The sequence below is a fragment of the Lucilia cuprina genome, chromosome 6 (assembly GCF_022045245.1).
Source record: "Lucilia cuprina isolate Lc7/37 chromosome 6, ASM2204524v1, whole genome shotgun sequence".
In the NCBI taxonomy this organism is placed as follows: domain Eukaryota; kingdom Metazoa; phylum Arthropoda; class Insecta; order Diptera; family Calliphoridae; genus Lucilia; species Lucilia cuprina.
Genome location: NC_060954.1, coordinates 26,822,821 through 26,950,320, shown reverse-complemented (window position 1 = coordinate 26,950,320; position 127,500 = coordinate 26,822,821). Strand labels below are relative to the sequence as shown.

The 127,500-nt window shown below is 30.8% G+C and overlaps 3 protein-coding genes and 1 long non-coding RNA gene across 4 annotated transcripts; 1 reads left to right on the top strand and 3 right to left on the bottom strand.

Annotated features, from left to right (window-relative positions):
- Positions 1-8,337: 8,337 nt before the first annotated feature.
- On the bottom strand, positions 8,338-11,506 carry LOC124420569. Its single transcript, XR_006941273.1, has 6 exons — positions 11,492-11,506; positions 9,625-9,788; positions 9,344-9,556; positions 8,927-9,290; positions 8,648-8,862; positions 8,338-8,593 (listed from the first exon to the last, which is right to left on the bottom strand). It is a non-coding gene; the product is annotated as an uncharacterized LOC124420569 (long non-coding RNA).
- Positions 11,507-33,866: 22,360 nt separating this feature from the next.
- LOC111688738 (transcription factor AP-1) lies at positions 33,867-83,784 on the bottom strand. The gene is made up of 3 exons (XM_046953885.1): positions 83,637-83,784; positions 83,005-83,572; positions 33,867-34,310 (listed from the first exon to the last, which is right to left on the bottom strand). The coding sequence occupies exons 2-3, from the start codon at positions 83,519-83,521 to the stop codon at positions 33,979-33,981; spliced, it is 849 nt and encodes a 282-aa protein (XP_046809841.1). The 5' UTR covers positions 83,522-83,572; positions 83,637-83,784; the 3' UTR covers positions 33,867-33,978.
- LOC124420565 lies at positions 69,958-80,754 on the top strand. The gene is made up of 2 exons (XM_046953886.1): positions 69,958-70,112; positions 79,419-80,754. The coding sequence occupies exon 2, from the start codon at positions 79,423-79,425 to the stop codon at positions 80,188-80,190; it is 768 nt and encodes a 255-aa protein (XP_046809842.1). The 5' UTR covers positions 69,958-70,112; positions 79,419-79,422; the 3' UTR covers positions 80,191-80,754.
- Positions 83,785-110,204: 26,420 nt separating the features above from the next.
- Positions 110,205-110,945, bottom strand: LOC111688737. Its single transcript, XM_023451243.2, has one exon. It carries the CDS (start codon positions 110,943-110,945, stop codon positions 110,205-110,207), a length of 741 nt encoding a protein of 246 aa, XP_023307011.2.
- Positions 110,946-127,500: the final 16,555 nt, after the last annotated feature.

The following is a 127,500-nucleotide window of genomic DNA, read 5'->3' as shown; positions in this document are numbered from 1 at the left end:
AATAATAGGATTTTGTGATTTAGTTTATTATGTTAACAACATGAATATGTTAGCATTTAAAATTCAATGATAACATATAGAAATAATTATAGAATTTAAATTAATATGAAAAATAGTAACAGTATGTTACTTTAACATTATTTGAAATTTTGTGTGATTATGTTTGTAAGTAAAAATGAGAAACAGAACATATTTAGATAAATAAAAGAAAATCACTCACCAATTTCGGATCCGATGATACAGCAGGCCTGTTGTCCATGGATGTAAAATGTTGGTATTTCGATGCAATCTTAAAGTTCCTTTCTCATTATGTAAAATTAGATGTTATGTGTAATGTTAAGTTCAATATGAAAAATGTTAACAATATTTTTAACAGAGAAATATATAAACAAAATTCACAAAATGACAACAAAATTTAAATAAAACTAAAATTGAATTGATAAAAAAAAACAAATTATACAAACAAAATTGGTTATACGGAACAAAGGCATATGAGATTATAGACATTTAAGAGACATACTTCAAAGTTATTACCGATCTCTGTTGACCCATAAAGGTCATAACAGGTTAACATCAATAGTCACAAATATGAAAATATCCGTTATTAAAAACAAGTAGGAAAGTATAGTCGGGCATGGCCGACCATATGATACCCTACACCATGAGTATATTTTTACAATTTTTACTTTTATAAAATTTTTATTTTTTGTAAAGAAACTTTTATGTTGAATATTACCATAATTCCAAAATATTTAAGCCATTTATTGATAAAAAACTAAAATTTCTAAATAAGGCATTATATAGGTCAAATATGGGCCGATCCTCGGTAAATTTGGGAAAAGGATATATTTCTAAATAACAGTTAGTTTTGTTGAGTTTCATTGCGATACAAATGGTTACAAGTCAATTTTAGACGTTTAAGTCATTTTTTGAAGGGGGGTTTGTATGGGGGCTAGGGTCAAATATAGGCCGATCCTTACGAAAATCTGCAGTATCATTTATACTTATATAAAACTTATTTGTGCCAATTTTTAGAGAGATAGCAGAATATTTGACGTAATTATAGCATAAAAAGTTCAAATCGGGAGGTACGGTTGTATGGGGGCTAGGTGAAATAATGGACCGATTTCAACCATTTTCAATAGGCTTCGTCCTTGTGCCAAAAAACATGCTTGGTCCAAATTTCATCAAATTATCTTGAAAATTGCGGCCTGTACCTTGCGCACAAGGTTTACATGGACAGCCAGCCAGCCGGACAGACGGACGGACGGACATGTCTTAATCGACTCAAAAAATGATTCTGAATCGATCGGTATACTTTAAGGTGGGTATTGGACCAATATTTTTGTATGTTACAAACATCAGCACAAACGTATAATACCCTCCCCACTATAGTGGTGTAGGGTATAAAAATAGATGTATTATAATAGATAAATCCTTCTAATATTCTCCAGAATTATCCTTTGAATAACGTGTAGGAAAATTTGATCGGATTTGACTTTGTAGGGTAAATATTCAGGTTCAAAATGAATTAAAATACAGGCATGCAGAATTAAATAAAATAATCTTCGACAAATATGAATTAATGATTTGGTCTCTGGAACAAACCAAACCCAATATGTATGATTATTTTTTTATATTTTTTTGCTAGCTGTTGTTTTAAATCGAGTAGTGAAATTTTGAATATACTTATTGATTTTTTTTTAATTATAAATATTTCAATTAATAATGCCTTTGACACGAAGCATGGAAAACTTGGCACAGATGGACGAACCATCTAACGTTAGCTTTACAGTTGATTTAGGGACAGAATCAAATATACAAACAAGATCTTAAACAGGAGCTCGACCTAAAAATAGGCCTCAAACTAACGCTTCGCATAATACGAACAATGACAATGATACTAGAATTCGACAATTGATTAATAACTCTTTGAGTCGGATTTTCACCAGTGTGTTATGTTATTGTTGTAAAACAATGTTATAGTCCAATTTCTTATTATTCTTTGGTGTCCATTTTGTATTCTTAAAATTTTAATAGGTAAAAATATAAGTTAAATTTTATTTCTATGTTTAATGGTTTAAAAGAAACAGATAATACCAAAAATGTAATAATGTACCATTTCACACCTTTTTCCAAAACATTTACATTCGCTTATAATATAATATATAATATTAGATTGTATAATATTACCTGTTTTTACTGGATATATATATATATATATATATATATATATATATATAAATAATATATATATATATATATATTATATATATATATATATATATATATATATATATATATATATATTATATATATATATATATATATTATATATAAATATATATATATATATATATATATATATATATATAATTATATATATATATATATATATATATATATATATATATATATTATATATATATATTATATATATAATATATATATATTATATATATTACATATATATATACATATATAATGAATTTGGAATCAAATAAAAAAGATGAATACAAAGGATTAGTGCTGGAAAGAGAGATTGTTTACGACAAACTGTTCATGAAGGGGCATGAGCAAAAATCGAATAATGAAGAACTCAAACAGTATTTAAGAAAATAGTTTACTAATTTTACTGTCAGGAAAATATCATTTTGTAAGTTTTGAATAGATTTTAATGAACATTTTTGTAGAGGATAATAAAACTCAGATTTCTTTCAGGATTAAACTAAAATGTATCACATTTTCTTAAAGAATAGACATTTTTTACAGACATTTCAACTTCGAAAATATGGTTTTTGTAGCATATGTATGTATGTAATCTTTTCTTCAATGGCTCCGGTCGAATTTCGGCCGTGGGGCGAACTCTAGTATATATTATTTCGCTATGGTATACTGAACATACCCAAATATAGCCACCATATAGGAAGTATGTACATGGGTCCTAGGTATCACATCCCGTATATAGAATTCCCAAATTTAATTTGTGGGATTTTTAACAAAATTTTGACATAAAATTATTTGATTTCTCTAAGAGATTTGGTTAAAGTGGGCAGATAAGGGAGAGGCATGTATAGCCACTATATGGGAAATATGTACAAGGGCCCTAGTTATCACATATATAAAATTCCCGAATTCAATTTGTGAGATTTTTAACGAATTTTGGATTGCTCTAAGGGATGTATAGCCACCATATGGGAAATATGTACAAGGCCCTAGTATTCACATCCCGTATATAGAATTCCCGAATTGAATTTGTCGGATTTTTAACGAATTTTTGAAAACAAATTATTTGAGAAATTTTTTGATTTCTCTATATATAGGAGAGGCACGTATGGGGAATATGTTCAAGGGTCCAAGTCACTGTTGCCAGATTTGACGATTTATCCTTATTTTGACGATTTTTCATTGTCAAAATGGCCTTTTGACGATTTGCCGAATTTACTCCTTAATTTGACGATTTGCTTAAAAAGGGATTTTTATAAAAAATTTTCAAATATTTTACTATAATTGTGTCTATAACCTAAAAAAAATCGACACATATTTGAAATATTTTCCCCCTTATTCAATAACAGCAATTTATTTTATAAAAGGTTTATAAAACAACATTTCCATACGAAATTTGATTTATAAATATAAAATTAATAAATGTAAATAAAATAAGAATTTCTAATCGGGAAAGCCAAATTATACGAATATATGTTTTATTGTGCATCGTGTGGTAACAAGGACAAATTATTAACACGTTTCAACAGTTAAAGAACTTTGGGATCGATTATATCTTTCCACATTGCACTATGGTTCAGACGACCACTTTTTATGGCCAAAACTAAAAATGTGTTAAAAAAATATTTTTGATTTATTTTGCTTAAAATTTAAGTGTATTAAAAGAAAAATATGCCAATTTATTTTATACTTTTATATATATTTCAAATTTATCAAAAAAATAAATTTGAGTTATAACTTAATTAAGCAATATTATAGTTATAAATTACTATACAACTTTAAATTTTTATTCTTCAATGTTTATCGATATTTTCTAAATTTTAAAATAATTAAAGAAAAAACACTTTATAACAAAATCGAAAATCGCAAAAAATTGCCAGTTGGAATTAAATCCCATTTTTTCCGACAAACCGATTCTAGAGCCGGAGGTCCACAATACGCGTCTTCGCGTCAAAGCATTACGTGCTTTCCATACCTATTTCGCATTCTAAGCTTCAAGTTACATGCGACGCTTTTTAAGTGTTTTTCTATAGCTCTTATTTATTTTTCATCATTAAACACATTAATTTATTAAAATTGAAAAATATGCATTTAAACGGAATAAAAATGTCAAAATTTGTGACGCTTATAAAAGTAGAAAGTAGATCTACTTTAAGCATTCTACGCGTCAAGGCATTATACGCTTTTGTACTTGTAACTTTCAACATATAAATGGGAAGAGGTCAGATTTTTTTTAAAAGCATTATATGAAGTTGGTGATAGTAAAGACTTAAGAAGTTATACATTATTGTTTTACGTGCCACCAAATTCCTTTTGAGTCAGCTTTTTGAACCATATCGCATTGTAACCATAAAATCATAATTATACATGATTCGAGTCTTTTAGATTACAATATGCCTTATTTTTATTTTTAATTTAAATAAATAAATCCAATTAAAAGAATACATTTCACTTTTTTACTGAAAATCATATCACAATGTTTACACGAAGGAATTTTGAAATATATTTGTCAAGTTATACAAATAATAACTAAAATCATTTGAAATTAATAAAAATATGGATTAATAGAAGTAACGATAGTTGAATTGAAGTATAAAAAATTAGTATAAATACCATCAAATATGTTTATTATCTGTAACAAATAATTTGACGATTTCCAAAATTCTATTATACGATTTTACCGATTTTATTCACCAAATCTGACGATTTTGCACCCAAATCATCTGGTCCTAGTTATCACATCCCGTATATAGAATTCTCGAATTGATTTTGTGGGATTTTAACGAATTTTTGATAAAAGTGTTGGTTACAAATATGAAGCAGGACATTTTTATTTTAATGAACAGCAAATGCTGTTTCTTAAAGAATATTTTTTAATAAATGGTGGAATCATCAAGAATATAAAAGTGTTCACCAAATATATCGAAGATTTAGTTCGAGAAAATTATAAATTAATAAACAATATTTGTTACATTAATATTTCTAGTTTTGCATACACAAAAAATAGTCAGTCCAAATAAAGGGTGTAAAAAATATAAATTTCTAATAGATCTGCAGAACCATCCTTTTTCTGTTGAGGCTTTTTCTAGTCGTTCTAAAATTACACATCCATCCTTAATAAAAAATCAACAACTTTGAGCTGTTAGAAGAAGTGTAGTTAAAAACAAAATTATTAATATGCAGCCATCTAATTATAGAAACAAAATGTTAGTGTCACAATCAGTAGCATTATGTGATGTGGGAAACACGCAGTTAGTTTCCTCTAAGGACGCTATGAGATAAATTAAAAATGAAGCTATACAAAGCAAATATAAAGATGTTGTTATAGATTTACTTATGATGCAGCGATCTACTGCCACAGAAGTATGGAGGTCAAGTAAAAGAAAACAGCCGCAATACGCTCATTTTAGACGCAACAGGGGGAACTTCAAAAAAAAATTATGAAAATTGCAAAAGAGTATTCTTATATACATTTGCTTAACACGAACCCGATGGTAACAAAAAAGGAGCAGTAATACCTATTGCGGAAGCCTTATTAGCTAGCTATTACAAAGATGTAAAGGTTTTTTCTTTGTTCAACAAAATAAAGCGGCCTCTTAGCAAACGTTGTAATTAAAACATTTAATAACTTCGCATCAGTTATTGCATATCTTCAAGACTGCTTTAATGTTTTGAATAAAATTGAAAAACTTAAAACAAATTTTGTAATTGTACAATTTTGTTGCCACAATTTTTTAAAAATTTGTTTGAACGATATCAAACGTCTTGCAATTTAATATAAGCGATATGGATTTGTTCTGGGACTGGTTTAGAAATTTATGCATTGTATTGGTGTCCAAAAACAAAACTCCCTCATGTATGGAAGCCATTGACTACTTCGCATCCTACGAGGTGACTATGGAATATCCAGACATAAAATCTGAAATGTTAATAAATGTATAATACAATATGTTTCTTTGTAAGAAAATATTTAGTTTGTGTTTTTAATTCAAACAAATCTTTTAATTAATTATTTATTAAACATTTCAAAAAACAACTTAAAAGTTTTATTACACTTTATTACACACTTAAAACAAAATAAGCAACATACAAAAAGATCTTATTTAAAAAAGAAATTTCTCAAATTATTTTATTTCAAAAATTCGTTAAAAATCCCCCGAATTCAATTCGGGAATTCTATATACGGGATGTGATAACTAATCCCTTAGAGAAAGAAATTTCTCAAATAATTTGTTTTCAAAAATTCGTTAAACATCCCACAAATTCAATTCGTACATATTTCCCATATGGTGGCTATTCAGGCCTTCCCCTTATCTATCCACTTTAACCAAATCTCTTAGAGAAATCAAAAATTTCTCAAATAACCTTTATCCTTACACACTTTTTCAATATAATGGTTATATGAGACTGCCGCCTATAGGTCCACTTGGGCCAAAGCCTAATTTTGGGCAAAGTTCCTCAAAGTTCAAAAATAAAACTTTTAAATGGCATTAGTCATATATAAGTTTTTGAAAGGTTTACAAAATATCTAAGTTAATTTTTTCTTTATAAAATTTGGTAAAATAGGCTCTTTATTTAACTTTGCAGTTAAGTATGTCGATTTGTTACGTCATAACATATTTAACTTTTTAGTTAAATATGTTTTTTCTAAGTCGTTAAAAATCCCACAAATTCAATTCCTACATATTTCCCATATGGTGGCTATACAGGCTTTCCCCTTATCTGCCCACTTTAACCAAATCTTTTAAAGAAATCAAAAATTTCTCAAATAATTTTTTTCAAAAATTCGTTTAAATTCCAAAAATTCAATTCGGGAATTCTATATACGGGATGTGATAACTATGACCCATGTACATACTTTCTATATGGTGGCTATTCATGCCTCTCCCTTATCTGCCTACTTTGACCAATTAATGGAATTTGATATCTTTATCCTTACACACTTTTTCAATATGATGGTTACATGAGCCTCCCGCCTATACATCCACTTGGGCCAAAGCTTTATTTTGGGCAAAGTTCCTCAAAGTTCAAAAAATAAAACTTTTAAATGGCATTAGTCATATATAAGTTTTTGAAAGGTTTACAAAATATCTAAGTTAAGTTTTTTGTTTATAAAATTTGGTAAAATAGGCTCTTTATTTATCTTTGCAGTTAAGTATGTCGATTTGTTACGTCATAACTTTTTAGTTAAATATGTTTTATCTAAGTCGTTACGTTGAAACATATTTAACTATGAACATTTATCATCACACACATTTTTGAAATTTGTTTCACATAGTTTAAAAAAAAACTGAAATTGATCATAAAAAAAACTTTTTTGACCACAGCTGAGAAAAAGTTTGCGTTATCTTATAAAGACAAAAACTAATATCCGAAAATATAGATATATTTTAAGCAACAAAATGTTTTTTAAAATTTATCCAAAAAAAGTAATTTTTTGTCACATTTCGAATTCATGTGCTGCGGTACACGTTAATGGTCTTGGGAATTTGCAATTACTTTTAGAGAGAGGTCTTTCCTCCCTTCGGGATCAGGACCACTTTGCACTTGGTCCAGGGTTCTGGTACGACCAATTGAGGCAGGCAGTATATAACCGAATTAGCCATGGCATTGTGTTGCAAATCCGCAGGTATAATACCATCAGGATTCGGTGATTAAAATGGGTCAAAACTCTTAATTGCCCAATTGATCCTATTTTCATTTATGGATATTTTGGTATCAGCTGGGAGATTTGAGAGCTGCATGTCAATTCCGGTATCAGGAGATTGACAGCCTGGAAAATGCGTAGCCATTAGAACTTCCAAGGTTTCCTGGCTGCTGGTCGTCCAGTTTCCACATGATTTCTGAATGAAATTCGGGACTGGAGGAGTCGAAGTCGACTGGTCTCGGAGGATCCTTCCACGCCGCTACAGAAGGTTCTCCAAGATTTGCGCTTTGCATTTCTTATAAGATTTTTTAATCTATTTACAAAGGTCTTGTAAGAAATCCAGTCTCCTGGACCACCATGGAGGTCTGCTTCTGCCATTGAAGGTCTTTTGTTCACTGGCATGTGAAGTCACGTGTTCGAAAACGTGGTTTATCGTTTCCACTGCATTTTCTATGTCCGATATACTCTCAACAATTGGTACATTCTGGAGCGAACGTGAGATTAAAGCAGATTGCTGTTCCCAGTCTGTTCTTCTCCTGTTTCTAAAGGGTCTTTTGACCCCTACATTAGCTACGATTTCAAAATCGATATATTGATGGTCAGAGAATGTGCAGTCGTTCGAGTCGTGACATCCCCTGATCCAATCATTTTGCATAGTACCATCTAGCGTGATATCAAGAACTTCCCTTCTGTTTGCAACAATAAAGGTCGGTTCGGATCCTGTATTTAGAATATCAAGATTATTGCATAGAATAAAGTTAAATAATGACTCACCTCTAGCGTTTATGTCCGAGCTTCCCCAGACAGTGTGGTGGGCATTTGCATCAGCCCCCATGATGATCGGCATTCCCTAAGATTTAGCCATCTCAATAGATCTGCGGACCAAATTGTTTGGTGGTTGGTCGCTGTGGTCGTGAGCCATATAAGCGGATATTACCAATATAGCACCTACACTGGTCTACCATGTGGCTACTACGGTGTCTTTATCACTGAAATCAGAGAGGACGAAGATGTTAAGACTGCTTTTAGCTACTATACAAGATTTAATCTTACCAGATCTTCTTTGGTACAGTAGCTTAAAACTTTTCGTGCCTAGTCCGCTCACCCTTTCTTGGTGGATCCAGGGTTCCTTGACTAAGGCGAGCTCCTCCCCGCCAACGCCCAGACATTGCAGGTTAGAAATTTTATAGCTAGGTATGAAACATGTAAACAGTCTAAAGCCTGTCAAAATATGGAATCAGACATATCTTCAATGCCATATACATTCCGCAAGCAAACTGAACGGCATAAGTTTCTTACTTAAAGAAGGACCAACGGGATTGGGATGCCAATATTTGTGGCATTACGTAGTATGATTCACACTACCATAGGTTTTTTCCATTTTATGTGCTTTTCGGTAATCAAATAATTACCCATGCTAAATCATATAATCTATTATATATACCCTTATTCTATAATTATACCCTTTACCTTTGTGATTCACACTACCATAGGTTTTCTCCATTTTATGTGCTTTTCGGTAATCAAATGATTACCCATGCTAAATCATATAATCATTTTCTCAACTAGTTGTGGTTGACTATTATTAGATTATTTTTATTTTTATATATAGAATTTATTTTTTTCACATTCTGCGTGACTTTGGCGTTCCTAATTACTGTTAAGGCGTCAATCGACAAGCATCTGTTAAAAATGCATATACATGTAATTGGAAATATATTTACATTTTTTATAATATATGTATTCCCTACCTGTTTGGAAGATAGCTTGTCGCGCTGTCTATACACAACCTCAACATAAACTTCCATACATGATGGCCTATTTTAAAAATACCATTCCAATTTTTTTCATTAAGTCTTTTTCTTCAAATTGATCATTGGAGCCACTGTTATTGTTATTCAACACTTTTTCCATCCTGAAGCGTATATTTGGAGAATAATTATATTATTCTGATCTATTATTTGTTAATTTGTTTAAACGTTCTAAAATATTATTTGTTAATTTATTTAAAATTCATTTATTTCTTTCTTAAAAACTATTTTTTTTAAATTTTTAAACAATAAAAAATAATAGCTTTTAAAATCACGCACAAAAATCAAAAAACGTTAAAAATGTTGAGGAAATTCTTCATAACATTGTAGTTAGTTTTTAAGTAGTCAAAAAAATCAAAAAGAGAACTTTCAAACAACAAGCTTTCAACAATAAAAACAGGTTTTGTATTTAGGGGAGTTAGTCTTAGAAAAGTTATCTAATAGTGTGTAGTCAACTTATATTCAGTCTACAAAAGTTAACTTAACTTATTTTGGTAGTCGGCTACAAAAATGCTTGTAGGACAGTTTTATTACGCTGTGTATTTTGTTTTGTATGATTGGATGCTGTTGGCTTCATTGAGTTATGCATTTTGTTTTTGTTTTCTTTTTGTGAAATCTGTTCGTATATGTGGATGTAAGTTGGTTTTATTACGTTGTTTATTTTGTTTTTCTATGTCTTTCGTTTTGTATGTTTAGATGTCTGTTGGTTTAATTGCATTTTTTTAGCGTTGTTGTTGTTCCTTTTGTTTTGCTTTTGGTAATAATAATGTAGTCGGTAAAAAATTTAAAATTTATAAAACTAATACAGTTAATCGCAATAATAAGTATACAGAAATGATGACAGTTGGTTTTATAACAAGTAAGAGTGCTATATTCGGCTGTGCCGAATCTTATATACCCTTCACCATAGTTTATTTTAAACATAATTGATATTACAGTCTAGTTAATAAAAACATTAAAAAAATTTGAGTCGATTTAAGCCGAATGTTTCGGCGGCGGCTCAAGCAACTAAATATAGTTCGGCGGCGGCTAAGCTCCGACTCGAAGCCGGTCGACTTCGACCTCTGATTCATTGCTGGTAAACATTGACGAGACGTAGATTTTGTTTTTGTTTATCGTAAAAAAAATTGTTTTAAAAAGCACTTGGAAAAAATTTGTGTTAGTTTTAAATTTCAAACTTACATTATTCGCATAAAAATTATTGTACAATAACTCACAATCTACTCTCATATAATTGAAAACGTTTTAAATACTTTTTTCTATTCATCAAAAAATATATTTGCAAAACAAAAGGGAAAATTATTTTATTTTAACAAAAAATGCAAATCATTTTTTTTTTGCTGTGTATACTTTGTATGTTTGAATTCCAAACATACAAAAAAATACACAGCTGAATAAAACCAAATACATCTACACACACACGTGTACATCTTTTTCTATGTACAGTGTTTTTGTTGCTTTTTTAACAATTTTTTGATGAAATTTTCAGAGGTTGTCTCGGATTTTTGCTCATATCTCCGTTATTTACCGACCGATTTTGCTGATTTTAAATAGCGATCTTCTCGAAAGCATGTCTAATAGAATTATTGAAGATTCAGACATCGCCGATATCTGGGGTCCTCTAAAAACTGATTTCAACAGACAGACAGACAGACGGACATGGCTTAATCGACTCCGCTATCTATAAGGATCAAGAATATATATACTTTATAGGGTCGGAAAATTATATTATAGAAATTACAAACGGAATGACAAACTTATATATACTCTTCTCACGAAAGTGAAGGGTATAATAAAAAACACTTACAACTTTTCTTTGAGTATATATTTAATGTATTGTTTTATTAAATAACAGTTTAAAAATAAATAGAAAATAAATTTTTAATTTTGATGAAAAAAATTTAAATTTTACTTTCGTCTACGGAAGTTCGTATACAATTAAAGCTAAACTTTTCTAAACATTCTTACAACATTATTTTTGTTGCATAAACATACATATTTATAACTGTAAACTAACGTCACAGAGTTTGTTTTATTATATAAAAAAACATTAGCAAAAAATTGCCAAAAAAAACTATGTCCCATATTCCCGAGCGGGTAAAATATGCAGTAAAGATGCCCTTTTAAAGGGCCTTGTTTTTGCAGACAAATACAAAAGTCAACCAGCCGTATTACAAAATCATTTCCAGTTAATACAGTGTGTCATTGGGGACCAGTACCTTGCTACTCCACTCTAAAATAAGATAAATGAATGCATAGTGTAATGAACAATTAATGTAAGCCGTTTAAAATAAGCAAATTTGTCTTTTAGAAGGCCCACAGAGTGAATCCCTGCATTAAAAGCTATCCATCCAAAAGAGAACAGCAAACAATTGTACAAACATACATAATTCATATATATGTATAGTTCAGACTTTGGAAACTGCGCTAACAAAGTGTGTTGCACTTGGCTTTGATACTACATCTCTTTTATAAAAAACAGCAGCAGTTTGTTTTACTCTTGCACAGAAGAGATAGATAATTTTTGTAATCGACAAAAAACATTAACCCCTTCATCGCGGATGTTATACCACATCTGTACCAAATCTTTTAATTCATATACAATTTTTAGGAATTCGTTATACGATTACACCGCAAAATCAGACGGATAATATTATTGTTGACCACTCTCTCCCAGCCAACCCCAATAACATTGATTAACTTTTCACAAATTTATTTGAAAACACAAAATTCAAATTATACTCACAACTAGAGTAATGCATCGAAGGGGTTAAGAAAAAAATTATAAAGAAATCTCAGTCTCCCTAAAATATGATGCACCTGTATTAGTGTCTTACACTTATGCCTTATAAGAACATTTTATTCATTATACCCTACACCACTATAGTGGGGAGGGTATTATACGTTTGTGCTGACGTTTGTAACATACAAAAATATTGGTCCAATACCCACCTTAAAGTATACCGATCGATTCAGAATCATTTTCTGAGTCGATTAAGACATGTCCGTCCGTCCGTCCGTCTGTCCGGCTGACTGGCTGGCTGTCCATGTAAACCTTGTGCGCAAGGTACAGGCCGCAATTTTCAAGATAATTTGATGAAATTTGGACCAAGCATGTTTTTTGGCACAAGGACGAAGTCTATTGAAAATGGTTGAAATCGGTCCATTATTTCACCTAGCCCCCATACAACCGTACCTCCCGATTTGAACTTTTTATGCTATAATTACGTCAAATATTCTGCTATCTCTCTAAAAATTGGCACAAATAAGTTTTATATAAGTATAAATGATACTGCAGATTTTCGTAAGGATCGGCCTATATTTGACCCTAGCCCCCATACAAACCCCCTTCAAAAAATGACTTAAACGTCTAAAATTGACTTGTAACCATTTATATCGCAATGAAACTCAACAAAACTAACTGTTATTTAGAAATATATCCTTTTCCCAAATTTACCGAGGATCGGACCATATTTGACCTATATAAAGCCTCATTTAGAAATTTTAGTTTTTTATTAATAAATGGCTTAAATATTTTGGAATTATGGTAATATTCAACATAAAAGTTTCTTTACAAAAAGTAAAAATTTTATAAAAGTAAAAATTTTAAAAATATACTCATGGTGTAGGGTATTATATGGTCGGCCATGCCCGACTATACTTTCCTACTTGTTTTACTCTATTAAGAGTATTTATAATACTCTTAACACAAATTCTTTCAGCAAATTGTATTGAAGAGACAAATGGAATGAGAAAAGGTTTTGTGGTGCATATTTTGCTATTATTGTTGAGAGTTTTGTCACTACGCAATGTTTGACCGTTCAATATACATATGTATGTATGTATGTATGTATGTATGTATGTATGTATGTATGTATGTATGTATGTATGTAAGGGCGCATGTATAACAATAATGCAAGGCAGTTTGATCTCATTGTTATTTTAGCAAAAAAAAAATAGTTTGGATAGAGAATTGTATTAATAAAGAGTCGACGATTGTACAACTACCATAGGTAAATATGTCGGCTGTCAAAATTTCACTGTTGTTTTTTTTTATACAAACCACGATTGTCAAAATATGCATTTTTGGTCACTTTTACGTCTGGGCATATGAAGCCGCTGTATTAATGCACTTTGTTGGATAGTTTTTTTTACCAAAAAGAATATGAAGATTAACTCGCATAGGGCTGCCGGATATGATAAATATTATTCGTAAACGGAAATTATTTCCACATTTTATGTAACTAGCAATTTTTTTTTTTTAATTTAATAAATTAAATATAAATTTGAAAATCATTCCTATAAATTAGCAATTTATTAAAAATTTTGTTGAAAACAAAACTTGAATACATACATACATGTGTATGTACACAGTTATTTTAAATACAATATGTACATACTTAAAGTACTTTCAAATGTTTACCAAAAAAGCATAATAATACATAAATATAATATGTATTTGAAGCATCTGTATGGCAATACTGACCTTTACAAAAATAAACAACAAAAAGCAATAACAAAACACAAAGCCAAACATACGTTTTCCTAATAAGCGATGTTGTTGTTGTTGCGTCTTTGGGAAATCATGCAAAAATGTATTTTTAAACAAGGCAATAAACCAACCTACATCCAAATACAGTGGACGTCCACTAGTACGAAATATACAGTGTCAGGCCCTTTCGTAGTACCGAAAAATTTGTATTATTGAACAACACATTTTGTATGTTTAAATTCAAACAATACACATAAAATTGTGACTTTATTCGTACTATAGAGTAGATAATGCCATTCGTATTATTGGACATTCGTAATAAAGAGGGTACGTACTATTGGACGTCCACTGTATACGAACAGAGTTCTCAAAAAGAAAACAAAAACAAAAGACATAACTCAATGAAGCCAACAGCATCCAAACATACAAAACAAAATACACAGCTGAATAAAATCAAATACATCCACACACACATACATCTTCTTCCAATTCACAGTGTTGTTGTTGTTGTTGTTGCTTATTTAATAAAGTATGAAAAATATGTCTTTTTTTGATGAAATATTCAGAGGTTGTCTCAGATTTTTGCTCATATCTCCGTTATTTATAGACCGATTTTGCTGATTTTAAATAGCGATCTTCTCGAAAGCATGTCTAACAGAATTATTAAAGATTCGGATCTCGCCTATATCTGGGGTCCTCTAAAAACTGATTTCAACAGACAGACAGACAGACAGACAGACAGACGGACGGACATGGCTTAATCGACTCCGCTATCTATAAGGATCCAGAATATATATACTTTATAGGGTCGGAAAATTATATTATAGAAATTACAAACGGAATGACAAACTTATATATACCCTTCTCACGAAGGTGATGGGTATAAAAAAGGATATTATTAAAAAAAAGTAACACATTTATTTATTTAAAACAATATCTGAATATTTTTGTTAATTGAGTTTAAGTAGCAAAATGGCCTTAAATATGAAAAAAAACACTTATAATTAATATTTAGGTCAATTACCGTAAATTAAATTTATCGGAACTAAAAATAAATTTTTTAGAAGTTAATTATAGTCAAGCAGATCAAATTTTGTTAATATTATGAAACCAAATATATATTAAAATGATTTGGATACTTACTTTTTTGACGTAAATTTTACACTTATTTAACTTCAGCTAATTTGAGAATTAAAATATACAAAAAAGTTTTGAATAATAATTATCATTATTGTTTTTAATAAATAAATGTATTCCTTTTTTGTTTTTTGAAAAACTAATATGCTTTTTTAAATAAAACCAAGTATTTCTGTGTACTTAATTTTGTGATTAACTGTGTTTAAAATACACTATGGTGAAGGGTATATAAGATTATGCACAGCCGAATATAGCTTCCTTACTTGTTTATCGTTCGTTTCTGTAAAAGTACAGAAACAAAAGCGTTAACATTAATAAATTGTATTTTATAATTATAACAGTTTTTTTGTGAATTTGATAAACGATTTAAAATTACTAGATGCTAACTTTTTTAAGTTTTAAACAATTTAAAAAAATTTTGTTAGAAATTAAAATAGTTTGATGTGGTAATAAATTTTCAATTTTATTTCATACGGCAACAAAAATTGTTTGTTAAAATTGTTTTATTTAGTTTATTTTTAGCGCTTTTAAAGCAATGTAAAGAAAGTTATAGTTTTTTTGCTATTTTACTAAATGTTCAAACGGATGTCAAAGTTGTTCGAGTAATATTTGAGGATTCCAATGCCCAAAATTCTGTTCTTCAATGTTTTAAAAAAATTGTTAATAAGATTCTGCAGTTTTAGAAATGTGCGACTTTTACTATTTATTTTGTATGAGGGCGTGGCATTTTGAAATAAGAAATATTCCTTTTCTTTCAAGGAAATAAATCCAGCCGTTTTAGTTAAAATGTTATAAAGTCCCAAAAAGGTACCAAAATCATTTTTTTATGCATTTTACGCCCAAAACGTTCAAATTACTATTTTAGAAGTGGATGCAGATGAATCCAAAATTTTTCATAATCTCGATAGTTTGTGCAAGAAAATTAGTTTTGGCCACCTTTTTTTATTTTTTATCCCTGGTTCAGACGTTTGGACTGTGAGATGATGAATCATTATATAAAAAAACAAGTAAGAAATTATAGTCGGGCGAGGCCGACCATATATAATGACAAAAATATAATGAGATTTAGTTGCCATAATAAAGCATTTAAGTTGAATTGTACCTTGCCTTAGATATACATACTTAAGCCGTTTATTGTTGAATAAAATTGTAGACATTTAAGTGAAATTTTGTTGGGGCCTTTTCATAGGGTCTAGGGTCATATAAGAACCTATTATTATGGAATTCGAGGGGGTCATCAAATCTTGTATACAACTTGGTTATTGCAGCTTTTTGTCGAGATATGAGTATATTAAACATAATTATGAACTTAAAAGCTCTATTCGGCGGGTTCAGTTGTATGGGGGCTAGGTGAAATAATGGACCGATGGTAACCATTTTCAATTCGTCTACGGTACCAAAAAAGATCATGTGCCAATTTTCATTGAATTATCTCCAAAATTGCGACCTGTAGTTTGATTACAATGATTACAAGCCCTATTGGGGGGTTCAGTTGTATGGGGGCTAGGTGAAATAATGGACCGATCTTAACCATTTTCAATAGGCTTCGTCCCTGGGACAATAGAAGATCATGTACTGAATTATCTTCAAAATTGCGACATGTAGTTTGATTACAAGGTTTACATGAACGGACGGACGGACATAGCTAAATCGACTCAGAAAATGATTCTGAGCCGATTGGTATACTTTAAGGTGGGTATAGGACCAATATTATTGTGCGTTACAAACATCAGCACAAACCCAATATACCCTCCCCACTAAAGTGGTGTAGGATAACTATATACAGACATCACTATATGAAATAAGAAGAGCCTCGGTATCATTTAAAAAAAACTGATTATTTTCTCAGGCTCATATCTTGCAATTTTGATTTACTTTCTGAGGGAATGTTGTTGCTCTTATCATAAAGAACCAAAATTGTGAACATATAAAGTAAAAAACGTTATCTTTTCCTTGTTGAGGTTCATAAGTAGCAGACTGTTAAAAGTTTTAGAAAACAATCAACTACAAAAATATACCTAAAATCATCATCATAAACAACTTTCTCGAACATATAAACTTCCTAGGAATGATAGGTTAGTCGCAAAAATGAAAAGTTTCCTGAAATTTTTTTGATTTTATTTGTTTTTTCTTTACTTCAACATTGCGATACAATGCAGTCTATTACAAAAATAATAAAAATAGTATTATGTTTATAATGTTGTTGGACCTGGACTTGCAAATCGCACTCATTTAAGTAAAATAATGCATCAATATTAATTGATATAATACTAATACTGTAATGCAGTTTATTTTCCAGCTGAGGTATGACTCAGCCTGTCCAGGTTCAGTTCAAAGGTCTGCTTCCTTTAAATGAAAACACAAATATTTAAAATGTGATGTGTAATTCGGAACAAAGCTTTATTATTGAAAACCTTAAACTACTTATGATCTACTTAAGTGTACGATGGCTATTCGGGAGATGTGCGTTGAACGATGGTTATTCGGGAAGTGATCGTTGAACGATGATTATTCGGGAGGCGATCGGCGAATGGTGATTATTCGGAAGGTGATCGTTAAACGATGGTTATTCGGGAGACGATCGTTGAACGATGGTTATTCGGGAAGTGATCGTTGAACGATGATTATTCGTGAGGCGATCGGCGAAAGTGATTATTCGGAAGGTGATCGTTGAACGATGGTTATTCGGGAGGCGATCGTTGAATGATGCTTGTTCGGGAGGTGATCGTTGAACGATGATTATTCGGGAAGTGATCGTTGAACGATGGTTATTCGGCGGTGTTGACGGCGTTAGCTAGACAAGTGGGAGGAAAAGGAATTTTATCGCCGTATTCTGGCGAGGTTTCTGTTTATTTCAGGGTCTATTCGTTCTACGATTAGTTGTTTGTAAGAGAGGAACTACACGAAGTCAAGAAGTATTCGGAGGTTCTTGATTTCGACTAAGAATATAATCGTAAATACTACACGAAGTCAAGAAGCATTCGGGGGTTCTTGAGTTCGACTAAGAATACAATCGCAAATACTACACGAGTTAGTTACGAATGTAAGAAGAATTCGGGGGTTCTTACAATCGGCAATTCTACAAATTCACACTACTAGAGCAGGTATTGTGTTAGGTTCGGGCGGTACTTCGGTATCATGCACGAGTGCAGCACGAACGGCAATATCAGCTCTCCCTCTAGTCACAAAACTCTGTACGGAAATCTCAACTTACAACACATCAACAGCAGCGCCTTGCAAGTCATACGAAGACTTATGTTCAAGGTAAAAAAAAGAGGGTCACACAAAAACTTTTTTCAATCTCAAATGAGGAAATTGCTGATACATTTAACGAAATGCTGAAAAAGGAAAACCAACCTATGGATGCCGTACATATTGCAACTATTCGTCCTAATGCATCACCAAAACGACTTAAGCGAGTTGTGGAAAGTATACCAACTCCTACATCACAATCAAATTTTACTGAAGAGGAAGCAATAGCGTTTATGTTGGAACTGGGTCTCAGTCGAAATAAGTACCAAATATTAAGGAAAGCTCTGCATGAAAAAGGACACAATATATTACCATCATACAAGGCGATCCAGGAAAAAAATCAAACTATCCTACCATTACCTATTGCTGTTAATGATGTGGAAGCTTGTATTGATATATCATCTTTGCTCGAAAACACAGCATCAAGAATTGTGTCAGACTTTTCAGAAGACCAACTAAGGAAAATTCATAACTGTGATGTTGTCTTAATGTGTAGTGGGGAGTGGGTGTGACGGTTTATCAGCACTTCCAGAATACAAACAAGGTTGTGGAATTCGGACATTAGCAGACTACAAAAGTGTATTTATGTCATCATTAGTGCCATTACGAATTCGTTCATATTTCCTTAATCCATCATCGTCAAGCATCGGAAATTCATTTGAAGATATATGGATCAATACAACTCCGGGTTCAAAAAATTTTTGTAGACCCATTGGATTTGAATATATAAAGGAGTCAAAGAAAACAACAAAAGATATAGTGGAATATTTAAAAGATGAAATAAATGCACTGGAGCCCATTTGCATAAAAATAAAGGAATTCTCTATTAACGTATCATATCAGCTAAGCTTAACAATGATTGATGGAAAGGTCAGCAATGCCATAACAGAAACTTCTTCCTTCTGGAGATGCTCAATATGTAATGAGAAAAAGTCGCAATTCTCAAATATAAACAAAAGCAGAAGTATTAATGAATTTCACCACTTCATGCCAGAATACGATTTTTGGATTACTTTTTACACATAGCATACGACCTCAAATATAGAAGTGTGCCAGAGAATCTTACTAAATCAACAAAAAATAATGAAGAATTAAAAGAACTGAGAGCTGCGGAAAAAAGCAGAATCCAAGAAGAATTTAAAGTTCAGATGGGATTAAACATCGACAAACCATTTCCAAGTTGCGGTAGTACAAATGACGGTAATACGGCGAAAAGGTTTTTTCGTGATTTTGAAATTACTTCAAAAATAACTGGAATCGACAAGGAGTTGCTTCGAAGAGTTAACACTATTTTAATGGCACTGAATAGTAAACATAAAATTAATGGAAATCGATTTGGGGAATATACATCTGAAATTTCTAAATTACTTGTATCTCTGTATCCATGGAGGGAACTAACACCAACAGTACACAAAGTATTGTGTCATGGTCAAATAATAATTGAATCGAATATTCTTCCACTTGGAGAGTTAACAGAAGAAGCCCAGAAAGCGAGGAAATGAGATTTTAAGCATGTTCAACTTTTCAGCTCAAGAAAATGCTCCAGGCAATCACAGAATGAAGATTTTTTAATAGTTTACTTTCTATCTTCTGATCCTGTTCTTTCAACTATGCGAAAAAGATGGATTTGTTATGAAACTCTATCATCTCAAAAGGAGGAATATTTAAAGGACTTATATTACCTTCTGGATATGTATACCGATATGACAGATTATTTTATAGAAAATAAGTAGTGTTAGGAATTAACTATATAAGTAGGTTGTAAGAATTAATTGTATTATGTTTAAGATAAACAGTTCAAATAAAAAAGCTATTATACTAACTGATGATATTGTATTAAATTGTGTTTTATATTTCGGTGGGGGGAAAGGTGGTTTGTGTGGGGTGATTTAGGTGTTGTGTGTGCGTGGCTCATAATAAAATTATATTTTTTTATTGTATATACAATGTTATAGTCTTTAATAAAATAATTAACTAAATAATTTTTAAAAATTGTCCAAATATTTTATTCAACACCAAATGTATGTTCTGTCATACTTAATACTAAAATATGAAAAATATGAAATTAAAGGACACAGGTTTAAATGAACATATTTTTGAATGTAATTGAGATATTGGCCTGAAATTTTTGTAAAGGGTCGAGAATTCCATATCTAACTAAAAAAAGATATTAAGGGATAAATATGGACTAAATTGTTGTAGCTATCTGCGACCCTATTAAAATTTTGATATAAATCATAGTTTTAGAAATTTAACAAATATGTAATATATGACAAAATCTTTATTTATGAACAAAACTCAATGAAATCTTCAACGCTTGTTAAATTTGTCATTTCAAATAAGAAAATGCAAAAAAAAAAAATTGAAAAGGTCAAAGGGCATCCCGCAATTCCCAAAAATAGGAATGAAAATCCCAAAAATGGGATTTTTTACATTTTTGCCCATAGGGTCCACATTTCTTTCAGGGCTTGGAAAATACTTTTGGAGTAAATAGAAAACATATTGAGGGTTTCAAAACTGCTTTCAGTTTTCTGATCCCAGCTTTGGAATTTTAGAACATGTCGCCCAAAGTTGAAGTTTTGTTAAAAAATAGGTCATATTCGGAAGGACGCAGTGGCAACATTTCCAAAAAATAGGACAAGTTTTTTACGCCAAAGCGTTCTGCGTAAAGATAACTTTTAGAAAACTATAAAATTGTTATATGTTCTTAAAGAAAATTTTATTTTATTAATAAAAGAGTTAAGACACATTTTGGGCAAAAAACGACAAAAATCTAAAAATTTGTCCATTTGGCCCAAAATTACGCCCGGTATTTAAAAAAAAGTGCGGACCATGGTATGGTAAATTTTGTATCACTAAATTTTTAAATGCCTATAACTCGGATATTATAAGAGATAAGTAGTATGTCCAAGCATGTTTTTTCAAGATCTCGTCGAGCGCTTTCAGTAAATATAAAAATCTTTGTATTTGGGTGAAAAACAAAAAATGTCACGAGTTTAGAAATTTTACATGTCGTAGGTACCCTACTTTGAGCCGCCACAGCTCCGTCCCTGGGGCATCTGCGGGGTTCATATTCAAAACTTAAACTCGAATACTCCTTGGCTATGCTCACGCCAAATCCCGCCAATCCCGATCGGATCAGCCGTTTAGAAATGCCAGATTTATTTCCAAAAAAATTCCATTCTGTCCCACTGTGCGAGGGTAGGGTTACACGAATTAAGTACATATTGATAAGAATACAAAATATCAACAAGAACAAACTACCTCTTCAGCTTATACTAATATATTGCTAAAGAATGACGAAATGTAAGTCATAAGACAACACAATAACCAGACGCACAGTGGTATAGGAAAAAAAAGAGGGAAATAATTCGGTAACTTCTAAACGGTTAATCCGATTTTAATGAAAAAGGAGGTGTTGTCGAGTTTAGGTTTTGAATTTGGACCTTATAGGCCAACCAGGGGCCCGGCGGGGGGTCCTCAAATTAGGACACCTCGGCTATGTTAAATTTTTAAAACGACCCTATTTCATCATTTGAGTTCCGATTTAAAAAAATTTCGTATATAGAATCTCCTCATCAAGCACTATAAAAAATCAGCAGTAAATTATCTCTTATAGTTTAGGAGATATTCGCATTTGAAAATTAAAATTTTAAAATTTTTACCGTTCTTACTTTAGTTTTTTGATAATAGCGGGTCCAACTTTTAATTAATTTAAATGATCTATTATGTTAACAAAAATCGACAAAACTTAGTTTTATAGAACTTTAAATGACACTAGCGATTTTTGTAATGATCGGGCTTCATTTGACCCTATCCCCCATACAAACTCCCCTTCAGAAAATGACTTAAAGGTCAAAATTCACTTAAAAACACTAATAACACTTTTAAATTCTACATAAATAATATTGAAGAATAATAATGAAGAATAGGATGGTACTTAGTGTTAGATTTATTGAATAAGAATCAATATTATACAATTCTAAATAAAATTTACACAATACTCCCCAAATAGATGGAATTTCCGTAATGTAGTTATTGTTTATCAATACAAAATGAACAAAAACCCGGATTATTTTTGTAATAATATATAGATTTATACCTCACAAAACATTTGTTCTAGGTCCAAATCTATTGATTATATAATATATCATGTATCCAATTCAAGATTACTTATTATTTTCGAAATTTAATGAAGGAAACGATAGATTTCATGTTAAGTCAAATATTGATAAATTCTCATAGGTATATAGGATAATAAATCGGTTAAGAACTTTCCAAATTTAGTCGTTCCACTACTAAAATATCTAAAAAATGTTATTCTAATATATAGGAGTAATAAAAATATTAAATTTTATAAAATAATGCAGCAATATTAAAAAAATGAACAAAAAACCTAAACAAAGCAAAATACTTTATTGACCCAAAAAATTAACAATACGTTCACATTTTATCAAAAATCTCGTTAATTAATATAACGATTTTACTTTTTATAGTAGAAAATTAATATATAAGATATTCTTTAAAAAAATACAATAAACAAATTGCTTTATTTTGCTAAAAATAATTGTTCAGATAAAGTTTTTTCTTAAAATTTATAAAATTTTACATAGGCAAATTACTTAAGGTGTTAATAAATTTGCATATGCCATTGCCAACCTTTTGAATTTACATGAGAGAGACTAAATAATAATGATATTTCTTTCCTCTTCTCTCCACCACCAATTCAAGTAAAGCAAAAAAAGGATCTTGCGTAAAACATCGTTAAGGAATGTAATATATTGTGTCCTTTTTCATGCAGAGCTTTCCTTAAAATTTGGTACTTATTTCGACTGAGACCCAGTTCCAACATAAGCGCTATTGCTTCCTCTTCAGTAAAATTTGATTGTGATGTTGGAGTTGGTATACTTTCCACAATTCGCTTAAGTCGTTTTGGTGATGCATTAGGAAGAATAGTTGCAATATGTACGGCATCCATAGGTTTTCCTTTTTCAGAATTTCGTTAAATGTATCAGCAATTTCCTCATTTGAGATTGAAAAAAGTTTTTGTGTGACCCTCTTTTTTTTTGACCTTGAACATAAGTCTTCGTATGACTTGCAAGGCGCTCCTGCTGATGTGTTGTAAGTTGAGATTTCCGTAGTAGTTTCCATCCAACTACAAAATTTTAATCGAAATTTCTTTTGATTTCCATCCACAGACTTACTTTTTACATCAAAAAGTTTTTAATTTTTGATATGCCTGTTTTGTCTACTTTTCTACTATATGTAGTTTTTATATAATTTGAAATGTCTTCAATTCTTTCTGGCCCTTTTGAAGATACACTCCATTAAACGGAACACAACTTTTCGTACTTTAATGTAATCTTCATTGTAGATTTATTAAATATGGTACTTAAAATCTGAGAAGTTTACTTATATACCAATTCTTGTCATTTCCGATACAGGTATTCCAAAGTAAAAAATTACGAACTGTCTACCTATTAACATTTAGGACTATATTACTATAACCTGTAATTCAGTCATTGATATTTCTTATATTTTTTACCTACATGATCATAAACGAAACAGAACGAAATGATCTGTCGAAAAAATTTAGGTAAAAAATAGTTATAAATTTCTGAAAATTTAAGCATAATAGGACCTTTCAATTATAAGGATAAGCAAACAAATAGAAAATAGGTAAATATAGGATTTAAACATGTTCTGGCATATTTAATACTAAAATATGAAAAATATGAAATTAAAGGATACAGGTTTAAATGAACATATTTTTGAATGTAATTGAGATATTGGCTTGAAATTTTTTGTAAAGGATCGAGAATTTCCATATCTAAAAAAGATATTAAGGGATAAATATGGACTAAATTGTTGTAGCTATCTGCGACCCTATTAAAATGTTGATATAAATCATAGTTTTAGAAATTTAACAAATAGGTAATATATGACAAGATCTTTATTTATGAACAAAACTCAATGAAATCTTCAACGCTTGTTAAATTTGTCATTTCAAATAAGAAAATGCAAAAAAAAATGAAAAGGTCAAAGGGCATCCCGCAATTCCCAAAAATGGGATTTTTTACATTTTTGCCCATAGGGTCCACATTTCTTTCAGGGCTGGGAAAATACTTTTGGAGTAAATAGAAAACATATTGAGGTATCCAAAACTACTTTCAGTTTTCTGATCCCAGCTTTGGGATTTTAGAACATGTCGCACAAAGTTGAAGTTTTGATAAAAAAATAGGTCATATTCGGAAGGACAGAGTGGCAACATTTTCAAAAAATAGGACAAGTTTTTTACGCCAAAGCGTTCTGCGTAAAGATACCTTTTAGAAAACTATAAAATTGTTATATGTTCTTAAAGAAAATTTTATTTTATTAATAAAAGAGTTAAGACACATTTTGGGCAAAAAACGGCAAAAATCTAAAATTTTTTGAATTTTTAAATTAAAAAACGTATATTTTTGGATCTACAAATGATATTGATCTGAAATTTTTTGTTGTCTAACTAACAAGAAAAAATTGAGTCCATTTGGTCCAAAATTACGCCCGGTATTCAAAAAAAGGCGGACCAAGGTATGGTTAATTTTGTATCACTAAATTTTTAAATGCCTATAACTCGGATATTATAAGAGATAAGTAGTATGTCGAGCGCTTTCAGAAAATATAAAAATCTTTGTATTTGGGTGAAAAACAAAAAAATGGCACGAGTTTAAAATTTTACATGTCGTAGGTACCCTACTTTGAGCAGCCACAGCTCCGTTCCTGGGGCATCTGCGGGGTTCATCTTCAAAACTTACACTCGAATACTCCTTGGCTACGCTCACGCCAAATTTTATCCCGATCGGATCAGCCGTTAAGAAATGCCAGATTTATTTCCAAAAAATTTCCATTCTGCCCCACTGTGAAAGGGGATACTTCTAAGCAATACGATAGCAATACTCCTAGAAGACAAAAAAGAGACATTGTTAGATAATCAGCATGGTGAAAATAAGAAGATATCTTCAGATAATCGTCTGGAAGATATATTGTTTTAAAAATTTAACATAGCCGAGGTGTCCTAATTTGAGGACCCCCCGCCGGGCCCCTGGTTGGCCTATAAGGTCCAAATTCAAAACCTAAACTCGATAACACCTCCTCTTTCATTAAAATCGGATTAACCGTTTAGAAGTTACCGAATTATTTCCCTCTTTTTTTTCCTATACCACTGTGCGTCACACATAACGGCTTGTACAAAAAAAGCTGAAAACTATTTCTTAGTTCTAAAAGCTGAAAAATAATCAATAAATATTCCAAATTACAATAAAAAAGGTTTTAACCAAATAGCCAGGTGAAACTCGCAGATTTTTACATTTTTGTCAAAAAAGAAATAAGCAACTTCTATTTCTGTAACATCACGTCACGCACTTTAACTACTTATATCTTAGGGCCATTAAGATCTTTCAATTTCCGACCAGTTATAGAGCTATTGAAGTCCTATATAAAAATACAAGAATTTTTAAAAAATTATATGTATATATATATATATTTTTCATCTCTTTAAAACGTACGACCGTCAGGTTCGTCACGATGGAAATGCCCATATATAGATTATATTAACTGTTATATTTTATTTGTTATTATTTAACTAATATTTTTTCACACACGATTTTAATAAATTTATTTTTCGCACTTTCTTAAAATTTTTTTAATTTTATTTTATCTTCACTATGTCTGTCCGTTTATGTTAACAACTGCACGGTAGATATATTAAGCACTAACAAAAAGGTAGTCACTAGGTTATTCAATTATTCGGGTTTTTGTTTTATTCGGTTTATTCGGCAAATAATTATTTGATGTTTTACGTTAGCCGGTTAATAATTGGATAACTAACAATTATTCGGTTATTGGAAAAAAAGGAAACTAGATGTTATTATTGCTTTTAACAATAATTTTCTTCATATAACGCCTGTTACAATTTTGAAAAAAGCATTAACACATGGAAAAGTTGATAAGCCTACGAAAATAGAATTGCGTATTGTATGTCCTTATTAAAGGATTTCAAAGTTTAAAGGACTACAAACGAATATTTAAATATTCATATGTATTTATACCCTACACCACTTTAGTGGGAAGGGTATATTGGGTTTGTGCTTATGTTTGTAACGCACAATAATATTGGTCCTATACCCACCTTAAAATATACCAATCGGCTCAGAATCATGTTCTGAGTCGATTTAGCTATGTCCGTCCGCCTGTTCGTCCATGTAAACCTTGTAATCAATTTTGAAGATAATTGAATGAAATTTGGTACATGATATTCTATTGTCCCAGGGACGAACCCTATTAAGATCGGTCCATTATTTCACTTAGCCCCCATACAACTGTACCCCCGAAACATTGTTACAGGTCGCAATTTTGGAGATAATTCAATGAAATTTGGTACATAATATTTTATGGTACTATAGACGAAGCCTATTGAAAATAGTTAACATCGGCCCATTATTTCACCTAGGCCCCATAGAACTTAACCCGACAAATAGTGCTTTTAAGTTAATAATTATGTTTAATATACTCGTATCTCGACAAAAAGCTGCAAAACCAAGTTCTATACTAGTCTTGATGACCCTGTTGAACTTTATAATTATAGGGCCCCTCTAAAAGCCCCCATCAAAGTTTTACTTAAATGTCCACAGTTTTATTAAACAGTAAATATTTTTAAAGAATATCGTATATTTTAAATTTCTACCATAAAAAGTAAAAAAGTAAAAGTTATATTAATTAACGAGATTTTTGATAAAATGTGAACGTATTGTTAATTTTTTGGGTCAATAAAGTATTTTGCTTTTTTAGGTTTTTTGTTCATTTTTTTAATATTGCTGCATTATTTTATAAAATTTAATATTTTTATTACTCATATATATTATAACATTTTTTAGATATTTTAGTAGTGGAACGACTAAATTTGGACATTTCTTAACCGATTTATTATCCTATATACCTATCAGAATTTATCAATATTTGACTTAACATGAAATCTATCGTTTATTTCATTAAATTTCGAAAATAATAAGTAATTTTAAATTGGATACATGATATATTAGATAATCAATGGATTTGGACCTAGAAAAAATGTTTTGTGAGGTATAAATCTATATTTTATAACAAAAACAAGTAAGAGTGCTTTATTCGGCTGTGCCGAATTTTATATACCCTTCACCATAGTGTATTTTAAACATATTAATTTTATAAATTTTTTCCCGACTACATTACACCAAAAGCAAAACAAAATGAACAACAACAACGCTAAACGAAATAAAAAACAAAATACACAAGGCATCTAAACCAACCGACATCTAAACATACATACCGAAAAACAGAGAAAAACAAAATAAACAACGCAATGACATACAAAAAACTACACAGCTGAATAAAACCAAATACATCTACACACACGTGTACACCTTTTTCTAATATACAGTGTTGTTGTTGCTTTTTTAACAAAGCATGAAAAAATATGACATTTTTTGATGAAATTTTCAGAGGTTGTCTCGGATTTTTGCTCATATTTCCGTTATTTACCGACCGATTTTGCTGATTTTAAATAGCGATCTTCTCGAAAGCATGTCTAACAGCATTATTGAAGATTCGGATCTCGCCGATATCTGGGGTCCTCTAAAAACTGATTTCAACAGACAGACGGACAGGGCTTAATCGACTCCGCTATCTATAAAGATCCAGAATATATATACTTTATAGGGTTATATTATAGAAATTATGAACGGAATGACAAACTTATATATACCCTTCTCACGAAGGTGAAGGGTATAATAATCCGGATTTTTGATTATTTTGTATTGATAAATAAAAACTACATTACGGAGTATTGTGTAAATTTTATTTAGAATTGTATAATATTGATTCTTATTCAATAAATCTAACATTAAGTACCATCCTAGCCACTCTAAGTATGGGGACATCACCATATACCACTATAGAACTATTAAATGCTAAAATCTTGATTTTCAACCTCATATTTTAAATTCTTTATTTTATGAATAAGATACGGTAGGCGTATTTGGATTTGGATAGCTATTCTTGATTTGGATTCTAAATATATATAAATGTATGTACTAGGTGAAAAATATTGTTTTTATTGACGTTACGGTATGATACCCACCTCTATTTTAAAATATCTAAATTAGGTATTTTTCCTGTACTACACGACAGTTCACTTTACATTGGTTCCAAGTAACCTAAGGTCTGTTTAGAGGTCTAAATTTAAACATAGTGTTCCTTCTAGTTTGTATATAGATTTTAAAAAAGATAAATCAGGAGTCCAATAGTTTTCCTTGGATACAAGTCTCCTCCCTTTGGCAGTTAAAGATTTTGAAAGAGCACTCAATGCGTTTTTTCTAATAATTCTTTGAATCATTTCATCTATTACTGTATTTTATATTTTTTTAATGTTATTGATTAAACATTTCATAATTATATTTTTTTGTTCTAGAAATCTAAAATGATTTTTTATATCGAAATTGCTTCATTATTATCCTTTAAACATTTTAAGGCAAATAACACCACATTTTCACCCAATGAGGATATGATTTTTGCAAATCGCAATTGAAAAATACTTAACACTCTTCTTTTTAACAATAAAACAATAAATTCCAAAAATAATTATGAAATAATTTGAAAAACCCAATGAAATTAACCAGAATTCTCAATATATATTACTTATATACTTTATTGACATGCAAATTCTGATGAAAAATAATAAAATGCAACAACAAATGCACCGTCCTTACTTCCTTGGACCTCTTGGACCAAAGAAGTAAGGACGGCGCTAAACATCTCCGTCGAAGGACGTACTATCCCCACGGTTCAAAACCCGAAAATATTAGGGGTAGCCTTTGACAGCCTCCTTCACTTCGCAGGGCACGCAAACTACATAAACCAAAAGTTTCGAAACAGAATCAAGGTCCTTAAAGCTTTAGCTGGCACCTCTTGGGGCATGGATAAAGAGACGATTGTAGCGACGTATAAAGCTTTAGGTCTCTCTCTTCTCAATTATGTTGCCCCAGTATGAACCTCTTTTCTCAGTGATACCCAATGGCGAGGTTTACAAACGGCTCAGAATAATACCATCAGATTCTGATGGAGGATCCCCCTCCTAGGCACATCCGGATGGACTTCCGACGCTTTCGCAGCGACATCCAAGACGTCATACCATCGGACGTCAACAGACTGTCAATTGCAAGCGCCCGGAAAATGTTGCATCAAATGGCGGTCACCGAGGCCATTAATGGCTATAGATGCAACAGAGTCCTAAATGAACACCCCCCTGCGATATCGGATTCTGAGAGACAATTACCCAGGCACTCTAGAACCATCTTGGCACAATTAAGAGCCGGTTGGTGCAGTTTCCTCAACTGCTACCGTGAACGTATCGTTCCAGGCACTTTAAATCGTTGCCCAGCCTGCCATCAAAGTCCTCATGACACGGTGCATTTATTCAATTGTCCTGCTAGGTCTACAAATTTGCGCCCCATAGACCTATGGTTAAAACCGACTGAGGTGGCGCAGTTTCTCCAGCTCCCCCTTCCACCCACAGACACAAACTCAAATAATTAAGTATATCTTATTCTAATTTCAGGAAAGAACTATCGGCCACAGTCGAACTGTTACAACAACAAATGCACCAAAATTTGTATTTTAATATTTTTTCTAATTTTTCCCATTTTACACAATCTCTTTTTTAATTGGAAAACATATATTTACTTTTTACCTGTTTTTGAATTTTATGAACAAAAAACAAAATTCTCTTTAAAAAATGTAGGCAAAAAACTTAGTTGATTCACTGTATGTATGTAAGTTTTAGTTTTAGTTTTAAAACTCTGAGAGCGTGTAGAAAAAAACGAACTGTGTTCTTCTTGGTGTAATTTTACTCTGATCTTTATTAATTTCAATTCTTAAGTTTAGCTTAAAAATAATGTATTGGCTGTACCAATACATTCTTATTTTCTATAAAGATGCCGATTGTGCATTTTCAAACAAAGGCATCTTTGGTGACAAATCTTATTTTCTATAAAGATGCCGATTGTGCATTTTCAAACAAAGGCATCTTTGGTGAGTATATTGTTTGCACACTGTTGATCAATCCAAATCAACAGTATGCAAACGTTTTGTTTACATTAACCATCTTGGTGGTCTTTGATAAAATATTTGGTTACAAACCAAAACTAAAGCAAAATAAAACAAAACAGTAGGGCAGCACTTAATGCCTCCCACTATGTTTTGTCAATTCATACCGGAATTGACATGGGAAAACCGGATATCGGGTTGTCCGGAGGACTCGCACATATAACTTGTATGTATGTATGTATACTAGGGTGGGTCGAAAAACAAAAATGAGTCAGTTACCTACGATTAAAAATATGTTAATAATATTTCCAAAAATATAAAAAATATTTCTTTGCACGACTAGAAATATCTCCCTTTTTGTTTTTTATATATTACGCCATTTTAAGTCCGATCTTAACATATCATGTATTAATTCGACGTCATATTCCATGCCCGACTTCTGATCCATACCCAAAATCTAAAATTGTGGCTAACTGGAATAAAGTACATATAATCACATGGAATATATTACTTTAAAATTCTCATTTTTTTAAATACCTTAAAATACAAAAAATGCATCCTACTCCCTATTTTATCAAAAAAAATGTTATTCAACATTTAATTTTATAAATAATAACAAAATCACATACATAGGTACATAAAAAATAAACATTTTATTTTATAAAAATTAAAGTGTTATTCTAAGTTTTATAAAAAAGTTTTTCTAAATGATACATTTATTTTATGAGAAATTAACAACTCTTTTAAATAGTTACATATTTTTAAGAAGTTCTTTAAATAATAAAAAAATTAAATAAATAATCTAAGATCGTAGAACATGTTATGAAAACACAAATGCTATAATATTTTAAATGGAAGCAATTTGATTAATCCCTATCAAACTGGTTTTCGTCGTGGTTATAATACCACTTCACTTTTATTAGGTCTGACAGATTCTATACGTAAAATTATGGATTGGAATGATTTGGCTGTTTTAGTTGCGCTTGATTTGTCTAAAGCGTTTGATCGTGTAAATCATTCAATGTTCGTCAATGTCGTTCTGTATGTTCTTTGGTCACAAGTTATTGGTCCCTTATTATTTTTATAGTATATGAATGATCTTATGTTAATTGTTGAGTTACTTTCTTGTCAATTGTTTATTTTTAATTGATGATATTCAATTACTATTTGCAGGAGTTTTGATGCCTTGGAGTGTTTAGTTAATACGGTGTTGTCTTCTGTTTCAATTGGATGTCATGTTGTGGACTATGTATTAATCGTGAGAAGACCGAGGCAATGATTTTTAAGTCACCTAGAACTGATGTCAATATGTCTATTACAAACATCGGCAGAGCGCAAAATTTTCTTGCCTCACTAACACCACTTCAGTTTTTGTTTTTACATTCTTTGCACTGAAAGAAAAGGTTGTTAAATTTTCTAGTGTTTACAGTGTACTCTATATGAAATGACAAAAAAGCGTTACATTTTGGATTTTGTATAACTATATGTTAGAAAAAACTAAAGCATAAACTATTATTTTCGTTCGTTGCCATCGAAAATGCATTTATTTGCAATTTAAGATATATGATGGACTTTAATATATACTCCGTGCAGTTAAAACTAAATAAATTATGGATTATGCAGTTAAAACTAAATAAAATATGATGATAAGAAATTTAACAAATAATGGATTGGTACGTGTATAATAATATCCTCCATTATGTTTGCTGATGTTTAAAACAATATTTATAAAGAATATTGGTGGTACCTTTTGGTGACAGTTTTTCGAATGTAGAGTATATTCGACATTTAACTTTGATGTCTTATATTTCCCTAGAAATAACTCTAATTTAAAAAAATATTATTTTTCCCAAATTCAGCATACTTAAATTATCTTAGATACAAGTTTTTAATTTTTTTTCGGCATTAATTATTTTTCACCCTGAATTTGACATTAAAATTAAATGAAAATATTATCAGGAGATTGACTGAAATCGGCTTACATTTGTTTAGTTGTCTATTAAACTTTTAAAATTTTATTATTTAACTCATTCACTTTGAAAAAATAACATTTCATACATATATTCTTGTATCTTATGAAAAAAAATTACCAAACAATAAATTTAGTTCTAAATACAGAGTCATGTGTCTACATTTATAAATTTGAATGAGATATATATGTGGGCCCTGTAACATTAACAAATATGTGCTGATTTTGATGGAATAATTTGTTATTATTGTATATGACTTAGTAAAGTGAAATTATGCTGATTATAACAATTTTGTTCTCATAAAGGTAAACAAAAATATTTAAGTTAAAATTTTTGACCATGACTTATCAATTTTTTTTTTTTTTTGCAAAAAAACTTCCATACTTACGACAGCAAAAACAATTTCTTTAATGCTAATCGATTCTATGTACCTCAATAAATAATAAATAAAAAGTTTTGTTCACCATTTTCAATAGACTTCGTCTACGGTTAATAGAAGATGCCAAATTTGTTTGTGCCCAATTGCATTGAATTATCTCCAAAATTGCAACATGTAGTTTGATTACAATGTTTACAAGCCCTATTCGGGGGTACAGTTGTATGGGGGCTAGGTGAAATAACGGACCGATCTTAACTATTTTCAATAGGGTTCGTCCTTGGGACTATAGAAGATCATGTACCAAATTTCATTCAATTATCTTCAAAATTGCGACCTGTAGTTTGTTTACAAGGTTTACATGGACGGACAGACGGACGGACATAGCTAAATCGACTCAGAAAATGATTCTGAGCCGATTGGTATACTTTAAGGTGGGTATAAATACAAAAAAGAGTTAAGTTTTCTTCAATAAAAAGTTTATAAAGGGAATAGAAAATAGGGTTTCAAGGGAATAGAAAATAGGGTTTCCCTATCTCAAAAATGAACACCGCAAATAATCGATTTGTATTTAAACATACTAAGGGGATTCATGAAACACGTGTGCAAACTTGCATATTTGCACAAATGTCTATCTGTATTATTTAGAAGTGAAAATTTAGTTTAAAATTATCAGTTCAAATAGGCGATCAAATGCATCAGTGTTGTGGAAGTAAAATCCCATACAATTTGTGACAAATTCAATGTAAAGTCGAAAATGCACAGTTTGCGAGGCTTTTGAACATTTATATGAAAACCCTTACTATTTAAAATTGTTTGCCAGACGACTATTAAGTTATATTTTGATTCTTATATTTATTTAATAAACAACACAATGAATAATTGAAATAATGTTTACATACAGAAATTAATAATATTTTTTATGCTACTTATAATATATTTAAAAATCATTTAGTTGGCAAAAGTGTAGTTCCATTTATACTGCAACCAGATTCGATGTGCTCAATTACTTGCTGCTTAAGCTGAGCAACATGTTCTTTAAGATTTTTTACAATTGAACCAAGGTCTGTGTTTTCCCCTTTCAAAATTTTAACTTTTTCTTCTAATTTCGAAATCCGTTCAAGTTTCCTTTTTCGACACTTGGAAGCAGCTACCCGATTCCTTTGACGTTTGCGTTCAAGCTTTATTTTTTCTTGTGTCTCCATATCAATTGGGCTTACTGGTGGCGAGGTAGAAGAATTTTGTGGTTCGTCTTTTATTGGAACAGGATTAAACGATTCTAAAAAATATTAAAAAGTAATTCATTAATTTATTTACTGCCTTATTCAGAGCAATTTGTCAAAGGTTTATAAAACAAAATGTTTATAAAAATGTATCTTATAAACCTTTGGTAAATTTTTATAAATAAGGTCTTTACTGATGTACCCGTTGAAAATTTATTATTTATTTATTCTAACAAAGTAATATAAAAATTAAGTTTTTCTAAAACATTTAGGTTCTCAAACGAACATTTATTATACCCTATACCACTATAGTGTTTGTAACACCCAAAAATATTGGTCCAATTTAGCCATGAGTGTTCATGTAAAATTTGTGTGCACGTTGCTACCTGTAATTTCCAAGATTATTTGATGGAATTTTCACACACTCTTCTTATGGTCTAAGGAACGCTATTGAAAATTATTGAAATCGGTAAATTATTTCGCATGAGTCAGTCACCTACGATTAAAAATATGTTAATAATATTTCCAAAAATATAAAAAAAAAATATTTCTTTGCCACGACTAGAAATATCTCCCTTTTTGTTTTTTATATATGACGCCGCCATTTTAAGTCCGATCTTAACATATATATTAATTCGACGTCATATTCCATGGCCGGCTTCTGATCCTTCCCCAAAATCTAAAATTGTGCCTAACTGGAATAAAGTACATATAATCACATGGAATATATTACTTTAAAATTCTTATTTTTTAAATACCTTAAAATACAAAAAATGCATCATACTCCCTATCTTAACAAAAGAAACATCCTTTTATTCAATATTTAATTCTATTAATAATAGCAAAATCACATAGGTACATAAAAAATAAACATTTTATTTTATAAAAATTTAAGTGTTATGCTAAGTTTTTTAAAATGTTTATACAAATTTTTAATTTAAGATGTGATAAATTTATTTTATGAAAAATTACTAACTCTTTTAAATAGTTACAGTGTCTCTCATAAGTATTCGAATTTAGGTAAACAATGAAAAGAAATCATATTTAATAATATATTTTGTGTGCAAAAAAATAAATTATAACAAAAATTATTATTTTTATATACCTCAAGGGGTGTATTAAATCCTAATATTAAAGTTTGGTTATATTTCTGAAATAAAAGCAAATATGGTCAAAAAAACGCCATTTCAATTATATTACATGAAAAGATGGTACAAATTGTGGAACAAATGGACCAAAATATATAATTTCGGTTGATAGTAATTCCTTAACACAATTTTAAGCATAAAACCACTTGATTATAATTTTTGTGTTTCGTATAAAATGGTCATATATGAATTGCAGAAAAATTCGAATACATTTGTGAGGCAATTTTATGGACTTTTTTAAATCAATTGAGGTAAATGTAATTTTTTCAAATTTTAAAGAGTGTGATATTATACCTTAGGACTTTCTAGACAATATTACAAATTTAATTATTAATTTCACACACAAAAATATTATTAAATTATGTTTCCTTTCGAGGTACAATCAAATTCGAATACTTATGTGAGACACTGTACATATTTTTAAGAAGTTCTTTAAATAATAAAAAAATTAAATAAATAATCTAAGATCTTAGAACATGTTATGAAAACACAAATGCTAGACTTAGTAAAGTGAAATTATGTATGCTGATTATAACAATTTTGTTCTCATATAAACAAAAATATTAAAGTTTAAATTTTAAAATTTTTGGCCATGACTTCCATACCTACGGCAGCAAAAACAATTTCTTTAATGCTAATCGATTCTATACACCTTAATAAATATTAAGTAAAAAGTTTTGTTCAATTATCTTTCCCGGTCACTGAGTAATAGCTTCTTCAAGTAAAATTCTGTATAATGTACATTATACGTTATGAAGGCGTTTTTCTTTAGATTTTTTGCATATGATATTTTTGTTAATAGGAAAGCAATAAGAAAACTTATAATAAAAATAAAAAATTCTAAATGATCAAAAACAATTTAATTTATATATACAGACGTTTTATTAAATTAGTTTTAATAATTATCTGAATTATACACTGGAAATGTATAAATTGTATGTTGGGTATTGATATATGTAATTTTGCTCGGGTATAGACAAGACGATTAAACATAATATTGATTGGCTATCTTTATTTGCCTACATATGTTAAGAACATTGCTTATGCTTTAACATGTTGTATTGTGCTGAGATTTTTACTGAATTTTGTGGTCATTTAATACGTAAATATAATATTCTCTTCAATAGAATTGTACGATATGTTTATAATCTTAGAATTAGATCTCATGTAACTGCTTATGTGATTGACTTCTTAGGGTGTAAATTTAGGAGTTTTATTGATATTAGGTTTATGTTGCAATTTTATAAAATTATTGTAGAAGGCTTTTCGGAGTACTTGTTACAATTAATTGAATTTACGAGATCTGTTAGAAATCCACAAATAATAAATCCTCGTATTAACAGTTCTATCTATGAAAGAATTCTTTACCCAGGAGCTTAAGGAGTTTTAATTTCCCAATTAATGTATTTAAAAACAAACTTGTAGAATATTATAATAAGGAGTGAGATCGAAAAATTCTTAACATACATATATGTTTATAAAAAAGAAACCACTAAACTTACAGCTTTATTTTTTTTTATTTGATTCAAATTATTATTACAATTTACAAAAAAAAATATTTTTATAGTTTTAATCACTAGTGATGAAATTTTGAACCCTTTTCGGAAACCCTTCCATTAACGTTTTTATAGTGCTTTCTGTCACTTTGCTCGAACATGTAGTCCATCTCCGTTTAAAATCTACCACACTTTTGGACACCTTTTTTGTACTCTTCAATTCTCTTTTAACAAGAGCCAAATATCTCTCCACTGGCCTTAGCTTCGGGCAGTTTGGAGGATTTGCCTCTCTTGGTACAAATACCACATTATTGTTCTTGTACCACTCAAGGGCTTGTTTACCATAGTGACAGGATGCCAAGTCAGGCCAAAAATAAGTGGACACATTATGAAGTCTTATGAATGGAAGCAGCATTTTTGTAAACATTCCTTGATGTAAATTTCGGTATTTATAGAGCCCGTTGTAACAAATGATTGGCTTCTTTTGCCGCAACTGCATATTGCTTGCCATACCAAGAACTTTCTGGGAATTTTTGTCTGCTTTTGGGTCCTAAACTTTTCTTTAACATTCCCTCGAGCATCAGCAACATACAACTTTTGACCTGGAAGTTGCGAAAAATCTGCCAGAACATACGTTTCGTCATCCATTATGCAGCAAGAATATTTTTTTATAAAACTTGACTTCAATTTCCGTGCTCTGTTTTTGGCCTCTAAATTTTTAGCAGCGTTCCTGTCAGGAACTTTTTGAGCCTTGTATGTTTTTAAACCTGCATTAGCTTTAACTTTTCTTACCAAATAGTCCGAGCACTGAGCTAACCGAGCTGCTTTCCTACCGGATGTGTTGGGAGCTCTTTTGAAAATGCGTTCTATTTTTTTGGCTTTAGAAACATCATGTGGACCATTCCTTCTACATGAACCAGGTTTTCTATCAACTGACAAGTTCTCCCGGTACTGTTTAATAACATTGGAAACAGTTTGACGGCAGACCTTTGTATGCTTGGCCAACTTTTTGTAAGACCAAGTTGGGTTTAGTTGAAAATATTTAATAATTTCAGTACGCACTTTTTTCTGGTCACTCATTTTAATCAGATTAACAAAAAAAATTAATATAATTGACATTACACATAATAACTGACATGTTTTTCAAAGGTAACTTGATCAAAAAAAATATAAAATAATACTTTGGTTGAAAAATCACTCCTTAGCTGAGAAATTACTTAACTATTAACAAGTTTGAAACTTGGATGAAGATTTAAGTTTGCTTTTTATATTATTAAATTTGTTAAATTTTTATGTTTAAAAGCTTATAATTTTGTATTTGAATCAGTGTTGCCACTTCATGTGTAATTATACATATTGCGTGTAATTTTTATTTCCATATGTAGCTCATGTGTAATTGATCTCATGTGTAATTTAAAATCTCATTGTATTTACATAAGTGGTTTAATTTGTAGAAAGCCGGTTGTTAAAAAAAATGATTCACATACATACATGTAAATGGTACATATACACATTTTTATATTCAAAAATATCGAAACAAGAAATAAGAAAATTTCTAAATAATCAAATTTAACTCAAACTAATTTCTAGTGGTAATTTTGTTTCAAGTGTGTAAAAGTTACATTGTTTTTTAGATCTAGTTAAATAATAATTTATTTTAGGGATGACTGGAAGAAATGGCTTCAGATTCCAATCTGATTGGCTAAATAAATCTGAAATGATTGTCATATGCTTTATGTATTCAAGTTTCTTTTAATGTCCTTTTTCAATCAGAAAAACCAATTTTATGTAAAATAAAAAATGAAGTTTTTAATATATTGCAAATATAATCTTCAAATTATATAAAAATTGATATTTTGAAGTCAAAAAGCGTATGGCAAATCAACGAATCATATGAAAACCTATTTTCAAACATAAATGATATTTATAATGGAGTTGCTGCATATGAATCATTAACTCAGATATCTGCATCAGAAAAAACAATCATTTTCAAGATTGTAGAGAATTTTACATGGAGGTAATTCGTCAAATAAAATCAAGATTTGATTTTAGTGATCAAATTTATTCTATTGTAGATATTGTTAATCCAAAAGTTGCTCAATCTTTTGAACCAAAGACATTATCCCTATTTAAAAAAAGATTTCCGTCATTCGACACAGATTTACAACAACTTGATAATGAATGGCGACAGCATGCTCTATTAGACTTTGAAAAATTTGAACTTAATGCTAGTCTAGAACCAGAAGTATACTGGCCTTAAGTTTTTAAATTAAAAAAATTAAATTAAATTAGAAGAATGTTTGTTTCCCAATCTACAAAAAGTAATTCAGTTTATTTTAATATTACCTTTTTCAAATGCTTCTGCTGAAAGAATTTTTAGTAATTTGAAAAATTGCAAAACTGATTTAAGAAATAGAATGTCTTCTGAAACAATTGCATAAATTTTTTTAATAATGCAGGAATTTTAAGAAACGGTAAAGAAAACTATGAACCTAGTCAAGCAATTATCAAAAAGAGTTGGCAATAGTGATCTCAGTTATAACTATATATGTATATATTAGGGTATTCAATTATTCGGGTTTTTGTCATACTCGGTTTATTCGACAACTAATTATTTAAGGTTTTGCGTTAGCCGGTTAATAATCGGATAATTAAAAATTATTCGGTTATTCGAATAAAAGGAAACTAGATGTTATTATTGCTTTTAACAATAATTTTCATATACACCCTGTAATAATTTTGAAAAAAGCATTCATACATGGATAAGTTCATAAGCATGTGAAAATAGATTCCACTTATAGAATTGCGTACTCCGATTTTTATGTCCTTATAAAAGGATTTCAAAGTTTATAGGACTACAAACGAATATTTAAAATAATTATATGTATTTTATAATTCGAATATTGATATTAAATGAAAGTTGGGAATCTGTACATTCTATCTATATTATTTACCTGTCTAACTTAGAGAAAAAACGAAAAAGAAATTAAATTTAAAAAGGTTTCATTTTCGACTCAAAAACTTTTAAATACTTTTTTGTGACAATTTTTTTTTTAAGATTTCCAATTCTTCCCTGATGATCTTGATAATTTGAAATTAATTATATTATTTCGAAGCAGAGGAATTCAGCTTCATTTGAAATTAATATTATAACCAACTTTTTAATATAAATTTGGAATTCCATCTTTTAAAATTAGATGTCTTTTTAAAATTAAAGTCCTTTTACAGGAGAATAAGAGCTGATTATGAAAAACTGAGTACACAGAGTTAATACTAATGGTGCACAGTTTCCTGTACGCATAGATTTTTTCATGTTTGAAAATAACTTTAGCACGGTTTATAAACAAAAATATTATTTTCACTTTAATTCTTTGTTTAGTTTTTTATCAAATACTAGAAATTATTCCTGTTTATTTATTTTTTTATTTATTTAATACAATTTTATAACCAAGCTCATAGGGCCAAATATGGCTTAAAAACTACTAACAAAATACAAAATTATGAGCTATTAAACATAAAAATTTAACAAATTTAATAATATAAAAAGCTTAAACATAAATGTTCATTCAAATTGGAAACTTGTGTCACCCTGTGAAAATACAACTCTGCATAGTTGTTAACTTTTCCTTTTTGAACTTGTATAATTATTGAAAAAAAAAGACGCGTGCGATACGAACAGTCGAGAAGCATCCTACATTTTATTTTATTATTCTTTTTTTAATATTATTTTTAAAAGCGTATTCATATGGAAAATGAATTAATAAAACTATCTTATTTTGTTTAAAATTAAATATCGTTGAACGTTTGTTTTTATTCCCAAACTTTGATGTCCACGTTAGTGACATTATTTCAGAAGTGGGATCGTGAATCCAACAAGTCTAAATACGAACGCACGATCATGGAAAACTTACATGGTATGACGGTTAAGAATCTACGAGCGAAGTGTAGAGAGATCGGTGTGTCGTGCTCGGGGAATAAGAAACAATTAATTGAACGACTGGAGGATATTGGTGAAATGCGTAATTTACCTACTATGACGGAACGAGTTAAACAGTTGGAAAAGACATTAGCAGATATGCGTGCAACGTCAATGCGGTTCCAACCGTCGCAAGCGTCATCGCCGATGCAGACATTCGCTTCAATAGAAGGTTCTCCAGTGCGCAGTACAAATGTTGCTATTTCACACGGAAATAGCCCCCTATTGTTACGTCGGGCAACTCGTTTAGCGGTGTCGATATAATAGCCCCAGCCGCAAATGGATGTAATATGGAAAAATTGCCAATGATTCGAACGCCAATACAACACGTTATTTCTCCAAGCTCCACATGTCATCAGCCTGAAATATTGCCTCCACTAACACAAAATGTCATTTCTAACTCTGCCAGGCAGCTACCGATTTCACAATATGTTACGGAAGGTGGTAGTACATACTAGCCGCCAGTTTATGTTTCGTCCACAATACCACGTATTGATGAACAATATACTATTTCTGCGAACAACATACAGATTCCACAACAAACTTCGTGCTATGTAACAGGATATAATAATGATGTAAGGGAGATGATAGCAATTCTACCGGAATTTAACCCATCAATAGAGGAATCAGTAAATTCTTCTCAGTTCGTTAGACGCGTTAACGTATTAAAGGCAGCATACGGGTGGAATGACCATAATCTAATATTTGCGGTGCAGCAGAAGATGCATGGCCCGCAATTTATTGGGTGGATTCGTTGCAAATTGTTTTTGGTTCTTGGCAACAGTTTGTGGACAAATTTTTGAGAGATTTTCCCTATGTCGATAATTCAGCTGATATTCATATAAAAAATGTGCCGCACGAAACGACGTTTTGACGAAACCACCGCATGATTACTATTTCAAGATGTACGCTCTGGGTACTAGAGGTGGTTTACCCGAATCTGCCATAGCTAGACACGTCATAAATGGCATTAACGAACCAGATTTAAGGAAGAAGATCTCGAATGAGTATGATTCGTGTAATCAGCTGCTTAAGGACATTATTAGTTACTGCAACTACAACGATGACATGAACTCAACAGTACAAAGGCAGGCCAAATCATCGGCGTCAAATGAGAACAGAGTAAACAGTACAAAAGGTATTAAAAGAGACAACAATATCACTTCTTCATCGAGCAGGGTAAAATGTTACAACTGTTCGCAACTAGGACACTTTTCCGTAAATTTTCCGGAGCCATCTAAGAAACCTAGATGTACCAACTCTAAACGTACTACACACACTGTCGATAAATGCCCCGAGAAATCAACGCAGAGAACATCCGTGAATCAAATTGACTCAACATCAGTACCGCCAGTTGGAAATGAGATAGTGAAAGTGGTCAATGTCAACGGACACGTATCAAATTCGTTTGTAGATCCTGTTAGTAACCGGTCGCTGATCCGTAGATCATATGCTCATACAGTCGGTAAGGTTAATGATACGAATGTTTATTTGGAAGGTTTTTGTGGTGGACAATACAAATGTACAGGTAAAGTACATGCTGTCATGGTGATTGATGACAATTCGTTTTGTGTTGATTTACTGGTCGTCGAAGATGAATTTTTAAGTGAAAATGTTTTATTGGGTAGGGACGTTCTATGTGGTAAAGGTAAACGATTAATTATCGAAGACGATGATTGTCGTTTGGAGAAGCTCGATAGTATCCAAGCCTCAGAAGTGCTAGCGCCTTCCGAGCGAGACCAATGGAAGGAATTACTTCTAAGACATCGTGGTTGTTTTGCGGAAAATACTTCTGACCTTGGAAAGTGTAATGTCGCTAAAATGGAGTTTCATCTTACCTCCGATAAACCTATCCAGGCGAAAGCGTATCGGGTTCCATTCGCAATATTATACGACGTTAGATCTTCGCATGGGATATCATCAGATAGAAGTTGACGAAGAGTCCAAAAAGTACACCGCTTTTGTTACTCACGATGGACATTTCGAATATAACCGAATGCCTTTCGGTCTTGTGTATGCCCCAGCCGTTTTTTAATCTGTCATGAATAAGCTTGTATCCAGAATGAAACCCGGTGAAATTCTAGCATATTTGGATGATATTGTGCTACCAAGTAAATCTATTGAGGAAGGTTTATTACGTCTTAATAAATTTTTGGAGATCTTGATCAAAAGTGGTCTTACCTTACGACTCGACAAATGTTCTTTTCTTTCAACAACAATTTCCTACCTGGGGCATATAATTGATGGCAATGGTATACGGCCGGGTAACGAAAAGACAAGTGCAATTAGAAATTTCAGTCCACCGAGGAACATAAGCGAGGTAAGAAGATTCCTAGGCTTAACGGGGTTTTTTAGGAAATTCGTGCAGGATTATTCAATGATCTCGAGACCGATCACGATGATGTTACGAAAGAATGATGCTTTTGTTTGGGGTGAGGATCAACAAAAATCGTTTGAAAAACTTATCGAAGTTCTCACCAATGAACCAGTTCATGCACTTTACGATGGCAATGCACAGCATAAAGTCCACACTGATGCCAGCAGTTTAGGTCTCGCTGGTATTTTGTTACAATCTGTTGATGGTAATCAATGGAAACCAGTTTTCTATTATAGCCGCCACTGTACTGACACCGAAAGTCGGTACCACAGTTATGAGCTTGAAGTCGCTCGATCGTTTTAGGTTTCATCTGTTGGGGAAACATTTCCGCCTGGTAACTGATTGTTCCGCAATTACCAATGTAAAGACCAACAAGGAGCTAAATCCAAAGATTGCCAGATGGTGGATGCGGCTCCTTGAATATGATTTCACTTTGGTACATCGTGAAGGTAGCCGTATGGCACACGTAGACGCTTTAAGCCGTGCCCCAGATAACCTGCCAACCGAAATCGAACCAGCTGGGTTTATTATGAAGGTCACCGCCGACGTGGACGATTGGGTGGTTACTATGCAACTAAAGGACGAAAAACTTATTAATATTATGGCTGTGTTGAAAGGTGAATTAAAGTCAAACCAAGAGAAGCAAATAAGATCAGAGTACTCCTTACGTAATCACCGACTTTATCACAAGGACAAAGAGGGTCTAAAATTAGTTATTCCAAAGGACATCCGATGGAGAATCGTCAAATACTCCCACAACGACATGGGTCATTTTGGTTTAGATAAGACGATTCAGCGGATTCAACAAAAATTCTGGTTTCCGAAAATCCGTAAATATACGAAGAACTACATCGCCAGCTGTATCGCATGTTGCTACTATAAGAACCGTAGTGGTAAATCCGAGGCACAATTACATTATAGTGACGTCCAGCCAATACCATTTCAGAAGGTTCATATTGATCACCTCGGCCCTTTTACGCGAAGCAAGAGGGGACAGTGCTACATTTTGGCTATTTCCGATTCATTTAGCAAATACTTGATTGTGAAACCAGTACGTAATACAAAAGCAGCTCCGGTCATCAACGCACTTAATGAAATGACAAACTACTGTCACCTGCTGCTGTCACCCTGTGAAAATACAACTCTGCATGGTTGTTAACTTTTCCTTTTTGAACTTGTACAATTATTGAAAAAAAAAAGACGCGTGCGATACGAACAGTCGAGAAGCATCCTACATTTTATTTTATTATTCTTTTTTTTTTTTTTTTTTTTAATATTATTTTTAAAAGCGTATTCATACGGAAAATGAATTAATAAAACTATCTTATTTTGTTTAAAATTAAATATCGTTGAACGTTTGTTTTTATTCCCAAACTTTGATGTCCACGTTAGTGACACTTGTTAATAGTTAAGTAATTTCACAGCTATTATAAGTTTGTTTTTAAATATATTAATTGGGAAATTAAAACTTCTTAAGCTCCTGGGTAGAGAATTCCAAATCCTTGTGGTTCGAACACGAAAAGTTTATGTGAAATGCTTTTCTATATAAAGACATTACTGTTTTTAAGTTCTAGAATTCATACGTTCCATTGAACACTTGTTCAACTATAACTGTTGCTGAAAACTTATTAGAAATACTTAAGACACCACAATGTTCCACAAAAAACTGGTTGTAAAAATAAAAGCGATATAATTATTTCCATGATTTATTTTCAAAAATCATTAAATATATTTTCCTTATCACAGTCGTGCTCTTTAATAACTGCATCGCGCGTTTATAGGCAAATTCTTTACAGTCTGCTCTCTTTTCATTTATTATTTAATAAAATAAACTTTTATATTCGGTTGTAATAAATTTTATAAATCAACAATTTTTTTTTCAATTTAAAAAAAAAAAAAAAAAAAAAAAAAAAATGGCGTCCTCCTCCGGAGGAAATTATTTCCAATTGTTAGATCCCGACCCTTCCCCAAAACGGAAAAAATCAAATTTTAGCTACAACATAAACAATAATTTTGATTTCCCCAAAATAACGCAAAAACAAACCACCTCTACTATAAATAAACAACAATGTCCAAAATATATCGTTATTAGAAGTAAAATACCTGATAAACCACTACAAAATTTTAACATCTTTTTATTGTCTAAAGCAATAGAAAATATATCAAGTGAACCTATGCAAAAAATTGTTTTTACTAAAGATGGTAACATTTTAATTTTGTCAAAAAATGAAATACAAGCAAATAAATTTCTGAAAACAAATACACTGATTGGAATTGGACCAGTTGAGATTTTTCTGCATCCAACACTAAACATAATTAAGGGTGTAGTATTTGCACCATCGCTAAAAGAACTTTCTGAACAAGAAATAACTGATGGACTCAAAAATCAAGGTGTAGTCGATTGCAAGAAGATCACAAAATTTATTGAAGGCAAAGTAACAAACACTCCATTACATATTTTACATTTTGACCAATATAAATTACCTAAAGAAATAAAAATAGGCTTTCTAAATTGCAAAGTAGACCCGTACATTCCTACTCCCATTCAATGTAAAAAATGTTTTAAATTGGGCCACACCAAAAAATATTGTAATGGTAATGAAACATGTGAAATTTGTTCGTCAACAATCCATGACCCTACACCATGTACTAAATTAGAATGTGTAAACTGCAAACACCCCCACAGAGCAAACAATAAAAAATGTCCCGTTATACAATATCGACAAGAAATATTAAAACAAAAAACGATTAACAATTGTACATATAAAGAAGCAACGACAAAAGCATTACCAGTAGAATCTTTTGAAATTCCCTCTGAAGACTTGCAAACTGCAATTGAAGAGAGAAAGAAAAAATTGAACATCCAAAAAAACAACAATCAACAACAACAAATTACCACAATACTACCTGCCTCCACAACTAATGAAACATCATCAAATCCTACAACTACAAAATCAGACTTAACAACAACAGCAATTAAATCTCTTGAAGAAATAATAAGTAAAAATAAAGCTCTAAAAAATAAAACACTAGATGAATGCAAAACAAGCAGCTCTCATCAAACTCAAATATCAAACACAATTAACAAAAAATCTGCAAACAACTCTAAAACTGTCTCAAGAGAATCATCTCGTGAGAAAACAGAAAAACTCAAAGTAAATACTGAAACTCCTGCAAAAATTACAAACAGAAGATTGTCAATCGACGGCAATGATCAAATGGAGACTTAATAATCACACCACTTTCCTCTATTTACTTATTTATTTATATTTAATTTATGGCTTCATTCAAAATCATACAATGGAACATAAAAGGATTTTTTAATAACTATATCGACTTCCAATTAATCTTAAAAGATGAAAATCCCCAATTTATTTCATTGCAGGAAACACACTGTCCTTATAATTTTATTCCTACTCCCCCAAAAACATTCAAATCATACTTTGAAAATGACATCGCAAACACCTCAGCCAAAGGTGGAATAGGCATATTCATTAAAGAATATATCCCTCATAAACGTATTTATAATTCATCAAAACTGCTCAATATTACAATCGAAATCACACTGAATATAACATTTACTATAATATCTTTATACATTCCACCCACAGAACCATTTTCGTTACACGATTTTAACGAACTTTTTAAAAATATTCAAACTCCCATTATTCTGGTTGGGGACGTCAACAGCTGGAATGTACTATGGGGATCCCAAACTAATAATACGCGAGGATTAACTATTGAACACTCCTTAAATACAAACAACATATGTATTATTAACGATGGCAATCCCACTCACCTTTCAACACATAACACCTTAACACACATCGACATAGCTGGCTGTTCACCCTCGTTTCTAACTTCCGTATGCTGTCAAACTTTAGATGATTTACATCACAGCGACCATTTCCCGATAAAAACAACATTAACTACCGGTACTAATAACTTTATAAATACACCAATAAGAAAATTCAATTTAAAAAAGGCGAACTGGGATCTTTATGGCCAAAAAGTTGAAAATATATTAAGCAAAATAAACTTTTCACATGAGGTTAACAAGGACAATGCTTTAATTACTAAAGCGATTAGAACTGCTGCCAACTTCCATATACCACAAACAACACCAACACAAAAAAGAATCGTTCCCTGGTGGAATGAAACTCTCACAAAACTTCGGAACGACAAAATGAAGAAATGGCAAACTTTCAAAAAGCATCCTCTCTGTAATAATTTAGTTTTATATAAAAAAGCCAATGCAAAATTTAGATTTGAATGTAAAAAATCAAAAGCCGAAAGTTTTAAAAAATTTACCGAGACCATATCTAGAGATTCCTCCATATCTCTTCTTTGGAAAAAAGTTAACATGTTTTCAAGTCGTAATAAAGCAAAACCAATAACTGCAATAAAAACTAACAATGGAATTATTACGGAACCAATTTCAATTGCAAACTACTTTGCTGACAGGTGGTCAACAAACTCTCTTGACAGCAACTTTTCAACAAATTTCTCTGCAGCTAAAAGGTCTTCGTTATCAATTACAAATATTCATACCGTCAACACCAAAGCCAAACAAATTGAAAGTCAGTTGACAAAATGTGAATTATCATTGGCTTTAAGAAAAGTAAAAGGTACATCACCAGGTCAAGATCGGATATGTTATGATATGCTAAAACACCTTACTTGCCAAGGGAAAGAAACAGTACTCCAACTATATAATGATGTTTTTAATACTGGAATCATACCACAATCATGGAAAACAGCAATAGTTATAGCCATTCCCAAACCAAACAAAAACCCATTACACTTTAACGGATATAGGCCAATTTCATTATTATCATGTTTGTCCAAAATTTTGGAAAGAATGATTGCAAACCGTATAGCATGGTATATGGAAACTAGAAAATTAATCGCCGTCAATCAAGTAGCATTTAAACATAATCGCAGTTGTACAGACGCATTACTCCACATTGACTATTACGTTACAAAATCACTTTCATCCAAAAACCACACATCCATCTTGGGAATTGACTTTGAAAGAGCGTTCGATCGCATAGGAATACACGTCATATTGAAAACTATGAATGACTGGGGCATCGGTCCTAAAATTTTTAATTATGTAAAATCATTTTTAACCCACCGAAAAATTAAGGTCAGAATAAACAATACTCTCTCAATAAACTACCCTCTTAGCAATGGGATTCCACAGGGTTCACCGCTTTCAGTTGTCCTCTTCCAAATAGCTTTTAATGAAATAAGCAAAATTATTAAAAAATATAAATATGTTGATCATTGCCTATACGCAGATGACCTTTACATACTTTCCAAAAATAACGACACTTCTAAAATAAATAATACATTTGAAAAAGTAATTCTAGATATTGAGAACTGGTCCAAAGTTTCTGGGGCAAAAATATCCTTGGAAAAATCATCTATTTTACATGTATGCAGAAAACACAATTGTACTCCAATAAATCTTTATATCAATAACAGTATAATACCCAACGTGACTGAACAAAAAATACTAGGAGTAATATTTGAGAAAAACTATAGCTGGAAAAAACACATCTTAGCACTCAAAAAATCTCTCGTCACTAGAGCAAACTTCATAAGATATTTATCTACTAGATGCTATGTTCACATAGATACTATTAAATACCTAGTCACTACTCTTATTTTGAGTAAAATCGAATATGGCCTGTTTTTGTACGGCAGTGCAGCAAAAACTAATATAAATCAAATTAAAACTCTTTACCACCAAACAATGAGGGCCAGTACGTATGCATATAGAACGACACCAATAAAAATACTAATAATGGAGTCAGGTCTTCCCTCACTTGAACAAAAGATCTCTGAGTGTATGAACCGACTTTTACCCAAACTCCTTTCATTTCACAATTCAATTATAGATTCTGACGTTGCAAAAGTCTTGTCTTCTAATAAAAACCAAAGAATACAATCTGCTATATACAAATGTGTTAACCACAATATAATTAACTTTAAACATAAAATTTTTAATTACAACAACAATAACCCCATATGGACTTTCGACCCTATCACCTGTGACATCAGCCTCTCAACCCATAGGAAAGATACTACCTCTAGTGATATTTACAAACAATTGTTCTACCAAACCATTTATAAAAATCCAGAATGGCAACAACTCTACACCGATGCATCAAAGAACAACAGCAATGTAGCATATGCAGTGGTAAATCAAAATGGTAACACCATAACATCAAAAATATTAGCCGAATTCTCTTCAATTTTTACAGCAGAAGCAGCAGGAATTTTACAAGCTATAATAATTGCTACTAAAACCAATAAAAACACCGTTATTTACTCTGACAGCTTATCCGTTATATCAGCAATAATAAACCTAACAAATAACAGTTGGGCATCGGTTAACAAAATTCGTGACATATTAATAAAACACAGAGGTAAAATTAAATTAGTTTGGATACCTGGTCACTCCGGAATACAAGGAAACAATTATGCAGATGCAGCAGCAAAAATAGCATGTTCAGCTCCCTTATTAAAAGACCCATTAACCGAAAGACTTGATATATGTAATTATATTATTACCAAGTTGAAACATCAAAGAATTACAGAATTGAAAAGTTATTACCACCCACACTATTCTCAAATTAATCCCGATATAAAAACACCTAAATATCCAACGAACATTAACAAAAATAAAATTAAAGTTTTTTCACGCTTACGTATGGGACACACGATCACTACACATCAACATCTACTGAATACCAACTTTATTAATGAATGTCCATACTGTGGCTCCACAATATCAGTCAAACATCTTCTCTCAACTTGTCCCTATCTAAGTAATCTTCAATCCAAATATCTATCAAATAATGGTATTAATCTTCTTAAGGAAACTACAAATGATAACATCTACGCCATCTTTAACTACATTTTAAAAATAAATAAAAAAATCTAATTTTTACTTAATATAATAGCTGATAGCCTTCGTAGCTCTTGCTTTTTTTAGTAATATTAGTCTTATATTAATTATAAGTTTAATATAATGTAAATAAAATAAATAAAATAAATATTTTCCTTATTATAGAAAATTGATTAAGAAATTAAGAAAAGAAGAAAATTTATTATAAAAATATTAAATTTTGTAGAAAATACATAGTATTTTTACTGCTAAATAGTGTGTTTTTCTTAATCGGTTAATTGAAATTATTCGGTTTATTCGTTATTTGAAATTTGACAATTTTCATTTATTCGAACGATTAATCGTCAAAAATTAATCGATTAACCAAACGACGATTAATCTTTTGAATACTCTAGTATATATAGAGATATTTTAATTATCTAATTTTATATTTTGTTTATAAATGAATTAATTATAGTTATTTAAATATTCGTATAGAAAAATATATATATGATATATTTTTGTTTCATTGTTTTTTTGTTTAAATAAAAATTAAAAAGGGAATGTGTAATTTTTTTTTAAATGTGTAATTTAGGAGTCGATCAAGTGTAGTTTCTAAATTTTTTGGTGGCAACACTGATTTGAATATATGTTATGTTAGTAGTTTTTACGCCATATTTGGCCCTATGGGCTTGGTTATAAAAATTGTATTAATTAAAAAAAAACGAATAATCGGAAATGCCTGACCATATTATACCAGATATGAGCATAACTAAAATATGTTTTTTTAATATATTATTTATGTATATTGAATTTTGTCTTAATTTCCATATACTATTTGAGCAATTTATTGATGAAAAACTGATTTTCTGAAAGATCAATTATGGACCGATCCTATTAAAATTTGGTTGAGCGTTTAATGTTCTTATAAGAGATAGATATGCAGAATTCCATCATAATTGTAGTGTTTAAGAGGGAATTAACGACTTTGAAGCCATTATTAAGAGCTCCAATGCCCTAGGGGAATAATGAACCGATTTAATCCATTTTCAAACAACTTTGTCCTTGGGTAAAATTAAACATATCAGCCTATTTGCATCGAATTATCTGGAAAATTTTGACTTGTAGTTTGATTCACGAAGGGTAGTCATCTTGTCGCGATGTGAAGGCTTAAGTGCGGTGAATCCCATGGGCCATGCTGACGGAGACAGCTTTGCTTGAGCTGGCTGCCTCCTAGGGGTCAACCTTGTCAGACGGGTCATGGGACGAGCACGAAACTAAGAACTACCCCTCCCACCTAACAGATGTATGTTTCCCATATTGGGCGGTCTGTTAGAAACGATCTGTTGATTTGCTTCTCCTGTCACTGAGACAGGGCAATCAACAGAAAGTCCGTTTTGAATCTTTTGATTCACGCATTTAAGTGTGCAAGTCCCGAAATCCATCAAGCGTCTGTTACAGATTGGACGGCTTGATGGTCTGTCTGCTCCCAGTGGGACGGCAGTTTTTAGTCCTGGCAGTGACCAAAAAACCACCCCAAGAATGTCAGAGAAGAAAGAGCGGCGACACCGGGCTGCTCAATCCCTGTCTTCGGGTGACAGACAACAAGGTCTCCCAAGTGCCCTGTGCGAATGTGGAATCATCGACCCTGATGTCGGATTCCTCTGCTGCACCTCCCCCTACATTGGAAAAGTCGTCAAACTCGTTGTCGGGCTCTTCCAATGTATCCCTAGATTCTTCCCCCTGGCACAAAACACCTTCCAGAAGAGCTTTTGTTCATCGGCGGGCCGCCGAGCGCATAGTTGAGCGTCATTGCGCCAAACCCAACGATGCTTTAACGAGAGACGAGAAATCGTCCCTTGATTGGGCTAAAAGCCTCCTGGTTAGGCTAAAGGGCTCTAATCCTCCAGTTGAGGCAGAAGTGGTTAGACCTGCTGCCGAGGCGCCTAAACGGCAACGATCTGAGGAGGAGCGCTCTGCGCTACTGCTCAAGCACGCTATTCAGTCCCTTGGGGAAGTGTGGCCAGGTGCAAGGTTGGACGTGATCCCGGTAAGCGAAATTCCTCGCAGACCGAGATCAATTGCCATCCCAACTGAGCCACATGACCCGGCGAAAATTCTGGCGCGGGTCATGTGGAAGGTGGTGAGGGTTTCCGCCCCGATGGAAAATGTCACAAAGGCGACTGTTGTCCTTAATAAGGAAACGTTGGCGCCATTGCGTAAATGCGTTTACAATGGTTTTGATAGTATCTCCCTACGCATTTATCGCAGCGACGTCAAACGCAGCGCCGCCGCCTCCGGAAACTCCACCATCTGGCTCATTAGCTGCTATATGGTGCATGACCATGGTGACCAACCGCCAAACGACCTGGTCAGAGAATTAATGCGCGAAGCAAATAGGCGTCACGTTCCTGCGATAATCGGCGCTGACGCAAATGCTCATCACAGTGCCTGGGACAGTTCAGACATCAACAGTAGAAGTGAGTGTTTACTTGACTTTATATTAGAATTTAATATGTTAGTCGTTAACAGAGGTTCAGAACCTGCTTTTGTTGTGACAAACAGAAAGGAAGTTCTGGATATTACAGGTATTAGTACAAACTACATAGAACTGATCAAAGAGGGGAATGTCTCCAATGACTGCTCCTTCTCTGATCTCAGCTACCTGGACTTCGCCATAGTGGCCCAGGTCAAAGTTTCAAAACCCTTTCTAAATAAAAGGAAAACAAATTGGGAGAGGCACAAAGCTTCTCTGTGTACTATTCTCCCTCTGCTCCGACGGTAGAGAGTAGAAGGGATATTGATTCGACTGCAAATTGGATTGCTAGTTTTCTGAACGTTGCCACGAAGAGAGCTTTCAAACTATCCAGTGGCCTGAAAAAGGACAAACCACCGTGGTGGAGTCCTGACATAGCGAGCATAAGAAGGACATGCCGCCGGTCCTTTAACGAGGCTAAGAGATCAGGTAACTGGTCCCTTTATAAGGCAAACGTTAATAGATTTAAAAATTTGGTTCGAAATGCGAAACGGAACTCGTGGAGGGTTTTCTGTAGCAATATTGAAAGCTCTTCCGAAACCAGTCGTCTCCGTAAAATTTTGTCAAAGTCCCCTTCTGGTCCTAGCTATATACAGAAAATGGATGGGAGCTGGACTTCAGGTAGTCAGGAGACTTTAGAGCTTCTCCTTAATACTCACTCTCCTGGTTGTATCCCAATTAGTGATTTAACTAGTTTCTCTCCAACTTCAATGCGTACTGTAACACATGTGTCTATTGAAGATGACATTATCCGATGGGCAATTAAAAGCTTTGATCCTCCCGGCCCTGATGGTATTATTCCTGCAGATCTTCAACACAATATAGATCTTGTAGTTCCTTGGCTGCGAAACTTATACACAGCCTGCCTCTATTGGTCATACACTCCTATTCAATGGACCAAGTGCAATGTGATTTTTATTCCATGTGTTATGGAAATTATTCACTGGTTGCCTTTCTTGAAATAGAAGGCGCTTTTAATAACGTAAATCCTGCTTCTATCTGCCAATCTCTATCTCGGGCAGGGCTTGGTAGGGCTTTGTCGAGAATCTTTTCTCAAATAGTATCATAGTAATCCTCCCTAGGAGATACAGTAATCTCTATAAAAGCTTTAAAAGGTACTCCACAAGAGGAGTACTATCTCCACTTTTATGGAACATGGCTATAAATGATATTCTGGCAAAACTAGACTCTCTTGGCTATAAAACAGTCGCCTATGCTGATGACGTTGCGGTAGCGGTGTCAGGCGATCATCTCGAAACCATATCTCATAGGCTAGAACAAGCACTAAGGATCATTAGTTCGTGGAGCGTCGAATGTAGTCCTAGTAAAACGGAACTTGTGCTATTCTCTAACAAATACAAGATTCTTTTATTTCCTTTTCTTTGCCTAAACGGCGAAGTATTAAATCTCTCGGACAGCGCTAAATTTCTGGGCGTTATACTTGATAAGTTATCTTGGAGTACAAACGTACTCTCTAGGGCATCTAAAGCCATTACGGCACTATATGTTTGTAGGAAGGCCATAGGAACATGCTGGGGCATAAATCCAATGAATGTTCACTGGCTCTTTCAGGCAGTTATTAAACCTATTATGCTTTATGGGGTTGTTTTCTGGTGGCAGGCGCTTGAAAATGCTTCACTCAGACAACAACTGGAAAAAGTAATGAGATCAACTGCGCTTCTTATGACAGGCGCTCTAGAACAACTCCTTCGAAGGCGTTGTTCACTATGCTCAACTGGCTCTCGGTCGATCTCCTTGCAAGGAAATTGGCTATGTCAACTGCGGCCAGATTGAGTGTAACTGGCAAGAAAGTTCCAATATTATATCTCTTCGGAGTCTGAAGAATCTCTCCTTCCGCCAAGTAATTGCTTCCGAGTGTATACAGACGGATCCAAGACAACGAAAGGAGTTGGTGGTGGCATTTTCATTGAGGAATTTTGAACGAAGATCTCCTTCCGACTTAATGATGAATGTTGTATCCTTCAGGCTGTAATATCGGCGATAAGGAGGGCGGTAAACTGGCTAAGGTACTATCGGATATCCAACAGGGATATTATAATTTATACCGATGTCTAGCTGCTATTAAATCCCTAACTGGTGTGTTCTCCACATCCAAAATTGTCCATGAATGCCGGACGTCTCTCAATGAGATGGCGAGAGTAAAGGGACATGGGATTTCGTATGGCAATGGTATTGCTGACACCTTGGCAAGAGCTGGCACTATGCTTAGTAGAATGGTTATAGATCTGTTCTGCGGTATACCACTACTTGCAATTAAGAGGCAAATCAGTGAAAACTGCCTCTGCATCGCTCACGACAAATTGTCGCGTGAACACACGTGCTCATTATGTAGAGTACTGTGGCCACAAATGGATCCTCACAGGTCTAAATATCTTCTTGGTCTCCAAAGACCGCAGTTAAGTAGGCTGATATCGATAATCACTGTAAATTTGGGAACCATGCTAGACGCATTGGTCTCCCGTTCAACGATTATTGTAGAAGTTATCAAAACGAGGATGAAGAAGAGACTATTACTCATCTTCTCTGCGATTGTCTTGCTTTGGCGGAGTCCCGTTTTCGGACGCTTGGATCGACCTAATTTGGTGATCTATCCGAATTGTCAAACGTTCAATTAGAACGTCTTCTAGAGTTCATTAATTTGTCAAAATGTTTGTGAGACCTATTACTCACACTATTCATCCACGGCATCTAATCTGACTTTCTCGTCTCTCGTTTCTCCTTCTCTTTGCAACTGTATCTGTTCCTCCACTCTTCCCTATCTCTCCTTCTCTTTTTCTTACAGGTATTTTTACAAAGGGATCAATATGGACCCAAGTAAAGCCGAACCTATTACAAGTCGAATGGAAAAAGCTAAACTATTATAGTGCTGTAGGATATAACATTTTTACTTTTTTAATAGGAAGTAGGAACTGAAAACAAGTTAGAGTGCTATATTAGGCTGAGCCGAATCTTAAATACCCTCACCACCTACTTTTATATTAATACTTTTATAATTGATCAAATATTTGTGGACCCAAGTTTTCTCGTGTCTTAATTAGAAAAATCCAAAGATTTAAATTACAATTCCAAGATTTATTGAACACTACAAACGCCATTTTCTTTATATTTTCAAAGTATATATACAAAAATATATAATTTTGTTCTACACAAATTGATAATGCGACTAATTAAATACGGTTAAAGCGTTTTTAGAGGCTGGAGTATGAGAGGTATGACCAATTATAGAATGATCGTAAAAGATTCTTTAAGCTAAATTTCTCTACATAAAAGCTATATTTCAGTCAAATTTTGTATTTATATCGTAATTTAGTAAGGAACCCTTTATGGGACCGCACATATGTTATTTACCTATCGTGAAAAAATGTACGAAAATAGTATTTATGTCAAATATTTTATGGGTATAACTATTTGGTAATGAGTTATGTGCCTTTAAGTGTTTTTCTGAAAGGGATATTGTATGGGTGCTATGATCAATTATGGACCAATAGGAAAAAAATTCACAGTGTTATTTATGAGTTATACTTGTGGCAAACTTTATATGCATATCTTAATTAAATATTGAGTTATGTGCGTTTAAGTTATTTTTGGGAGGGGACCTTTAATGGGAGCTATGACCAGTAATATTTTTGTGTATATGAGCAATACTTATTCCAAATTTTATATGGATTTCATAATGTAGTAATGAGTTATGTGCGTTTAAGTGATTTTCAGGAAGGGACCTTGTATGGGAGCTATGACCAATTACGGACCGATCGGAAAAATCTTTCACAGTAATATTTATTTGCATATGAGCAATACTTATTCCAAATTGTATATTGATATCTTAATTAAGTAATGAGTTATGCGCGTTTAAGTGATTTTCAGGAGGGGATCTTGTATGGGAGCTATGTCCAATTATGGACCGACCCAGAAAATTTTTTCTCTCAATGAGTTTTATTGATATAAGATTTTAATTTGTAAAATTTTGTGAAGATATTAACATTCTGACGGAAGTTATTAACAAAAAACTCATTTTCCGGGAATATGTAAGTACTTTGTATGGGAGGTATATGAAATTGCCAACCGATTCTGGTAATTTTCAGCAAGATCTTGTGTAGAAACGAATGTATGATGATTTTCATGAAATTGTCTTGCATAGTTTTCGAGAAAATTACATCAGAATGTGTAAAAAATGCATATTTTTTCGGAGTTGTTTTAAATTTTGATTCATAACTTTTCCCAATGTGAACCGATTTTACTCATTTTCAATACCAAACTGTACCGGATAATAGTGAATGTTTTGGGTGAATTTCGTTAATTTCCATTGCTTCTTTTTAACATGGGCGTGTTTTACACAGACAGACAGACGGACATAGCTAAATCAACTCAGAATTTCATAAGCATACGGAATATATATACTTTGTGGGGTCTCAGATGAACATTTCTTGGTGTTACACACGGAATGACAAACTTATATGTACCCTCTATCACCACTGATGATAGTGGGGGGTATAAAAATAACAGTTTTATAATTCATTTTCCCAAAAAATGTTTTTGAGGCTTTTCCTTGCAAATTATTATTAAATTAATTAGAGATGGGAAAAGTGTAAAAACCAAATTGGTAAATACTAGGATATTCGTCGATCTGTTAATAGATAAATTTTTGACGATTAATCGCTGGAATAAATGAAAATTGTCAAATTTCAAATAACGAATAATTTATATCAATTAACCGATTTTAAGCTTTTCCACCAGTTGGTAGGTGGCATTTTTTGAATTTTTCTCGTGTAGAACTTCCTATTTTTGAACCTAGAGATTAACATGTATGGATGCAATACATACACATGTAACTACAGGCATCACTGATATACATATTTATTCTTTACAATTTGTATTCACGTTATGTACTTGGAAGCATTTTTTGAAATTATTTTGCTTTTTTAATTGTATTTTGTTAATATTTATTATTATCAAAACAAATGAAATGTAAAAAAAAATATTTTAAAACATTTATGAAGTGATTCTCATTCAGTTTCTGAAAAAATAGAAAGTGAAAATTTTTGTATAAATACTCCAAAAAAGATAGAAAAAAGAAATAAACCTGGTATTTACTCTCATTTGACTGATACATTGGGTAAATAAGGGGTAGAATCCCATCCTATTACTTTTGATTTCATGAGACCAATCCATTTTTATAGTTTAAAAAACTAATTATTGGAATTTATGACAACACCGATTAAAATGTCAGTTTGGAAGCTATGAATACAATTGGTAGAAATGTGTCAAACTTTGTCGTTTGAAATATGTTTTTTGGGGTCCAAATGGTTTCATGTTATTTATTAAAACGGAATTCTATTAAACTAGTTCTTCAAACTATGTGATGAATCAATTATAAAAAATCTTGTAGGATGAAATATGACACTAAACATTTATTATTTCATTACAATTTCTGTCTTTTTGAGCTTTTCAATGTTAAAAAATAATGAAAAATTTTATTTTTAGAGCATATTTTTTAAATTTTAAGAGTATATTTTGAGTTTTTTTACGGCATATTTAAAGCGCTTAAAACACTTTTTTAGAGCATGTTTTCAGTTTCCCTGGTTATAACAAACGATTCAACCTAGCACCAATATAAAGTTCCCTTTAGAAAATTATTATAACGCAGATAACTAGCTTATAAATACGTGAATTTCAATGAAATTCGAAATGTACACATTTTTAAGGAACGAAAATGTTTTTGTAAAATATTATGAGGTTCGGTCAATAATTGATATAAAGATCTCATCAGAAAATGACTTAACGTACTGACCGCTTAAAAATACCAGTATATCAAATAATTTCAACATAAAAAGGTTTTTTATGCAAGGCATACACGATGCGACTTTTTAAACACCTTTGTTTAAGTTACGTACAACAAATGTTACAATTTTGAAAACAACTTTATTTTGTAAAAGAAATTTTTAATGAAGGTGGTAGCGTGTGCGTGTAATTGCAATTGAATTGTAAGATGTTTCTTTTTAATATAATTAATACAAATTTTAATAGTTTTAAAAAGTAAAAACACGCATTTCAGCTTAATTTTAAAATTTTTATTGCGTTTTACTCACAGACTTGCTCTGCGGTCACTACAAAATGATGAGTAAAATAAAATGATGTTGTACGACAAGCATTTTTATATCGCGACCCGTTTGTAGAACTTACAAAATTAACAAAACATTTTGATCTTTTGTGCAACCAACTTACAACATCTTATAGAAATCTTACACACTTTGCAGTTTCGTAAACATCCTTCTCACATTGTATCGATACTACAGAATTTTGTAATGATCAAAAATTTATAAAAATCTCTATTGGGATAAAATATCTTTTTCGTCATATTCAGGAATTAAGGTAAAAAACAATAAAAACTTTACGTAAAATTTTTTAAAATTTGATACAAAAAAGGAAATGAGAATTTTATTAAAAAAAAGTTGCTGAATTTGTACTCTGTTTGTATTATTAAAAAAACATGTGAAATTTTTCTAACAACATTTTAGCAACATTTATTATGATAAATGTGGTACATGGCTTAAAATAAGCGTAATTCTAACAAATTAAGCTTAAGGCTGGTATTCTGTTTGAAGTTTGTGAAAAATGTTTATCAACTTTTACAATTTCATTTGAAAAAAATTGAAATGTATCAGTGTTATCCACATAGGGATTTAATAAAATTTGCCACTTTTTATCGCTTATATATGTAAACAAAAACCAAATGTTTATGTTTTGTTTGACAAATTTAAATTGAAAAATAAATTAAAAATAAAAATTATTTTTTTAATTTTTTTTTGTAAAAAAAAAACTTTTTATGAATGAAAATTGCATCTAAATTATGAAATATCGCGTAATATATAATGGATGCACATGGTCTCGAATAAATAAAGACCTGTAAATAAACTTTTATTTAGAATTTCACGTGAACTAACTAGACTCTAGTTTAAATATTAGTAAATGCTGTCATATTTGTTTACCCACCATCAAAAAAGATGGGGTTTATTGATTTTGTCATTCCGTTTTTAACATTCAAAAACCGACCGGTTTCGAATATTTCATATTTCGAAGTATTCGACAAGCCGTTTTTTTATATCGAATAAGCGATTTTTTAAGTTACCTTTTTTTATATAATACATACAGTGTCTCTCATAAGTATTCGAATTTAGGTATAATATAAAAAGAAACTAAATTTAATAACATATTTTGTATGCAAAATTAATAAATTATTTTGTTAAATTCTCTAGACAGTCCTTAGCTTTGATATCACGCTTTTTTAAACTTTAAAAATCCACATTTACTTAAATTAATTTAGCTTTATTTAAAAAAGTCCATAAAATTACCTCACAAAAGTATACGAATTTTTTCTGTATTTCATATTTGACTATATTATACGAAACATAAAAATTAGAATCGAATGTTTTTTTTGCTAAAAATTGTTTTAAGGGGTAACTATCAACCGAATGGATATATTGGACCATTTGGTCCAAAATTTTGGAGTATTTGTATATTATATCACAAATTACGATTTTTGACCATATTTGCCATTTTTTCTTTTTCCAGGGATAAAACCAAAATTTAATATTGGGATTTAATAGATTCTTTCAGGTATCTAAAAATAATAATCTTTGTTATAAGGATTTGTTTTTAAACATACCATGATATATTTTTGGTATCGTTCTTCTGTTTCTAATTGAATTATCTGGATCTTAAGACCCTTTCCTACCACTAGGGTCGATATTTTCCTACAAAGTTGGCTAATATACATTCATGTACATATTAGCATTAATATATTTTAAATTTTCAAGACATCGTAGCGGTGTACAACTCAACGTCATCCTATACAGTAGATTTTAGTTTTTACTACTCATAACATTCACGATTATGTTGCCCATTACAACAACACTGTATGTAAAAAATTTTGGGCTTATAGTAGATAATATTTAAACAGCTTTCAATATTTTTGAGTTAGACCATAATGATATGGTGACATTCAGCCTAGAGGCCATTGGTTATAAAAAGAATGATTCCACTATATTGAATGGCGTTTCTTCGAGGCATGCTTTGGAGTTATAAACTTCCACAATATATTGAAAACTTAAAATGTATAACAGCTGATATCTAAAACAATATATAGAAGACAAGTTTCCCCGAAAATTTTTGACCCTAGTATTATAAAAATGGACTTGAGTTCCAGTAAATTGAATTAGCGATAGAAGAATGATTCCAATAATATATCTTGGAACGTTTAAATACAGATTATAGTAATAAAAACTATTATTTTTATATGCCCCAAGGGGTATATTAAATCCCAATAACAAATTTTATCGCTGGGAAAAAGGAGAAAAAATACAAATATTGCAAAAATAAAACGCAATTTTAATGATATTACATAAAAAGATGGTACAAATACCCCAAAATTGTGGACCAAATGATCCAAAATTATAACGATTCGGTTGATAGTTACCCCTTAAAACAATTTTTAGAAAAAAACATTCGATTCTAAGTTTTGTGTTTCGTATAATATAATCAAATATGAAATACAGAAAAATTTGGTATACTTTTGTGAGGTAATTTTATGGACTTTTTTAAATAAAGCTAAATTAATTTAAGTAAATGTGAATTTTTAAAGTTTTAAAAAGCGTAATATCAAAGCTAAGGACTGTCTAGTGAATTTAACAAATTTATTTATTAAATACAAAATATGTTATTAAATTTGGTTTCTATTCATATTATACCTAAATTCGAATACTTATGAGACACACTGTATATGTTCAATAACTTATGTTTATTAAAAGCCGGTAAAATTACGCAAATATGTAAAACGGCTTCAATATTTTGTTAAAAACCAAGGTGGTAAAGAGTTTAAGTTAATATCCCATGTTAAACACAGATGGAATTCATTATCATATGAATATGGAAATGTGTAAATCATGATTTTCTAGATTTTTTTAATACCTTTTTTATCTAAAATAGCTTTAAAAGAGTTATCTAAGGATTTTACTGAATCTTTGTTAAACACAGATGGAATTCATTATCATATGAATATGGAAATGTGTAAATCATGATTTTCTAGATTTTTTAATACCTATTTTATCTAAAATAGCTTTAAAAGAGTTATCTAAGGATTTTACTGAATCTTTGTAGAGGGCAATTAAATTAAATTAAATTAAATTAAATTGTTTTTCAACAACTTAAGGAAAATTAAAACACAATATGCCCAAGATTTGTGTAACAGGTTTATGGTAAGACTTAATGAACGCAGAATAAAGGTTGTAAACACCCTTATAGTTTACTTAAGTTCAAGAAAGCACCAAACTAATGACCACATTTTGAAATACTCCACCAATGCAGAATTCAAAGAGTTTGCTGTGGAATTATGTAATCGTTTATTTCCACGCAATGAGCTAGATGAAGAATTAGTTGATTCTGATGTTGATTTATGTTTTGAAATTTATATTACAAGAATAATTTCCGATTTACACAGCACAATAAGTAGTATGCAAAATCCAAGAAAGACCAGAAAACAGCATTCATCATTATATGACAATTTTATATACCTGGATAAATGCAACAAAAGAACGGAAAAGCTAGAAATCTTTTACATATAACTGCCTTTTAACAATCTGTCCAACTTCAACATTCAAAACAAACAAAAAAAATCGTTCTCTTTTTGTTAATATTTTTTGAGAATGAATTTTTAAAATGTTTGTTACAAAAATGATTTTAAAATGAAATGTGTTTCATTTTATTCTTTATAATATAAAACCCATAGTAGAAAAAATAAAGGTACAACCGTTCTCTCTTTTCGTAGCCATATTAAACTTCTGGCGTTTAAGCGATTTATTATTTCATATGCTACCGTATTTACTTTATAAATCCGAGTTTTTTGTTAACTTTTTAATTTTTTGTTAAATTTAAAAATATAAAATGGAAAATATTTTTCAAACTTAATTAAAATATTAATAAACATAAAATTCTAATAGCAAAGAAAATAATAAAAATGTTAAAAGGTCCTTGCGGACGGACCAAGTTTACTTGTAAGCAGCGTTCAAATATGCAGCACTAGCACCACCTCTCTTACATATGACTATAAAATAAATATGAAACTTTATCTTTTTTGTATCACTTTGCTACTAAAAATTGCAATCATATATATTCGTATTAATACAAAAATTGCAACTCGTGTTTGCAATTTCTAGTAGCAGGCAGACATAATTGCAGGCCAACACAAATATATTTTTGTGCTTTAGCAGCGCACACTTAAATTTGTTTAACTAATATGGCGAGTATCCTAGCAGAAATGTAACTTTATTTTGGTTTTGCTATTGCCAGTTTAAGTTTTATTTATTATTTTTTTGCAATATTGATGCTGCAATTTGTAAATAAACATATGTAGGTATGTATGTAAGTACACTGACAGTTTTATGACATTCCATGAGCTTAAATTCAGTATTACACTTCACATTTGTACGCATGTATGTATGTATGTATGTATGTATGTATGTATGTATGTATGTATGTATGTATGTATGTATGCAAAAATATTTAAAGTCTCTATCTGTCATTTCCATGAAAATAAGATTTTGATGGCAAAATATCCCGCATCAGTGACATCAATTTCAAAAGAAAAAATCTTTTTTGGGAAATTTATAACAATTTTAAAGTTTCTCTATCTTAAAAAAAGAAAAATTTTCAATGCAAAACTCTATCTTATCCATAAATTGCTTAAAACACTATTATTTTGGACAATTTTCTGTTGAAAAAAAGTGTTTTTACGAATTTGGACGTGCTGAACACAAATCCGTAAAAATATATTTGAAATCGATTTAATAGTTTTCGAGATATCGCTCATTCTAATGTGATAAATTTTATTGCCGTGTTTAATCATATAACATTGATTTTGGACCAAAACTGTAAAATTTCTTTTTCAACAATTTGGTTTATATTATTTCATTAAATTGCATAAAATATAGTATTTATTGATATTAAATAAAAAATTTATATTTCTATGAAAAATTCTCTATTGAAGGTTGAAAAAAAAATTTCGTAGAAAAAAGCTCTATCTGATATAAATTTGTGAATAATTTTGCAAAAAGAAAAAAATCAAAAATCTTTACGAACTAGTGAAATAAACAGTTTTTTTGCTCTCCTGAAAACTAGTGTTATTTTAGATAGAGACTATTAAATATAGTCCCTCGATATTTTTTTAATGTATAGTTTTTTTATTTAACTTTATAAAATTTAATAACTTTCATAAATATACTATTAAAATGTAATTAATCTTTAAATTGTAGAACTATACACAAATATATAGCATGCTTATGTAAATATTGCGAATATTCAGGAGGCAATTCTAAATATTATCGCCGACTCGCTGAAGAGTTTTTCGCTTTCGACTTAGAATTATACTGTTTAGTTATGACAAAACAATAAACACTCCATAATAGTTTTAAATTGTAACATCAATATTTTCAAAAAACAATGAATAAATTTGCAGTTAGCAGTTGCAAAACAAAAATTTAATTTAATATCATCAATACTAGCCATATTAGTTTAACAAATTTGAGTGTGCTTTGCTATAGCAAAAAAATATATTTTTTCTTGTACAACAAACAAGACATTAATATTGTTCATTCGTGCTGCTGTTATTGCTGTGTAACGTTGCTGTGTAAGTTTAAATATTTTTAGTATGACGAGTGATAAAAATGTGTATTTTGCGGCAAATGCTGACTAATATATTAGTAAAAGTAAACACTGCTTGTAAGTAGTGCGGGCCATTCTTACTTAAAAACATAATGTCATTACTTCATCTTGTGTCCAATTGCAGAAGTTTCTTCTGAGTGATGTTTTCTCCTGATATTTTGTTTTACTGCCAACGTATTATGTATGTGTCCGGTAAGATTGCGGTGTGCGCTGTCAAACATGTCCAAGTAAGAAAATTATATGAATCTTCGAACGGCATTAAAGTTCTAAACAAGTATGAATGTATAGTCGGGCGTAGCCGACCATATGATACCCTACACCCGTCAGTATGTATGTTAAAAATGGGGATTATTTAAAAAATAGAGCATTTGGTTTGTTTTTTTTAACTTTATTTCGGATTATTTTTACTTTTATTTTGGCAAAAAAAGAATTTTTTTACAAGAGGGCTCAAAGGGGAGTAGGGCAAAATATCGTCCTATCCTTAAAAATTTTGGTAGGGGGAGTTACGTCTTCTTCAATATTATTTATGTAGAATTTAAAAGTGTTATTAGTGTTTGTAAGTGAATTTTGAACTTTAAGTCATTTTCTGAAGGGGAGTTTGTATGGGGGATAGGATCAAATGAAGCCCGATCATTACAAAAATCAGTAGTGTCATTTAAAGTTCTATAAAACTAAGTTTTATCGACTTTTGTTAACATAATAAATCATTTAAATTAATTATAAGCCAAAAGGCCCTATTTGGGGGGTACGGTTGTATGGGGGCTAGTGGAAATAATGAACCGATTTTAACCAATAGGCGTCGTCCTTGGGCCAAAAGAAGCGTGTGTGCCAAATTTCATCTAATTATCTTCAAAATTGCGGCCTATATCTTGCGCACAAGGTTTACATGGACATCCAGCCAGCCAGCCGGCCCCACTAAAGTGGTGTAGGGTATAAAAATATGTCTTCCTGTGTCATTTGTTTGAAAAAATTCAACGTAAACAATTGCAAGAGGTGTTATTTTGGGGTTTAATGCCAATAAATCATGATAATAAGATAAAATTAAACAAGAACTTTTTGGGTTTAGTGTGGTCCGTTTATGAGCTGTTTTTTATAAAAATGTCCTTAGTGCACACAACTTTAAATGATTATTTTAAAAGTTATACGCATTTTTTATTTCCAATTTCCTAAATATGATTTCCCCTACTACATGTTTGGCAACGTTTTTCTTTATTTATTTACAAAAAATAAATTTCAATAATTCTTTTTTACGTCAAAAAACTTTTCATTGAGAGAGAACGGAGTTACCTTGTTTTCTTTATACCATGATAAAACCTAATGTATATGGTTTATAAGGAGTGAGATCGAAAAATTCTTAACATACATATATGTTTATAAAAAAGAAACCACTAAACTTACAGCTTTATTTTTTTTTATTTGATTCAAATTATTATTACAATTTACAAAAAAAAAAAATATTTTTATAGTTTTAATCACTAGTGATGAAATTTTGAACCCTTTTCGGAAACCCTTCCATTAACGTTTTTATAGTGCTTTCTGTCACTTTGCTCGAACATGTAGTCCATCTCCGTTTAAAATCTACCACACTTTTGAACACCTTTTTTGTACTCTTCAATTCTCTTTTAACAAGAGCCCAATATCTCTCCACTGGCCTTAGCTCCGGGCAGTTTGGAGGATTTGCCTCTCTTGGTACAAATACCACATTATTGTTCTTGTACCACTCAAGGGCTTGTTTACCATAGTGACAGGATGCCAAGTCAGGCCAAAAATAAGTGGACACATTATGAAGTCTTATGAATGGAAGCAGCCTTTTTTGTAAACATTCCTTGATGTAAATTTCGGTATTTATAGAGCCCGTTGTAACAAATGGTTGGCTTCTTTTGTCGCAACTGCATATTGCTTGCCATACCAAGAACTTTCTGGGAAATTTTGTCTTTTTGGGTCCTAAACTTTTCTTCAACATTCCCTCGAGCATCAGCAACATAAAACTTTTGACCTGGAAGTTGCGAAAAATCTGCCAGAACATACGTTTTGTCATCCATTATGCAGCAAGAATATTTTTTTATAAAACTTGACTTCAATTTCCGTGCTCTGTTTTTGGCCTCTAAATTTTTAGCAGCGTTCCTGTTAGGAACTTTTTGAGCCTTGTATGTTTTTAAACCTGCATTAGCTTTAACTTTTCGAACCAAATAGTCCGAGCACTGAGCTAACCGAGCTGCTTTCCTACCGGATGTGTTGGGAGCTCTTTTGAAAATGCGTTCTATTTTTTTGGCTTTAGAAACATCATGTGGACACCTGAACCAGGTTTTCTATCAACTGACAAGTTCTCCCGGTACTGTTTAATAACATTGGAAACAGTTTGACGGCAGACCTTTGTATGCTTGGCCAACTTTTTGTAAGACCAAGTTGGGTTTAGTTGAAAATATTTAATAATTTCAGTACGCACTTTTTTCTGGTCACTCATTTTAATCAGATTAACAAAAAAATTAATATAATTGACATTACACATAATAACTGACATGTTTTTCAAAGGTAACTTGATCAAAATGTAATGAAAAACATGTGTTAAGAATTTTTCGATCTCACTCCTTATAAATACATTTTAAATATTGAATTCCTTGTTAATATATAAATAAAAAAGAAAAACCGGTTAACCGGTTTTTTATACAAAACCGTATTCGAAACCGGTTTTTTAAAAATTGAAATTTTTCAAATTATTCGAAAACCGGTTTTTGGAATAGACCGATTTTTTGAATACTCTAATATATATTCTAGGTCCTCATTAAATTCGAAGAGGATCTAGCCATGTCTGTCCGTTTGTCTGTCTGTTGAAAGCACGATAGAGTCCGAATTGAAAGAGCTAGGGGTTGAAATTTCACATAAATATTTCGGATAGCCCCCATACAAGTCATAACTTGATTAAAAATAAGAATATAGCTATGAAATTCGACATAAGTAAGTTTCTTATGATCCAAAATCACTATGCAAAATTTTATGAGGATCGGTCCATAATTGACCCTACCCCCCATATATGGTTCCCTTCAGAAAATGACTTTAACGCTCATTACTGTCTTAAAAATACTAGTTTAATGATGAAATTCGACATGAGTAAGTTTCATACGAGTTATAATATATCTATAAGGTCTCCTTCAGAAAATGACCGCAACGCTCATTAAAAAACGTTAAACATGTGCATGAAGTACAAAAGTTGAAAAATATTCAACTTTGGCGTACGAAACAAAAGAAAAAATGAAAACAAAAACAAAACTATCAAAAATATTCTTCATACTTTTTATTTGAGATTTGTGCGTGTGGAAAACACCATTTTTAAATTATATATTCTTTTTATTTGTTTGACATCAATCCAATTTGTCCAAGTTTTTATGAAAATAAAACAAAATAAAGTTTCAAATTTTATGAGACGTAGATCTCTTTTATTTAAAACCAAATATTACCTCGTAGAAGGTTTGCAGGTTTTTTTATGTAAAAGATAATGTGCATGTAGTGCTTGTCGTAGACAACATCAATATCTTAAGACCGTGTAAAAAAATCTTAATTTGGTGGCAAACAATATTTAAGTACCGTTAACGGTTTACTCGTTAGAATATTCCAGCAAAGATGTATAAAATTGGCATTAGATTCTAACGTTGTTAAAAATAGTATTATTCATTAAAAGGAGCAATTACCAAAATGCAGCTCGCAACAAACCTCGCTTAAACAATATTCAATATTGCATTTTTTATATTATTTAATGCGAGTTTTTTCTGATAAAGATAATCTTCATTCTTTGGTTAAACCTGGTTTATATGTTTCATGTTTTTCAGTTACTTATTATCTTAGTTTAACTGTGTGTAATTGGCCAATTAAACTCAAGTTATAAGTGAAAAAACACAATTAACAAAAACAATGATTTCGGTAGAACAAAAACTTAATATTTTAAGTAAATTGCAATTTTCTGATTTGTTTTGTTTTATTTATTATTGTTTTAAATGTTTATTTAACATTTTTCAAAATTTTCCATTTTACGAAAGTATTGTTGCAAAAAACAGCTGTTCATTGTTTATATTTTTGAGTGAAAACTTGGCAATACTAACAATGTTAACTGAGCTTAAATCTAAAACTGAAAAACACAATCATTGGTTATAGTCCGCCTAAATTTGTTTCGAGTTTAATCTAACAGCAAGTTAAGCCTAGTTTAACTGAGGAGTAAGAAACCCACCCTTAAACATATTTAATTATTTTGTCACACTTTATCAACGCAACAATTGAGCATCTCTTTTTTTACGTTGCGTAGCTGTCCGTCGCAGTTCGACGGAAAGTATTGTAGGTGTTTGGGCTTATCATTCATCTCACTCGCAATACGGAGTTTCTCGTACTCTGAAACTAGTTTTGCTTTGTTATTCTTCTCATTCGTACAACAACAAATCAGTGAAATTAATACCCCTGTACTACGACGAACTAGTTGGAAAATGGCGATATCAACAACTAATAAGAACCACAACTAGTGAATTTTCAATGTTATTTACTGTTGAATTTAACATGGGGAAGTCGTTGCGAGTGGCCGATTAACACCTTATGCATAACATGTTTCCATTAATATCACTAGTTCAAATTCTCCAACAAAAATTAAACAAATAATAGTGCTATATTCGGCTGTGCCGAATCTTATATGCCCTTCACCATAGAGTATTTTAGACATATTAGTTTTATAAATTTTTTCCTGACTACATTAATATTACACCAAAAGCAAAACAAAACAAGTAGGAATGTATAGTCGGGCATTTTCGACCATATAATACCCTACATCATGAGTATATTTTAAAAATTTTTATATTTCATAAAGAAACTTTTATATTGAAATTCACTTAATTCCAAAGTATTTATGCAATTTATGGATAAAAAACCAAATTTTCTAAATGAGGCTTTATAAAGAATATAGGTCAAATATGGGCCGACCCCCATTAAATTTGGGAAAAGGGTATAATTTTAAATAACAGTTTGTTTTGTTGAGTTTCAATGCGATATAAATGGTTACAAGTCAATTTTAGACGTTTAAGACATTTTTGAAGGGGGTTTGTATGGGGGCTAGGGTCAAAAAAGGGCCGATCATTACGAAAATCTGCAGTGTCATTTACAGTGCACTTGCGGTAATGTGAACACCGTCTAACGTGAACACCGTCTAACGTGAACACCGCCTAACGTGAACAAGATGTTTTTTACATTGACTACTCTGTAACGTGAACAAACACAGAAAGCTCTATAACGTGAACATTTTTTTCACAGTATATGTTTTCTAAGCATGTAGACAACATTGAAATACATCCATTAAATTCGAATTTTAAAATTTTGGGAATCCCCTTATATAAATGAGTGTTTATCCCCTAAATTATTTTGTTTGTATGGCATAGAAATTTCAAGTTAGTTTCTTATGTGAAGTCAAAGTAAATTTATAAAGTAGCGACACGAGTTGTTGTACAACAAACGTCTACAAAAACCACAGGCAATTTGTTTTTGTTCGAAATACTAACTTGTCAAAATTTGTTTACAAAAATGAACCAATAATTAATGGAAAATATGACATTATTGTTGTACTTTCCAAAAATATGTTGTTATTTATATTAAAAGTCACAATCTAAATGTTTGCAGTTAAAAGAAAAGGCAGACATTTGAAATAGTTTGCAAAAAGGAACAAGTGTGAGTAGTTTAGCAAAAAAGTATAATGTAGTTTAGCAAAAAAAGTATAAAATATCAATTGAAAATTTTATTTCAATTGATATTTTCTCGTTATCTCGTCTTGTTTTGCAATGGATTTTAATAAAATTTTAGTTTTATATTTTAATAATATAAATAATAATAAAAGAATATCACGCTCAAGCGTGTAAAATACAGATTTATAAATTAAAATTTGATATTTTTTTCATGAAATTTAACAATCGCTAACGTAAACAATTTCGCTAACATGAACTCCCTTGGTTTAAATTAGTTTACGTTACCGCGAGTGCACTGTATACTAATATAAAACTTATTTGTGCCAATTTTTAGAGAGATAATAGTATATTTGACGTAATTATGGCATAAAAAGCCCAAATCGGGAGGTAGGTGAAATAATGGACAGATTTCAACCACTTTCAATAGGCTTCGTCCTTGTGCCAAAAAACATGCTTGGTCTATATTTCATCAAATTATCTTGAAAATTGCGGCCTGTACCTTGCGCACAATGTTTACATGGACAGCCAGCCAGCCAGCCGCACAGACGGACGGACATGTCTTAATCGACTCAAAAAATGATTCTGAATCGATTAGTTACAAACATCAGAACAAACGTATAATACCCTCCCCACTATAGTGGTGTAAGGTATAATGAACAAGAACAACGCTAAACGAATTCGTGTGGAGTTGTCAGATCTCCCATCGGACGTGTCCCAGTTGGCGGATAGTGGGAGCTAAACATGGTCTTTTTCTATACATTGGATATAATGGTCAAAAATGACGATACTAGCTCGGGATAAGGCAGACCTGACTAGATATATTTTTGACAAATGGACTAACAAGTCTGTCATATCTAGATGAGTGCGTGATTCAGGACAATCTTTTTATTGTACCCCAACGGATACATTTTTGACAAATGGTCTCTTGGATATGAAAAAAAATAATAAAATATATGAATATATAATATGATATATGATATATCTGATACCAGACGGTCATAAATGATAGTACAATTCTTCCTGTTCAGCATGTACAAATCCGCGGACTCGATGTCGGGTCCAACTAATGCTCCCTCAACCGCCCTCACGGCCAATAAAAACCCCCCTAATCGCAAAGATCCATCTAGGAAGACTTTTGTTCAAAGGCGCTCCGCCTTACGTCTAGTCGAGCGACTTGGAATTAAGTCGGTCGATACAATAACCGCGGACGAAAAATCGTCCCTAGATTGGGCAAAAGCCCTACTGGCTCAGCCCGGTCCATCTCCGCAAAATGATGATGCTGGCTGGTACCAAGGCCACATAAAACTGTTTACCTATAATTAAATTTGTCGATATTTTGACAAAAGCATTGAATTTAAATGGATAGCCTATAATTAGAACTTTTAAATTGAATGTCTTTGTCGAAAAATGACATTTAATTTCGAAATAAAAAATTATAAATTTTAAATTGGTGGCATTTAAGAAATAAATCTATACATTTACAATCTTTGTTATATATTTTTAATGATTAGTTTCAAATTAACTTTTTGGTATTAATATTTAAAAAAAAGAAAAAATTTCTCCGAAAATTCGAATATCAAAAACGAGTAAATTCAGTGGAAAAAAATTTAGTACGAAATTTTATTTTGGCAAAATCTAGTAGTTTTTAGTAATGTTTTTTTATATTTTTAAAAAATACGACACTTTACAAGAAATAAGACAAAAATCAAAATATCGGCAAAATTTTATAATAGGAAAACATTAATTAATTAAGTTAATGCAATTATATAATACATATAATAAATTATTTAATACAAATAAATCATTTTTTTTATTCTTTTATATCAAACAAAATATGGAAAAATATTAGAAAAAATTAAATATTAAATGGTATTAAAGAATAAATTCTTTAATACCAGGTACCATTTTACAGACCATTTTGGAAGAAACGAATTTCTACCGATTTTTTGCACGGAAGAATTTTTTCAATACGGAAGAATTTTTTCCATCCAAGGAGTTTTTGGAGCGACACTCCTTGGAACTATAGTTCCAAGATAATATATAGTCTTGATTTTTTTGTGTTTTCCCCCATTTTTCATTGTTTTCCATGATAGGTATTTTTTATTATATAAGCAATTTATTTTTCCCCTGTGGTGCTGCCACTTAATTCCCAAAAACTCGAATTTTTTCTCTGCCGTTGCTATTTTTTGTTGCTATCTGGACGGGCGTATATTCTATGCTTTTATGGTTTATTTTTATCCAAAAATGGGAACATGTGTACAAATTTATCTTACAAAAATTTTGGGTTTAGAATGGATACCGAACACAAAGTAAAACAGGACGCATTGAAATTGTCTATGCGTCCAAAAGACCATTAGACTGTGGGTGATAGGGTGTTGCAAACGATGAGATATACCCAATGCAACATTTAATTTTTTTGGTAATACATGATAAAAATTGTATAGTGTAGCACTTCTACTTTAAATATTTAATATTATTTTGTTTAATCAAATTACTTTTGAATTTATTCAGAATTACATACAGCGTCTCTCATAAGTATTCGAATTTAGGTAAACTATGAAAAGAAACCAAATTTTGTGTGCAAAAAAATAAATTAATTTGTTATATTGTCTAGACAGTGCTTAAGTTTAATATCACGTGTTCATTTTAGAAATTAATTTGAAATTAAAAAGTGCATACAAAAGAATAAATATAAAAGAAAGACAAAAGAAAAAAGTCTTGTTTGTTAAATTTATATTAACACATACACAGAAATCTTTCTTGTGTATTATTGTGATTGATAGCTTTGCCAACTGTTTTTTGTTTGACATTAGTGACTACCTTTTTGTCAGTGCCTTATATATCTACAGTGCATTTGTTTACATAAACGGACAGACATAGTGAAGATAAAATAAAATTAAAAAATTCTTAAGAAAGTGCGAAAAATAAATTTAATAAAATCGTGTGTGATAAAATATTAATTAAATAATAACAAATAAAATATAAAAATACATATAATAACAAATAAAACAAAGAAGAAGTGAAATAAATAAAGAATTTTTGTTTATGAACCTTGTACATAATCTTTATATACATACATACAATTATCTGCTTCTTCTCCCGTTTTGAGTTGTTACCCTACGGTCGGTCAGTTTGACTAATATAAAATTTGGTTAAATATTTTTTCACAGCTTTTAATAAAATTTGTTTCAAATTTGAAAATTTTAATAAATTATTTATTTCTTTGTGCAATTTAAATACGTTACGTAATAATAAATCGTCATAAATTGAAGTCTTTTAAATAAAGATAAAATTAAATTGAATTAAATTATTAAATTTATTTATTAAATCGCTTTTATATCAAAATAACTATGTCTGTTCCTGCTCTTGCTCTCTTTATTAGAGCTTCTGATGCTCTCATAAGCTTTGAAGCTAATATGAACAAACATAGGGAAGAAAGACTCACTGTTTTTAGTTTAGAGGTTCATTCCGATGAATTGAAGGTTTTAATGAACGAGGTTAAGTCAACCTATCAGACATATTTGGACTATTTAGCTACTTCGGACACAACAGAACCTGATGATATAGATGTCGTCTCATCAAAATATCAGGCGACTTATAATACATTCGTTAACTGTTTATCGAATATTAAAGAACGATTGCATACGTATGCCCAAGCTTAAAAGACTAGTGATTCTCCAGTAGTTAGCCAGAACTATACGGAAACTCACCATAGTTTAATAGTACCGCCCTGTGATGTTGAGACCTTTGACGGAGATTATCTTTCTTGGCCCGCTTTTAGGGATCTAAGGAGTGAGATCGAAAAATTCTTAACACACGTTTTTCATTACATTTTTCAACCAAAGTATTATTTGATTTTTTTTTTTGATCAAGTTACCTTTGAAAAACATGTCAGTTATTATGTGTAATGTCAATTATATTAATTTTTTTGTTAATCTGATTAAAATGAGTGACCAGAAAAAAGTGCGTACTGAAATTATTAAATATTTTCAACTAAACCCAACTTGGTCTTACAACAAGTTGGCCAAGCATACAAAGGTCTGCCGTCAAACTGTTTCCAATGTTATTAAACAGTACCGGGAGAACTTGTCAGTTGATAGAAAACCTGGTTCAGGTAGAAGGAATGGTCCACATGATGTTTCTAAAGCCAAAAAAATAGAACGCATTTTCAAAAGAGCTCCCACCACATCCGGTAGGAAAGCCGCTCGGTTAGCTCAGTGCTCGGACTATTTGGTACGAAAAGTTAAAGCTAATGCAGGTTTAAAAACATACAAGGCTCAGAAAGTTCCTGACAGGAACGCTGCTAAAATTTTAGAGGCCAAAAACAGAGCACGGAAATCGAAGTCAAGTTTTATAAAAAAATATTCTTGCTGCATAATGGATGACGAAACGTATGTTCTGGCAGATTTTTCTCAACTTCCAGGTCAAAAGTTTTATGTTGCTGATGCTCGAGGGAATGTTGAAGAAAAGTTTAGGACCCAAAAGCAGACAAAATTTCCCAGAAAGTTCTTGGTATGTCAAGCAATATGCAGTTGCGGCAAAAGAAGCCAATCATTTGTTACAACGGGCTCTATAAATACCGAAATTTACATCAAGGAATGTTTACAAAAAAGGCTGCTTCCATTCATAAGACTTCATAATGTGTCCACTTATTTTTGGCCTGACTTGGCATCCTGTCACTATGGTAAACAAGCCCTTGTGTGGTACAAGAACAATAATGTGGTATTTGTACCAAGAGAGGCAAATCCTCCAAACTGCCCGGAGCTAAGGCCAGTGGAGAGATATTGGGCTCTTGTTAAAAGAGAATTGAAGAGTACAAAAAAGGTGTCCAAAAGTGTGGTAGATTTTAAACGGAGATGGACTACATTTTCGAGCAAAGTGACAGAAAGCACTATAAAAACGTTAATGGAAGGGTTTCCGAAAAGGGTTCAAAATTTCATCACTAGTGATTAAAACTATAAAAATATTCTTTTTGTAAATTGTAATAATAATTTGTATGTTAAGAATTTTTCGATCTCACTCCTTATTTACTGTTTTATACGTAAATAATACTCGTCTTACCAACATAGAAAGGATGTGTCATCTTATACGTAAGACTAGTGGTGATGCAACGGAAATAGTAGCTAAATATCCTATTTCGCATTTAGGATTTGATATGGCGTGGAATAGCCTTAGGGCTGCTTACGAAAATCCACGTATGTTGGTTAACAACCAACTTAAATCTCTTTTTAATCTTCCTATTATTGAAAAGGAAACTTCTGAAGGTCTCAAGACCATACAAAGAGGTATAAACAGTTGTCTTTCGGCCTTATCAATATATGTTTCGACAGAAAATTGGGATCCGATAATTGTTTTCATTTGTGTTCAACGACTACCCGATAACTCTGTTACCTTATGGGAACAAAGTATAAAAGACAAATTCGTATTGTCTGACATTAGAATGTCTACGAGCATTAGGGAAGTCCCACAATCGAAAAAATTATCGACTCCAAAGGTGAAGGCGCACCATGCCACTTCATCTTCTTCTCTTTCTTGCATTTTATGTAAGTATCAAAGCCATTTTCTACGGGATTGTAAGAGATTTAAAAAACTTACGGTAATGGACAGATTCTCGACTATTAAGAAACATCACTATTGAATTAATTGTTTGTCACGAAATCATGAAGTGAAAGATTGTAAGAGTCTGCATTGTTGTTCAATTTGTAAAAAGAAGCACAATACTATGTTACATAGAAATGTGCCTACTTCAGAAGATTCAAATGGAAGTTCTAGAACTTCTAATTCGGGTCCGAGCACAAGTGCTTTATCACAAGCTGCTCTATCTATACCCACAGTTTCTTCGCAAGTAGCAACATCTAACAGCTCTAGCACTTCAGCTCCTATTAATAGACAGGCGTTTTATACTTCGCAAAACCAAACAGTATTGTTAGGAACAGCGATGGTGAATATTCATCACCAGGGTATGACGTACCCAGCTCGTGCTCTCATTGACCCTGCTTTGGAAACATCGTTTATTTCCGAAAGAGTACAGAATCGTTTAAAAATTTTGACGCAATCGACGAATGCTCAAATATCTGGTATCAACCAGGCGAATTCTGTAATATCAAGGAAATCGTGTTCCATTTATATTGGCACGCCCTTGGACTCTTCAATTGTTTTGAGTACAGTAGCTCTCGTTTTGCCAACGATCTCTGGTAATGTACCCTCAATTATTATATCGAATGAGTATCGAAATGATTTGCCAAATATACGTTTGGCAGATACTAACTTATTTGATTCTAAACCAGTAGATCTATTCTTAGGGGCAGATTTATATCCACGAATTATAAAGGGTTCAGTTAGAAAGGTTTTAGGGACATTAGTGGCTCAGAAAACTATTTTCGGCTGGATTATTACTGATCCAGTTCCTCAGTCTTCAATTCAGGTATACAGCACTAGAGTTGAAGATAATATAAATAGTACCTTACTTAGATTTTGGGAAATAGAGGAACCTCCTACACGGAAACTTATGTCAGCACATGATCGTATGTGTGAGGACAATTATAGGAAAACTACTCGTAGGGATTATACTGGTAGATATGTAGTAACATTACCATTTAAACCTGAATTTCCCGAGACGTTAACTTTAGGTCAGTCTAAACAGAATGTTAGGGCTCAATTTATACGGACAGAATCCTCTCTCTTGAGAAATCCTGTCATCAAGAATATGTATGATGACGTCGTTAGGGAATATTTAATTTTAAACCATATGCGTCCAGTTAAAGACTCTCCTTCTTCTTCTTGCTACCTGCCTCATCATCCTGTTATTAAATTGGACAGAAAGACTACAAAATTACGTGTGGTTTTCAATGCGTCGAATAAAACGTCTAACGGCAACAGTCTTAACGATTGTTTATTTGTGGGACCCACATTACAGGCAGACCTCGTTCTCCTGATTTTACGATTTACAGTGGAATGCTCATTCTGACTCGTTTTATTTTAATGTGGATCGTATTTCGATGCGATCAAGTCACACAAAAAGGGAGGTACTATCTATAATAGCTAGATTATTTGACCCTGTTGGATGGTTAGGACCAGTCATAAGATGATAATGCAGAAGGTTTGGCAAGACCAGATAGATTGGGACGCAGCTCTTAAGCCCGCTACTAAAGCCGAATGGCAAAAATTTGCTACTTTATATCATGAAGTTAATTATATAGCTAATTCTACAGTGGAGCTTCATGTCTTTTCAGATGCATCTGAAAAAGCCTATGCAGGGGTAATTTATGCTAGAGTCGAAAGACCTAATGGCGAAATTTATACCCATTTGTTAACTGCCAAAACAAAAGTAGCTCCCATCAAATCAATTTCTCTACCACGACTTGAACTCTGTGGTGCAGTTCTTGCGACGGATCTTTTAAAATCCGCATATGAAATTGACATCCCATTATGTCAAATATATTGTTGGACTTATTCTACAATCGTCCTTGCTTGGCTGAAAAAGGACCCTTGTTCATGGGCAACCTTTGTAGCCAACAGAGTTTGTAAAATTCAGGAAGTGGTCGGAAGACATAATTGGCACCATGTCAAATCTGACGACAACCCAGCAGACTTGGGAAGTCGGGGTATTTCACCCTCTGATTTAAGACAGCACAATCTATGGTGGCATGGTCCAAATTGGCTTCGGGAAAAAAGCACTACCTGGAATCTAGGAAATTTGTCTTTATTAGATACGGACTTAGAGGCTCGTGCAGTAAAATCTCATGATTCATTTTTTCGAATTATGAAGACATTCTTGAGAGATTTTTTTCTCTTGATAGGGCAATTCGAGTGTTAGCCTATGTATTTAGATTTTTCTATAATACTCACCTGGCTCATAAAAATCGAAATTCCTTTGAGACTACTATTGTGACAAACATTGAGGGTAAGAGAGTAAAACTGCGATTGGCAGTTATGGCTCAAAAAGTAAATTTTGTCGAAGAATACCAATGTCTTTTGGATAAAAGACCACTATCTTCGAAAAGTCCTTTATTGACTTTGAATCCATTTGTGGATAATGAGGGTGTTATGAGACTTAATGGTCGTTTGACAAAATCACCTTCGTTAGTCTATACCGAACGGCATCCCATATTGTTGCCATATTCATGTCGCTTTACCCGTCTTTTGATTGAGTTCGTACATACGATTTCTATCCACGGTGGAAATCAGTTAATGCTCAGGATCTTAAGGATCGAATATTGGGTACCTCGACTAAAAACACTAGTTCGAGCTGTTATTAATCGGTGCAAACGGGGTATTCTTGACCGTAAGCGCACCTGTACCCAAATAATGGCAGCATTACCCCCCGAACGAACTCAGATAGGCCGACCATTTACAACAACTGGAGTCGACTTTGCTGGGCCTTTTGACATAAGAAACTTAAATAGTAAATCGTGTCAAACTTTAAAGGCCTACGTTTGTATTTTTGTCTGTTTTGCGACTAAAGCCATTCATTTGGAAGTCACATCAGATTTATCAACTGATAGATTCCTGGCTGCTTTTAATCGATATATATCGAGACGAGGTTGTCCCACTACTATGTTTTCCAACAACGGAACGAACTTTGTGGGAGCTTCTCGTGAATTAGAAAGGGATTTTAGAACATTTTTGTCAGAAAGTCGTGCTAGGATGTGTTCCACTTACGGTATTAATGGACTTACATGGCGATTTATTCCAGCGGGCGCTCCTTATATGGGAGGCTTATGAGAAGCGGGAGTTCGAAGTTTTAAACTTTAATTCCGTAAAGAAGCTAAGTCCGTAAAATATACCTTTGAGGAATTATCGACGGTTCTCGCAAGAATTGAGGCTTGTCTCAATTCGAGACCGTTGTGTCCTATGAGTGATGATCCGAATGAGCTCTTACGCCTGGTCATTTTTTGATTGGGTCACCCATCCTTGCTCCACCGGAGCCTTCTATTTACGAATCTCCAATCAGTCTCATAAATAGATATATGAAAGTTTAAGCTCTCACCCATCATTTCTGTAAACGATGGAAGGAAGAATATCTTTCAAATCTTCATAAAAGATATAAATGGAAATACCCTGAACGAGACATATCTGTAGGTGACTTAGTAGTTATAAAAAATGAACAAATGTCTCCGACTTCCTGGAAACTTGGTAGAGTCGTTAAAACTTATCCGGGAAGTGATGAACACGTTCGCGTGGCTGACATACGAACAGAAAATGGCATAATAAAGCGACCAATCACAAAATTAGTTGTTTTGAATAATGAAACTTTATAAAATTAATATTAAATAATTTTCCTTGTTCCTAGTACCATGGACGCTTTAACCATTCCAATGGAAGATGCGCTCTTAGAGTCCGACAAGGAAGCAATGGAGGTAGAGGACCAAGGATCTAAGGTGGCTACAGTAGCTGATCTAGCCCCTGTTTCAGCCCCTGTTTCAGCCCCTGCTCCAACACCATCGCTAACCCCTACTTTGGTATCTGATTCAGCATCAGAGTTGCTTGCCTTAAAAGTCGCTTCGGTTGAGAAGTCTTCTGAATCTACAGATCCAGACACGGCAGCAGCTCCCACACCCGCAAAGGCATCAAATGTGGAATCCTCGGGCTCGAATGTATGTAAACAGTGTAGAGGAAGACACCCGCTGTATAAGTGCGCTAGTTTTCGGAAGTTGCCTCACGAAAAGAGGCTTCGATTCGTAATTTTACATCGACATTGCTACATATGTTTATCGACTAAACACCTGGCTAATGAGTGCAAGTCGTTGGTGAAGTGTAACATCTGCCACGACAATCACCACTCTCTTTTGCACTCACCAGGAAAAGGTCAAAAGAAGAAAGGCGCGAAACCTAAACCCCCTACTTCAGCGCAGTCAAAAGCGAAATCTATGCCCTATTCCGTCCAGACTTCTCATTTGCCATTAAGACATTCTATTAACCTGTCTCCGACCTTAAAGGTAAATTTGTTGATAGGTAACCGTCGAATTTTGGTCCGAGCGGTTTTAGACCTGTGTTGTCCGAGACAGGCAGGCAGCTTAGGCTGCCTTTCTCGTCTGCAAACGACGTTAATATATGTCGTTTGACTATCGGCTCAATATATGCGCCTCATCCTCAAATAACATTGTCTGCAACAGTGAGGAAAATGGTCGGTATACGAACCCCACCGGAAAATATTCCCAACGACATTCTAACTTTATTTGACGGGATTCAGCTAGCTGATCCCACATTTAATCAGTCGGGACAGGTCGCGTTGGTTTTAGGGCCAGAACTAAGTGCTTCCATTATTAAAGGAAAAATACATTCTAGCCCGGGTATTCCACTTGCTCAATACACTTTATTTGGATGGGTCATTTCCGGCCAATCCCCATATTGAGAAAATAAAAATAATATTAAATTGACCTGTGAATGTTATTTATTTATGGGTACAGTCGAGAGACTGAAAAAAATCCAGCTGTGGGACTTCGGTTCTATGGGGAAAGTCGAGAGACTTCTGAAAAATCCTCCTGTGGGACTTCGGTTCTATGGGGAAAGTCGAGAGACTTCTTAAAAATCAGCCTGTGGGACTTCGGTTCTATGGGGAAAGTCGAGAGATTTCTTAAAAATCTAAGCAGGTCCTTTGACCTTTCGTCGATAATTTTAAAATTTGAAAAAATAATAATTATGAAAAAAAAAATTGAAAAGAAAAGAAAACATAATATAAATAGATATATAATAATGAAAAAAATGTATATATGTATAAGTTTATCCTAGATTTATTAACCTTTAACTAACTTCGTCGTTGCAAGGTGGTCGGCAATGTTCATTTTAGAAATTCATTTGAAACCCTATTTTCTATTCCCATCATACTACTTTGAAAAAGTGTAGATATAAGTTCTAACTAGTAAAACCGCTAACGGTATAAAGTAATTCGCAACTAGTTGCATAGTTTTTTTTTTTTGTTTTTTAAAACACTTTTTTCTTGTCTTTTTATTTCTTTTTTTCACACACACAAACATCACGCTTTTTAAAACTTAAACAATTTACTTTTAGTCATAATAAAACAATAATAAGGTAGAATCAGTAGAAAAGTACGTTCTCAATTTTATATGCCTTGAATTGTCACAAAAAAGGAATTTAAAAAATATAAAAGAAACATCAAAAAAATTATTGAACATTTTTTATGAATAAAACAAAATTTAATATTTTGAACAAAAAAAGTATGTAAAACCAATAAAAATCAAGAACAGGATGCAAAAGTGTAGAATGCTGTTTGCAAGTGCCGTTCAAGAATCATTTCATGGTATTTTTCGTGCTTTTTCATTTGAAGATTTTGAAGTTTTTCTCTTTTTAGTTCATTTTTGTTTGACATAACAAGGGCAGAAAATTGACAACTCTCCCTAATAATTCTACCTTTCTATGGTTATATCATGCTTTTAGTTAAATTAAATTAGCTTTTTTAAAAAAAATTGTAGTATTTTCTCTTTCCAGAGATAAAACCAAAATTTGATATTGGGATTTAATAGACCCCTTGGAGTATCTAAAAAATAGTATTTTTTGTTACAAGAATCTGTATTTAAACGATCCAAGATATATTATTGATATCATTATTCTGTCGCTAATTCAATATATTGGAACTTGAGTCCATTTTCATAATACAAGGTCAAAAATTTTCGGGGAAAGTTTTCTTGTATATATTCTTTTAAATATCAGCTTTTACATATTTTAAGTTTTCAATGTATTGTGGAAGTGTTCAACTTCAAAACATGCTACGAAGAAACGCCTTTCAATATAGTAGTATCATTAATTTTATATACCAATGACGTCCAGGCTACATGCCACTATAGCATTATGGTCTAACTCAAAAATATCGATATCTGTTTAAATATTGATTACTATGATCAAAATAAACCCAAAATTTTGGACTTACAGTGCTATTGTAATGGCCAACATAAGCGTGAAAATTACGAATAGTAAAAACTGAAATCTACTGTATAGGATGACGTTTTGTAAAGACATGTTTTGGAATTGTATGCATTAAAAATGTAAAATATATTAGTGCTAATATGTTAATGAATGTATACTAACCAACTTTGTCGGAAAATATCGACCCTAGTGGTACGAAAAGGGACTTAAGATCCATACAATTCAATTAGAAACAGAAGAACGAAACCAAAACAAGTAAGAGTACTATATTCGGCTGTGCCGAATCTTATATACCCTTCACCATAGTGTATTTTAAACATATTAGTTTTATAAATTTTAAATTTTTACTGTCTACATTATTATTACACCAAAAGAAAAACAAAATGAACAACAACAACGCTAAACGAAATAAAAAACAAAATTCACAAGGCATCTAAAACAAAAGACATCTAAACACACATAACGAAAAACACAGAAAAACAAAATAAACAACGCAATAAAACCAACTGACTTCTAAATATACGAACAGAATTTACCAAAACAAAATATACAACTCAATGACGCCAACAGCATCCAAACATAAAAAATACACAGCTGAATGAAACCAAATACACACATGTACATCTTTATCCAATTCACAGTGTTGTTGTTGCTTTTTTAACAAATGAAAAAATGTGGCTTTTTTGATGAAATTTTCAGAGGTTTTCTCGGATTTTTGCTCATATCTTCGTTATTTATAGACCGATTTTGCTGATTTTAAATAGCGATCTAAACGGTAAACGTAATTTTTCCAAATTTTAAAGAGAGTGATATTATACCTTAGAACTTTCTAGACAATATAACATATTTAATTATTCATTTCACACACAATAATATTAATTATGTTTCTTTTCAAAGTACAACCAAATTCAAATACTTATGTGAGACACTGTACATATAACAAAAAATTTTCCTGTAGACACCTTGAATACGGCGTGTTTTATCACTTTTCTTACCTAAGTTAGTATATGTAAAAGATCCTCCACTCATTCCTGTTCCTACATTGGTTGTACTTGTATTGGATAAACCAACTACAACATTAGTACTATTTTCTGTTTGTATTTGTTTACTTCCATTATTGCGTAAACTATGTAACGCCTCCTCAAATCCTTTACCGAATGCCTCTTGCTCAGAAGTTACTGCAGATGATTTTGCTTGGTATATTAACCCAGGTTGTGGGGTTGGTAATAAATGAAGCAATTTTTCCAAATCTGGAGTGGTAAGAGGTTTAACTGATTGCGCATCTGGCGAAGCAATAAGAAGTGGAGACGGCGCTGCTAGACGTTGCTTTTTTGATGAGTTTTTTAAATCTAAAGACATAGGACGTTTATTGATGTTATTGTTTGAATTAACCGATGTATTTGGTTGTTGAAAATGTAATTCCTCATTATCCTTTAAAATTGCTAACGGTTCAGTTTTTACCGCAATATTATTACTATTACTTCCGGAACAATCTGAATTTAATGACTTCATTTTTATGACGTCACACAATTTTATGGTAGTTTCGGAATTAAATATTTAAATCTAAAATAATTAGTAAGGAAATTATATTTAAATATCATAAAGTTATAAATATTGATATACATACAACGATTTAAACGAAGAGAAATTATTAAATTTATTTACAATGATATGACTAATATAAATGTATGTATATACATATTAAAAAAAGTTGCCAGATATCAAAAATGTGGAATTAACAATAAGTCCTGTTGTAGATAGTTACTTTTTAGTCATGCCTTTTTTTATTAATTTGTTAAATCTAAAATGTATACATTGTGACTTTTAAGGTGGAAGCAGCCCAACAAGAACATTGAGAGTCATTTGATCGGTCATTTGACTGACACTACTGATGTATTATTTCTATCACAGCGTAAAGCAAAGTTTCTATCAGATTCTTAAGGCTAATGGACAAAAGTGATGGAAACATTTGTGTACAAGAGATTTTTCTTCTCCCTTGCACTTATGAATTCTATCGTCTTTAAAACATATATTTGAGCTCCTCACTCTTTTGTTGTTTACTAACCATGGATGACATAGTTATTAGTCAGGATTGACTGATCATGCTTGATGGATATATCTATCACAGTTAGCATATTAAAAATGATCTATTTATCTGTCATTTTTACTAATCATATTTGATGAATATATCCGTCAAATGTGACGGCTATACCAATTTATAATAAAACACAATTTATTAATATTTTAAGATATATATTTGTTAATTTTATTAATATTATAAGCATGTACATAAATTAACAAAAATTTCATCATTTTACATACCTCGAAAGATCTTAAATCCGCTGATGCTCCTCTTAATTTGTGGAAATAAGTTGTCTGTAAGAAATACATATAAATACCGAAATATAAAAAAGTAAGTAATTATGTTACCATAGATTGATTAAATTCCGAAGTGTTTATCTTCAGCACCATTTCCTGCACTATTTTTAAATTCTGTTTATAATAATTCCTTTTATTTTTAATAATTTATAGGTAGTCTTTGTATTTTGTATTTTTTTTTTATTTTTCGCTTCTTGATCTTTGGCTTTTACAGAAATAATTTATAACGTCGAAAAATATAAATCTGAAACACAGTAACAGTCAAAAGTAGTTGTTTCACTCTTTCGTATGCAAATGAAACCCTTTACCACACATTGGGTACATCAACAGTCATTTTACCGGTCATATGACTGTCATTATTGATGGAATTATCCATTAACTATTTTTTAGCAATTTTATAAAAAAAATGTTGCAAGAGTATTAGTGAAATCATTTTGTATGTGTTAGTTTCTGTCTTTCATTTATTGTAGCGAAGGTGCACTTATAAGGTGAGTCAATTCGACAACTGATTATTAGGGTACTATAAATCGACTTTCAAAAATCGACTTTTTGTCGAAAAAAAGTCGACAATTTTGTTCCAAAAAGTCGATAACTCGACTATCGTCTGTGAAAAAGTCGAAATGTCGAAAATATTCGGAAATAGTCAAAAATACGGAAATAGTCGGAAAAGGGCGAAAATAGTCGAAAAGTCGGAAAAAGTCAAAAATTGTTAAAAAGTTGGAAAAAAGTCGAAAAGTCGAAAAAAGGCAAATATGGTCGAAAATAGTTGAAAATCGAAAATCGTGTCTGAAATATGCAAAATGGTGTATTAGCCAGACATTAAAAAAGCTTAAACAACGCAGCAATCTTATTCCGAAATATCAATTGGAATGGATGTATTAAAAGTGGGTGTTTCCAGCTCTTCGTGTTTCTTCATTTTCAACAATTGCAATGCATTGCAATTTGTAGTGATTGTTAATATCCAGGCAGGATTGAGTAAAGGAATTTCAAAATCTACAAAAAATTTTTTTTGCTTCATCCTTCTTGACCAACATTAGTTTAGTTTTACATACAAGTTATCAATTAAGGTGGCCACTTCCTTGTCCTGCACAAGGAAAAACAAATGCAAAAAGTTGAAGTCGAAAAGTCGAGTTTTTATTTCAACTATAGAAACAGGGTACACTAAACAGGTATATGCATCACTACAACAATACAAAAACAACATGTATTTTGTTTTTGTAATTGTATGAGCTCAATGTCAAAATAAATTAAAATATTTTTTGATGTTTGTCTTTTAAAAAAAATCTTAATTTTATTTCAAAAAACATGCAGTGATTTTAAATGGAATTTTAAGGGATATGCATGTTTATATACTTATATTAAGGTGGATGCAATTGGTAAATGGTACAGAGGAATTGGCAGAGGACCTGACAAAAGCAAGATTTTGGAATAACCTGATTTGTGCCACGAAATTTGTATCTTTAGCTACAAAAGTTTGGCAAACGAAAGTGGGCGAAAACGGACGCAATACTAAAGATTGTTGATATCTGAATTGGCCTGATTTGTGCCAATAAAGTTGTGTTGTGGCTACCAAAGTGTGGCTAAAGACAACAGCCTTCTCAACGTGCGCAATACGGGGGATAGTTGATGTCTGGAATGACCTGATTTGTGCCATTAAAGTTCTATTCTAAACGGATGAAGTTTGGCTAAAGACAGCGGACCTCAGAAAGGGCGCAATGCGGAAGATGGTTGAAATGTATTTTTTGTGCAAACAATATTATTTTTTTACAAACTAAACATTTTAAATTTTTTTATTATTAAAATTTTATTTTGTTTCAAATAAACAAAAAAATATTTCGACAGAGAAGGTATGCAAATAAGAAAGCAAAAAAATTATCAGCTGTTCGATTGCATATACCTGTTTAGTGTACACTGTATAGATAAATACTACGCACATAAAGAAAACAACCCGACGAAAAATAAACAAGCCGTAACAGCTGTTTTATCTAAATAAATTTTTTTTTGGTGTGGTGAGTTATTTTTGTTTACAAATATGTGTTTCTGCACGTGGAAAAGACGCAAAAACTCGTTTTCATTATTTACATTTTCAATATATGTTTATACACGTGGAAAAAATTCAAAAAAATTGATTTTCATGATTTACATTAAAAAAAATATTTTTGATCAATTAAAATATGTATATAAATGTGAAAAGGAAAAAATCTGATAAAATATAAATATATTTGTGATTATATCGTTACAGAATGACTTTTAATAAAAAACATTCAAAAAATGTTACTATGGCCGTATATATAAAATGATATATAACTGCTATCGGACGATCTTGTGCACGATAAAAACCTATATAGAACTTTAAGTTGGAAGTGTAGAAATCAGATGGCATAAATTTTTTCCGATTTCATCGTTCTAGGGTGTGTACTACAACAACAAACTTTTTTTTACAAAAAATGTTACTATGGCCGTATATATAAAATGATATATAACTGCTATCGGACGATCTTGTGCACGATAAAAACCTATATAGAACTTTAAGTTGGAAATGTAGAAATCGGATGGCATAAATTTTTTTCCGGATTTCATTGTTCTAAGTTGAGTACTACAACAACAATTTTTTTTTTTACAAAAAATGTTATTATGGCCGTGTATATAAAATGATATATAAGTTCTATCGGACGATCTTGTAAATTGGAAGTGTAGAAATGGGATGGCATACATTTTTTTCAAAATTTATTCGTTCTAGGGTGTGTACTACAACAACAAACTTTTTTTTACAAAAAATTTTACTATGGCCGTATATATAAAATGATATATAACTGCTATCGGACGATCTTGTGCACGATAAAAACCTATAGAGAACTTTAAGTTGGAAGTGTAGAAATCGGATGTCATAAATTATTTTTCCGAATTTCATCGTTCTAGGGTGTGTACTACAACAACAAACATTTTTTTACAAAAAATGTTATTATGACCGTGTATATAAAATGATATATAAGTGCTATCGGACGATCTTGTGCACGACAAAAACCTATATAGAACTTTAAGTTGGAAGTGTAGAAATCGGATGGCATACATTTTTTTCTGGATTTCATCGTTCTAGGGTGTGTACTACAACAACAATTTTTTTTTTTTTACAAAAAATGTTATTATGGCCGTATATATATAATGATATGTAACTGCCATCGGACGATCTTGTGCACGATAAAAACCTATATATAACTTTAAGTTGGAAGTGTAGAAATCGGATGGCATAAATTTTTTCCGGATTTCATCGTTCTAGGGTGTGTACTACAACAACAAACTTTTTATAGGATTTTGTCGTGCACAAGATCGTCCGAAAGCACTTAAATATCATTTTATATACACGGCCATAATAAGATTTTTTGTAAAAAAGTTTGTTTTTTAGTACACACCCTAGAACGATGAAATCCGGAAAAAATTTATGCCATCCGATTTCTACATTTTCAACTTAAAGTTCTATATAGGTTTTTATCGTGCACAAGATCGTCCGATAGCAGTTATATATCATTTTATATATACGGCCATAGTAAAATTTTTTGTAAAAAAAGTTTGTTGTTGTAGTACACACCCTAGAAGGATGAAATCCGGAAAAAATTTATGCTATCCGATTCCTACACTGCCAACTTAAAGTTCTATATAGGTTTTTATCGTGCACAAGATCGTCCGATAGCAGTTATATATAATTTATATATACGGCCATAGTAACATTTTTTGTAAAAAAAAAGTTTGTTGTAGTACACACCCTAGAACGATGAAATCCGGTAAAAAAATTTATGTCATCCGATTTCTACACTTCCAACTTAAGTTCTATATAGGTTTTTATCGTGCACAAAATCGTCCGATAGCAGTTATATATCATTTTATATATACGGCCATAGTAACATTTTTTGTAAAAAAAAAGTTTGTTGTTGAAGTACACACCCTTGAACGATGAAATCCGGAAAAAAAATTATGCCATCCGATTTCTACACTTTCAACATAAAGTTCTATATAGGTTTTTTATCGTGCACAAGATCGTCCGATAGCAGTTATATATCATTTTATATACACGGCCATAATAACATTTTTTTGTAAAAAAAAGTTTGTTGTTGTAGTACACACCCTAGAACGATGAAATCCGGAAAAAAATTTATGTCATCCGATTTCTACATTTCCAACTTAAAGTTCTATATAGGTTTTTATCGTGCACAAGATCGTCCGATATCAGTTATATATCATTTTATATATACGGCCATAGTAACATTTTTTGAATGTTTTTTATTAAAAGTCATTCTGTAACGATATAATCCCAAATATATTTATATTTTATCAAATTTGTTCCTTTCCACATTTATATACATATTTTAATTGATCAAAAATATTTTTTTTAATGTAAATCATAAAAATCAATTTTTTTGAATTTTTTCCACGTGCATAAACATATATTGAAAATGTAAATAATGAAAACGAGTTTTTGCGTCTTTTCAACGTGCAGAAACACATATTTGTAAAAAAAAATAACTCACCACACCAAAAAAAATTTTTATTTTGATAAAACAGCTGTTACGGTTTGTTTTATTTTTCGTCGGGTTGTTTTCTTTATGTGCGTAAAAGTACTAATTATTTGTTTAATTCACAATCGATGTTGTATGCGTTGTATGTCAGCAGCTGCTACAATAGTAATAACAATGTTGGTATTTTCTATGCAAAAGCTCTATACAACTCATACGAGAATTTTCAAATGTTTTTCGAATGTTGTAAGAAATTTTAGTGTTGCCAATTGTTTTTTATATTTAAAAAATGCACGTTAAACAATGAAAAACTTCGTTAATATTTTGAATTATTTATGTAAAAAATCTGAAAATACCAAGCATCTCGTAAACAAATATCATTTTATTTAAATAAAGGCATAATTGGTATTTATACAAATATGTTATTTAAGAAAAATATTTTTTCTATTAAATGTTAATATATTACACAATATTATTTTATATTAAAATTGTGTAGATAACGTGATTAACTAAACAAAATCTCTTTCGGAACACTTAATATTAAGAAACGCATATGAAGTATTTTCCCGGCTGGCGGCAGCTGACTTCTACGTTATGGCTTAATTTTGAAATCTATTAAATGTTAACAAATTAAACAATATTGTTTTATATATACACCATGTAGATAAAGAGATTAATTAAAAAAGTTTGTTCCGGAACGCTTTCTATAACAAAACCCATATGAGGTATTTGCTGCTACATTATGGCCAAATATTGAAAATTATCCATTCACAAGAAATATTCATTCATTCGTAATATAATATTTTCATGAATCTTTTTTACTTAACTTAAGGCACTTACTTAAATTTTACAAATTAAGCTGCCGGAATGGAATTTTTCGCTTGAAACAAACATTATTCAATTCAGAAAATATTTTTCTCGCAAATTTAAATATCTTTATTTTTTAATATAATATAAACATTTTACAAAAATTTTTCATCAAATGGATTCGCCGTACTTATGGTTTTGACATTTACGAAAGTCAAAAACAAAATACATGGGAAATGTTGTTGCAGAACTGCCACCACCTTATCTGAATTCGCCTTGATGTCATTTCATTTTGCGGCGAATTCATAAAATTTTTTATATATGTATTTTGACAGCGTCGGGTTTGAGAGAGATTTTTTTATATGGAGTTTGACAGCTTCTGGCTAAGTTTCCGTGGACAAAAAAACAATCAGCTGTTGAAATGACATCACCTTATTAGTTTCGCCATGGTATGAGTACTTTTAGCTAAAAAGACATGTCACAGGGGTTTTTTGCATTCTTTTTTATATCGTAGTGAACAAAGCAACTTTTATTAACCGCATTCAACAAAATTTCTTTTCATTATTTAAATGTGTGTGTATCAGAGAATGACAAAAGTAGTAATCGTAATGTATTGCAACCAAACAAGTATTGCAACCAAACAAGTATTGCAACCAAACAAGTATGTATCGTGAAGCACGAAGCGCACAATCAGAGTAGGAATTTTTGCACTCGTGAATACAATTTTATTTTTTTCTATCGTTTTACAACTCAGTTTCACGAGATTTATTTTTAATCTCGCGAGATCTATTTTTTTTAAACTCTTCATTTTTTATGTTCACTTCATGAGCGATATTTATATATTGTCTTTTTAAATTCTCTCACAAGAGATATCAAAAATGTATAGAATTTGAATAAAACTCACATACAGAAAATGTGTGCACGAAAACTGGTTTAATGGCGGTGGTAAAAAAAAATGTAGTAAGAAGGATGTACGTACATATGTACAGTGAATCAATTAAGTATTTGCCTATGTAAAATTTTATAAATTTTAAGAAAAAACTTTATCTGAACAATTATTTACAGCAAAATAAAATTATTAGTTTGTTGTATTTTTTAAAGAATATCTTATATTTTAATTTTCTACTATAAAATGTAAAATCGTGATATTATTTAACGAAATTTTTGATAAAATGAGAACGTATTGTTAGTTTTTTAGGTCAATAAAGTATTTTGCTTTTTTGTTTTTGTTATTTTTTCAATATTGCTGCATTATTTTATAAATTTTAATATTTTTAATACTCCTATATATTAGAATAACATTTTTAAATATTTTAGTAGTGGAACGACATTTATTAACTGATTTATTATCCTATATACCTATAAGAATTTATCAATATTTGACTTAATATGAAATCTTTCGTTTCTTTGATTAAATTTCGAAAATAACAAGTAATCTTGAATTGGATACATGATATATTAGAAAATCAATGGAGTTGGACCTAGAAAAAATGTTTAGTCAGGTATAAATCTATATATTATAACAAAAATAATCCATGTTTTATGTCATTTTGTATTGATAAACAAAAACTACATTACGGAAACCCCATTATACTTGGGAGTACTGTGTAAATTTTATTAAGAATTGTAGAATATTGATTCTTATTCAATAAATCTAACACTAAGTACCATCCTAGCCACTCTGAGTATGGTGACATCACCATATACCACTATAAAACTATTAAATGCTAAAATCTTGATTTTCAACATCATATTTTAAATGCTTTATTTTATAAATAAAATACAGTAGGCGTATTAGGATCTGGATAGTTATTCTTGGTTTGGTTTCTAAATATTTATAAGTGTATGTATTATGTGAAAAATATTGCTTTTGTTGACCTTATGGTATGATAACCACCTCTATTTTTAAATATCTAAATTAGGTATTTTTCCTGTACTACACGACAGTTTACTTTACATTGGTTCCAAGCATCCTAAGGTCTGTTTAGAAGTCTAAATTAAAACATAGTGTTCCTCTTAGTTCGTATATGGATTTTGGAGAAGATAAATCAGGATTACACTGGTTTTCCATGGATACAAGTCGCTTCCCTTTGGTATGATAACCACCTCTATTTTTAAATATCTAAATTAGGTATTTTTCCTGTACTACACGACAGTTTACTTTACATTGGTTCCAAGCATCCTAAGGTCTGTTTAGAAGTCTAAATTAAAACATAGTGTTCCTCTTAGTTCGTATATGGATTTTGGATAAGATAAATCAGGATTACACTGGTTTTCCATGGATACAAGTCGCTTCCCTTTGGTAGTTAAAGATTTTGAAGCACCACTCAGTATGTTTTTTCTAATAATTCTTTGGATCATTTCATCAATTACTCTATTTATTTTTTTAATGTTATTGATTAAGCATCTCATAATTATATTTCATTGATTTACTCTTTTTCTAGAAATCTGAACTAATTTTTTATATCGAAATTGCCTCATTATTATCCTTTAAACATTTTTAAGGCAAATAACATCACATTTTTACACAATGAGGATATGATTTTTGCAAATTACAATTAAAAAATACTTAACACTCGTCCTTTTAACAATTAAACAATAAATTCCAAAAAGGAATTAAAACATAATTTGAAAAACCCCAATGAAATTAACCGAAATTCTCAATATGCAAAATACTTTATTGACATGCAAATTCTGATGAAGAATAATAAAATGCACCAAAATTTGTATTTTATTTGTATTTCTTGGTTTTCCCATTTTACACAATCTCCATTTTTAATTGGAAAACATAAATTTACTTTTTACATGTTTTTTTCCAATTTTATTTATGAACAAAAATCTAAATTCTCCTAAAAAAAGGTAGGCAAAAAACTTAGTTGATTCACTGTATGTAAAAGATGGATGTGTGTGGAGAAAAAGGTTTTATGGCGACAAACAAATGTTTTAAAAAAATAAAAATGTTTATTTGCAAAGCAAAAACTTTCATATATTTCTAAGCATTTTATTTGGGTTAAACACTAATTTATGTAGGAATTTTGTATGGAAACGGGGATAATTAAATAGTAGTCGAAGTATTGATATTATTATTCAAATACTCTAAAATAAATTATTAAATTACATATTTATTTTAAATATGGCCATGCAATTATGATGTTACATTAGAAAAAATACTAATATTAAAATGCCCTTTTAACAAATAAATAATTAAATCCAAAAAATGAAAAAAACCCAATTTAAATAAGTGGAAATCCAAATAAATTTTTGTGAAAAAAAAACAAAATAAATTGCATCAACAAATGTTCTTTAACACAAAAACCTAATTGACACATAGTATGTCCTATTTCTTAGTTCAATTACAATAACAATTGATATTTCTATTTGCACACGTGCACAAAGATCATAAAAAGCCATAAAATCATAATGAAATTTCTGGAAATTTACCACATTTTAAAAATTTACGAAAATCTACAGACAAACATAACTATTTAATGTTTACACACGCATACACACCTTTACATTTAAAAATTTAATTTTCATTTTTTTAAGATTTACAATATTATAAAACTCATGAAATACTCTTTTTTACTCGTTTCGTGAGAGAAATTTATTTTCCGCTCTTTAAATTTAAATATCACTCGTGAGATTTATTTTTAAAAGTCACGAAAAAAGATAAATTCACAAGAAAGTAAACAATTTATTTCGCTCGAATTAATATCACTCGAGAGAGAAATAAATTTGAACGCTCTTCCTACTCTGCGCACAATCAAGGCGATATCATATAAGGTGATGTTATTCAATCAGCTGATAATTTTTTTCTTAATTCGCCTGGCTTGTTATTGTTTACATTTTTATATTTAAAAATTTCCGTTAAACAGAGAAAAACTTCGTTAATATTTTGAATTATTTATATAAAAAATATGAAAATACCAAGCATCTCGTAAACAAATTAAATGTTAACATATTACACAATATTGTTTTATATTTTATATTAAAATTGTGTAGATAACGAGATTAATTAAACAAAATCTCTTTCGGAACACTTAATATTAAGAAACGCATATGAAGAATTATGTTTTACTTATCATCAGGCACTCACTTAAACTTTCCAAATTAAGCTGCCGGAATAGAATTTTTCGTTTGAAACAGCTTGAAATTTTCACAGCATATTCCTCTATGTCTGGAATAGGTGATAGACTACTTTTTATTTTGAATATTCAAGTGGGTGAGGAGCCACGCTCACATTAAGAAAATATAAAATTGGTATATTTAAGGCAATATAACAGTTAGAGTCCTCAAATTTTGTCGGAGGCACTTTAGTGTCAATATGATATATGGTGGGCGAACTAGCGTTAGGGGGCGTGGCACCTCTCATATAAATTAAATTCAAAAATTCGTTTATCTTGAAAACTATTACAGTTAGAATCTTAAATTTTTGAACGAATAATTTCAACATCCATGTTAACATTTTGGGCAATAAATTGGCGGACTACCCATGAGGGAAGCGGCGCCTCCCATATTAATTAAATATAAAAATTCGTTTATCTTGAGATAATGTAACAGTTAGAGTCCTAAAATTTTGTCGGAGCCATTTTAGTGTCAATATGATTATTTTAGGATAAAATGTGGGAGGACTAGCGTTAAGGGGCGTGGTACCTCCTGTATAAATTAAATACAATTAGTTTATCTTGGAAACTAATACAGTTAGAGTTTTAAAATTTTGCATGAATAACTTTAACATCCATATAAACATTTTAAGTAATAAATTGGCGGACTACCCATGAGGGAGCGGCACCTCCAATATTAATTAAATACAAAAATTCGTCTATCTTGAGATAATGTAACAGTTAGAGTCCTAAAATTTTTCGGAGCCATTTTAATGTCAATATGGTTATTTAGGATAAAATGTTAGAGGACTGACGTTAGGGGGCGTGGCACCTTCCATATAAATTAAATACAAAAGTTCGTTTATATTGGAAACTATTACAGTTAGAATCTTATACAACCTATACAACTAAATTCTTTAAATTTTGCACGAAGAACTTTAATATTTAGAGCAAACTTTCATCTGAGAGGGTTTGCAGCGCCCATAGGAATAAAATAGACAAATTCGTATATCTGAGAAACTGTTAGAGATACAATCATTAAATTTCACTTGAATTTTTATATTCATCTGAACATTTAGAGTATAACGAGCGAACTTTTAATGGGGCTATGAACAAAATACAAAATATTGTTTATCTAGGAAAATATAGAACTAGATTCAAATTTTGCTTATATATTACATTAATATTCATCTAAACATTTTGAGGATAAAGGGCGGCCTTTGGTCTGGGAAGCTTGAAGCCCCACATAAATTAAATAGAAAGAATAGTTATCTAGGAAACTATTAGAGCTAGAATCCTCAAATTTTATATGAATAACTTTGACATTCATGTGAACATTTAGAAAATAACGGGCGGGATTTCAGTGGGGGCTCGGCACCACATATATGAATTAAATACAAAATTTCGTATATCTTGAAAACTGTTAGATAATTCAAATTGTTCATACATAGATGGAATTTGCTTGGCATCTCTCATATGTAACATATTGTTAATCTGGAAAACTATTGTGGTTAGGAAAATCGTTAAGTGGGTTTTTATTTATACTAGAGTGTAAACAAAATATTGTGTATCCCAAGGCATTAGAATAAGAATTATTCTTTAAGACTAAAGGTATATATTAAATTTTAGCTAGTCAGAAGTTAATATATCATTAATGTATTATTTAAAGATTTAAATGAAATATATTGTCACCAAGAGAAATTTTAATAAACATTTAAGAAAAATTTTATAATTTAGTAACTAAATAAATATTTTTAATGATTATGTATTCAATTTCGATAGGGGTAGCGAAGCACACCGGTTATAAGCTAGTAAAATATAAACATTTTACAAAAATTTTCCATCAAATGAATTCGCCGTACATATTGTTTTTGACATCGTAAACCAAATGCAAAAACAAAATACATGTAAAATGTTGTTGAAGAACTGCCACCACCTTATATAAATTCGCTTTGGCGCACAATCATATTCAGCATACTCATAACAACTTCAGCACAATAAATATACGTATAGTCAGCACAAGGCGAATATAGTATATGGAAAAATAATTTCATTTTGCGACGAATTCATAAAATTTTTTATATATATGTAGTTTGACAGCGTCGGGTATAAGAGAAATTTTTTTATATGGAGTTTGACAGCTTCGGGCTAAATTTCCGTGGACAAAAAAACAATCAGCTGTTGAAATGACTTCACCTTATTAGTTTCGCCATAACGTCCATCCAGATAGCAACGGCAGAGAAAAAATTGGAGTTTTTGGGTATACAATAAAAAATATTAAGTGTCGGGCCAAAAGCTACTTGGAATATGGTAGGAGACATGGTAAGGATTGAAAAAATCCTTTCGTGCAAAAATAGGTAGAATAGATCCTTGGAAAATTGGCTTCCTCCAAAATGGTCAGTAAAATCGTTGCTGGTAAATTGTATAGGATATAAGAAGTGTCGCGCAAAGTACTCCTTGGAACATGGATTATAAGTATTAAGGATTAAAAAATCCTTCCGTGAAAAAATATCTACAACTAGTAGGGTTCTATAGTTGAAACGAAATCGAATTTGCATTTTATGCAACCTCGATTTTTCGACTTTTTCATTTAGTTAAAAGTCGACATTTAGACTATTCAACTTTTAGTATTTTAAAAATAGTAGACTTTTCGACTTTTTCCAACTTATCTCGACTTTTCGACTTTTTTTGACTCTCGCAAAATTGCGAGGATATTACCACTTATTAGTTTTTCTTATCACTTAAACTTAATGTTTATTATTTTTTTTTAACAAATATTTTTTATTCTTTGACATTTTATTAAAATTGAAAAATGAAAAGCTGTACATTTTAGTATTGAAAATTAAAAAAGTATTTTACATACTTTTTTTAATTCAACAAAAAAATAACAAAAAGACGTGTTTTGTTATAAAATATCTTTTCAAAAAAATAAATAACTAATATTTTCATTCACTGCCACATAAAATTTCATTAATAACATACAAAGAATAACGTCCAAAAAATACATTTTTTATTTAGTACCTTTTGAACAACTGTGTTTATTTTTGTGCTTCTACTAATACATTCTCACGAGTTAGGTCTTTGACAGGGGACTTAGGTCCTTGACAATTAGTTTCGCCTATATACTACTGTATGGGTCTAGATTTGAAGAATGATTTTGATTGAAATCTATTAGATTTTGATGTAGTGTAAATGGGGTACAATCTATTAGATTTTATTTATATGCGGCACTGTGTTGTGTCTAGGACAAAGAAATACATTAAATATTTTATCAAAATGACATTTAATTTCGAAATAAAAAAATATTATAAATTTTAAATTGGTTGCATTTAAGAAATAAATCTATACATTTACAATCTTTATTATATATTTTCAATGATTAATTTCAAATTAACTTTAGATTTCGAGCCAAATCTAGATTTTTTCATAAAAAAAAATTAGTTTTAAATTTTATTTCGGCAAAATCCAGTAGTTTTTAGTAATGCAGATCTGGTATATTTTTCTGACTTTTTTTTATATCAAACATAATATGGGAAAAAATTAAAACTTCTTTAATGTCAAAAAATATATAGTGTACACCAGTATGAAATCTAGTGCTTATGAGATTTCGAGCCAAATCTATTGGAGCAACGATTTCACTGACCATTTTGGAGGAAGCCAATTTACCAAGGAACTATAGTTCCAAGACTATATAGTCTTGATTCTGTTTTGTGTTTTCCCACATTTTCCATTGACTTTTATTATATAAGCAATTTATTTTTACCACTTAATTCCCAAAAACTCCAAACTTGAATATGTTTTGTGTATACATAAATCATTCTACCAAGTTTTTCCCAGATGGGTCCATTATTAGTCATATCTCCCATATAAGGTCCACTTCCGAAAATCACTTAAACGCACATATTTCAGTGAATTATAAATTTGTCAGTGTCCACTATTACCGTATCAAATGGTTTAGCTGGTGTATTTGTCAAAGTCAATGGCATTTTTGTGTGTTTTGTAATTTTAGCCGACTGGCATTTTTGGCACACTTTAACATATTTCGTAATATCACGAGTCATGTTCTTCCAGAAATAGTATTTTTTTATTTTACTAAGAGTTCTCTGTTATTAACTTAGCATTTGTTACGTGGATCACCTCACTTTTAATAATTTATTGCCCATTTCCTTAAATTCATTAATAGAGACAAATTCGAAAATTTTCTCACTAGGTGCCACTTGTAATTTATTAATTTTTAGTTTACCGGCCACTTCTTCCAGCCTTGGGAAAAATTGTCCTAAGTCAAATTTCTCATTGATAAACAATTCATTTATTTTCATACATGCAAGTTTCGATTTACCACGTTTAATATAAAATGTATGTGAGTCAATTTCATAATTGGGTTAAATACATTGGGCTTCTCATGTTTATTTTCTAAATGCTTTTTGTTTAATGTAACTGGAGATTTTTCAAGTGACTCTTTTGCCATTGATCGTATTGTTATTTTGTATACATTGTTATTTTTATTGTTCATTTCTTTCAAATCATCTATGGTTATACGCGATAATGCGTCAGCAACATAATTATCTTTCCCAATGGCAACTTTAAAAACTCTTTCTTTAAATCGTCAAAGTTTGCATATGTTGGTGAATTTTTTCTTCCTTAGTTGGTCTGTCAATATTCAAACATTTGTAAGATTGGTCAAATTCATCTCTAACCATTCTAGCCTTTTTTACTATATCCGACCACTCCATCTATATTCTATCCAAATCGTTAGCTCGGCTTGTATATTTCTTCTTTAATCTTTTTTATGTAAGGCGTAAAGACGCAACATTGTATTTAAACCTATTAAAACAGTTAATATTATTAAACAACATTCAATTAATTCAAGATTTGTATTTCCCTGTACTACCTCTACTTCATTGACCACATTGGCCGAAGGATTTTCTATTTTGGATTGGTATTTTCCCATTACAAAGGACCTTAAAAAAATTTTATTGAGCTTGAAAACTTAAATATTCTATATATTAATTTTATTATTCATTATTCTTAAAATTATTTATATGTATATAGTAAAAAAAATATTTATATTTGTCAAATGGCGGTTAACGCCTACTGACCTAAATGTGCAACTGAATGCGCAATATCTATTATTATTATTCTTTTTTTAATGTTTTGGTTTTAATAGAATCGATCTTTGTTCGATAGAATCGATCTTTTCCCACATGTCCGACGCCTGGTTCCAAGGGGGCGGTGGCTCCTCCTCTAGTGTTACGGCTCTTGGGCCTGGTGTACTCATTCTGTACCTTGGCCGTACAGACTTCTGACGGAGACTTAGCTGTCCGCCAGGAACCACAATTTTGCTATTGGGTGCCCTTTTATCTTCTGGTACACCAAAAGACTTTTTATTTTTTAGCACTCCAAAAAGGCTGCCAGGTTCGCCATATAGTATTTTGCAAATTAACAGTTCTTAAGTTCTTTTATTTCTTCGCAAGAGCTAAGTTACAGCTCCCTTGTGTTAATCGAAGTGTGTCTTTATTGAAAAAGTTCTTAGATTATATAGTAATTAATTGCTTACACAGCATTATTCATAAAGTGGATAGTGTAACAATTGGACAGAACATTGAACGCAAGAAATACATACAAACAAAACCCCGATCAGTAAAATTAACTGTTTAATCGACTTTGTAATATGATATTATTTTTAATTGCTTTTTCAATATTCTGTCGGCATAAGCGATACATGTTTTATACTACAAGATAATATAACAGTTAGAGTCCTAAAATTTTGTCGGAGCCACTTTAGTGTCAATATGATTATTTAGGATAAAATGTGAGAGGACTGGCGTTAAGGGGCGTGGCACCTTCCATATAAATTAAATACAAAAATTCGTTTATATTGGAAACTATTACAGTTAGAATCTTATACAACTTATACAACTAAATTCTTAAAATTTTGCGCGAAGAACTTTAATATTCAGTGCAAACTTTCATTTGAGGGGGTTTGCGCCCATATGAATAAAATAGAAAAATTCGTATATCTGAGAAACTGTTTAAAGATAGAATCATTAAATTTCACTTGAATTTTTACATTCATCTGAACATTTAGAGTATAACGAGCGAACTTTTAATGGGGACTATGAATAAAATACAAAATATTGTTTATCTAGGAAAATATAGATCTAGATTCATCAAATTTTGCTTATATTATATTAATATCCATCTAAACATTTTGTGGATAAAGGGCGGACTTTAATCTGGGGAGCTTGAAGCTCCCACATGAATAAAATAGACAAAATAGTTATATAAAATAGTTATATAATAACTTTGACATTCATGTCAACATTTAGAAAATAACGGGCTGGATTTCAGTGGGGGGCTTGGCACCACATATATGAATTAAATACAAAATTTCGTATATCTTGAAAACTGTTAGATAATTCAAATTTTTCATAGATAGATAGAATTTGCTTGGCATCTCTCATATGTAACATATTGTTAATCTGGGAAACTATTGTGGTAAGAATTTTCAAAATCGTTAAGTGGAAAAAAAAATTGTATATCCCAAGGCATTAGAATAAGAATTATTCTTTAAGACTAAAGGTATATATTAAATTTTAGCAAGTAAGAAGTTAATATATCATTAATGTATTATTTTAGAATTTAAATGAAATATATTGTCATCAAGAGAAATTATAATAAACATTTAAGAAAAATTTTATAATTTACTAACTAAAAAATATTTTTTTTGGATTATGTATTTAATTTTGATAGGGGTAGCGGAGCACACTGGGTATAAGCTAGTTTATTATAAACTGAATTTTAAAACAGAGCAGGAAGTGAAGCTGAGAATAAACACTACGAAATTTAATCTATCTGTGGTAATATGAATACATATTTACTTTTTATATTTCAATATTTATATGTATTTCTTTACAGACAATTTATTTCCACAAATTAAGAAATTTTTATATTCTGTGAGGTATGTAAAATGGTGAAATGATAGTTAATTTATGTAAATGCTTATTATGTATATAAATAAAATTAAAAAAATATATATCATAAAATGTTAATATATTGTGTTTTATTATAAATTGGTATAGCCGTCAGATTTGACGGATATATTTATCAAGTGTGATTGGTCAACTGTGATGGATATATCCATAAGGAATGATTAGTCAATCCTGACTAACATTTCCATCATCCTTGATTAGTAAAAAGCAAGAGTTTGCAGCTCAAATATATGTTTTAAAATCGGTAGAATTCATAAGTGCAAGGGAGATGCAAGATCACATGTACACAAAGGTTTCCATCAAATTTTTCATATTGCCCTTAAGAACTTGATAGAAACTTTGTTCTACGCAATGATCGATATTTCCTTCACTAGTGTTAGTCAAATGACCGGTCAAATGACTGTCACTGTTCTGTTCTTGTAGGGTACTAACAACTTTTTGCCGAAAACTTTGCTAGAAACTTCTAATTTATCGCTATAGAATAAATTTTTTTACCTTAATTCCTAAATATTTTAACTTATTGACAAAAAATATATATTCTACAAAAAGAGATTTTTATAAATTTTGGTAGAGGAAGTCAAATCCAATCATTACAAAAATCTAAGTTTGGCCTTATTCGGGGGGTACGGTTGTGGACGGCATGACTTATTATGGAACGATCATGCAGATGCCAAAAAATATGAAACTGATTTCTGTATTTTTTTTATTATTTATTAGTAGTATTTTAAATACTTTTCAAATATCAAATTTTACAATTGTTTAACAATATATTGTATCTTAAGCTCTAATTTACATTTCTTATAAATTCAACTAATTTTTTTCTGATGATATTATCATTCGTTTCTTTTTTTATATTAATTGGCATCGAGTTATATAGTCTTAGTCTTTGTAGAAAAGTGATTTTTGCATTGCGCTATTTTCTGCGCGTAGAATTCTAAAATCCTGTCCATTTCTTAAATTATATGGTTGTACATCTCCTACATATCTCAATTGTTCAACTAGATATTCTGGCGCCTTTCCTCTTTTCATTTTCTGTATTAACATTACAGTATTTAGTTCTATTCTTTTTTGATATTTAACCATTTTAGTGCATTTAACATATCATCTATTGGAGTATATCTGTCACATTTAAGTATTGCACGCATTGCTTTATTTTGTAGTTTTTGGAGTCTATGTAATTGTTGTTCTGTACAGCATGTGTATAATATTGTTAATCCATATTCGAAATGTGGTTTTATAATAGTATTGTATATATTTATTGCTGTTAGTAAATTTATTTTATTTCGCATTCTTTTGAAAAATCCAATTTTAATTCCTATTTTTTTGCATATATTCGATATGGTTTTTTAATTTTAGCTCGTTATCTATTATGAAGCCTAGATATTTTATATTCTTAACTTTTTCTATTATTACGTCGTTAATTTTAAAAATTTTGTCATTTTCCATATTTAATTGCATTATTTTAGTCTTACTTTCATTTAATTTTAACTTATTCATTTTTAACCATTTATTAATATTGTCTATGTCTGCTTGTAAGTTATTGTTGCATATCTCTTCTGTTTCTGCTTCCGTAAATATTAGAGTGTCATCTGCATATAATACAATTTCACATTTTTCCAATACGTTTTGCATATCGTTTATGTATATAATAAATAATAATATACCGAGTATTGATCCTTGAGGTACACCGAATCCATTTTCAATCTCAGTTGATTTTATGTTGTTCACTTTTGTTATCTGCCTACGATTATTTAGATATGTCTGAAACCATTTTAGTTCATTTTCTTGTATGCCGTATTTATATAATTTTCTTAGTAATATCTCTCTGTCTATTGTTTCAAATGCTCTTTTAAAGTCTAGGAAAATCGACAAAATTTTGTTATTATTTTTTGTATATTTCCATCTATTTATCACATAGTTGACAGCTGTTTCGCAAGAATATTTTTTTCTAAAACCCGATTGGTATTTTGAAAAAAGTTTATGTTGTTCCATGTATTCATTTTAATGAGTTATTTATTATTCTTAACATAATTTTTCCTGTTGTGTCCCAATTGTCTAATATAATGTTGATTGATATTTTACAATAGTCAGGTTTTTTCTTAATACTCTTACATATACATTTTAACTCTTTTAAATCTATTGCACGAAATTTAAACTTAGTTTGTATGTCTTCTATCTTATTTTCATATTGCACATATTCAATGGTATTGCTAATTTTCTTAATACTATTTACAAAGTAATTATTAAAATTTATAGCTATTCGCATACTATCCTTATATTCTAATTGGTTAAATATCACGGTTTTTATCACGTGTTTTGGTTTCCTTTTGGTTATTTGTATTACATATCCTATTATTTATATAATTATTTTTTTCATTTTCAATTTTAACTTTATATTTATTTCTTATTTCTTTATAAATATTCCAGGCTTCATTTGTATTTTCATTAATTGCTCTATGATATTTAACAATTTTCTCATTTTTTAAATTTCTAAGTTCGTTATTAAACCAGTTATTTTTATTTGAATATAATATTTTCTTTTTAATAGTGAATTTTTGTACTGTTTTTTCTAGGCAATTGTCAAAGTTTAAAACATATTCATCTATATTGCTTATTTCATCACAATGTCTTATTGCACTTATGCTGTTATATTGTAATATTGCACTTAGTTCTTTATTAAAGTTTATTTTACTATATTTAAAAAATTCTACTTCGTTTTTTAGCTTTTTTACTTCTTTATTACATGTGATAACAATATCGATTGTTTCATGATCAGCAATTTTATTGTCTTTATTATTTTTCGCTACCATTGCTTCATTATTTGTAATTATATAATCTATTAATGTTTTTGAGTTTTGCGTTATTCTTGTATTTTCCTCCATTATTTGTTTTAAACCATTATCATTTTGAATGCTTTCAATTTTATTTTTGTAAAAATCCTTATTCCAGTCTATGTTAAAGTCTCCCGCTATTATATCACAGTTTTCATCACATATTTCCTCAATTATCTTTTGAAAGTGTTCACAAAATTCAGATTTTGAACTACTTGGCGACCTATATATTGCTACTATTATAAATGTATTTATTCCATTTTTCACTTTGTAGGCACTAATCCAGTATTTATGATCCATTACTAATTCATTTATCTTTTTTACATTTTATTGTTTTTTAAAGTATATTATTATTCCACCAGTTTTTTTTTTTTTTTTTGATTTCGATATAGTCATATATTTATCGTATTTTGGTAGGTCAATTTCAGATTCAGTTATATCATCTGTTACGTGTGTTTCTGATAATATAATGAAATCGGGTGTTGTGCTTTCAGCTATTATTTCTAATTGATTGAAGTTATTTATTAGACCTTGGATATTTGTATACATTCCACTTATTGACTTTGGTTGTTATGCTATTAAACCAATTCTTCTTTTTTTATTTCTAATTTATTTTTAAATACAGGACATTCTCTATTGTTTGTAACATGGTTTTCATCTAATCCTAGATTAAGTCTTTTGTTTTCTTTTTTGCAGTTAATACATTTTTTTATTATTTATTTGTTACATTCTTTGTTGCTCTTATGATTTCCATGACATTTATAACATATTTCTTCATTTTTACATTCCGATGATTTGTGGTTATATCCTTGGCATTTATAACATTGTATTATACTAGTACCATCAAATATCCTACATCTTTCCCAACCAACATTAATTTTTTGTACTGCCATAATTTTTACATATGTTTCATTGTCTATTTTAATTTTTGCGTTATATATTGTTTTATTAAATCTTTTTGTTTCAAATATTTTTATTAATTCTATTTTACTATCTCTTAAAAATTCATTTTGTTTTATCAATTTATCAATTATTTCGTTTTCTTGAATTTTAAAATTGATGTTTCGACATATATTTTTATAATGAACTAAGTTCGGTTGAGTGATTGACGAATGTAAATCAGAAGTATGATCAATATTAGGTCAGTTCAAAAAATATTTTAGCAGAATGATATATATTTATACACAGAACATATTCATGTCAAATTTTATCGAAATAATATCATTTAATAGTGAATTATGTGGTATTCAGTGTTTTCAGAAATACGAATTTATATCGAATTTAATCCCGAAAATTTTGATTGACAATTTGCGTTTAAGTATTTTATTAATTAATGAAATATATGCGTTTAAGTGATTTTCGAAAGTTGACCTTATATGGGAGCTATGACTAATAATGGACCGATCCGGGAAAAATTTAGAAAAATGATTGATGTGTACACAAAACATATTCAAGTCGAATTTTATCCCGATAAATGTATAGTTCAATGAAATATGTACGTTTAAGTGATTTTCAGAAGTGGACCTTATATGGGAGCTATGATCAATAATGGACCGATACGGAAAAAAATTGGCAAAATTAATAATGTGTACATAAAATATATTCATGTCGAATTTTATCCTGACAAATTTATAATTCACTGAAATATGTGCGTTTAAGTGATTTTCGGAAGTGGACCCTATATGGGAGATATGACTAATAATGGACCGATAAATTTATAATTCAATGAAATATATGCGTTTAAGTCAAACCAAACCAAATCTTCTTTGATAGTATGATTTATTTTCGCATTATATTTACATGTGAAAAATTTTGTATTTATACTGATACATTTGAGGGAGTTATTTGCTGAATAATAATTGAAATTTTTACTCATAACTTTTTACGTTTACGATAACAATAATTATTGAATTTGGTTGATATCGTTAGCTTAGTTTTAACGAGAGTGTGTTTTACACAGACAGACAGAAAGACGGACATAGCTTAATCGACTCAGAATTTCTCAGGACCCAGAATATATATACTTTGGTCTTAGATGAATATTTATTTTTGTTACACACGATTTTTCATACCCTCCACTACTGACGAAAACTAATGCTATTGAAATCCGGGGATGTTGTTAGAGAAAGACCCTAGAATCGTCCAATTTTTCACAAGTGAAATTCCCGGATTTCAATAGGACTAGCTATTCATTATGGAAACCCGTTTTCCGTTTTTAAAATCTGATAAATTTTGCCTGATTTTTTTCACTAACAATTTTAAGCCGAAAATTTCAAAATTTTCACCTTGTATTGAAAGACCCTTGAAACGTCTAATTTTTCGCAACTGACATCCCCGGATTTCGATAGAACTAGTTTAACAGAAACTGCTAATTTTGCCTTATTTTTTTACTAACAACTTTTTGCCGAAAATCTACAAATTTTTCACTTTGTATTGAAATACCCTAGAAACGTCTAGTTTTTCGCAAGTGACATCCCCGGATTTCAATAAAAGTAGTTATTCACTATCGAAACCCGTTTTCTGTTTACAGAAATCGCTAAAATTGTTATTTTTTGTTATTGTTGTCAAACACGTGCTTTTGTTATGTATTGTTATACCAACAACAACATTCGTTTACATATGTGAACGAGAGATGAATGATATTCTTTCTTTTTCTCTCTCACGAAAAATTAAAAGTTTCCCAAAAAAAGTTTCCTAGTGTGGACCGGCAGTTAGATGGAGACTCAAAAGGCTTGCGACATTTTTTTGTTAGTGGTGTCATATTTATGATTTGTTTGTTAATTAAATGTTGCGTTAAATATGTTTAACAAATAAACTTTATAAAAATTTGGTGAAATAACGACAAATTTATTATTAAAATATGAGTTTAGCTGAGAAATATTGTTATTTTTATAGTTATTTATTTGATTATTTATATTTTTTATAAAAATAACTCTTTAATAGTATTAAGACATCGTCTACATAGCAGACCGGTCTAAGTTCTTTAGGGTCCTTCGGAGGCTATTAATCGTGGTAACCCAGAGTAAAGGTGACTAAATGCCACCCTGTGGTATACCACGAAATATATTTTTCCTGATAGTTATATCGTACATCTCGCTTCTTATCCATCTGTTCCTTAGCATGTGGTTGATCCAGTTATAGAGCACCCGGTCAACATAAAAGTGGTTTAAGGATTCGATAAGAGTATCAGTGTGAAGGCACTGGCGGTATTCATTGGCATACACTGGCGGTATGTCAATGAGTACCGCTAGTGTATATAGTTTGATATCAGAGGACAACTTCGTTTAAAGCGGTTTCCACCGTTTGTCCCTTTACATAAGCATGCTGATTACATTTAAGGTCTTTGTCGTGTATACTGTTTTTAACCATACTATCGACCATCAGTTCCCAGGTTTTAAATAGGAATGTAGGTTTCCCTGGCTTAGATAATAATATTACCCTGCTATTTAATGTAATGCACCCGTTGGAAATCTCTAAAACCTATACCAAATATTCATCACTAAACCTAGAAAATTAGAAGTAAATAAATTCAAAATTTTAAACAATGCTCTGCTTACAAAAGACAGTTCCTACTCTGATTTCCGGTGTATAAAAGGATATAAAAAAGGCGATGGAAGCCATTGATACGTTAGCTAGGAGTCGGGTGGGGGAGTTCGTGTCCTGTTCAAATATCTTCCACTTTTTATTACATGCTCTGTATTGTAGACTCCCTAAATAAAAATACTAGTCTTAAAGGATCACTTAAATGATTAACAAAACTATATTAAAACAAGTAAGAGTGCTATATTCGGCTGAGCCGAATCTTATATACCCTTCACAATAGTGTATTTTAAACATCTTTTATAAATTTTAAATTTTTTCCCGAATACATTATTATTACATCAAAAGCCAAACAAAAAGAACAACAACGCTAAACGAAACAACGAAAACAAAATAAATCTACACACACGTGTACATATTTTTCTAATATACAGTGTTGTTGCTTTTTTAACAAAACATTTTTTGGTGAAATTTCAGAGGTTGTCTCGGATTTTAGCTCATATCTCCGTTATTTACCGACCGATTTTGCTGATTCTAAATAGCGATCTTCTCGAAAGCATGTCTAATAGATTTATTGAAGATTCGGATCTCGCCGATATCTGGGGTCCTCTAAAAACTGATTTCAACAGACAGACAGACAGACAGGCAGGGCTTAATCGACTCCGCTATCTATAAGGATCCAGAATATATATACTTTATAGGGTCGAAAAATTATATTATAGAAATTACAAACGGAATGACAAACTTATATATACCCTTCTCACGAAGGTGAAGGGTATAAAAACAACAACGATGAAATTTACTTAAAACTTAAGTTGATTTTCCCGTACTATTAGATAAATTTTCCGATAATCCCCATGATAAATTAGTTCTAGATTATTATTAGGTTTCTAGAACGCCTAACATCAATTTATATATCGATTCTCGCATTCTCACAAATAAGAAGTCCTAACTATTTATGTTTTACACAGTCATATTCACTATGTTTATTAAAGAAAATGTTAAACTAAAAATAATCCATGCTCAACTTTACGAAAAAAATTTCGTAACTTCTATTTTCGTAATATTTACAAAATTTTCGTGTATAATACTAAATATTATTTAATAAAACCTTTTTCTATTTTTACGAAAGTACGAAAACCTTTCGTAATATTTTTTTTTCTTAAATTTTAGCGAAATTAAAAATAATGATATTATATTATTATAATTAAATAAAACTACAACATTTTTATAAAATTTAAGAAAAAGTATAATATTATTCCCGAATTATTTTCATAAAAAAAATTTAAAATTCGTGTGGAGAATAATTTTGAACTAAAATTAGAAAATTTATTTTAAAATGAACAAAAATGTTTGAATAAATTAATATTTCGTAAATTTTACCATATTTATTCAAAATTTCCTTTTTTCAATTTATGTAAATTAATTTTTTTAAGAATACTTTGCATTATGCTAAAATATTTCGTACAATTTCGTATATATTACGAAAGAATTTCGTGGTGCGAAACAACGAACGATTCGTACAAAGTACGACATTTTTCGTATATATTAAGCATGCATTTTTTAGTGTAGTATCTTATACACAACTAACAACTAACTTAATTTCTTAAAACTAAAAAAAAAGGTTGAGATCTGAGGATTATTAAAACAAAAACAAAATAACTCAATGTAATTCAGCAAATAAGAATGAGTACAAAAATGAATATAAAAGGAAAATATAAAAAGTAAATATGGAAATTTCATCTACACTATAAAAAATAAAATAGGTTGAAGTCGCTTCAACATACTCCCGCAGGCGAATGGCAAATGCACCCTTTCCAAGGACCATAGATTATCCAACCAAATTTGGATTTTTGAGCACAGGGCCCGTCTTCTAATGGTACTTCAACTTCATTGGAGAGAATTTTCTGGGCAATATCTCTACATAGTACTCCATCTACTTCTCGCCAGGTATTGAAGAATGGATGTCCTAGAGGGTGGTAATGCTTAAAATGCATCATGAACGCACTGTCGTTAATGGGCTCAGATATGTTGACATCTAGATATGGCTTTATAGGTAATTTGACTATAATTTCATCTGACTCTTTATGTAGAAATGCGGGCTCTAAAACAAAAAGACCGCACTGATTTCCTTGCTTATCGGTTGTTGAGTTAAATTCTGGTAGCCATCTCGCAACCTCTGCTAGAACGTAGGAGTTGTCTACCTTTGGATTGATTACAAAGGTTGTATACATTTTCGATCCCCGATGGTTCATGTTTACTCGTACCAGTCGAGGTTGAATTAGCCAAGTAGGCTCTTGTCTAGATAGCGTAACATAACTGTCTATCGAATCTGATTCCAATAGGTTCGGAATTGGTTTTCTGATTGGGTTTGATGTTGGAATTGTCTGCGTGCCGCGTTCGGTTTATACTTTTTTTGTTGCACCCTTTGATGGTTGCACTTGTTTTGCCGTAGTCTCAGGAAGAGTAAAAACCACAGTTGAGTCAATTGCGTTTGGAATCTCAAGGAGAGGATGATTCTCAGTCAATTTATCTGTGACTGTGGGATTTAGGAGAGGACGATTCCCAGTAAGTTTATCTGTGACTGGAGTATTTTCGACCTTAACTGCTACCATGGCCTTAGAAAGAACATTGTCCAGTGTTGTATCACCACTCCACTCCTCAAAACTGGAAGAAAGTGGGTCCCGTTCTTCACGATGTAGAATTGTGTGATGTCGAGCATTACACAGCTTGTTGGGACCATATTCAAACTGGCAACGTTCTCGTGAAGTGCACCACTGACGTGAGTGATCAAAGGCCAGACAGTTAAGGCAATAACCCTTGTTTATTATGGTCAGTCGCTATATTCCCAGACTCCATTCTTTAAATCTGCGACAGTACTTTGAAGGGCGATTTAGACCACGGATATGACATTTTGGTTTCCCGGTAGTCTAGATTAGAAAAGAAAAAGATAAAAGAAATAGGTATAGTATAAATAAATATTAAGTGCAATTGACATCTCTTTTTACTCGATGAAGGAAAATTTGGTAAGTTATTTAGTTACATCTTTTAGGTGGATCATTAGGGTTATTTGTTGGTAATAAACATAACTTTACAACAGGTCGCAAAATAGTACCATTTCTAGTGCGAACTTCAGCAACTCTTATTTTGCTATCACGACCGTAAATGACATTGGTTACACGACCAAGCCGCCACTCTGTAGGTGGTAAAAAGTCTTCTTTAACTATGACTATATCATCAGGCTTTAAGTTGTCTCGTTCTTTCTGACATTTAAAGCGCCGTTGAAGCTGGGATATATATTCCGTTTTCCATCTTCTGGCGAAAATATGTTGAAGGGCTTTTATTCTCTCCCATCGTTTGAAAAGGGGCACATTTTCTATTTGGAGTTCACCAGGGGCTTCTGGTAGAGCAGTAATCGGGGCTCCTCGAAGTAAGTGACCTGGAGTTAGCGGTAAAACTTCCGTCGTGTTTTCTGTTATTGGTGAGAGTCGTCTCGAATTTAAAACGGCTTCGATACGAACAAGTATTGTAGAAAATTCTTCATAGATAAATGATAAGTTTGCAGTAATCTTTTTTAAATGGGTTTTCATACTACTCACTGCAGCCTCCCAGAGGCCATCCATATGGGGTGCGTATGGTGGAATGAAAGACCAATTGAAACCATGAGTGCTGTATTTTTCAATTAGAGCCTTTTCTACTGACTTCAAGAAAATATTGTGGTTTTTGAGTAAGGCATAACTTGCTCCGAGAAAGTTTCTTCCATTATCGGAAAACATTGTTTTACCTCTTCTCCCAGTAAATCGGTCAAAACAAGCAAAAAAAGCATCAGTGGAAAGGTCTGAACAGCTTTCCAAGTAAACAGCTCGAGTACTGAAACAGACGAAAACGGCTGCATATCCCTTAGATTGGAGGATTTAATGCTAAATGGGCCAGCAAAGTCAACTCCGGTTTAAGTAAATGGCATGGAGAAATTCACTCGTTCTGGTGGGAGCGCGGCCATAATTTGTTGCTGGAACTTATGTTTATAAATTGTACACGCCTTACACTCACGTATGCATTTTCGTATGAGATTAGTATTTCAAAGCTCCAATAGCTGGATTAGAAGCATCAGCAACTAATGTTAGGTAAGTGGTTTTACCAAAATGAGTAAGTAAGTTTTCTCGAAAATTTAACTTTCAGTAAATCAAAAGCTTTTTAGCATCAACATTCCATACTAGTTCTATGATCTTTTGTTTTAGAAGCTTTGGTTATTATTTCATGAAGAGGCGAAAGAAACTTGGCAACCATTGGTACATATCGATGATAATAGTTTGTTATTCCAACAAATGTTTGCAGTTTTGTTATCGAATTTGGTTTCTGATATGAAAGGATTGCATTAATTCTTTCATTGGATGGTTTTATACACTCAGCAAAAATTTGATAATCTAAAAGTTCGAGACTTAATACTCCAAAAATGCTCTTAAACGATTTCATATTGAGACCATATTCGTCAAGTCGTTGGAAAACTAGTTTCAGATGTTTCAAGTGTTGTTCTTTATTTTCGCTAGCAATTAACACATCGTCTATATAAGTGAATACAAAATCTATATAAAAAACTTCATCTTTGGAATGAAAATATGTGGTAATGGCTGTTTTTTTTTAATATCATCCGCAGCCATGGGAATTTGATGATATGCTTTTACTAAATCAATTTTTGAGGAGATTCTCTTACCTCGAAAATCTGTTATAAGATCTTGAATATGAGGCTAAGAATATCTAAAATATGGTATTGTAATGCAGTTTAATCTACGATAATCACCCCAAGGTCTCCAATCGTTAGGTTCCTTTTATGAAACGAGGTGTAGGGGGGAAGATATATATGAATTAGATTTTCTACAAATACCAGATTCTATAAAAAATTTGAATTTAATTGAAGGAAAAATTTTAAGCAAATATTCTTAATTGATAAGATTGTAAGTGAATATATTTCTGAAATTCCTAATGAAGCAATAGCAGATATATTTGTATACGAATCTATAATTAGTTTATTTTTTATATTTATAATAATACCGAAAAATCGTTGTTGGTGTTATTCACAACGAATTTGCAAGAAGAAATACACTTTGAAGCATTGTTGCCAAATTTCTTATGGTACCAAAAGTTAAGATTTTTATTATTTCTTTGATTTCTATTTTTGTAATTTCTTTGATTCCTTATTACCGATACTTCAAGAAGTAATTTTATTTATTTTATTTTACAATATTCAATAACCTAGCCTATAGGCCATAAGCGGTTACAAATTTCTACTTCACAATAATTCCTCCAATACAAAATACATAATTATAAATAAATAAAATTACACCTAATTTTTATTTTTTTTAAAAAAGATAATATACTATATAAAATAACGATAGGACAATTGAAATGTACTGCATTAATCATAAATAAGTTCCTACATAATTTGCAATCAAACAAATGTAATTCAAAGAAGCAAAACAGGTTAAAATAAAGAAAAGTATATGTAAAAATCATAAACAATCCCAAAAATGAACTCACAGAACCAATCAATATGTCATACAGGAACTATATGGCAAATAATACTCCAGACTGTAAAGGACATAGGTAATACAAATCAGACAGAAACATTATCAAATTATTGAAGCGATCTGAAGATAAAGTGGAAGTAAATGGACTAACAGAAGATATTTGAGTTTTATTTGACAATTCATACATTTTATCAGCTAAGGCTATTTTATCAGGAAGCTTTCGTATCCACAATTTCTTTATTTACCATTGAATTATTTATAGAAATTTTTTATGTCATGGAAAAACTCAGATTGTTTCCTATCTCCAATATCAGATTCGTTGAGAAGTTTTTCAAAACGAAGATCTTCATTCATATTTATTTTCTAAAGGAGAATTATTAATTTACTTAGAACTTCTTCAGATAATGAAATAACAACAAGTTTATATTTAGCTGTATCGTCTATTGTTAGAATAAAGTGCGTTCCAACACCTCCAACGTTCCAACACCTCCCCTCGAAGTATAGATAATGGTAACATCAATGACATTTGGCTTAAGTCATTCCCAAGGCAGCAATACATTTGGAATGTTTCTCGGCACATAGAGCCTTCGTCAACACGTCTGCTGGCATATCTTTAGTTGGCATATATATATATATATATATATATATATATATATATATATATATATATATATATATATATATATATATATATATATATATATATATATATATATATATATATATAAAAGTGGTGTCGAACATCAATATGTTTCGTACGGGAGTGAAATCCGAAACTGGTTGCTAGCTTTTGAGCACTCTGACTATCATTAAATAATATTACAGTTTCGCATTCCAAACCGATCTCGTGTAAAAGCTCTTTCAGATATAGAGCCTCCTTTGTTGCTTCTGATATGGTCAAATAATCAGATTCTGTACTGGATAGGGAAACTGTTCGTTGTTTACGCGCCTCCCAACTTACATCTGCCCCTGACAAGATAAAAGCGTAACCGGAATATGATCGGCGCACAGTGGGCAGAATGTAATTTTTTTGGAAATAAATCTGGCATTTCTAAACGGCTGATCCGATCGGGATAAAATTTGGCGTGAGCGTAGCCAAGGAGTATTCGAGTTTAAGTTTTGAAGATGAACCCCGCAGATGCCCCGGGGACGGAGCTGTGGCGGCTTAAAGTAGGGTACCTACGACATGTAAAATTTTTAAACTCGTGCCATTTTTTTGTTTTTCACCCAAATACAAATTTATATTTTCTGAAAGCGCTCGACGAGATCTTGAAAAAACATGGTTGGATATACTACTTATCTCTTATAATATCCGAGTTATAGGCATTTAAAAATTTAGTGATACAAAATTTACCATACCTTGGTCCGCCTTTTTTTGAATACCGGGCGTAATTTTGGACCAAATGGACTCTTGTTAGTTAGACAACAAAATTTCCAATAATATACAAAAAATTTCAGATCAATATCATTTACAGATCCAAAAATATACGTTTTTTAATTTAAAAATTCAAAAAATTTTAGATTTTTGTCGTTTTTTTGCCCGAAATGTGTCTTAACTCTTTTATTAATAAAATAAAATTTTCTTTAAGAACATATAACAATTTTATAGTTTTCTAAAAGGTATCTTTACGCAGAACGCTTTGGCGTAAAAAACTTGTCCTATTTTTTGAAAATGTTGCCACTGCGTCCTTCCGAATATGACCTATTTTTTTTATCAAAACTTCAACTTTGGGCGACATGTTCTAAAATCCCAAAGCTGTTTTGGAAACTTTTTTTGCATTTTCTTATTTGAAATGACAAATTTAACAAGCGTTGAAGATTTCATTGAGTTTTGTTCATAAATAAAAGATTTTGTCATATATTACATATTTGTTAAATTTCTAAAACTATGATTTATATCAAAATTTTAATAGGGTCGCAGATAGCTACAACAATTTAGTCCATATTTATCCCTTAATATCTTTTTTTAGTTAGATATGGAAATTCTCGACCCTTTACAAAAAATTTCAAGCCAATATCTCAATTACATTCAAAAATATGTTCATTTAAACCTGTGTCCTTTAATTTCATCTTTTTCATATTTTATTATTAAGTATGACAGAATATACATTTGGTATTGAATAAAATATTTGGACAATTTTTAAAAAATTATTTAGTTAATTATTTTATTATAGACTATAACATTGTATATATAATTTTATTATGAGCCACGCACAACAACACCTAAATCACCCTACACAAACCACCTTTCCCGCCCACCGAAATCTAAATCACCCCACACCCCACACAAAACCACCTTTCCCGCCCACCGAAATATAATAGTTTTTTTTTATTTGAACTGTTTATCTTAAACATAATACACTTAATTCTTACAACCTACTTATATAGTTAATTCCTAACTCTACTTATTTTCTATAAAATAATCTGTCATATCAGTATACATAACCAGAAGGTAATATAAGTCCTTTAAATCTTCCTTGTTTTGAGATGATAGAGTTTCATAACAAATCCATCTTTTTCGCATAGTTGAAAGAACAGGATCAGAAGATAGAAGTAAACTATTAAAAATATCTTCATTCTGTGATTGCCTGGAGCATTTTCTTGAGCCGAATAGTTGAACATGCTTAAAATTTCGATTTCTCGCTTCCTGAGCTTCTTCTGTTAACTCTCCAAGTGGAAGAATATTCGATTCAATTATTATTTGAAGCAACTTGGAAGTGGTTTGTCGATGTTTAATCCCATCTGAACTTTAAATTCTTCTTGGATTCTGCTTTTTTCAATTCTTCATTATTTTTTTTTTTTTTTTTGATTTAGTAAGATTCTCTGGCACACTTCTATATTTGAGGTCGTATACTATGTGTAAAAAATAATCCAAAAATTGTATTCTGCCATGGTGAAAGACAGGACTTTTTCATTAATACTTCTGCTTTTGTTTATATTTGAGAATTGCGACTTTTTCTCATTACATATTGAGCATCTCCAGAAGGAAGAAGTTTCTGTTATGGCATTGCTGACCTTTCCATCAATCATTGTTAAGCTTAGCTGATATGATACGTTAATAGAGAATTCCTTTATTTTTATGCAAATGGGCTCCAGTGCATTTATTTCATCTTTAAAATATTCCACTAAATCTTTTGTTGTTTTCTTTGACTCCTTTATATATTCAAATCCAATGGGTCTACAAAAATTTTTTGAACCCGGAGTTGTATTGATCCATATATCTTCAAATGAATTTCCGATGCTTGACGATGATGGATTAAGGGAATATGAACGAATTCGTAATGGCACTAATGATGACATAAATACACTTTTGTAGTCTGCTAATGTCCGACTTCCTCAAGCTTGTTTGTATTCTGGAAGTGCTGATAAACCGTCACATCCCCACTTACACATTAAGACAACATCACAGTTATGAATTTTCCTTAGTTGGTCTTCTGAAAAGTCCGACACAATTCTTGATGCTGTGTTTTCGAGCAAAGATGATATATCAATACAAGCTTTCACATCATTAACAGCAATAGGTGATGGTAGGATAGTTTGTTTTTTTCCTTAATATTTGGTACTTATTTCGACTGAGACCCAGTTCCAACATAAGCGCTATTGCTTCCTCTTCAGCAAAATTTGATTGTGATGTTGGAGTTTGTATACTTTCCACAGTTCGCTTAAGTCGTTTTGGTGATGCATTAGGAAGAATAGTTGCAATATGTACGGCATCCATAGGTTGGTTTTCCTTTTTCAACATTTCGTTAAATGTATCAGCAATTTCCTCATTTGAGATTGAAAAAAGTTTTTGTGTGACCCTCTTTTTTTTTACCTTGAACATAAGTCTTCGTATGACTTGCAAGGCGCTCCTGTGTTGTAAGTTGAGATTTCCGTAGTAGTTTCCATCCAACTACAAAATTTTAATCAATTTGATATGCCTGTTTTGTCTACTTTTCTACTATATGTAGTTTTTATATAATTTGAAATGTCTTCAATTCTTTCTGGCCCTTTTGAAGATACACTCCATAAAACGGAACACAACTCTTCGTACTTTAATGTAATCTTCATAGTAGATTTATTAAATATGGTACTTAAAATCTGAGAAGTTTACTTATATACCAATTCTTGTCATTTCCGATACAGGTTTTACAGGATTCCAAAGTAAAAATTACGAACTGTCTACCTATTAACATTTAGGACTATATTATTATAACCTGTAATTCAGTCATTGATATTTCTTATTAGTGAATGAATCGAAATTATCATTATCTGTATATTTTTCCCTACATTATCATAAACGAAACAGAACGAAATGATCTGTCGAAAAAATTTAGGTAAAAAATAGTTATAAATTTCTGAAAATTTAAGCATAATAGGACCTTTCAATTATAAGGATAAGCAAACAAATAGAAAATAGGTAAATATAAGATTTAAACATGTTCTGTCATATTTAATACTAAAATATGAAATTAAAGGATACAGGTTTAAATGAACATATTTTTGAATGTAATTGGCTTGAAATTTTTTGTAAAGGGTTGAGAATTTCCATAAGTATCTAACTAAAAAAGATATTAAGGGATAAATATGGACTAAATTGTTGTAGCTATCTGCGACCCTATTAAAATTTTGATATAAATCATAGTTTTAGAAATTTAACAAATATGTAATATATGACAAAATCTTTATTTATGAACAAAACTCAATGAAATCTTCAACGCTTGTTAAATTTGTCATTTCAAATAAGAAAATGCAAAAAAAAGTTGAAAAGGTCAAAAGGCATCCCGCAATTCCCAAAAATAGGAATGAAAATCCCAAAAAAGGGATTTTTTACATTTTTCCCTATAGGGTCCACATTTCTTTCATGGCTGGGAAAATACTTTTGGAGTAAATAGAAAACATATTGAGATTTCCAAAACTGCTTTCAGTTTTCTAATCCCAGCTTTGGGATTTTAGAACATGTCGCCCAAAGTTGAAGTTTTGATAAAAAATAGGTCATATTCGGAAGGACGCAGTGGAAACATTTTCAAAAAATAATACAAGATTTTTACGCCAAAGCGTTCTGCGTAAAGATACCTTTTAGAAAACTATAAAATTGTTATATGTTCTTAAAGAAAATTTTATTTTATTAATAAAAGAGTTAAGACACATTTTTGGCAAGAAAACGGCAAAAATCTAAAATTTTTTGTATTTTTAAATCAAAAAACGTATATTTTTGGATCTGTAAATGACATTGATCTGAAATTTTTTGTATATTATTGGAAATTTATTTGTCTAACTAACAAGAAAAGTTAGTTTGGTCCAAAATTACGCCTGGTATTCAAAAAAGGCGGACCAAGTTATGGTAAATTTTGTATAAAAATATAAAAATCTTTGTATTTGGGTGAAAAAAATGGCACTAGTTTAAAAATTTTACATGTCGTAGGTACCCTACTTTGAGCCATTCTATTTAAGTGGTCATTTTCTAAACATACATTTTGCAATAAATTATTTACCAAAACAAATGACAACTTTAAAGCTTTAAAATTGATGTATAAACGACTGTTGTAGCACGAAAACTGCCAAAGTTAATTGCAGCCATATCGGAACCTCAAATTACCGTGGTTTTAAAGCTGTGAACATAATTTGCCACTGGATCGTCGAAGTTATTTCCAAGTATTTTGGAAGTGATGTTATTCCGGAAATAACATTCCTGACTAACACTGATTGAAATATTCTTAGGAATTACGTTCAGGAAACTGAGTTTCTTAACACTGAAAAATAATTCATTCAGTTCCTTTTTTTCTCTCATGATAAGTAGCACACAACAGGCCCGATTGTGGCCTAGGTGTATTTCTAAGGATTTGATGTTGTATACATCCTCCTATCAACCTAACCTAACCATAAGAAAATACAGAAATTAATTGAAATTTTATAAAATTAAGTTCTAAAAATATATAAAAACTGTATTTAAAACATACTTGGTGAAGATTCGGCTCAGCGGAATATAGAAATCTGACTTGTTTTTCGTCTCGATGAAGTCGTGAACGTTTAATATAAAATCCAATAAATCTTAATCTAATATCACAGTTTTTTAAAATGTTTAATTACACAGTGATACAGCAAAAAATGCAGGGGTTCTCGTATACCAATTCCATTTCGTTATAGTCCATAGAGTAGGAATTTTTTAATTTTTCCCGATCACTTCATTTAGTTCCTTTTTAAGAGCAAAAGATGTGAAAAAAGCTATTTTTGAAGTTTTAACTTAAAAAAAATATATTTATGGTAGTTTGCAACCGATTTTCAAATTAAATGTTTTGTTTGAAAGATACAAGTGTTGTCTTTCAATCCAAAAAAAATAAATCCAAAATTTATGATTAATGTCTTGGTTACGGCCATTTAAGTAAAAAAACTCACACTTTTTTCACAATTTTTAATTTTCATACTGCTCTACGTTGGCCTGAATCAGTAACTTTAGCTTTTATTACATATGAAAAAAGGCACATTAAGTTGGGTTTCCAATGATGGTCAATTTATGATAATCGATAAAAAAGGTTATGAGTTGTGCTAAGTATTATAAAAATATAGCATATTTCTTCCATACAAAAACGTTCATGTTTCTGGTTTTCTTTGTAACAAGTTTAAAAAATGTTTATAAACACTTTTATACAAAAATTAATTTGTATGGAGAAAACTAAAAATTCGAGGAACATGCTATTAGAAAAATTGGCATAAATCATCCAGTTTTTCATAGATTTTTATGAAATTACAAATTTTAGAAACCTTCCTTTATGTGATTCTTTGGAAAGTAATAAAAGATGAACTCACTGCCTCATGGTCTAAGTAGAGCATGATGAAAATTAAAATTTTTTAAAAAAGTGTGAGTTTTTTACTTAAACGACCGTAACTCAGACATTTGACCATAAATTTTGGATTTCTTTTTTTGGATTAAAAGGCAACACTTGTATCATTAAAAAAATGTCGGATTTGAAAATCGGATGAAAACTACTAAACTTATGATTTTTCAAATTTAAAACTTCAAAAATGGCTCTTCTTCGCATCTTTTGCTCTTAATAAGTAAGTTAACGAAGTGATAGGGGAAAACTAAAAATATATTCGTACTCTATGGACTATAACGAAATAGAATTGGTATATGAGAACGCCTGCATTTTATTTTTCTTCACTTTTGTATCACAGTGTTATTAATGAAAATTTAAAAAATATTTACACATGCACGAAATATACCAGATTTCATTTATAAGTTTAATTTTTAGTTTTGATGAATTAATAAATCTAAATATTATATATAACTAACTATACCTAGTGTGCTTTGCTACCCTAAAAGCAATATAAATAAAAAATCTTCTTAATAATTTTGAAGATTCTAACTGTAATGTTTTCCAGAGATACATTTTTTCCGAACGTTAATTAAGATTTTCATGTAACCGATGGCAAATTAAAAAAATCTAATATTTTACCAGATATACGAAATTTTGTATTTAATCCATATAGGGGGTGCCAAGACCCCATTGAAAGTCCGCCTGTTATTCTCTAAATGTTCACATTAATGTCAAAGTTTAAAGATTGTAGCTCTAATAGTTTCTCAGATATAATAATTATCCTATTTAATTTATATGGGGGCTCCATGCTCCTCATGACGAAAGTCCGCTCTTTTTTCTCCAAAATGTTCAGATGAATATTTAAGTTCTTAGTGCAAAATTTGAAGAATTTAGTTCTATTAGTTTCCCAGATAAACCAATTTTTGTATTTTATTAATATGGGAGGTGCTGCTCCCCTCATGTGTAGCCCGCAAATTTATTTCCTAAAATGTTTACATGGATGTTAAAGTTATTCGTGGAAATTTTTAATATTCTAACTATAATAATTTCCAAGATAAACGAATTTTTGTATTTATTTATATGGGAGATACCACGCCCCCTAATGCTAATCCGCCCACTTTATATAATTATATTGATACTAAAGTTGCTCCGACAAAATTTGAAGACTATATGTAGATTATATTATCTCAGTTATACTAATTTAATATTTTCTTAATATGGGCGTGGCACGTCGCCCACATGAAATTTCAACATAAAAAGTAGCCTATAGTTCCTTCCAGACATACAGGAAGAAACTAAAAATTTCAGGAAAATCGGTCCAGCCGTTTAACAGTCTATAAAGCACAAACAAACAGACAAACAAACATACATACACACTTTCATTTATATATATAAATAAGTATTGAGTCTTGGAGGGATTTTGGAAAATATGGAATATAAGTGGAGAAGATGACAGGACGCGATATACATTATTTTAAAGGGAATCGAACACACTATAACAATTTTAAGTTATTTTTATTGTAAATTAATTCTGACTATTTTTAAAAATTTATGTAAATTTTGTTAATTTTATCAGAAATAAATTTTCACTATTTTTAATCATTTTTAAAAATTAATAAATAATATGAATTGAGTCTTGGAGGGATTTTGGAAAAAAATTTTGTGCGTTACAAATATCAGCCCACTATAGAGGTGTAGGGTATAATAAAAACATAACATTTTCACATAGTGTACATTATTATATTTTAAAAAAATATCTTTTGGCATTCTTGGTACAGAATTCAAGAATTGCTTGTGTTTGATAGAAATTTTATTCTAATTTTTCTGGGTTATTTTAAATCATTTCCAACATAAATCTCCTTTTATTTATGTTTATACAGTAGCGAGCATAAGAATTGGAACGCCTTTTTATACCATTGTTGATTTTGTTACTTTCGAACATTTTGTTCCAATTTCTTTAACACTAAGGTTAATATTTTACATTTCTGAAAAAAGTGAACTTATTCCGCGTGCACAAAAAATGCAATAAAATTAAAGAAAATTTAAGATTTTTATTGTGTTTTTAATGAAGCTTTCTTAAAGAAATTGTACAATACGGGATTATAATAGTAGTAATTATCAAATAATTAAAAAGGAACTATTATAAAAGCTATAGAGCAGTGATGCTCAAACACATGCTACCATAGACTACCATAGTTTTATTTGTGTTGGTAAAGCAGCAGAGAACAGAATTCAATTCAAAATAAAAGTACACTAATAAAATTACTACAAACTATAAAGTATATGCTAACTGTCAAATATTTATTATGGGTTTTGACAGCCAGTGTATATCAAAGTCTATATAAAAACAATCAACTGTTCTCTCATGTTATCCTACTTTAATTCGGCTTTCTCAAAATTATGTTTTTGTTTTGTGTATTTTAAAAACGTCGCGTACAGACCTTTCTTCGACGTGCGCTGATCAGCAACTGATTTGATTTTGTTTTTCAAGTTGAGAGCAAACCACTAATATTGCTCATAATAAAAAGAAGAAGGATTAAATCTATAGTGTATGTGTATTAAGTTAGCGTCAGTAGAATTTTCTTACCCTATCACGCGTGCTATAGAGGATAAGACTCGGCGCATGAAATTGGATTGCACTTTCGAGTGAAAAATTAGGCATACACTATTTCTAACATAAATCTCTTATAAATTATGTTTATATGAAAATATTAAAATATTTATCGTTTAATCTGTCAGTTAAAATAATTTTGGTATTAGATAAATTTTGTATAAGAAAATGGAAATTTGGTTTCCTAAAATTTGGACTAATCTAACGCTCATATCTTTGGAATGTTTGTTATTAAAATTAACAAAATCTATCTTAAAATTTTAGCAAATCCTATTTTACAAATCGACAACACCTCCTCTTTGTGCATACCAAATTTCATTAAAATCGGATTAACCGTTTAGAAGTTACCGAATTATTTCCCTCTTTTTTTTTCCTATACCACTGTGCGATATACCAAATAAAAGTGCAATCATAATGCTTTAAAATTATGCATAAATGTCTGTCATAGCACGAAAACTTTAAATTTTATTTGCAACCATATCGGAACCTCAAACTATCACCTTTTTAAACATGGGAAAATAATTCTACCGATCTATCCAATTGGCCATTTTCTAAACAGACATTATGCAAATGTCAATTTGAATGCTTTAAAATGATGCATAAACGACTGTCCTAGTACTGTTAAAGTTATTTGCAACCATAACGGAACCTCAAATTACCGTGTTTTTAAACATAATACAATAAGTCTACCAATCCAACAAAATGACCATTTTTTAAAGAACTCATTATTGCACAAATGATATAGGGTAGAAGGGGGACCATAGCCATTTTTTTTTTTGAAGCGGCCTCAAATTAAAACCATAATACATATTATTAATTTCTTTCTTGGTTCGGATACTTAAATATGTTGGCTTTAGTTTTATTCCTTTCAATCTTTTCTAAGTCATCCTCATGTACATATTTTTTTAACTTTTCTGCACTGACCAAAATCGGCGATACCGCCCCATCCATGGGGGTAAATTCGCCAAGGGGATGGGGCAGATTTGTCATTAGTAAAATAAAATAAAAAATTACAAAAATAAAAACTTATTTTGCTGTTTTATACTTTAATTCATTAAACAAAGTATAATAAACCAGATATTTATTGTTTATTTCCCAAAACTTAACAAAAAAATTAAAACAAATTATTACTGATTTTTTCTATATTTTAACCAAATTTTGTTCTACATCACAAGAATTACATATATTTTGCACATGTGCCCCACGGGTAGTACTAGGGTTTAGTTTCAATTTTTTTCGGGCTTCAAATTATATTATCGAAAATATTATTAAGTCTTATTATTCACTATTACTGACGTTCTAATACTGACTAATATATGTTTTCTATCACAAAACTTAACAAAAAAATAAACGAATTATTACATATTTTTTCTATATTTTAACCAAATTTTGTTCTACATCACAAGAACCACATATATTTTGCGCATGTGCCCCACGGGCAGTACTAGGGTTTAGTTTCAATTTTTTTCGGGCTTCAAATTATATTATCGAAAATATTATTATTCACTATTATTGACGTTCTAATACTGACCAATATATTTTTTCTATCACAAAAACTAAAAAAATTAGCACAAAAAGTTCACACAGTGAAATATTTTCACAGCCCTTAAAAAACAATTAATCTTGTCTGCCTCCCATCATATGTAAAGTTAGTTTTTCAAATTTTCGATAAACGAAAACAAAATTTGATAGTGCGATAAAATCGATTTCTCAGTTTTCAAGTTATTCGCTTTGGCAGAAGTGCCCCTGTATGATCTCCCTTCTACCCTATCAAATAAAAGTGCAATCATAATGCTTTAAAATGATCCATAAATGACTGTCATAGCATGAAAACTGTCAAAGTTATTTGCAACCATATCGGAACCTTAAACTACTGCCTTTTTAAACCTGGGAAAATGATTCTACCAATCTATCCAATTGGTCATTTTTTAAACATACATAATGTAATAAATTATATACCAGCACAAATGCCAATTTTAATGCTTTAAAATGGTGAATAAGCGACTGTTGTAGCACGGAAACTGCAAAAGTTAATTGCAACCATATCTGAACCTCTGATTACTCTGTCCTAGCATGATACAAATTATATACCAAATTAAAGTGCAACCACAATGCTTTAATATGATGCATAAATGACTTTCATAGCATGCAAAATGTCAAAGTTATTCGCAGCCATATCGGAACCTCAACCTTTAAACCTGGAAAAATAATTCTACCGATCAATTTAATTGGCCATTTTATAAAAATAGATTATGCAGTAAATTATATACAAAACAAATGGCTATTGTAATGCTTTATAATAATGCATAAACGACAGTTGTAACAGGAAAACTGTTATGCCGCAAATGATATACCAAATTAAAGTGCAATCTGTCCAATTCGCCATTTTCTAAATATACATTATATTTGTCTACTGATAATAATAATCTACCGATTTTTGGGCCAAATTTCGAGCAATATTTCAATAATTGGCAGTTGAAATCATTCTCGGACGTTTAAAATGGACTGAAATTAAAAGGAATGTTGATGAACAGATAGAATAATGTTGAAATTGGTTTAATTTAATATTAAAAGTTCAACAAATATGAAAATTTTTAAAATTCAGAACTCCGCAGGGATATTACAGATGCAGGAATTAAACCTAGTACAATAATTGTAATGAAATGTCACATACAATTTTCACTTTTATTAATTTTCACAAAATAAACTCATATTTCTGCAGAAAAGGATAATAAAAAACATAAATTTATTAACATTTATTAGAACTTTATGTTGTAGTTTTTACAATAAATCGTACCATTTCAAAAAAAATTAATTTTGTGAACAGATAGAATAATGTTGAAATAAGTTAAATTTAATATTAAAAGTTTGACAAATATAAAAATTTTTTTATTAGAATTTTATGTTGTAGTTTTTACAACAAATCGTACCATTTCTGTATTAGTATAAATTACCAAACAGTAATTTTGGTACAACATTCTGAATTTTCAAAAAAATTTTAATTTTGTGAACTTTTTGTGTTAAATTTAATTATTCTATCTATTCATCAAGATTCCATGATTTTTAAGTCCCTTTTTAACTTCCGCGAACGGCTTGAGTTGCCAAATATTGAAATTTTGCTCGAAATTTGGTCCACAGATCGGTATATTATCGTTATCAGTAGATGGATTTAAATCTTTTTCAGTTCAAAATCATCTTAAAAATTAATTTTATAGATAACTCATTGTTTCATAATTTTATTTAAGAAACAATGAAAGTAGTACCTCTGATTTAGATGTCTAGTGCTATACCGCCAATAAAGTGATGAAAAAATTAATTTTATCATTAACAACAAAGTAAAAAGGATATTTTTATACGTAAAATTTAATTTCTAATTAAAACCAAATTAATTCTAATTAAAGTCAATAAAAAAATAATAGAAAACTTCGATCTAAAAAATCATTTTAATGGGGGTGCTAATGTTTTGACCAATAAAATTCTGACGAATATGAATATTTTTTAAAAATTTTTCTTTAATAAATAACATACAAATTTTTTGTTACCGTTTTTTAACGACCTACTACAACTATAAACAAAAAAGTGTAATATCTTTCAAATTTGTCTTCTTTTGTTATAAATAGAACACTTTAAAGAAAACTTAAATAAGGGGCTGCATTTGTTTTGGCCAATACTGTATATAGAACAATAACTTTACCGATCTAACAAATTGACCAATTTGTAAAAACACACATTATGATACAAATGACACACATATTAAAGTGCAATTATAATGCTTTAAAATGATGCATAAATGACTGCCATAGCATGAAAACTGTCAAAGTAATTTACAACGATATCGGAACCTCATTAAAAAATGTATAAGGAATGTTATAATATGAAAACTATAAAAGTTAAGTTAAAAGTTATCGGTGCCTTAAATTACCGCGCTTTTAAACCTGTACCAATAAATACACCGATCTCTATAATTTTTGTACAAATTCATTATGCTACAAATGATATACCAAATTAAAGTACAATCATAAAACTTTAAAATGATGCATAAACGTCCTAGCATGAAAACTGACAAATTTATTTGTAACCATATCGGAACCAAAAATTACCGCGTTTTCAAACATAAAACAATAATTCTACCAATGCCACAATTTATACACCAAATTAAAGTGCAATCGTAATGCTTTAAAATAATGCATAAATGTCATATGCATTATTAGTTTTCATAGCATGAAAACTGTCAAAGTTATGTGCAACCATATGCAACCTCAACCACCTTTTTAAGCCTGGGAAAATAATTCTACCGAAATATCCAATTGGCCATTTTATAAAAATACATTATGCAAAATAAATTATATACTAAAATAAATGGATATTTTAATGCTTTAAAATGGTACATTAACGACTGTTGTAGCACGAAAACTGCCAAACTTAATTGCAACCATACCAAAGCGTTTATTAAACATAGACCAATAATTCTACCGATCTATCATAATGACCAATTTATGCTACAAATCATATACCAAATTAAAGTGCAATCATAATGCTTTAAAATGATGCAAAAAAAACTGTCATAGCATAAAAAGTGGCAAAGTTATCTGCAACCATATCGGAACTCCATTATGCTACAAATGATATACCAAATTAAAGTGCAATCTGTCTAATTGGCCATTTTCTAAAAATACATTAGCAATAAATTATATACCAAAACAAATGGCAACTATAATGCAATAAAAAAATGTATAAACGAATGTTATAACATGAGAACTACAAAAGTTTTTGCAAAAATAAACGAGCCTTAAATTACCGCGATTTTAAACCTGTACCAATGAATATACCGATCTGTTAAATCTTTGTATAAATTCATTATGCCACAAATTATACACGAAAATGAAGTGCAACAGTAATGCTTCAAAATGATGCAGAGCAGAAAAACTGTCAAAGTTATTTGCAACCATATCGGAACCTCAAATTACCGTGGTGAAAATAATTCTACCGATCTATTCAATTGGCCATTTTCTTAAAATACATTATGCAATAAATTATATACCAAAACAAATTGCAACTATAATGCAATAAAAAGATGTTATAACATGAAAACTGTAACAGTTATTTGCCACCATATCGGAACCTTGAATTACCGCGCTTTTTAAATTGTATCAATAAATACACCGATCTATATAATTTTTGTACAAATTCATTATGCCACGAATTATACACCAAAATAAAGTGCAATCGTGATGCTTTAAAATAATGCATAAACGACCGTCCTAGAATGAAGAGTGCAAAAGTTATTTGCAATAGTGCTGTAACATTCTACTACTTTTCACTACTCGATACTACTCAATACTTTTCATTTGGGTACTCAATACTACTCGATACTTTTTATACCCTAAATATAAAATAT

What these genes read in the sequence shown, in the direction of transcription:
- LOC111688737 (XM_023451243.2), bottom strand. Translation starts at nt 110,945, where the DNA reads ATGTTTTCCGATAATGGAAGAAACTTTCTCGGAGCAAGTTATGCCTTA.
- LOC111688738 (XM_046953885.1), bottom strand. Translation starts at nt 83,521, where the DNA reads ATGAAGTCATTAAATTCAGATTGTTCCGGAAGTAATAGTAATAATATT. An exon ending in TTTTACATATACTAACTTAG is followed by an intron (nt 34,311 to 83,004) that starts GTAAGAAAAGTG and finishes AATATTTTTTAG; the next exon opens with AATCGTTTAATCCTGTTCCA.
- LOC124420565 (XM_046953886.1), top strand. Translation starts at nt 79,423, where the DNA reads ATGGACGCTTTAACCATTCCAATGGAAGATGCGCTCTTAGAGTCCGAC.